Raw genomic sequence first — 144,179 nt, forward strand, 5'->3', positions numbered from 1 at the left:
ACCTGAGATGTTGAGCAGCTGATACACACATAAACGAGATGAAAAACAATTACTAAACATTTAGTTCTTCGCAGCTAACTAATACAACAGTTTAATAGCATTTGTTTCAGTTTCTATTAATTACTTACTGCGTGATGACCAGAGTGAGTCCACACAAGCAAGTATTGATTCGAAGGTAATGAAAATAACAAATACTTTATTCCAAGAACACAGAATGGAAGTAATCCACAAATAAATGTCTGCAAGGACACAATTCCAAAAAAGTCTGAAGGAAACACAAATATATAACCTTCCTTGATAGTTTTCACAAGAGAAATGTCCGCCCCCGGTAGCTGAGTGGTCAGCGCGACAGACTGTCAATCCAAAGAGCCCAGGTTCGATTCCCGGCTGGGTCGGAGATTTTCTCTGCTCAGGGACTGGGTGTTGTGTTGTCCTAATCATCATCAATTCATCCCCATCGACATGCAAGTCGCCGAAGTGGCGTCAAATTGAAAGACTTGCACCAGGCGAACGGTCTGTCTGACGGGAGGCCCTCGTCACACGACATTTCATTTCATTTCACAAGAGAAATGGCAAATCACTAAGTTTAGTTCATTGGTGAGGACTGACAACACTTGGCTGATTCTGAGTCCCGCTAGATGTCTGGTTCTGATGACAGTTACTTGACAGAATCACAAAGTCTAAATTCAATCAGAGTGGACCCTCCAAGGCACACTGTGTCTGCTGAAGCCAAGATTGATGAAGAGCACAGCTCTGGTAGCAACTGCTGGTTGCTCGTTGTGGTGCTTTGTGATCCACTGTGGTTGGTGCTGTAGTTGAAACCAGTGGCTCTTTGACCAGGTGGCCATTTAAATACCGTTTTGACAAAATGATACTTGCTAAGTGTTCCTGTGGACAAATGATCAGTTGAAGCAGGCTGCAATGCAAATGCTTCACTGCCTAAGGTGATGCAAATGTTGTGGGTGATGAGGCTGGTATCACTTGTTCCCACGGACTGCATCAGAAAATAACTCATAAACTGACTGGTGGGTTATGCTCGTCTATGTGTTGGAATATGATGCAGCCAGTTTTGTAGAGCCGGGTTAGTTTATAGCTACTCTTATGATGCAGAATGCATGCAATTGCAAGTTTTTCTGGAAGAGTAATTTCTCATTATCTATCAGTATTCATGAAGTCAGTTGTAGTTTACATTTTTTTTTGCTGTGTATTATTCACGATACGGCAATCCACCGGTCAAGTCTGTAGTGCGAACAGACACAGCTGCATGCTGTAGCACACTCAGCACCTTCCCTGTACAGTGAGTGGTTGTCTCGGCTCCTTTCATTATTTACAAACAAAGACCATCTTACACAACAAATACACACAAATGGTCATTCATGAGGGAGCATTAATAGAAGATATGTGATGCTCTCTGCAATCTACAAAGGCACTGATATTGAACAATAGTTGATACTTTAACAGTAGACAGACGAACCACAAAATGAGTTTACTTTACATTTGTAAACATGTTTGCAGTCTAAAAAATACTGAAGTGCTACATATTGCTCCATTTTATAAAAATTATTAATTATATTAAGAAAATGGAAGTACTATAAACATGTCAAGTAACAGAACAATTCACTGGAAGCTACATTAATGAATTAATGAACCCATAGTGTACTGACTCATCATAACAGAATGAATGTGCAGAGCATCAAGTCATCAATCTGCCAAACATATTTATGTATCATTGATAAGACAGCATAATTGTTCAATGTGAAAATCAAATTTGTATTTATTTGACATTATGTTTGCAACAGAAAAATGGCTCTGTGAATAATACACAGCAAAAAAAAATGTAAACTACAACTGACTTCATGAATACTAATAGAAAATGAGAAATTACTATTCCAGAAAAACTTACAACTGCATGCATTCTGCATCATAAGAGCAGCTATAAACTAACAAAGAAATGAATGACATATCGTACACATAAAAACATGGGAATGAATTCAGCATATAAACACCCAAGACAACTTAATACTACAATTCCACTCACACACAATACATAAAACAGCACAGCATCACAGCAATAACAGATGAGTACTACTGAAAAATACTTACTTAACCCAGCCCTGATTTATTTGTCATGTAGAGAACACACAGGACTACTATTTCTCTTTCTGCAGGCATGTTTCCAGTGTCTCTCACTTCAGGTAGTTTCTTCTATCCTATTCTCCCATATATTTTCTGGGTGCACTTGCTCATCTTTCCCTACTAATGTCGTCTCTGTGAATAACTATAGCTAGAACATGGCACTGGCATGAAACATAAAAACACAATCATAATAGAAACCAGGTGTGTAATTTTCACACCACACAAGATGAATACTGAAGACATTTTCAGGATGGCAGGAGGTAGTGACAGCATACACAACATTATACTTCAGAGTGGAGCACTATCACATGCTACACATTTAACGGAGAGTTGCCTATATAGCACTGGCTCTAAATTTTTATCACTGCTATAAAATTCAAACCTCTTGTCATAAATGACATTTAATATGGTCAGCACGAATTGTCTCCTTCTAGGACAGGGTGTATACATGGACAAGCAAAAAAAACCTGGATTTTTCCCGGATTTCCCGGTTCAAAATGCACTTTCTCCCGAGTGAAAATACACTTGCTCTGTATTAATTGAAAGTATACTTTTCCTCGGCACTGTAAAACTTACCAATCCTTTGATGGTTTATGGTTTTGTACACCAACGAAGAATTTCCCAGCGCTTAAGAAAATGAAACCTGTGGGAAAAGAATACAAATTGGGATGATCTTTGATGTGCAGTGACACTTACTATGCATATTTTCCTGTTATGAAGGTATAAATTTGAGTTCCACCAAACACTGCATGTTACTTTCCGAAGCATTGAAATCGAGATTGCAACATACTTTTGTAAGCCAGTCACAGCTCATGTCACGTGATCTCGCCAGCTGATGACAGCATTGGGCACCTGCCTGATGTAGTCAGCCAATAGCAAGATCACTCTTAAGTAGCACGAAACACAAATAAGAAAGGTTAATAGTTTAAATTAATATACGTATTGTTGCTACAAGAAAAGAAATGTTTCACATTTGTGCCAGTAAAATTTTTAGTAACAACGTAAATGTCTGATCTTCTGGGCTCAAAATTCTTCTAGATGGTCATCCCCAAAGAGTTTATTTTTAAATGAGATTCAAACGCTCTGTGATTTAAGAAATTTGGCGTGCATTCTTGCACATAGTTTGTCATACACAAAAGGAAATTTACTTTGAAAGCAATGCTTTTCAAAGCATCATATGCAATATTTTCCCATCACTTGTGAAAAATGGGTTTGTTTCAGCAGTTGCCATAGAGCGCCAGATAACAGACCTCACTAGGCTTGCGCAGGTACGACGACGCAGGAAGCCCGTATTTTCGTATGTGTAAACCGTTAAATTAAAATGAATCTAATGTAAATAGCTGTCACACACACTCATCAGAAGCAGTTTGTTGTTAAGAAGCATTGAATAGTCTTCCTAAAGCCTTATACACACGTTGCTATTGGCAGACACTTGTATGAACACTGTGTTTTGTTGTTGTATATGGCACATTTCCTTTGTGACTTAAATTTTATTTTCATTTTTTTCCCTCTCATTCATGTTTTGTTGTTGCAGTATTATTCTGCAGAAGCGGGATACAGTAATATTATTTGTTAAAGTATTGCTTCTTACCATTTAAAATCAAAAAAATTTAACTGAACACTAAAACAATGAAAAATTTTCAGAATTCTAAAAAATTCCCTGGTTTTCCCCCAGACGAAAAAATTCCCGCGTTTTCTCCAGATCTCCTGTCTGTCCCAGGTTGTATACACCCTGTAGAAGTCATATCATCTCTTTGTGTTGAGTACCAGATTGTCTGAAGACAGTGTTGATTTTTTTGGTAGATTTTTAACTTTTTGTTTATGTGGCAAAGTGAATTACTGTTATAAGGTAAGTAACAACATAAAGTTTTATGGGTGAATACACATGAAATAATCTTAGTTTTCAGACAGTCACGAATACATACGCATTATGGTTCATTTGTAGGAAAATGGCAAAATAGCAATGTTGCATATCCAACATTGTACCAGTGCCATTTGAGAAACATGGTCATATAATAAGCATTTAGCACATTTATAATAAGCATTTAGAACTATTAATGAAACATAATGTTTAGAAGTGATATGGTGAATTTTCTGATGTCTTCCTTCTAAGTTATTAAGTAAAAAATTATTTTGAAATACAGAATGGCAATGGAAAGGTGCTATGGTAACTGGAGCTCAAATAAATTGCATTTGGCTGTAACAATGTTTCTAAAGAGAGATCATGGATTAAATGAAAGTGCACACATGTGTAATGTGCTTCAGCCAACAGTTAAGAAGCATGCTGTAAATAAAAACAAAAATATAAAATGGGATACAAAAATTCTTTGTGGTAAAAACTGTCATTTTCAGAAAGATGATATTTCTTGTGATAAGTGATGTTTTTGAGATATGAACATCTCATAAAAATTGCTGCTTAATATTTATCCGTGTTGGCAATGGGATACTTAATCACTTTGCTGCTTCTTTTTCTTTTTCTTCTTCTTCTTCTTCCTCTTTGTCTTCTTCAAGGGGTGTACTTGAATCCCACTATGTTTGTCAATGTGTCCCTCCTTCTGTAATCCACACATCACTGGTTTACTCAACTCTAACATTATACTTAAATGTTCTATCACATTTTCTGTCAGCACTATCACTCCTTCCTCCTTCTCATTATCAATATGTTTAATGATGTTAATAGCAAACTGTTGCAGTAACAGTCTTCAAAATAATGTGATGAATTATTCAAATATGGTTGGAACAGTAGAAAAATTTGGTGACTGTGAAGAAATGACAAAGGGAGTCCCACAGAGTTTGATATTGGGTCAATTCCTGTTCAATATATATGTGAATGACCTTCCACTTAACTTTCAACAAGCAGTATTGGTGCTTTTTGGAGACACTACTAGTGGTGTAATAAATCCCCTTTGGAGAAAGCAACCAGATATTGTTAATGATGTTTGTTAAAGAATTATTAGGTGGTTCTCTGAAAATGGGCTCTCTCTCTCAATTTTGAGAAAATTCAATGTAAGCTATTCAGTTCTGTACAACAGAGTCAGGCCAGAAACTGATGTAGCACATGAATAGGACCCAGTAAATAGGGTAGAGCTTCTCATATAATTAAGTTTAGTTACTTTTGCTCTGCATACAACTGCCAGTCTTGGAAATAAATAATCAGCTTTCTGACATATTATGCATATTTCCACTCAATAATTTCATACAGTATAATTTCTTGGAGTAATTTACCACTTATAAATGACTGACTGCATGAAAGTGAGCAGTAAGAATAAATATGTGGTGGTCATACAGGTACCCCTTCAAGGGATTATGTATTTTAACTCCACTCTCACACTATATATATTTGCTAATGAAATTTGGTATACATAACCCATCACAGTTTTGGAAAAACAGTGACATGTATAGCTACAACACTAGAGTGGAAAAATGATATTTATAACCCACTACTAAAGAAAAGATTTGATTATTTGCCGTATAACATAAAATGTCTGAAAAAACTAGTTTTTAAGTATATCTGCATGACTAGGAGTAAAAAGGAGCTTGAGTCGTGCTTGGGTAGCTCAGGTGGTAGAGCACTTGCCCACGAAAGGCAAAGGTCCCGAGTTCGAGTCTTGGTCCAGCACACAATTTTAATCTGCCAGGAAGTTTCAGGATTTTCATTTTTAACATGGTAATATCCTCTTCTCTGTAAACCAAATCCATTATCAATGATTTGAGTTACTTTTGTCTAGATCAGGGTTTATTGAGCTGTGTTCTCTGGAACAATGGTGTTCTGTGGGGACTGAGTAAATGCTGCATGAAAACTTTCAACAACATGACATTTTCTTCTTGTTATGATATTTTGATGGTACTAATTACTTTATTAAATTTTATTATGATATCCATGTTATTAGTCATGATTTACAATTGAAGCAATCACTATATAAAACAAGTTTTTCTAATTTTTCAAAAATTTAAGTAGTGTTCAAAATAAACAAGGTGTTCTAGCAAAGTACCAGGATTCTCAAAGTGTTCTGTGGCAGGAAAAGTTTGAGAACCCCAGATGTACATTCTGTACTTGCTGTAAAATGATTGCTTTGCACAGCTCTCTGTGTTAAATTATATCATGAATTTCTTTATGTATCTGCATAACAATGGCACTTTACATCCTTTTAACCTTACTTACTATATTCATAATATAAAATCTTAGTATTTATAATTTGGATCTCCTCTCCCCAAACACTTCCATCCATTAACTATTCCTTCATGCCTTAGAATGTTTTACCAACCAACCCTTTTTCTTAAATAAATTGTGCCATACATGTAATTTCTCTCCAGTGCAATCCAGTACCTCTGCATTAGTCATTTGATCTACCTAACTAATTTTAAGCACTCTATATCATACATGAATATGCTGGAATATCAGAAGAAAGAATCTCAAGAAACCAAACCAGTGAAGGCAGGTTTCCCAAATACAACCAAATATCAAACTTGTACATTAACCACATGTGAAAATGAACTGCCTCATTGTTGTGTGATGCAACTAAACAGGGAAATGACAATAAAACGATGCAATCATGTGATTGAGGAGAAAATGACTTAAGTGTTTTTAACAATAATGTAAGGTGACAACAGGAGTTTCATTGGTTGAATAGAAGACTAGATAGCAGGCTACTAAAAATTACCGAAAATGTTTGTGATGGCTCAGATTCATTAATACCATGTAAGAAAATGGCAAATGATGCATCTGTCTCAAACTCTTCTAAAAATGACATGATACACCACTCTTTCAGAGATGTACATTTTACGTCAGATAATTCCAGAGATAAGCATTTTCTCAAATTATGATATAAAATAATCATTTCTTGGTTGTTCAACTTTAACTATGTTCTGTGAAGAAAATATATGATTAACTTCAATTTCAAGTGATTAAATTTATAAAAGACACAAGCTCAACCAACAATATTTAAAAAAAAAGGCTCAAGTCAATTCAGTTTGTTAAACAAAAGTACATACGGCAGACATAATGTCATTTTGGCTAGCGAAATGGTGGCAGAGGTCCTAGTGGGTGTATAAATTGTATATTAACATCATGTTCTGTTGTACTTAGGTCAATGATTATCCCAAATATTGGGCAATTTACATGCTGCATTTGATTGGTTCAAATTTTCGTCTCTCACAAAGATGTCAGGTTATTATTTCAATTATATTTCAAGTCGGTTGCATATCCTACTGATCCTCTTTGCTCCCAAGTTCCCTAAACAATCTTCTACTGATCCTCTTTGCTCCTGATCCTCTTTGCTCCCAAGTTCCCTAAACAATCTCATGACTTAAAGTTATGGAAACTTCTCGTTCCAGGAAATGTTAGAAGCTTTGCAAAGTACTCTTCATAATCAGAGTGCTTGTGATTTACAGACACTTCAGAAATAAAAACAAAACTTAACTTTGTTCATGTTCCCACCACAGAACTGAAACAAATATGATGCAGATAGTATTTGATTTTCTAGGGGATTTTTGAAAAATGTTATTTTGTGCTGATCATTCAACTGTCCCTCCTGTGCCATCACACATCACACTTGTGCACTGGCTGTTGTTGAACTTCCCAAACATCAGCTGTAAAAAGTGAACAATTTTCAGAGGACTGTATACACTATACAGAAAAAAATGTTACCGTTATATGTAAATTATGGCTACTGTAGTTAGTTGTGTTGTTTTAAAAATTGAATAGAATTGAGCTTTCTTTAAATACTATATGTTGAGCTTGTTTCTTTTATAAGTTTAGTCAGTTTCATTCCAAATGCGTCAAAAGTGCTTTGTTTGGGGACCTTGAAGTTGCAGTGGTTTGTTTTCTGTTCTCAAGGAAAAATTATGGAATTATTTGTTGCAAATACAAAAAAGAACATAGCAACAAGAGCCTCATTAATTTTATTTTTCCATGAGATAGCCCATGACTTGTGAATTATTTTGGATAAATAAATTTTAAGGATTGCCCCTTTTCCTTGTTGTTATATACAACATAATGGTGAACCAAGGTTTTAGCACATTATAAAATAAAAAAATGTAAATAAGTATAACAACAATATGAAAACGATAGGCTGCTACTAACCACACAGAGGAGGTGGTGCTTCCCCAGGCACAAAAAAACAGAATAGTTGAAATATTTAAGCTCTCCAGCAAAGTGCTTTCTCAAAAGAATTCTCTCATAACAATTCTTACACAATGGCTACTGCCTTTTGGTATCAATGCCTACTCTGTGTAGTGAGGAGTGATCTACCCTTTCCATATTATTATCCATTTCTGTACCTTCCACTGTACAGAACCTCAAAATTTCAAATTGTTAATATCATGAAAAAAAATTGTTGTTCATTTTCAGAATGTCAGCACGTGCTGCTTTGAACATTCTGAACTCAGTGTTAAGAACAACAAAACTTTTTAACTATGAAGTACCATAAAGTTAAAACAGACATAACATTCTAATTTTGGTATGGTCATGTAACTCCAAAGACAGAACAATACATAAGCCAAATTTCATTCAAATCTGAGATGGTAGTTGAGATGGCCTGGATGATATGAATTGGAATTACGTATATTGGTCTCCAATTCTTGAGAATTTTTAGTTGTTCATAAGAAGAAGCTGATAAATAGGACAGGAAAGGAAATGAAAGGACATTTTGTTAAGCCACATTAATGCTAGTAATGCTTTTGATGCCAGTTTCAAATGTGATGTAATGTGTACCTGTTAACTGCTATGTGAGCTGGTTGAAGTGGCATAGAAGATGAACAAGGAATGTCTCCGTATGTTATTAAGTGTGTCCAAATGAAGAGTTTGACAGCTGTACAGACCAAAGTGAATTGGAATAAGTTTCTATGAATCCTGCACTGTCATTTATTACTATTTATTTCTGTACTTATGGGTTTAAATATGATCACAGAAACTGAAGACAACTCCAGCCATGTATTTACAGTAGTCACACAGGAAACTATAGGCAAAGTTCCTGATGAACAAAGAATGTCTCAGTATGTTATTAAATGCATCCAAACGAAGAGTTTAACAGGTGTACGGATCAAATGTGAATTAGAGTACGTTTCTTTGAAACCATGTCGGATGCATTCGACGTCTGTGTCAGACACTCGAGGATGGCCCTGCGATTTGCCTTTACACAACCTGTTTCTCAGTATTGTTCATCCCACCGTCTAATGCTTTGTGCTTATGAAGATCCACACCATACCTACTACGAAAGTAACGCTGAACAGCTATTACTGACCTGCACTGCGCTAAACATAGAACACGAAGCGCTTTCTGTTGTGCCAACACCATTTTTACTAGAAGCAAAGTGGGCGCACACTGCTGCTACCTTACGAGTACCATGCAAAACTCGAGAGTTGGCTCTTTCCAACATTACGTTGTTCATGCACGTATCTCAAATGAGATATTATGGTTTTTTTTAAAAAAATTGGATGATTCCTTTTGATACACACTGTATATTTTTTGAGATGTGAGTTTCTCTTGTAAGACGTCACCTAGCATGTGTGAAACAGCTTCAAAAGTCTGATTAGTTTGCAAATGAGGTAACGTGTTAAATATTTGAATTTAAGCATGTAAGAGAGAAAAAGCTAAGTAAGTGTTTGAAATTATGTTTAAAGTTTATTGCAAGTCTCTAAGTGCTCTTGTTGTGAAACACTAGATGAATATGTTGTTTTTTTGGTTCTGATTTTCAGGTTTGATGCAGCTCTCCATGCTACTATAACCTGTGCAAGCTTCTTCATCTCCATATAACTGCTGCAACCTACATCCTACTGAATCTGCTTACTGTATCCATCTCTTGATCTTCCTCGGCAAGTCCCCCCCTTCCCCACACTTCCCCCAAACTTCCCTCCAATACCAAATTGCTGATTCCTTGATGTCTCAGAATGTGTCCTGTCAACTGATTCCTTCGTTTAGTCAAGTTGTGACACACATTTCTTGTCTCCCCAGTTCTGTTCAGTACAATCTCATGAGTTATATGATGTACCCATCTAATCTTCAGCATTCTCCTCTAGCAACAAATTTCAAATGCTTCTGTTCACTGCTTGTGCAAACGGTTCCTCGTTCATGTTTCACTTCCATACATGGCTACACTCCATACAGCTACTCTTGGCAAATACTTCCTACAACGTAAGTCTATATTCGATGTTAACAAATTTCTCTTGTTCATAAATGTTTTTCTAGGCATTGCCAATCTACATTTTATGTCCTCTCTAATAAGGATATCATTAGTTATTCTGCTGCCTTAATAAAAAAAAAAAACTCATCAACTACTTTAAGTGTCTCGTTTTGTAATTCAATTCCCATAGCATCACCTGGTTCAACTGGACTACATTCACATATCCTTGTTTTGCTTTTGTTGATGTTTCAACACACTGTCCATTTCGTTCAACTGCTCTTCCAAGTCCTTTGCTCTCTGTGATACAATTACGAAATAATTAGCGAACCTCGAGGTTTTGTTTATTCTCTCTGAGCTTTAATTCCTACTCCAAATATTTCTTTGATTTCCTTTACCCCTTGATCCATGTGCAGACTGAATAAAATCGCGTGACGGAAATCCAGCGGGCCATACTGGCCGAGCGGTTCTAGGCGCTTCAGTCTGGAACTGCGCTGCTGCTACGGTCGTAAATTCAAATCCTGCCTCAGGCATGGATGTCTGTGATGTCCTTAGGTTAATAAGGTTTAAATAGTTCTAAGGTTAGGGGACTGATGATCAGTTAAGTCTCATTGTGCTCAGAGCCATTTGAACCATTTTGAATAACGTCGAGGATGGGCTACAATCCTGACTCACTCACTTCTCAACCACTGCTTCCCTTTCACAACCATAACTCTAATAACAGCTGCCTGGTTTCCATATAGGCTGTAAATAGCCTCTGCTCCCTGTAATTTGCCCCTGCTACCTTCATGAAATTTGAAAGACAATGTTTGATTCAACATTATCAACAGCTTCCTCTAAGTCTACAAATTCTATAAATGTAGGTTTGCCTTTCCTTGAACTGTCTTCTAAGATTAGTCATTGTGTCAGTATTGCCTACATTTCTCTGGAATCCAGACTGATCTTTCCTGAGGTCGGCTTCTACCAGTTTTTCCATTCTTCTGTAAACAATTCGTGATGAACATAGTCTGGGTAATTTGATCTCTATTTTAACCAAAAATTAGTTTTTATCACGCCTCAATGTATATCTCCTGAACCATGTGTCGTACAATGATATAACATTGAAGGTATATTCAGTGTAGTGTGTGGATTGCCTGCAGATAGTTAGTAGGAAGTAACTAATAAATTAAAGCCCCATGTCTAACGCTGAAGTTTGGCTGCATGAACTGCGAAAATGTTGTCAGTGATTAACTTGTTTCTTTTCATCATTTTCTGGGAGGAGTCGTCGAGAAAAAGATTACTAAACGTGTGAAGCTACATGTGGAGATTGTTGAAAGTTGCTAAATGCACTCATTCTCAAATGCTGTATGAATATAATATGAGTGTTTGCGCACTGCCATTATGCTGCTATTTGCGTCCTGTCATTACACTGCCTCAAGACAAACACCCAGTTTAGGATTGCAGTACATGTTTTGTTGTGTTAAACACTTATGCAAGTTTATACCTCTCCTTATACTGAGGGCCATTCTTATATATCTCAAACAAGACGGATTGAAACTTAATCCAAGAAAGTCTCTCTTTGCAGCAAAAGAAATCAAAATACTTGTACACTTTGTGTCAAACGAAGGTGTGCGGCCCGACCCAGAAACGGTGAGACCTATAACGGAATTTCCTAATCCTAAAAGTATTAGAGATGTGAGGAGCTTCCTCAGATTATGTTCTTATTACCGTCGTTTTAACAAATATTTCTGCATCAAAGCCAGGCCACTCCAAGAGTTGTTCAAAGCTGATGCTAAATTTATCTAGGTTTGTGCTCAACAGGATTCTTTTGATGCTCTGTGAAAAGCTCTGACAACTGACCCTGTACTTGGTCTGTATGATGAGAGAGCACATACAGAAATACACATAGGTGCCAGTGGTTATGGGATCGGTGCTGATCTGGTCCAAATTTCGGATAGAAAAGAGAAGGTTATAGCCCATGCTTCTAGGACACTTAAAAACTGAGAGAAACTACTCAACTACAGAAAGAGAATGTCTTGCTCTGATCTGGGCCATGTGCATATTTCGACAGTATCTCTGCAGAAGCCTATTCACAGTTGTTACAGACCATTATTAACTTTTATGGCTGACAGATCTTATGGAGCCAACATAATGACTGGCCAGGTGGGCACTATGTCTTCAAGAGCATGACATTACCATAGTGTACACAGGTGGGAGAGAACGCCAAGATGCCACTGTCTCTCAGGGAACCCTGTGCTAGACCATCAAGACTTTGATGAAGATCACAGAATAAGGACGCCAAGATTTCTCAAATTATGCTGCCTTAAATCGATCAAGGGATGTGGACAGGCAATTTAAGATAGTTAATGGATTACTTTGCAAGAAAAACTTTGATCTCTTTGGAAAGGTGTGGCTACCAGTGATTTCCAAACACATGCATTTAGATCTAGACATACGACAGAATCTGCAAGAGATTTTTCTGGCCAGGTTTATTTTGGAGTGTCCATCACTATGTGCCGCACTGTTGAGAGTGCCAGAGGAGAAAGGCAGTTCCTTAGAAACCACCTAGCCATCTCATACCAATTCCACCAGCTGAAATGCCTTTCCAGAGTGTTGGAATTGACCTCCTCAGATGATTTCCGACATCTGCTAGTGGCAACAGATGGATTATTGTTTGCTATACCATTACAAAAGCTGTGAAAACAGTCAAAGCATTTTAGGTAGCCAAATTCATTGTGGAATACATTGCCCCAAGATCATTAATTACAGATAGAGGGAAAGTTTTTCAATCGAATCTTGTGACAGAGATAAACTGTTGGTGCTACATTACTCGTCACATGATGACTGCTTACCATCCACAAACTAACTGGCTTACTGAACGCCTTAATAAGACCTTGGCTAACATGCTATCAATGTTCATCAATGTTGAGCTGAGCAATTGGGATGAGGTGCTGTCTTTCGTGACGTTTACCTACAACACCACCAAACAAGACACTACAGGATTTACGCGATTTTTCCTGGTGCACGGGTGAGAGGCAACTACAACCATGGACACTGTTTTTCCATTACATCCTGATGATGTGGACAATGACTACATCAGCCAGGTGTTAACCAGAGCTGAGGAGGCTCAGCTGTTAGCTCGCCTCTGCATTGAGCACACTCTAGAAAATGATTGCAAAAGGTATGATGCGAGCCACAACCTTGTTGTCTACCAGCCTGGTAACCTTGTCTGGATCATCACTCCTATTCAGAAGATTGGTCTCTCTGAGAAGCTCCTCAGGCGCTACTTTGTACCTTATAAGGTTGTAGGACAGTTGTCTGATGTTACTTATGAAGTTGATGATTTCAACCCCAACTCAAAAAGACAAAATATCAGAGATACGGTCCACGTCCTTTGAATGAAGCCCTACAAGGATCCTGCAACCCATGGTAAACTTGAAGCTCCAGCATCAGGCAACAAGCGGAAAGGTGATGAAGAACATAGCGGCAGAAAAAGTTCTAAGAAGATTACCGCCAGGGCGAGCATCACCCATCAGAAGTTGGAGTAAGCAGGACCAATGACTCATTCCCAGACTAGGAGGACCTAACACTGAGATGCTGTTCTCTTACGGAAAGATCAATGTCAAAGTAGAAGTTGAGTAGCGCCATGGTGTAGTGGTTATGATACTAAAGTGTTGCATGGAGGGTACGCTTTTAATTTCTATACTCGGTTTCAGTAGGTTCTAGAAGTATTCACAAATGTCAAGAATCATTGTACTGGAATGTTCTGTAACTGTATATATACTGTATGTGTTCTTACTGGAGGCAGTTTGCTCCACTCTCTTGTATGTGCAAGTGCTGAATAAACCTTCATTAAGTGAAGTTAGTTTTCATCATTCAACTACTTCCACCTTCTTCTATGTGACAATATATTCGAGAGAAAGTACTCTACAAATTGAGCAAATCAGTAACATGTTGGTCCACTACTGGTCTTATGCAAGCTGTAATTTGGATTGGCATCGATTGAGTGCGTTGCTGGGTGTCCTTCTGAGGGATTCTGTATCGGATTTCATCGACCTGTCAACTTACATCATCAAAATTCCAAACTCATTGGAGGGTACTGCCCACAATACTCCAAACATTATCAGCTCAGGAGACATCTGGGTACCTGGTTGCCCAAGGTAGGATTTGATAAACATGACAACAAGCAGTAGAAACACACACTGTGTGCAGATGGATATTATCCTGGTGATAAGTAAGTTGACGATGGCTTGCCATGAAGGGCAAGACAATGGGGCGTAGAGTACCATCTATGTAATACTGTTCTGTAAGGGTGCCACAAACGACAACCAACTGGTTCTTTCTATGAACCACCACCCTCGGATGTTAGGCCATATGGCAGGCAACAGTGAGGCTGGTATTCCACTGCTATTCAGTGTGTGTCCAGGCACCTCTTTGCTAGTCATCAAGGCTCGATTCAAAGCAGGTCTCATCACTGAAGATAATTCTATTCCAGTCAATATGTCCCAGGTACCAATGACAAGTGAAGTGGTGTCTGCAGATGCATGGTTAGTGTCGGTGTCCCGCTGTATGGTGTGACAACCAGCAGTGATGGTCTGCAGTGCCATTTCATTTCCTAGCATGATCCCTTTGGTTGTGATCTGAGGTACCCTTACAGTATGTCGACAACATTATATGCCCCATTGCATAACCCATCATGCCAAGCCATCCTGGGATTATATTTTGGCAAGATAATGCCCTTCCAAACACTTGTCTTCATGCTTGTCATACCCACCTTAGCCAGCAAGGTCGCTGGATCTCTGCCCAATTGAGGACTTTTGGAGCATCGTTGGCAGGGCCCTCTAACCTGTTCTGCATATTGACAAATAAATCTGCTAACTGCAAATAATATGGCATGATATCCCTCCGGAGGGCATCCAACAGCTTTGTTAAAAAAAGACACACCAAATTACAGCTTGTATATGGAGCAGAGGTAGACCAACGTGTTACTGATATGCTCAATTTGTGGGGCTCTTCCTCTTGACCGAATCATTCAATTTTTCTGAAACTGTAATCCATTCTCCTCCTTCAAATGTACATCATGTCTACCACCTTCCACCCCATTCAGGTAATTCCTTCACGGTGTATAGGTTTTTTTTTTTTTTCATTTTATATATATAATCTTTCTGGATAGGAGTCATAAAATAGTTTAGTTTACTTTACAGTTATGTCAGCATAATCTGGTCCATGACAGCTGACAATACTGTTACCAGTGCTCAGCTGCAAAACAATAGCTTTCTATACAGTTACAGCAACACTGAGGCTTTGCTACAGAGATGTTTACACAACTGCAAAATGTGACTGATTGTGGTAGGCATGCAGAACTGCTGCACCCACCTCACTGCAACTGTCACGGATCTTTTTACAGTAGCTCGACCATAGTTCACTGGTAGAGCTAGACAACACTTGGCTGATTCTAAGTCAGGTCAGATGTCTAGCAGTGACAGCAAATTAAGGCAAACAGTGTATAACCTCCCAGGAGCACAGTGTTTGCTGAGGCTTCGGTTGGTGGAGGTGATAGCTCTGGTTGTGACTGCTGGCTGCTCACTGTGGTGCTTGGTGATCCTACATGGTTGGTGTTGCACTTGGATCTGGCAGCTCTGTGGCCAGGAGGTCACTTGGGCACAGTTTTGGCAAGCTGGAAGACACTTGACTGGCAAAGCAAGTAGTGCCCTGCATGTAGCATCACTTGCGGCAATGCAAGTGGTTTGGAGAAGAGGATGGTGCTGCTCCATCATGGGCAGTCCAGCAGAATCTAACTGTAAACTGACTGGTGGGTTTTGCATGACTAACATGTTGACATACTATCTGGCCTGTATTGTGGAGTTGGCATGGGAACCAATGATACAGCAACCCACTGATCACGTCTGTAGTGCCGATATATGTAGTTGTACGATATAGCATGCTTATATATATACTATGTCTTTATATTGAAATGTGACTCCCCATTTTGGGTTTGTTTTATTTATACATATGTGTATTGTTTTTGTATTTTTGTGTATATGTAATATGTGGGTTCTCTATGGCTTGGACATGATTAATTAAATAAAATAATCCCTCATCTGTACACAAGAGTTGGTATCTGAGCTCGTTTCTTTACTTGCAAACAAAAATCATCCTACAAAGAAATAGACATAGGTGGACATTCATGAGGGAACTTTAATGGAAGGAATGTGACACTTACTGCAACCTACCAAACCATTGAAATTACCTGATAGCTAACACATTAACAGTAGAGAGTCTAACCAGAAATGAGTTTATTCGACATTTGCAAATGTGAGAGATAGACTGAATTGCTAATTATTGCTTCAAATTGCAAAAAAACTATTAATCATAGAAATAAAATGCAACTGCAATAAACATGGCAAGTAATAGAACAAATCATTGTAAGATACATTGGTGAATTAAAAACCCAGGGTGTACTGACACATCATAACAGAATAAAAGTTCAAACACCAACTCACTAATTTGCCACACATATCAGTTTATCAGTAGTCATCCAAAATAAATGTTTACTGTGAACATCAAATTTAGATTTACTTCACAATAAATCTGCAACACAAAAATGGCTTGCTAAATAATGATTAAAAATGAGAGATTACTACACAGGTTCCTTATCATAAGAACAGTTATATATTAATAAAGAAATAGTGAATAATTTACTTGACATTCCTACACAGAAAAACCTAAGAATAAACTCAGCATACAAACTCATCCAAGACATCCCTTGATGCATAAAGCTGCACATTATCATAACAATAACAGAACGCTATCACTGAAACACTTTCTTAATGCAGTCCAGCTATATTCACCATGTAGAGGACACAAAGGATTTCCATCTCTCAGTCTGTAGACATGGTTCCAACCACTCTCGCCTAAGGAGATGTTCCTTCTATTGTATCCTGCCATATATTTTTTGGCCGTGCTTGCCCGTCCATCCCTTCAGCTGTCATCTCCTTGAATAACCATAGCAAGTGTGGGAAAAGGGTAGAGAGGAGGTAAGACAGTGAAATATAAAAACACAGTCATATTAGACAACAACACTCTAATGCTCACAGCAAAAAAGATCAATACCATAAGAAATGCAAACACAAATATACTATCAGTCAGCACAGGAAACTAAAATCAATTTCAGGGTGGCATGCTGAATTTTATAACTGAGAAACAGGGAGGAGAGGTAATAACAACATACATTACAGTGTGTAAAGTGAAGCACTAAGCCATTTAAGGGAGAGTTACCTAAGGCTACTAATTTGTACCAATGCTGTAAAATTTGGACTTCTTGTCATGACTGACATTAAATGAGATCAGTGTGAACTGTGTGCTTCCAGGAGACATATTGTCAACTATGAGTTCTGCATACTGAGAATCAGATTCATCTGAAGACAGTCTTGGTTCTGTTGTAGCATTTCTTGTATCAAGTACTGGTACTACTCAACAGCATATCATAGGTGGCATGGAATTGCAAGTTTCTGTCAAATGCTGATTGCAGTCATACAGGATCTGGTAGACCTGGTGATGTATGCCGGCTGTGCCACACCTCCACTGGCTTGGTATCACGAGTGCACTCTGCCATCATAGTATATGATGGCTGGTGGCAGCTGCTTAGCTCACTCAGGCTCAGAGACACTTCACAACATGATCTTAAGGTTACTGTCACAGCTAGAGTCTGTTTGTTGTTGCTCAGAGGAAAATATGTTGAACAAACCTATGAATAAAATATTCTCGGTTTTCAAGCTGAGTCAACTAAAACAAAAATTCACTGGTGTTCAATTATTATCTCTGTCATTGTTGCCAGGAGTAAAACTACTGATAGCTGGGCATGGCACATTTTTCCAATTATATAGCCATGATTAAAGTAACTGTCACTAATCGGAAGAGCAGAAATGACACATGCACTGAAGGTGAGTTGGATAGCTAATAGCAGCTCCAGCCAGATTTGGGACCAAATGACATCAGGTGGCATGAGGGACCAGTGTCACATTTGAAACTGCTGTTCCCAACTTCCCTATAAGTGTTAGTCATCCACTGTAGCTTACTTTTGACATTGGAAGCCTCTCTCCATGCCCTAGTCAGTGTACCCCTGGTCTCTGTTGAAATTGTTGTTGTTCAATCTGATCTCAGTCAACCATGATATAATGGAATCCAAGTATGTTGACACATGAGCCAAAACTTTCATGTTATCATACTGTATTTTGTGTTAATTTTCCAGAGAGTGCTTATATATGGCTGACAAGTCCAACTCCCTCTATTTAATATGTCTCTTGTGCTCAGTACAACACCCTACAACTGTGCAAATAGTTTGACCTACAAAGATCCTGCCACACCCACAAGGGACACCATGTACACCTGGCACATGAAGAGCTATGTTCTCTTTAACAAGGCACAGCAGATGTTGTATTTAGGGATGGGCCAAAGCACTGGTCTCAGTCCATGACCCTGCAGTAACTTGCTGCTCATTGGCCCCAGTATGTAAGGAAAGCCACTGGCTTGGCTTCTTCTGCCAGTTCACAAGGCGTCCATCTTTGGTGACATCTGAAAGCATTTGCAGTGTCTCTCTTGCTATAACCATCCTCTCTGAACATGTGCCTCAAGTACCACAATTCAGACTGTAGGTGGTTGTCATCGGAAATAAATTTTGCTGTGTGTATTAACGTTTTCAGGACAATTTTCTGGTGTACAAGATGGTGAAAATTATCAGTGTTTAAATGTTGATCAGTGTGCATTGGTTCCCTGTACACTGAATGACCGAGCCAATCTCCTGCCTTCTGCCCAATGAAAACATCCAAAAATTGGTAGCTTGCCAACCTGCTCCATCTCGATGGCAAATTTAATGTTGGGATGGACACTGTTTGCATTATCCATTAACTGCTGCTATGTATTTTCACCACAGTGCCATATCAGGAAGGTATCATAAGCATACCCTAACGAAGCAAGATGGACAGAACCCTGTAGAGTTTGTAGCCTGCTACCCAAAGTGCTCCATGAAGAAATTTGAGACTGCAAGGGGCAATGGTGATTCCATTAATGTGCCTTCCATTATTTCATAATATTCATCATGGCATTAGAAGTGTTGTTGTAAGAACATAACACAACAACTTGAGGATTCCAAATGGAAACAGTTGAGCTGAAAGATCCAGCATGTCTTGTACTGGAACCCTCGTAGAAAGTGACACAATGTCCAGACCAACCATTATGTCATTTAGTTCTGTTTTCATTTTCTTGTGTGTTTCAACAAATGTCTGGTGCTTTAGAACATGGTGTTCACAATGTTCTAGTTGTTTTGCTTATATTCCTGTAAGATGTTTTGTTAGTCTATAGGGGCAAAGCTAATTGCACTAACAATGTGGCTAAGAGGGACCTTTTCCTTATGTATCTTCGGCAATCCATATGCCCAGGGAGGTCTGACAGCACAAGGCATTAATTTCTTCACCACTTAGTCTGGTATTCCAAAGTCCTTTAATAACTTCCCTGTATTCATGATTAAGGTATGTGTCAGATTGTGACTAAGTTCCCGGTACACATCATCTTCTAATAAATATAGCACCTTCAGGTTCAGTGCTCAGAAACACACTGGCATTTCCTCTGTTTGCTACCAAGACAACCAAGTCATCATTCTCATGCAATAAGGACAAGTCTTGACAATCTTCTAAGTTAACACTGGTTTTTGGTGGGCTAGCTTAAACCAGTATAGGGCTGGCAACTAGTGAGACATCCTCCGCTGTGTCATGCAACAGATGCCAGATGCACCGTTCATTTCCACCAACAATATCAAAAACTGACAGATATTGTGTGACTGGTGAAACATTAAGGTCTTTCCCCAGAGCTGCCACAGAGTTGTCAACAAGTTCTGGACTGCAGAGATTAACAGCTATTCTGTGAAACTTATTATTCTTCATGCCATTTCCTCTGTGAGTTACGTGGTCAAACTTGCTTGGATGTTTTCTTGCTGTCTTGCACAAATTGTCGCACTGTTGAGCTGCTGTCGCTATGTCAACTCACTCCCAATTGAATGGCTGCAAAGCTGATGATAGAAATTGATGCCAATCAAACAGCTTTCTGGTACATGGATCAAGCTCATAGCTTGCCTGCCGGTCCACTGTCTCTAAATGGTATGGCTTGTTCTTTTCAAAATCCTGTCCGCTGAGGCAGTTTGGATGTGTTGCATAACTACAACAAAGTTAGGAATTACCTCCTTATCCAATCAGCATTGCAATATGCTAAAGAACTCAGTAGACGTGATTTCTTTTTTCACAGTTATTCCAGTAGTCTCACAGTGTGCATTGTCCGCTCACTGCAGTGGAAACATAAGTGTGCTCAAAAACTTTTGTCTCACCATGTGTCCTTGGTTTTCTAACAGCATCAAATAAAATAAAATTAATGAGCTTTCAATGGCTATTTTTGCCATTGTCATCAGGAGTTAAACTACTGACTGCTGGGGCTGTCACAATCATCTACTTATAAAGCCACAATTGCAGCTTCTGCCTCCAATCAGAGAGGACCAAAATGATGTGTGAGCAGAAGGCGAATTAGGCAGCTCATAACGGCTCTGGCTCATTGTGGGACAGAATGACGTCAGGTGGCATGAGGGTCCCCTCACATTTGAAACTGTTGCTCCCACCCCCCTACGAGCATTGTTTCTTACTATCAACATCAAAAGCCTGCCCCCATGGACAGCACAATAGCCTGCTACTATGTGAAAGACAACGTCTTTGCAAAGTAAGAAGTTTGACTTCTTACTTCACAGAGGTACTGATGTGGAAAATAATAAGGCAAATACAATAGCTGTTAATATCTCCATCCCAGAAATGGAAAATGGCTCTGTGCCAGCATTGAGTAGAAGCCTTAATTTTTCACCAGCCTCAAGATGTTTGCCAATTTTCTTTGTTAGTAGTGGCACAGAGTAGCGCATTCATCATCTCTTACATGACACAGAGAAGGACATCACACTAACTGCCAGCCAAATACTGGCAAAACCTAAACCACTGAAATCTAAGTTAGTCGTTGTTGTTGTCTTCAGTCCTGAGACTGGTTTGAAGCAGCTCTCCATGCTACTCTACCCTGTGCAGCCTTCTTCATCTCCCAGTACTTACTGCAACCTACATCGTTCTGAATCTGCTTAGTGTATTGCTCTCTTGGCCTCCCTCTACGATTTTTAAACTCCATGCAGCCCTCCAATGCTAAATTTGTGATCCCCTGATGCCTCAGAACATGTCCTACCAACCGGACCCTTCTTCTTGTCAAGTTGTGCCACAAACTCCTCTTCTCCCCAATTCTATTCAACACCTCCTCATTAGTTATGTGATCTACCCATCTAATCTTCAGCATTCTTCTGTAGCACCACATTTTGATTGCTTCTATTCTCTTCTTGTCCAAACTATTTATCGTCCATGTTTCACTTCCATACATGGCTACACTCCATACAAATACTTTCAGAAATGACTTCCTGACACTTAAATCTATACTCATTGTTAACAAATTTCTCTTCTCAGAAACGCTTTCCTTGCCATTTCCAGTCTACATTTGATATCCTCTCTACTTCAACCATCATCAGTTATTTTGGTCCCCAAATAACAAAACTCCTTGACTACTTTAAGTGTCTCATTTTCTAATCTAATTCCCTCAGCATCACCTGACTTAATTCGACTACATTCCATTATCCTTGTTTTACTTTTGTTGATGTTCATCTTATATTCTCCTTTGAAGACACTGTCCATTCAGTTCAACTGCTCTTCCAAGTCCTTTGCTGTCTCTGACAGAATTCCAATGTCATCGGCGAACATCTCTGTTTTTATTTCTTCTCCATGGACTTTAATACCTGCTCCAAATTTTTCTTTTGTTTCCTTCCCTGCTTGCTCAATACACAGATTGAATAATATTGGGGACAGTTACAACCCTGTCTCACTCCCTTTCCAACCGCTGCTTTCCTTTCATGCCCCTCGACTCTTACAACTGCAATCTGGTTTCTGTGCAAATTATAAATAGCCTTTTGCTTCCTGAATTTTACTCCTGCCACCTTCAGAATTTGGAAGAGAGTATTCCAGTCAACATTTGCAAAAGCTTTCTCTAAGTCTACAGATGCCAGAAATGTAGTTTTTCCTTTCCTTAATCTATTTTCTAAGATAAGTTGTAGGGTCAGTATTGTCTCATGTGTTACCACATTTCTGCGGAATCCAAATTGATCTTCACTGAGGTCGGCTTCTACCAGTTTTTCCATTCGTCTGCAAAGAATACGCATTAGTATTTTGTAGCCATGGCTTATTAAACTGATAGTGCGGTAATTTTCACATCTGTCAACACCTGCTTTTTTTGGGATTGGAATTATTGTATTCTTCTTGAAGTCTGAGGGTATTTCAGCTGTCTCATACATCTTGCTCACCAGATGGTAGAGTTTTGTCAGGACTGGCTCTCCCAAGGCTGTCAGTAGTTCTAATGAAATGTTGTCTACTCCGGGGGCCTTGTTGCGTCTCAGGTTTTTCAGTGTTCTTTCAAACTCTTCACGCAGTATCGTATCTCACATTTCATCTTCTTCTACATCCTCTTCCATTTCCATAATATTGTCCTCAAGTACATCACCCTTGTATAGACTCTCTACATTCTCCTTCCACCTTTCTGCTTTCCCTACTTTACTTAGAACTGGGTTTCCATCTGAGCTCTTGATATTCATATAAGTGGCTCTCTTTTCTCCAAAGGTCTCTTTAATTTTCCTGTAGGTAGTATCTATCTTACCCCTAGTGAGATAAGTTTCTACATCCTTACATTTGTCCTCTAGCAATCCCTGCTTAGTCATTCTGCACTTCCTGTCGATCTTATTTCTGAGATGTTTGTATTCCATTTTGCCTGCTTCATTTTCTGCATTTTTATATTTTCTCCTTTCATCAATTAAGTTCAATATTTCTTTTGTTACCCAAGGATTTCTACTAGCCCTCATCTTTTTACCTACTTGATCCTTTGCTGCCTTCACTACTTCATCCTTCAGAGCTACCCATTCTTCTTCTACTGTATTTCTTTCTCCCATTCCTGTCAATTGTTCCTCTATGCTCTCCCTGAAACTCTGTACTACCTCTGGTTTAGTCAGTTTATCCAGGTCCCATCTCCTTAAATTCCCACCTTTTTGCAGTTTCTTCAGTATCATTCTACAGTTCATAAACAATAAATTGTGGTCAGAGTCCACAATTCAAAACCTGGTTCCTAAATCTCTCTCTTACCATTATATAATCTATCTGATACCTTTTAGTATCTCCAGGATTCTTCCACGTGTACAACCTCCTTTTATGTTTCTTGAACCAAGTGTTAGCTATAATTAAGTTATGCTCTGTGCAAAATTCAACCAAATGGCTACCTCTCTTTCTTTTCTCTCCCACAATCCATATTCACCCACTATGTTTCCTTCTCTCCCATTTCCTACTCTCGAATTCCAGTCACTCATGACTATTAAATTTTTGTCTCCCTTGACTACCTGAATAATTTCTTTTATCTCATCATACATTTCTTTAATTTCTTCATCATCTGCAGAGGTAGTTAGCATATAAAATTGTTCTACTGTAGTAGGCATGGGCGTTGTGTCTATCTTGGCCACAATAATGTGTTCACTATGCTGTTGGTAGTAGCTTACACGCACTCAATTTTTTTTATTCATCATTAAACCTACTCCTGCATTACCCCTATTTGATTTTGTATTTATAACACTGTATTCACCTGACCAAAAGTCTTGTTCCTCCTGCCAACGAACTTCACTAATTGCCTTTATATCTAACTTCAACCTATCCATTTCCCTTTTTAAATTTTTTAACGTACCTGCCCGATTAATGGATCTTACATTCCAGCTCTGATCTGTAGAATAACAGTTTTCTTTCTCCTGATAACGATGTCCTCCTGAGTAGTCTCCGCCTGGACATCCAAATGGAGGACTATTTTACCCCTGGAATATTTTACCCAAGAGGACGCCATCATAATTTAACCATACAGTAAAGATGCATGCCTTCAGGAAAAATTACGGCTGTAGTTTCCCCTTGCTTTCAGCCGTTCACAGTACCAGCACAGCAAGGCCGTTTTGGTTAGTGTTGCAAGGCCATATCAGTCAATCATCCAGACTGTTGACCCTACAACTACTGAAAAGGCTGCTGCCCCTCTTCAGGAACCACACGTTTGTCTGGTCTCTCAAGAGATACTGCTCCATTGTGGTTGCACCTATGGTATGGCCATCTGTATCGCTGAGGCACGCAAGCATCCCCACCAACAGCAAGGTCCATGGTTCATGGGGGTAAGCTATGTTTGGAGGAACAAAGTGACTCATGCTCATCATGTGAGAATGATGACTTGCTTATCTTGCAAACTGGCTAAGGAAATACCACTGTGCTTCTGAACACTGAAAACTACAACGTGTATGTGCTATGTTTATGGGAAGATGATGCACACTGGAAGATCAGTTGTGATAAAACACAGGCCATATTCATAAAGAGAGGGTGGTTAATAAAGGACTGTCATTTAACAGACAAAGTGTTGAAGAAATGAATGCCACCACCTACCCGACTACATAGGCCCTATGGATTCCTGACCATATGTAAGGAAAAGTTCCATCTCACATGCATTGTTAGTGAATTCTGATTGCCCACCAACAGTCTACCAAAACATCTTGCAGGATTATTAACACCAAAAGTGGGACATGTTGTAAACTTGCATAAATTTGTTGGAACACCCAAGAAAATGAAAACAGACAAAATTGATTAAATGTTTAATCTGGACATAATGCCAATTTTTATGAGTGAGACAGTACAAGATACGCTGGTCCTTTCAGCCCAAACAGCTTCCACCTTATACTGTCAAGTTATTCCATCAAGTTCATTTGGAAACATATATCTTCACTGTGACTCAAATATGACAAGAAGAATCAAGAGAGAAGATTTTGTCTCATGAAGAAATATGTTCCTTCAAACCAAAAGCTAACATGTTCAAAAAACACACTTACACCAACACATTTGGACACAGCCTTAGACACACAACCTCGCCACATAAACTCAAAGACTATCATCTAACACACTGCTCACTGTAAAGTATTAATAGCTCAAACAAGATGATGAAACAACAAAGAAAAAGACTTAACATAAAAAAAATATGTCCCTAATACAGAAGATCAATAGTATTCAATAACCACATACCAAACAGCCCAGGTGGACACTGAAAAAGTGACATAATGAAACATTATCATATAATTCAATTACACAGATTGTGCAGAATACAGAATTTAAACCCAGTACCTCAATTTACATGAAGAACCAAGACAGAAGATTTCCAAACATAAAGAAAGAAGATGAAGCTACACAAATAAAGACTCTAGTAAAACACAAATACGCTTCCAACTACAAATGAGTACAGTGACAAAAGACATGAAATGGAGAATATGGGATGCCTACTGAGAGCTAAAAAGCCATTAGCTACATATTACAATTGACACATATATAATGATGATGATATCTACTGCTGATGAGTGTCAGAGTCTGTGAAGCTGGGAGTTGCAGGATATGATAAATGTAATAAATAACAGAGATGCTGAGTCTCAGATAGGCACAACAAAAAGATTTTCACACTTAAAGCTTTCAGCCAATGGCCTTTGTTAACAATAGACACACATACATTCATGAACACACTCATGTAAATGCAACTCCCATGCACGACTGCAGACTCAGGCAACTGAAACCACACTGCGAGAACCGGTGCTGCTCCTCTCAGTGTGGTTTCAGTTGCCTGAGACTGCAGTCTTGTATGTGAGTTGCATTTGAGAGACTCTGTATCTGAATGTATGTGTGTCTACTGTTGACAAATGCTGAAAGCTTTAAGTATGAAAATCTTTTTGTTGTGCCTATCTATGGCTCATCATCTGCACTATATGGTGAGTAGCACCTTTCCTTCTCAAACTATTGTTACATTCGATCCTGGATTTTCCATTGTTTGGTAATAAATAACAGAAACATATGTAAACTTGCTATAACCACAACTGGTGATTTATATCATTCATTAAATGCTACATTTGTTGGTGATATAAATTATTGAATACTGAGCTATAAAAACAGGATTAACATAAACAATTCATATTTCTCACATATATTACTGTATTACTGAAAAAGGAAACAAAATAACTCATTAACCTTCACATGTGAATTGTAAATGTGTTATTACACAACAGCACCACAAAATTGTCTGCCCCTTATATTACATGAAGCATCAAGAAAGAAGGTTTTATCTCATGAGGAAAAATATGCCAACAAAACACAAGCTATTCCATACAATAAGCACACTCATACCATCACATGTAGACAGAGCAATAGATGCAATCTATTTCCTAGCTACATAAACTCAGTGATATCATCTTAGACAGAACTCCCTGTATAGCACTAACATCTCAAATTAAATGAAGAACAAAGAAAGAAAAAGACCTTGCATGAAGAAACATGTCCCTAATATAACAGATCAATACTGTTCAATAACCACAAATAGCTCAAATGGATGCTCACAAAGTAATATAATGCAACCTTATCACATAACTCAATTACACATTTTTACACAATACAAAATTAAAAATACCAGTCCCTCAAATTACAAGAAGAACTGGCAAAGGAGATTTCCGCAGGTGAGGAAAAAAGACGAAACTTTACGAAGACTCTTGTACAACACAAACATGCTTCCAACAACAAATGAGTACATTGACAGAAGACATCAAATGTGGGGTATGAAATGGCCACTGAGACCTACAAAGCCATTATATTATGACAGTTGCTATTAATGAGTGTTTCTCACATGAACAAAACATGTGTCAGTCAATGGAAAATCCAGGATGGAATGCAACAATATTATGAGAAGGAAATTTGCTACTCACCGTATAGCGGAGATGCTTAGTCGCAGACAGGCAGATATAGCATCTCCGCTATATGGTGAGTAGCAACTTTCCTTCTCATTATATTGTTACATTCCATTCTGGATTTTCCACTGTTTGATTTTTGCTGGACAGCCTTTCTTCAATCCTGACCCTGTTTTCCTTTGTTACTAATTTCTTTTGCAGGACTATACTCAGTGTCAATCCTTCTTTCTCTTCTTTCTAAAGGCTTTAATGGCCACAAGCTTTGTTCATGGATGGAATAAATTATCGGACACTGAGATTACAAAATAAAATTAATTCAGAAGATATATAGTTCTTACATACATTACTGTATTACTGAAAAAGGGAAAAAACTACTCATAAGTTTTATAGTGTGAATTGTAATTATGTTATCACACAAAATTGCACCCAAAAATTGTCATTGTGGGCCTCACATTGAAAAGATGTTGTCTGCAACACGGTTACATGCTGTTAATCACTGAGAAAGTCCTATGGAACAGAAAGCAGCTCTGTTTATATCCATAATCATAAACAACAGTATGTACTGTTTAAAATGGATGAATAACTTGCACAGTATGTTGTCTATATGAGCACAAACAACTGTCTACCAATGATTACAATACAATAGTCTTCCTACAATGACACTGCTTGGCTTAAATTACTTACCACTAATATTACATGAAGAATCAAGAAAGTAGGTTTTGTCTCATGAAGAAACATGTCCCTACAAAACAAATTTACTCTGTACAAACAGATCTGGACGCAGCCATAGATACACTCTATATAACCTAGCCACATAAATTCAATGACTATCACCTCACAGGCAACTCACTGTACAGTACTAACAACTTAAATGACAGAATGAACAAGAGAGAAAAAGACCGTACATGTAGAAAGATGTCCCTAATGTACAAGACCAAGACTATTCAATAACTACATATCAAATGGCACAACTGGACACTGGAAAAGTAACATAATGAAACCTTATCACATAATTCAATTTATATAGAATTAAATTACAGGTACCTCAAATTACATGAATAATCAAGAGGGAAGATTTCCAAACATAAAGAAAGAAGATGAACCTACACAAATAATGACTCCAGCGCAACACAAGCATGCTTACAGCCACACAAGAGTACAATGACAAAAGATGTGAATGAAGGTTATGGGACTGTCATGTGAGCTACAAAGCCATTAGCTACAAATTAATATTAATGTGTATATGGTGATGACACCTACACTGATGTGTGTTTCCCACATCAATAAACATAAGTAGAGCTTCAGTGCCTATGGAACTGGGAGCTGCAAATGTGATAAATATAATAACAAATATGTACATAAACCTGCTATAAAGAAGGTATCTTATATAACTCACTAACTGCTATGTTCATCAGTGGAATAAATTATGTCACACTGAGATATCAAAACAGAATTAATGCAAATCATACATCTTTCTTACATATATAATAGCATTACTGGTTGTTGTTGTTGTTGTGGTCTACAGTCCTCAGACTGGTTTGATGCAGCTCTCCATGCTACTCTATCCTGTGCAAGGTTTTTCATCTCCCAGAACCTACTGCAACCAACATCCTTCTGAATCTGTTTAGTGTATTCATCTCTTGGTCTCCTTCTGCCGATTTTTACCCTCCATGATGCCCTCCAGTACTAAATTTGTGACCCCTTCATCCCTCAGGGAACGTGTCCTACCAATTGGTCCCTTCTTCTAGTCAAGTTGTGCCACAAACTTCTCTTCTCCCCAATTCTATTCAATACCTCCTCATTAGTGATATGATCTACCCATCTAATCTTCAGCATTCTCCTGTAGCACCACATTTTGAAAGCTTCTATCCTCTTCTTGTCCAAACTAGTTATTGTCCATGTTTCACTTCCATGCATGGCTATGCTCCATATAAATACTTTCAGAAATGACTTCCTGACACTTAAATCTATACTCAATAATAACAGATTTATATTTTTCAGAAACGCTTTCCTTGCCATTGCCAGTCTACATTTGATATCCTCTCTACTTCAACCATCATCAGTTATTTTTCTCTTCAAATAGCAAAACTCATTTACAACTTTAAGTGTCTCATTTCCTAATCTAATTCCCTCAGCATCACCCGACTTAATTCGACTACATTCCATTATCCTCGTTTTGCTTTTGTTGATGTTCATCTTATATCCTCCTTTCATGACACTGTCCATTCCGTTCAACTGCTATTCCAAGTCCTTTGCTGTCTCTGACAGAATTACAGTGTCATCGGTGAACCGCAAAGTTTTTATTTCTTCTCCATGTACTTTAATACCTACTCCAAATTTTTCTTTTGTTTCCTTCCCTGCTTGCTTAATATACAGATTGAATAACATCGGGGACAGTTACAATCCTGTCTCACTCTCTTATCAACCACTGCCTCCCTTTCATGTCCCTCGACTCTAATAACTGCCATGTGGTTTCTGTACAAACTGTAAATAGCTTTTCGCTCCTTGTATTTTACACTGCCACCTTCAGAATTTGAAAGAGAGTATTCCAGTCAACATTGTCAAAAGCTTTCTCTAAGTCTACAAATGCTAGAAATGTAGGTTTGCCTTTCTTAATCTAGCTTCTAAGATAAGTCTTAGGGTCAGTATTGCCTCACATGTTACAATATTTCTATGGAATCCAAACTGATCTTCCCCGAGGTCAGTTTTTACCAGTTTTTCCATTCGTCTGTAAAGAATTCACATTAGTACTTTGCATCCGTGACTTATTAATCTGATTGTTCGGTAATTTTCACATCTGTCAACACCTGCTTTCTTTGGGATTGGAATTATTATATTCTTCCTGAAGTCTGAGGGTATTTCACCTGTCTCATATACCTTGCTCACCAGATGGTAGAGTTTTGTCAGGACTGTCTCTCCCAAGGCTGTCAGTAGATCTAATGGAATGTTGTCTACTCCCAGGGCCTTGTTTTGAATCAGGTTTTTCAGTGCTCTTCACACAATATCGTATATACCATTTCATCTTCTTCTACATCCTCTTCCATTTCCATAATATTGTCCTCAAGTGCATCGCCCTTGTATAGACTCTCTATATTCTCCTTCCACCTTTCTGCTTTCCCTACTTTGCTTAGAACTGGGTTTCCATCTGAGCTCTTGATATTCATACAAGTGGCTCTCTTTTCCCCAAAGGTCTCTTTAATTTTCCTGTAGGCAATATCTATCTTACCCCTAGTGAGATAATCCTCTACATGCTTAAATTTCTCGGCTAGTCATCCCTGCTTAGCCATTTTGCACTTCCTGTCGGTCTCATTTTTGAGACGTTTGTATTCCTTTTTGCCTGCTTCATTTACTACATTTTTATATTTTATCCTTTCATCAGTTAAATTCAATATTTCTTCTGCTACCCAAGGATTTCTACTAGCCCTTGTCTTTTTACCTACTTGATCCTCTGCTGCCTTCACTACTTCATCTATCAAAGCTACCCATTCTTGTTCTACTGTATTTCTTTTCCCCATTCCTGTCAATTGTTCCCTTATGATCTCCCTGAAACTCTGTACAACCTCTGGTTTAGTCAGTTTATCCAAGTCCCATCTCCTTAAATTCCCACCCTTTTGCAGTTTCTTCAGTTTTAACCTACAGTTCATAACCAATAGATTGTGGTCAGAGTCCACACCTGCCCCTGGTTACTAAATGTCTCTCTTACCATTATATAATCCACCTGAAACCTGTCAGTATCTCCAGGCTTCTTCCATGTATACAACCGTCATTTATGATTCTTGAACCAAGTGTTAGCTATGATTAAGTTGTGCTCCATGCAAAATTCTACCAGGCGGCTTCCTCTTTCATTTCTTACCCCCAATCCATATTCACCTACTATGTTTTCTTCTCTCCCTTTTCCTACTATTGAATTCCAGTCACTCGTGACTATTAAATTTTCGTCCCCTTTCACTATCTGAATAGTTTTTTTTTTTTATTTCATCATACATTTCTTCAATTTCTTCGTTATCTGCAGAGCTAGTTGGCATATAAACTTGTACTACTGTAGTAGGCGCAAGCTTCATGTCTATCTTGGCCACAATAATGTGTTCACTATGCTGTTTGTAGTAGCTTACCCACACTCCTATTTTTTTTTAAATTCTTTATTAAACCAACTCCTGCATTACTCCTATTTGATTTTGTAGTCATAACCCTGTATTCGCCTGACCAAAAGTCTTGTTCCTCCTGCCAACGAACTTCACTAATTGCCTTTATATCTAACTTCAACCTACCCATTTCCCTTTTTTAATTTTCTAACCTACCTGCTCGATTAAGGGATCTGACATTCCACGCTCTGATCCACAGAATGCCAGTTTTCTTTCTCCTGATAATGACGTCCTCCTGAGTAGTCCTCGCCCGGAGATCTGAATGGGGGACTATTTTACCTCCGGAATATTTTACCCAAGAGGACACCATCATCATTTAACCATACAGTATAATTGCATGCCCTCAGGAAAAATTATGGCTGTAGTTTCCCCTTGCTTTCAGCCGTTCACAGTACCAGCACAGCAAGGCCGTTTTGGTTAGTGTTGCAAGGCCATATCAGTCAATCATCCAGACTGTTGCCCCTGCAACTACTGAAAAGGCTGCTGCCCCTCTTCAGGAAACACATGTTTGTCTGGCCTCTCAACAAATACCCCTCCATTGTGGTTGCACCTATGGTATGGCTACCTGTATCGCTGAGGCACGCAAGCCTCCCCACCAAGTGCAAGGTGCGTGGTGCAAATATATGAATTCTAAGTATGTCAATACACAAAAAATATTATCATTGTGGACATCACATATTGAAACACTGTGGTCGGTGTAGTGGAACAGACCTCTCCCCACTGACGCAAATGATGAAAAAGGAAAATGTTTATTTATTTTTTATTCAAAGTAAATTACACAATGAATTATTTAAATTACCTTTTTTTATAATTAATATTAAAATACATACATAAATTTTCTTGCAAACGCGCTCTTTGGTCAGAAGCAGCGAAGACATTGCTATCTCTGACCAAAGAGATGCAGTAGCGTTGTTAGACGTCCGCCAGTCGAGAGTGGCAGCAGTTGCAATTAAGATCTCTTACTGTGATAACACATAGAGCAGTTCATTGGAACAGTGCCAGTGACTGATGTATTCTTGTAAATGATATTGACCAGTTTGAAGATTTGATAATGTCAGATTTCATTGCAACTCAATTTTGTATGGTCATAAATAAGTATAAGCAATAAATGAATATGAAAAACGGCAAGATCAAGAGTTAGAAAAAATCATCTCCATACCTACCTACTTCAAGAATTGTAGGGAGAAAATCAATGGAGACAATAGCCTGACCAGCAGCTATCAAGAGAAAACGAAGATCTACACAGCCTACTGTAAAATTAGGTAAAAAGGGATTCTAAAAGCAAATTCACTCTGTTAAATCTCAAAAATTATCCAAGGTTGTTATTTCTGTAGTAAATTGACCCATATTGTCCGATACGGTCGTGAAAAGTCACATTCTCAATACTGCATTAAAAACACTTTCTTTTGGCAACTTAGAAAACTTTAATAGAAATTTGTTCACATAGAAATAAATTTTCATTTGGTAATTTTACTTCAGATCGAAAAATCAGGGGTAGTCTCATTCACGAGTTCCTATCCCCCTAAACTTTAAAAAATAAACTACCTACCAAAAAAACAAATTTACTACATCTGCAACAAAGCTAATGGCTTTCAAACTCTGAGAGAGTCATATTGCAGAGAACACACAACTGTATATCTATATCTCTAGAGTTGCAAAGAACTCTGTGTGCTATTTACATTACAATATAACATTTTTTCAATAACAACACCGCACAAGGTAAACTGATTACCTCAATATTACATGAAGAATCAAGAAAGAAAATTTTGCACCATGAAGAAACATGTCCCTACTCTATACAGCATGCACAATCACAGGAACAGATGTGGACACAGAAATAGATACTTTCTGTAATATATATGTATAAACTTGATCCCAGTCATTTAATACACTACTCACAAAGAGATATGAAATCTTACAAGAAGAATGATAACACTAAATATGAGGGCTGGCTGAAAAGTAATGCCTCCACCTCCATAACTCTTCAACATTTGGCAGCATGGGTATGTGGCAGGTACTGGTTTGTTCCATAGCCTCTTCTCTACAGCTCCAGTTGGCTGGAAGCCTTAGCATTGAACAATTGTGTTGTTACAGTGTAAAGTATGGAACCCTGAACACACAGTTAGTCAATGCGATTTATACAATGTGCAGTCACTGAATTCTTGACAGCAGAAGGTGTCACCCCAAAGGAGATTCATTAGAGAATGAAAGCAGTTTAAAGTGACTGTGTTGATGTACTGTATGTCATTTGGTCTGTAAGGAAAAGGGAAATGTTTTCCTACAGCATAATAATGCCAAACCACACTCCACACGTGCCACCACAGTAGAACTTCAGAGACTGAATCTCACCACTGTATGGCATCTCCATACAGTCCAGATTTAGTGCCATCTGACATCTATCTGTTCTTGATAATGAAAGACCATCTGTGGGGACATCATGTTAAGAATTATTTCTGCATCTGATTTATTAAAATATTCCCATCCAAACCCAAATGTGGAGGCATTACTTTCACATTCAAGCCTCATACAAGAGAGCTGCTATTCAAATGGAACACATCAAACAGCTCAATTGGACACTAATAAATCAACATGATGCAACCTTATCACATAGTTCAATCAGAAACTTTTTACACAATACAGAATCAAAAATACCTATCCCCTCAAATCACATGATGAATCAAGAAAGAAGATTTCCATATGTGAACAGGGAAGATGACACTTCGCAAACAAAGAGCCTAGTACAACACAAACATGCTTTCAGCTACACGAGTACACGTACATGAGAGAAATGGAATGTAGGATATGGAATGGTCCTTGAGAGCTACAAAGCCATTAGCTACATGTTAAAATTAATACATATTTGGTGATGAAACCAACTGCCAATGAGACTTTTTCCACATGAATAAACATGAGTACAACTTCAGATTCATGAAAACTGGGAGTTGCAGCATGTAATAAATGACAGAAATGTAAGTAAGCTTGCTATAAGCAACTGGTGATTTATATAACTCACTAAATGCTACATTCATGGATGGTATAAATTATTGGACACTGAGATATCATAACAGAATAAATGCAAAGGATACATATTTCTTGCATTCACACTGAAGAGCCAAAGAAACTGGTACACCCACCTAAGGTCGTGAAGTTTCACATCACTTGGTACAGACTGAACTAATGTCTGAAGTACTGATGAAAGGAACTGAACCGACTCCCTGAATCCTGCAGGGCTGTCCATAAATCCATAAGAGTATGAAGTGGATTCATGAGGCTGTCTCCATACCTGTACACGTCCATCTGCTTGATACAATTTGAAAGGAGACTTGTTTGACCTGGCAACGTATTTCCACTCATCAATAGTCCAATATCAGGGTTGATGGGCCCAAGAAAAGTGTAAAGCTTTGTGTGGTGCAGTCTTCAAGGGTACACAAGTGGGCCTTTGGCTCTGAAAGTCCTATGGTTCACACAGTGACACTTGTTGATGGCCAAGTACTGAAATTTGCAGCAATTTGCAGAAGGGTTGCACTTCTGTCATGTTGAATTATTCTCTTCAGTCATCATTGGCCCCATTCTTGCAGGATCTTTTTCTGGTTGCAGCAGTGTCAGAAATTTGATGTTTTACCAGATTCCTGATATTCACGGTACACTTGTGCAATGGTCATACAGGAAAATCCCATTACATCACTCCCTCAGAGATGCTGTGTCTAATCGATTGTGCACCAACTATAACATCACATTCAAACTCATTTAAATCTTAATAAGCTGCCATTGTAGCAGCAGTAACTGATCTAATAACTGCACTAGACACTTGTTTTCTTATATAGGCATTGCCAACTGCAGAGCCGTATTCTGCCTTTTTACAAATCTCTGCATTTGAATCTACATCTACATATATACTCTGCAAGCCACTAAGCGGTGTGTGGCAGAGGGCACAATTCACGCCAAATTCATATTGCTCCCGCTCTGTTCCACTTGCAAATTGCGCATCGGAAAAGCTACTGTCTGAACGCTTCAGTACGAGCTCTAATTTCCCTTATCTTTGAACGGAGATCATTGTGCGATTTGAAAGTTGGTGGTAATAATATAAGCTCTACATCCTTGTTGAAGACCAGATTTTGGAATTTAGTGAGCAGGCCCTTCCATTTATTGCATCATCTATCTGCAAGTGTGTCCCACTTCAGACTTTCAATCACATTTGAAACCCTCTCACGATGGCTAAATGTACCAGTCACGAATATTGCTGCTCTTATTTGGACCTTCTCAATCTCTTGAGTCAGACCCAACTGGTAAGGGTCCCATACAGATGAACAATACTCTTAGACTGGACAAACTAACATATTGTAAGCAATTTCCTTTGTTGAAGGACTGCATTACTTCAGGGTTCTACCAATAAAAAGCAATCTCGGGTTCACTTTGCTGGTTACTTTTGCAATCTGATCATTCCAGTTGAGATAATTTTGAGTAGTCACACCCAGATACTTGACGTATGTTACCACTTCCAAAGACTGTGCATTTATTTTGTAACAGTGCATCAGTGGGGATTTTTACTTTGTTATAAGCAGTAGGTTACGCTTACTGATATTGAGAGATAACTGACAGTCATTACACAATGCATTTATTTTCTGCAAATTATCATTGATTTGTTCACAACTTTCATGTGATACTACTTCCCTGTAGACTACAGCATCATCGGTAAACAGTCTAATGCCGTTGTCAATACCATCAACCAGATCATTTATGTAAATCGTAAAAAGCAGTGGACCTATTATGCTGCGCTGAGGCACACCTGAAGTTACGCTTGTTTCTGTTGAAATCCCCCCATTCAGGACGACATACTGCTCTCAGTCTGTTAGAAAACTTTCTATCCAACTGCATATGTCATCAGATAGACCACAGTGTGCACTTCTTGGAGCAAGTGACAGTGTAGAACTGAGTCGAAGAAGTATTGCATCCATCTGGGAGCCAGTATCTAGAGCCTGTTGTATATCATGCAAAACGAGGGCCAGCTGTGTCTTACATGACCGCTTTTTCCTAAAACTGTGTTGGTTTCTGCAGATGAGTTTCTCAGAGTCAAGAAATGTAATGCTTCTACAACAACAGTGAAATTGGCCGGTAATTTTCTGCATCTGATTTTTTGCCAATTTCTTTGGTTCTTCAGTATATAGTGCTGTATTCATGGAAAAGGAAACAAAAATACTAATAAATCTTAAAATGTGTGTTCTAATTTTGTTATTACTAAGAGCACCACAAAATTGTCATTGTGGATGTCATATATGATGTTGTCTGCTACAGTGCTACATGCTATTACCCACTCAGCAATTCCTATGCTGCAGAAAATAGAACTATAGATCAAAGGAATCATCAAGAACTCAATGTACAGATTAGAAATGGCAGACTAACCTATATCACATAACCTCCATACAAACTCATACAACTGTCAACCTATATTTATATTAGAACACTTTTATCAATTATGACACTGCACAGCTTAAACTGATTTTGCATAATATTACATGAGGGATGATGAAGGAACATTTTTTCTCATGGAGGAAAAAATGCCACTCTATACAACAAACACACTTTCACAAACAGATGTGGACACAAGCACAAAAGCACTGTACAACCAAGCACCATAAACTTGACAACAATCATTTTACACACTACTCACTCAAACAACTCACAGAACCAAGAAAGAAAACCTTACATGAAGAAAGATGCTGCTGATATACAAGATCAATACTATCCAATGATCACACTTCAAACAACTCACCTGGACACTGACAGAGCAACAGAATGCAACCTTACCATACAACTCACCTACACATTTTTTACACATTACAGAATTAAAATACCAGTCTCTGAAATTACATGAAAATCATGATAGAAAATTTCCATACACAAAGAAGAATGATGAACCTTCACAAATGATGACTCTAGCACAACACAGACATGCTTCCAACTACCCATGAGTATGTTGACAAAGGTCATTAAGTGGAAGATTTGGGATGGTCACTGAGACCTTCAAAGCTATTAGGTACATGTAAGAAACAACACATACACTCCTGGAAATTAAAATAAGAACACCGTGAATTCATTGTCCCAGGAAGGGGAAACTTTATTGACACATTCCTGGGGTAGGATACATCACATGATCACACTGACAGAACCACAGGCACATAGAAACAGGCAACAAGCATGCACAATGTCGGCACTAGTACAGTGTACATCCACCTTTCGCACCAATGCAGGATGCTATTCTCCCATGGAGACGATCGTAGAAATGCTGGATGTAGTCCTGTGGAACGGCTTGCCATGCCATTTCCACCTGGCGCCTCAGTTGGACCAGCGTTTGTGCTGGACGTGCAGACCGCGTGAGACGACGCTTCATCCAGTCCCAAACATGCTCAATGGGGGACAGATCCGGAGATCTTGCTGGCCAGGGAAGTTGACTTACACCTTCTAGAGCACGTTGGGTGGCACGGGATACATGCGGACGTGCATTGTCCTATTGGAACAGCAAGTTCCCTTGCCGGTCTAGGAATGGTAGAACGATGGGTTCGATGACGGTTTGGATGTACCGTGCACTATTCAGTGTCCCCCGACGATCACCAGAGGTGTACAGCCAGTGTAGGAGATCGCTCCCCACACCATGATGCCGGGTGTTGGCCCTGTGTGCCTCGGTCGTATGCAGTCCTGATTGTGGCGCTCACCTGCATGGCGCCAAACACGCATACGACCATCATTGGCACCAAGGAAAAAGCGACTCTCATAGCTGAAGACAACACGTTTCCATTTGTCCCTCCATTCACACCTGTCGCGACACTACTGGAGCCGGGCTGCACGACGTTGGGGCGTGAGCGGAAGATGGCCTAACGGTGTGCGGGACCGTAGCCCAGCTTCATGGAGACGGTTGCGAATGGTCCTCGCCGATACCCCAGGAGCAACAGTGTCCCTAATTTGCAGGGAAGTGGCGGTGCGGTCCCCTAAGGCACTGCGTAGGATCCTACGGTCTTGTCGTGCATCTGTGCGTCGCTGCGGTCTGGTCCCAGGTCGACAGGCACGCGCACCTTCCGCCGACCACTGGCGACAACATTGATGTACTGTGCAGACCTCACGCCCCACGTGTTGAGCAATTCGGCGGTACGTCCACTCGGCCTCCCGCATGCCCACTATACGCCCTCGCTCAAAGTCCGTCAACTGCACATACGGTTCACGTCCACGCTGTCGCGGCATGCTACCAGTGTTAAAGACTGCGATGGAGCTCCGTATGCCATGGCAAACTGGCTGACACTGACGGCGGCGGTGCACAAATGGTGTGCAGCAAGCGCCATTCGACGGCCAACACCGCGGTTCCTGGTGTGTCCGCTGTGTCGTGCATGTGATCATTGCTTGTACAGCCCTCTCGCAGTGTCTGGAGCAAGTATGGTGGGTCTGACACACCGGTGTCAATGTGTTCTTTTTTCCATTTCCAGGAGTGTATATGGTCAAGACACCTACCAATAATGTGTGTATACCACATGAACAAATGTCAGTATAGTAACAGAGTTGCAGAAACTGGGAGTTGGAGAGTGTGATAAATATAATAGATAACAGAAGTCTACAGTTTACAAACTGCTATGGAAAGTGGGAGTTACAGATTGTGACAAATACAATAAGTAACATAAATTTTAATAAACTGCTTTTGGCAATTGATGAATTATAAAATCTCAGTAGATGCTATGTTGTAGGATGGATTAAATTACATTTTTCAATAATGACACAGTTCATGCTAAACTGTTATCCCTGAAATGACATGAAGAATCAAGAAAGAAGATCTTGTGTCTTGAAGAAAGATGAGAACAACTCTATCCATGAAGTGTTCACACTAATTCACTCTCTGCCCTACCTTCCTATTCATAATAAACCCTACTTCCATTATACTGCATTCTCCTGCTCTTGATATTACCCTTTATTCATCTGACCGTAAATCCTCATTCTCTTTCCATTTCACTTCACTGACACAAACTACATCTGGATTGAGACTTAGTATTTCCCTTTTTTGCATTTTATAGCTTCCCTACAATGATGAAACATCTGACATTCTCTGTCTCATCTCATAGAGCATTATCCTTTTGTTGGTTATTTAATCTTTTTCTCACCATCACCTCCCCCTTGGCAGTCCCCACACAGAGATCTGAATGATGGACTAGCTTGGAATCTTTTGCCAATGGAGAGACCATCATGACACTTTTCGATTTACTGGCTGCAGCTGTTAACTGTGAAGATATGGTGGCTAAAGATGTCCTCTGAATTGATGAAACACAGCTGCAACAGCTGCTGCTGCCTTGATTCAGAAGATTACTTGAATGGGTGTGATCTGTCGCAGGACTCGGTGGACTGTGAGCTACCACATTCAAAATTTTGTGCAATTTTTTGAAAATTGATCCATACTGTCTTTTACTTTTTCTGCTACTACCTTGATTAAGAAAACATGGTCTTTGTACACCAATACCTCCAATTCTCAACTGATTCCCAGACAGGGGTGGTAGGGGTGAAATGAAATACCTACCACGAACCAACAGGCAAATCAGTGCCTGATCCAGGAAGAATACAATGTTAAAGACAGGCTACAGAATCGTGGAAGACAACAAAATACCATTGAAATTTATTTTCCCTGCTTAAAAGTGGCTGCCATTTATATTCAAAATATGGGCTCTTGTTATGTTAATCAGTATGTGATGACAGAATAGTCTCCTGCTTGGAACACATTGTGTGTGTGTGTGTGTGTGTGTGTGTGTGTGTGTGTGTGTGCGCGCGCATGCTTGTTGGAGGGGTTGGGGAGCGGCAAGTGGTGGGAGGGGGGTGCAAGAACAACTTGGAAAGAGGAGGCACAATATAAGAACAATGACTTTTGCCTGGAATGTCAAACGCTGCTACAACCAAAACAAAAACACTTTAAAAGATAGATGGGAAACTATAATATGAAGATTATTCTAGTTGTTGAGCTACAACTGGATGGATGTGAAGAGCTGCAGTCAGATAAAAAGAAAGAAACAAAAGTGTTTAGCTACTGAAGGAGATATTCTGTATCGAAAATGGCGTGAATTTATAATGCACATGACCAACCAGACATGGTCAGAAGCGTATTCACATAAAAATGAAAAATTCAGCTGCATTGGAATTTAGTTGCATTTTAAATAATCAAATTTTATTTTTAATTAATAATGTTGATAATTTTGAGTATGAAATTCTTTAGTTATATTAGAATCTTTATGAGGAAATGTAAAACAATGTGTAAAATGTTGGCCACACTTTAGCCACAAATTACTTAAATAAAATGTCAATGAAAATAATCAAATTTTGAAAACGCAATGTCATTGGATACTTAAAAAATCTATCCACCAAATGGTGGCAGAAGACTATGCATGTAAACATACAGAAATGTGCAACCTTTTGGAACCTGTGGCTCTTTCAGCTGCCAGAAGAGCTGAAGGGGAAGGAAGAAGTGTGAATCTAAAGAACTAGTGAGGTTTAGGAAATATGGAGAGTTTGGAAGAGGAACACTGGGTCAAGGGAGACTTACTGGATGGGATAAGAAGGAAATATGGATTGTTGAGGACTGCACCTGATGAAATTTGAAAATCTGAGAGATTAAAGGTGGGAGATAAGGCAATATGCAATACAGAAATTACAGACAATACATCATGCACAACTTAAAAAGAAAAGAAAGCTAAGTATGTGTTAGGGTTGGGGGGAATAGCCAGGTCAGAAAACTGTGGTACTGAAAACTAAAAGGGAGTAAAGTAACTGGTGTCTGGGGGCAGAATAAGATGGCTCATGTGCTGAAACAGGCACCAAGTCAAGGCTAACATGTTTTAGAGCATGCTCTACAACAGGATAATGTGTGTTGTCAGTATACATGCTCTGTCTATGCCAACTCATCCAAACTGGTAACTTGGTGGTAGTCATGCCCATGTAAAAGGCTAAACAGTATTCATGTAATGGATTGTACAGGAGATGTGTCTCTCTTTGGTAGTACATGCTCTGCCAGCTACAGAACTGATGATGTTAGGAGACTGCACAAGGCAGGTCTTACAATGGAGACAGTCACAGGGGTATGTCCCATAGAGTAGGAAAATGGGTGCACAAGGAGTGCAGGGTCTGGCAAGGATATTGTGGAGATTTGGAGGGAGTTGGAAAGCTATTCTAGATGTGGTGGACAAAATGTCACACATAATGGTCCTCATTTTGGGGCATAATGTAAGAAGTCATAGCCTTGTCAAACTATCTGATTAATACTTTCAAGACAAGGAAATACTGAATGACAACGGGCGTTTTCCTAAGATTTTTTGGAAGGGATCAGCAGTACCATGACTCAGGAAATCTGCTTTTCAGATGAGTTGGTGCTGTAATAACATCCAGTGAAGACAAAGTTGCGGCCTGTCTAGTGCCTAGGAGGCCACAAGAAGTCTGCTTGTATCAAACATAGGCCTTAATTTGAGAAAGAAATATCTGATATGTACATTTGGAGCACAGCATTGTCTGGTAGTGAAACATGAACTGTGGGAAAACCAGAACAGAACAGCATTGAAACATTTGAGATGTGGTGCTACAGAAGAGTATTGGAAATAAGATAGACTGATAAGGTATGAAATGATAAGGTTCTCTGCAGAATTAGTGAGGGAAGAGGTATATGGAAAACACTGACTGAAAAGGAGTGACAGGTAGACAGGACATAAGTTAAAATGTCAAGGAATAATTTCCATGGTACTACAGGGAGCTGTAGAGGGTAAAAACTGTAGAGGAAGACAGAGATTGAAATACATCCAACAAATAATTGAGGCCATAGGTTGCAAGTGTTACTCTGAGATGAAAAAACACAAAACCTTGGCTAAAATGTCTCATTATTTAATTTTGACACAAACATTGTATTGTGAGCAGGGATTTATTGCAATCGATGCTTTTGTCAATACAAGTAGTTTACTTCAGCTTACTTGTGCTTTATGCACACAATTATGTTATAAATTAGTTGTGACTGTTTTAGGTGTTTTTCAAGTAATTTTTCATCTTAAAATGTCAAAAATTAATAAGTTTAATTGTAGTCATAAATTTTATGGCAATCTACCTCTTATGTTGTTGAAATCACATTAAAACTGAAGAAATTGTTAGGTTGCAGTCAAGAGGCTTAATACTTTATGGTGAGGGTATGATAGATGTGAAGCAAAAGAACAAAAACATACAAATTCACAACCCATGCCATAAACTGTTATGGTACACAGTGAAGGTGAACAGGCCAGAGTAACAAAGGAACGACAAAAAATTAAAGAAAATTAAAAGGACGCTCAGAATCAGGAGGATATGGAACTGGGGTGTTTTGTCATTTTATTATTGAAAACAAAATTGCATGCAAATCTTGACTTTCAGTTTCTCATGATCAATATTTTTGCATACTTAAGTACCATTGCCTCATCCAATGTTAAACCTACAAAAGCATGTGAGTCCAGTTTATGAGTTACTTGACTATGAAGTGGTGGCTCCATTCACAAAAATTGAAGATGATGGGGAGAGCGGCCTGCTGACCACAAGCCTATCCATATCTGCATCCAGTCACACCTATCAATTGACCTGTTTGTATGGAGTTTAACTGATAGAGAGAACAAGAATATTCAACAATATATGAAATATTTTCAGCTGGAACATGCCACATGTTCATAAATTATTAGGAGAAAAAAGCAAATTCCTAAAAAACATTTTTTCAGATACATAGAACAAGAAATTTGTGAATATTCCTGTTCCATTCTAAAACAAACAAAATATGTTCTGACCTTTAAATTTCAGTAGTGTGGAAGTACAGTATGCTTAGAATAAAAATCACACATAATTCAATATGTTAGGGAAAAATCAATTTTCACACTATTTTGAATGTAGCAGTGTTCAAATTTTTGTCACACACAGGTCACAATATACTACTTATTTGGTTAGAGTTTCATTTCAATTATTATTAAAATTTTTGTCTTATTATCATTAAAAATACTAGTGGAAAAAAGAACCATGATGCTTCGGTCCCCTAATGTGTACAAAAGTGATGTCTAGGTCCTCTTAGTTTGAACAGAAGTGTGTAGCTGACCCTCAGTGAAGATAAGGGCAATATCAAGGAAAGAGGCATGGGATTCAAAATAAACTGTGTGACATATCATTGGGAGAATTTTTAACGGGCCAGCCTCACTATGAGTCCATATTGTAGAGATGTCATCACTGTATCTAAACCAAACCAGTGGCTGAAGGCAAGAGGACACCAGGAAAGCCTCTAAGAAACACATTAAAAGGGTGGCATAGGAAGAGCAATCATGGTTCCCGAGACCGTGCCGCTGATCTGTTCATATATCTACCCCTCAAAGGTAAAGTAGTTGGTGTAAGTGTGGGAGGTTGGAATGTTTGGTGGAGGAGACCAGACAGCGAGGTCATTGGTCTCATTGAATTACGGAAAGACGGGGAAGGAACTCGGCAGTGCCCTTTGAAAGGAACCATCCCAGCATTTGCCTGGAGCTATTTAGGTAAATCATGGAAAAAACTAAATCAGAATGGTCGCATGCGGGATTGAGCTGTCGTCCTCCCAAATGTGAGTCCAGTTTGTCCAAGGTTAAAGGTGCTTAAGGTGAGTAGGAAGGGCGTCATAGGTGTAGTAACACGGTACTTGTGGCAACTACCATCCGTGACGCGCCGTGCCAATGTGCACCTCCCGCGATCTTTCTGGTGGCTACTGCAATAGGTTTGGTATCAGGTGGGTGCTGGTTGAGGAAATATTTAGCAGCTAACAGACCATGCACTTGTTTGTACTAAAGGAGGTGGAATCAATGGCAACAAGCAGGATGTGTGGCACAGTGGAACAGGCACAGATACTAGGTGATCTAGGAAATGATTGCTGTCTTTAATATAGGAGCAAAGTCTTCATACTATTGGTTGCAAGTGTTGATCAACTAAGGTAGATACACCTTTGGTAGGTGCTTTGTAGCTAGCAACATTCGGATGATCAGGGTGACTAGGTTTGTAGATCTTAGGAAGAAGGTAAAAGGTGGAGGTGTGCATTTTCAGTTGGTTAAGAAATGCTATGGATTGAGTTCTTAGTCCTTGTGAGGAGTCTGAAGTTTTAAGGAGTCGACTGTAGGTCAGCTTGTATCAGAGGGATGGCATCTTGATGGCAGATGCTGTATATAGAGGTGTCACACAACTGGCACAGACTCTTGCTTACATACTCCTATCAGTCAAGTATCACGATGGTAGATCCCTTGCCCGCTGGAAGGATATGATCAAGTCGTCAGTTTTCTGGAAATAATGAAGAGCCTGGAGCACTGTGGAGGACCTGTTAGGGTCATGTTGTAGGGTCCTAAGTAAAAGTTTAAAGCAAATGCTGAATGTTAGAAATTTTTCGAAGGCTTGTACATAAAATGGCAGGATTTCAATCTTATGTAAATTAGAGCTCTGCAGAATTATGGATTGAACGGGAGGGGAGGCCTTGAATTGTGCAAGACTCAAAATTATCATTGCCTAATGGCCAGCAGCCATTGTATTTTATTTTAAGAAGCTAAATAAATATGGTTCCAAACAGAGCTTGATCAAAACTGCAGCTTCTTGTTGCTGATCATCTTTCCAATGATCCCTGTAAGACACAAACTGCATATACTTATGAAGAATGGTCATGATAATGGTAATAAAATGTCATCAAAACAACAAACTCACCATGATTTTTATTTCTGAGAAAATTCAGTAAACTCATTCCTTTGCCTAGAGTTACTGTGTATAATATTAATATCATCCACAATCTGGGCAGGTTAGTATGATTACAGCTCCTTTCATGTAGTATTATAAGAAAAAACTATTTTGTCTATCTCACAAGATGATCAACGATCAACAACAAATTCTTTCATTTGTCGCAGTGCCATGGCATCAAAGAAGTTTGTGGGTGAGACTAGAGAACATAAAAAATGCAAATTCCAATGTTTCAGATAGAAAGACAGGGACCTCCAATGTCACAGAGCAAAAGAAAAAAAATTGAAGAGAAAATAAGCTACTCAGACCTGGAAAAATAATTTCCCAAAGTATTCCTAGTGTAAGGAGCAAGATGGTGAAGATGGGTCAAGAAACTCCTGATAAATTCATCATTTAAAGTCAGTCACTTGATTGTGCTGAAATTGGGAGGAGATAATTGTGTGCATCCATTTCCATTTGAAATCATTTACTTCACTGTCAAACATTTCCAACTTGTTCATACAGAATGACAAATCAATTAAAATTACATGTTTGGATGGCTTCATGTTATTCAGTTTATATTGTTGACTGCTAAAGACCTCATCGGCAGCTTGTTAATTAGACACTGTTGATTATCGGCAGCTTGTATACACATGCTACTCAAAAGTTCCAAGGACAAAGATTAGGCACTTAGGACTTTTTTTTCTAATCATTAGCAGCTACTGCTACTGTGGATTAGATTTGTTATGAAGTTCCCATTTTGGGTTAATGCTCAAATGGGAAACCATGGAGCTGGCCGGTGTGGCCGAGCCCATCTAGGAGCTCCAGTCTTGAACCGCACAATAGCCACGGTCACAGGTTCAAATCCTGCCTCAGGCATGGATGTGTGTGATGTCCTTAGGTTAGTTAGGTTTAAGCAGTTCTAAGTTCTAGGGGACTGATGACCTCAGATGTTAAGTCCCATAATGTTCAGAGCCATTTGAACAATTTGAAAACATGGAGTAATCGGGCGAAGTTAGATACATCTTGGTTAACAAAAAGAATTTATGCAATGACAGTGACAGTACTATGTAACAGACAGACTGCTACTCATCATATAGTAGAGATGTTGCGTCATAGACAGGAGCAACAAAAAAACTTCTAGAAAAGTAAGCTTAGGAGTCAAAAGGCCTTTTCCTGAAATCAACATCACAAATGCATGGTTGCGCATGTGCACACACACACACACACACACACGTTTGCACCTGCGCCCACACACACACACACACACACACACACACACACACACACACACATACACACACACACACACATGCATGCATACAAACCTGCACACACAACTGTCACACTCCTGACCACTCTCGCTCCCTGGAAGGACAGACTATGATCAACTGTGCATGAAGGGAGAAACAATCTGGGTGGTGTGGGCTAGGAATAGGATGAGGAGGGGGGAGGGGTGGGACAAAGCAGGATAGGGCTGGGGGATGGTCAAGTGTTGCTTTTGGCAGCATACATGGATGTGATGTAGAGAGTGTAGGGCACCTAGTTGCATTCTCAAGGTTAGATGGAGAGTGGAGTGGGGGAGGGGAGGCTGGAGCAGACAAGGAAACAAGTAAAAACATGAGGAATAAAGGACTGTGTGTTCTCATGTTATAATCCTACCTGCTGATGAAGGCTCCCCCACTGTTGTTCTGAACCACAAGAATACCTTCTTATGTGTTTGCCAGCTGTAAGATTTGTCCATCAACAAACGCTGCCATAGTGGCCCCATTGAACCAAACATGATTCCTAGTCTCTCATCAAATCCTTAGGGACATCCCAGAACCTCTCCTCTGAGGCCCCCCCCCCTCTACTGCCCCTCCCACACACTCTCTCTCTTTCCTTCCCCGCACTTACTGCTCCACATTCCCCTACCTTCTAAATGCTTCATAAATACAATATACCCAACCATCCATTGTGGCCAGATGCTGTGCCCCCACTGAGAGAGTCTCTGTTTTTATAGACCAACACCTTCTGCCTATTACCTGCAACCTTCCCTTCTATATACACTCCTGGAAATGGAAAAAAAACACATTGACACCGGTGTGTCAGACCCACCATACTTGCTCCGGACACTGCGAGAGGGCTGTACAAGCAATGATCACACGCACGGCACAGCGGACACACCAGGAACCACGGTGTTGGCCGTCGAATGGCGCTTGCTGCGCAGCATTTGTGCACCGCCGCCGTCAGTGTCAGCCAGATTGCCGTGGTATACGGAGCTCCATCGCAGTCTTTAACACTGGTAGCATGCCGTGACAGCGTGGACGTAAACCGTATGTGCAGTTGACGGACTTTGAGCGAGGGCGTATAGTGGGCATGCGGGAGGCCGGGTGGACTTACTGCCGAATTGCTCAACACGTGGGGCGTGAGGTCTCCACAGTACATCGATGTTGTCGCCAGTGGTCGGCGGAAGGTGCATGTGCCCGTCGACCTGGGACCGGACCGCACCGACGCACGGATGCACGCCAAGACCGTAGGATCCTACGCAGTGCCGTAGGGGACCGCACTGCCACTTCCCAGCAAATTAGGGACACTGTTGCTCCTGGCGTATCGGCGAGGACCATTCGCAACCGTCTCCATGAAGCTGGGCTACGGTCCCGCACACCGTTAGGCCGTCTTCTGCTCACGCTCCAACATCGTGCAGCCCACCTCCAGTAGTGTCGCGACAGGCGTGAATGGAGGGACAAATGGAGACGTGTCGTCTTCAGTGATGAGAGTCGCTTCTGCCTTGTTGCCAATGATGGTCGTACGCGTGTTTGGCGCCGTACAGGTGAGCGCCACAATCAGGACTGCATACGACCGAGGCACACAGGGCCAACACCCAGCATCATGGTGTGGGGAGCGATCTCCTTCACTGGCCGTACAGCTCTGGTGATCGTCGAGGGGACACTGAATAGTGCACGGTACATCCAAACCGTCATCGAACCCATCGTTCTACCATTCCTAGACCGGCAAGGGAACTTGCTGTTCCAACAGGACAATGCACGTCCGCATGTATCCCGTGCCACCCAACGTGCTCTAGAAGGTGTAAGTCAACTACCCTGGCCAGCAAGATCTCCGGATCTGTCCCCCATTGAGCATGTTTGGGACTGGATGAAGCGTCGTCTCACGCGGTCTGCACGTCCAGCACGAACGCTGGTCCAACTGAGGCGCCAGGTGGAAATGTCATGGCAAGCCGTTCCACAGGACTACATCCAGCATCTCTACGTTCGTCTCCATGGGTGCGAAAGGTGGATATACACTGTACTAGTACCAACATTGTGCATGCTCTGTTGCCTGTGTCTATGTGCCTGTGGTTCTGTCAGTGTGATCATATGATGTATCTGACCCCAGGAATGTGTCAATAAAATTTCCCCTTCCTGGGACAATGAATTCACGGTGTTCTTATTTCAATTTCCAGGAGTGTAGAAGGCACCAACCATTTCCTCCACCAACTCTCCACAGCTCTGCCCATTACTATTGATGTCACTTCCTTTATGCTAAGATCCCTAATACCTTTTTCTTTGTCATTATTGAACACTATCTTTCCTGACATCCAATGGATTCCAGATCTACAACCTCTTTTCTGGTCACCACAACTGAATATATCCTAAACCATCATTACTTTACCTTTGAAAGCATCACCAAAAAACAAATTTAAAGTACGGCAATGGGCACCCACATGGCACCATCTTGTGCCAACCTATTCATAGGCCATCTAGAGTAATCCTTCCTAACCACCCAGAATCCCAAACCCCTGACCCAGTTCAGATTCACTGATGACATTTTCGTAATCTGTTTTGAGGGTGATGACACCCTAACCACATTCCCCAAAAACCACAAAGCCTTCTCCCCCATTTGCTTCACTGGGTTCTCCTCAAACCAACAAGTCACCTTCCTCTATGTTGACATCAGTAACTCCATCCATATGTAACCTACCAACCACCAGTAACATGTCCACTTTGACAGCTCCTACCTATTCCATTCTAACAAACCCTTCTACATAGCCTAGCCCCCTGTCGCTTATTATATCCATAGTGACAAGCAGTCCCTCTCAAAATACACCAAGGGTCTAACTGAAGCCTTCACAGACCAAACCTGTACTGAAACAGATCTTCCGTGCCTTATCTCTCAGGTCACCCACCATCTCCCAAAGTCCCACCATCTCGCCTGAAAGGAGCATTTCCCTCATAACTCAATACCGATCACCCAGGAAAGGAACAACTGAATCAGACGCTACATCAGAGTTTCAAGTACCTCTAGTTGTGGCTTGAAATGAGGAGTGTCCTATCCACTATCCTTTTCCCCTCCCATAGTAGTGTTCCACCATCCACTGAACCTACGCAATATCCTTGTCCATTCCTACTCCACCCTTGCTCCCAACCCCTTGCCTCAAAATTAATTTCCATCTAATAGACCTGCATGAAAGTCCTGTCGTACATATCCTCCCATCTCCATCTACTACAGTCCAGTCACAAACATCACTTATCCTATCAAAAGCTGGACTACTTATGAAAGCAGTCATGTGATCTTCATGGTAAGCTGCAACAGCTGTGCTTTGCTCCACATGGGCATGACAAAAAACAAGCTCTCTGTCCACATGAATGGCCACTGAATAATTTTGTTCAAGATAGAGTTGGACCACCCAATTAATGAACATTCTGAGGAACACAATGTTCTTCACTTCAAAGACTGCTTCACAGCCCGTGTCATCAGGATCCTTCCTACCATCAGCAGTTTTCTAAATTCCCCAGATGGGACTTCTCCCTGCAATATATCCTATATTCCTACACTCTCTTGGACTCAACCATCAATAGTCACTGCCCTTCACCCATCCCCTTCTCTGCTCCCACTCAAGCAATACATAGCCTTCTATTCCACTAGTGCACCTACAGTCTCTTTCCTTCTCACCCTTTTCCAATATCCCCCCCCCCCCCCCCTCTCCCACAATGTGCCTAACTTCTGACTGTTCCCAGCTGCCTACACTCTCCCTGCCATGAACCTGTATGGTCCCAGAACCAGTACTTTATGATCTCCACCTCTACCCCGCATCCCTTCTCCTCCTGTCGCAACTTCCTCCTTACCCTTACCAACCACATTTCTTCTCCCACCAGGCCCAGTTGCTCGCAGTCTGACCTCGGTGGCCAGAGACAGTGGTCTCATGTGTGTGAGTCATGATAGTGAGTATGTGTGTGTGTGTGTATTATCATCTTCAGAAGGAAGGTCTTCCAGTTAACAGTTTATGTGCTTACCAGTCTTTCTATTGTGTTTGTCTGCAACTCAACATCTCCTCTATTTTGTGTGTAGCAATGACTCTCTTTCATAATATTGTCATTATCTGATACTGGAGTATCCACTGCTTGATATTGTAAGATGTACATAACACCCACAAATTTAATATTTTGTAATATTGTAATATTTGGAGATGATATGTCTGTTATCATAATAGTCTTCTTCATATGTTACTTTTAGAAATCCCATTCTATACGTTGTTTTGGACAGTTGGTTTGCATAGCATGCTTTGATGTACAAATACTTATCATCTAGGATACATAAAACTTTTCAGTCCATACTTTTTGCAAAAGTTTCTTGTGTGGAGGTCTGGGTACCACACCAATATTTCAACAAAAACAGAAACAATGAACTGGACCTCTTAGCAACAAATAATTCTGAGCTAATAACAATCATCAAAACAGACACAGCGATTAGCAAACACAGCAAGACTGAATATTGTAACCTACAAATTCTCCACAAATAAACAAAAAATAGACCTATCAAAAAAAGGAGATAAAAATTAACTTGACACCTTTCTGAGAGACAATCTCCAGTCTTTCAAAATTAAAAATTTTAAGTGTAGACCAGATGTGGCTTGAATTCAAAGAAATGATATTGGCAGCAAATGAGAGATTTATGCTAAATAAATTAACAAAAGATGGAGCTGATTCTCCTTGGTAAAAACAGTGCATCGGAACACTTTTGCAGAAACAATGAAGACAAGATGCCAAATTCAAATGGATGCAAGATCTCCAACACTGACGATTTTTTAAAGAAGCTTGAAATTTTGCATGGACTTCAATACAAGATGCTTATAGTAGTTTCCACAATGAATGTTTGTCTTGAAACCTGGCAGAAAATCCAAAGAGTTTCTGGTTGTATGTTAAGAATGCTAGCAGCAACACAAAGTTAATGCCTCCTCTGTGCAATGGCAATGGAAATACAATAGATGTCAGTGCTGCCAAAGCAGAGTTACTAAACACAGCCTTCCAAAATTCCTTCACCACAGAAGATGAAGTAAGTTCCAGAATTTGAATCAAGAACAGCTGCCAACATGAGTAACATAGAAAAAGATATCCTCAGAGTAGTGAAGCACCATAAATCACTTAACAAAAGCAAGTCTTCCAGTCCACACTGTACACCAGTTAGGTTCATTTCAAAGGTTGCTGGTACTTTAGCTCCATACTTAGCAATCATATACAACTATTTGCTTGATGAAAATCTGTACACAAAGACTGCAAAGCTGCACAGGCCACACCAATGTTCAAGAAAGGTTGTAGGAGTAATCAACTAAATTACAGGCCCACATCATTAAAATTGACGTGCAGCAGGATTTTGGAACATATATTGTGTTCAAAATTATCAATTACCTCAAAGAAAATGGTTTATTGACAGTCAACACAGATTTAGAAAACATCGTACTTGTGAAACACAATTAGTTCTTTACTCGCATAAATTGCTGAGTGCTATTGAATTGGATTTCAAATAGATTCTGTGTCTCTAGATTTACAGAAGACTTTTGACATTGTACCACACAAGCAGCTTGTAGAGAAACTGCATGATTATGGAATATCACCACAGTTATGTGACTGGATTTGTGATTTCCTGTCAGAAAGGTCTCATTTGATAACAACTGATGGAAGATCATCGAGTTAAACAGATGTGATTTCTGGCATTCCCCAAGGTGGTGTTGTAAGCCCTTTGCTGTTCCATATCTACATAAACAATATACGAGACAATATGACCAGCTGTTTCAGGTTGTTTGCAGATGATTCTGTCATTTATCGACTAGTAAAGTCATAATAAGATTAAAACAAATTGCAGAATGATTTAGAAAATGGTAAAAAAATTGGCAATTGACATTAAATAACAAAAAGTGTGAGGTCATCCACATGGGTGCTAAAAATAAGCCATTAAACTTCAGTTACATGATAAATCAGTCAAATCTTAAGTCTGTAAATTCAGCTAAATACCGAGGAAATACAATTATGAACAACTTAAATTGGAAGGAACACTGGGAAAATGTTGTGAGAAAGGCTAACCGAAGACTGCGTTTTATTGGAAGGGCACTTACAAAACGTAACAGATCTACTGAGGAGAATGTCTACACTACACTTCTCCATCCTCTTTTAGAATACTGCAGCGTGTTGTGGGATCCTTACTAGATAGGACTGCTGGAGTGCATGAAGGAAGTTCAAAGAAGGGCAGCACGTTTTGTATTATTGTGAAATAACGGAGAGGATGTCACTGAAATGATAAAGGATATAGGGCGGACATCATTAAAATAAACCCATTTTTTATTACAACAGAATCTTCAATCAACATTTTTCTGCTCCAATTGTGAAAATATCTTTTTGATGCTGACCTTCGTAGGGAGAAATGATGGTTGTAATAAAATTAGGGAAATCAGAGCACACACGTGACAATATCAGATTTAGTCTTTACCATGCACTGTATGAGATTGGGTTTCGGAGAGGTGTAATTACACAATCAACTATTATGTAATAGCAAATTTTCCTTATGTTGCCATTACACCATCACTTGCAACTTGAAATTCACTGGCCAATTGGTTAATGCCCATATAACACAGTGAAAGAATGTCCATGGTACATTTCACAAAATACAGACTAGCTTTGCTTCAGTGGCAACAATACAGTCTTTCTGGGCCAATCGTCAAGCTGCATTTATGACCTATCAGCTGTCATTTGAATCAGTTCATGCACTATTACTGTGCACCCTTCTTCATAAACTGTATTTGCATGCTCATTTTAGCATTGAAAAATCAAAAACATTTTCTCTTTATGTTTGTTGTTCCACATATTTAGATAAATCTCTCTCATAACAGTTCCATAAAAAATAATTGAACAGTGCCAACCTGAATCCTCAGCTATTCTGTTCAACGAGCTGATGTGTGGAGCAAGTAGCTTGATCTTAGTCAATGGAAAATATATTAAACAACACACCAAGACCAATATTCAAAAACTCAGTATGTGGCTCTGAAGAAAGATCAAACTTAATACTGCAGACCAACCTCTATCACAAATCCCACCTGTACCAAGCTTGGTGCAGCTTTAAACACAAGCTAGACCACCTTCTACACCAATAATTATCATCATTCAAATGTATTCCATATTAGAGTCATTTGTTGCAGTCATTAATTTGCTTTATGTTTTTAGATTTCCATAAGGCTTTTGACACTATTACTCACACACAACTTCTAATAAAATTTTGTGCCTATCAAGCATTCATATCAGTTATGTAACTGGATTCATGCTTTCCTGTCAGAAAGGTCAAGTTCATGATAATTGATGGAAAATCATCAAGTAAACTAGAAGTAATGTCTGTCTTTCACTGAGGAAATGTTATATGCCCTCTGGTGTTTCTGATCAACATAAAAGATTTCGGAGATGATCTCAAAAGGTCTCTTATATTGTTTGCAGATGATGTTATCATTTAATGTTAATTATTTAGACAAAATACCTGCATGGTGCTGAAAGAGGCATCTGACTATAAACAGTGAAAAGTGTGAAGTCACCAACATTAGTACTAAAAGGAATCTGCTACACTTCTGTTGCATGACAAATCACACAGATCTAAAGGCTGTCAATTTAACTAAATACTTAGGGATTACTGTAACCAACAGCTTAAATTGGAATGATCACACAGCTGGTCGATATGTGCTAAGTGATTATAGGACCAAACTGCTAAGGTCATCAGTCCCTAGGCTTACACACTACTTAGTATAACTTAAACTAACTTATGCTAAGGACAACACACACCCATTCCTGAGGGAGGACTTGAAACTCTGACAGGGGTAGCTGTGCAAACTGTGGTAAGTAACATCAGACCATGTCACTATCCCCCATGGCCCAAAGACTTTCATTTATTTGTGGAACACTTAGAATAATCAACAAGTCTACTACAGAAACTGCTTATACTACATTTGCCCTCCTCCTTAAGGAATACTGGTGTGCAGTGCGGGATATGCATCATATTGATCTGAGGGCGGACATGGAACAAGTTCAAAGAAGGGGAGCACATTTTATATTATCACAAAATAGAGGAGAGAGTGCCATGGGAGATGATATGTGGATTAAAGTGTCAATCATTAAAACAAAGGCCTTTCCAATTGTGGCAGGATCTTCTCATGCAATTTCAATAATTAAGCTTCTCCTCATAGTGTGAAAATATTTTGTTTCTGCCCACCTACATAGGGAGAAATGATCATCACAATAAATTAAGAGAAATCAGAGCTCATACGAAAATACGTAAGTGTTCATGTTACATGTGTGTTGTTGGAGAGTGGAACAGTAGAGAAATAACTTGAATGTGGTTTGATAAACCCTCTGTGAATTCCAGTCTAACCATGGACGAAGACATGGATGTAAGAAAATGTGATCTTAAGACTGGCAGATGAGTATCATTCTTCCTACATATATCACAGGATAATACTTATCTGCTACAGACAAAAATACATAAAAATTCTTATTGACCTGTGTTCCTAAAATTATGCACACTAATTCCAACAAGAATAATATTTTCATAAATCTTGATGAGGACAAAGTCCTTTAATTTGCTGATTACTTTGGTACCCTAATAATTATCCACCAGGATTTGGAATCCTTAGAATCACAAAAGGTCCCGTACGCAAAAGCTGCCACTTTTTGTACATTTTGTTCAAGAGGTGGGTGGTTTCTTTATACTTTCTTGTTCACTTGATACCTTAGTATTTTTATAATTGTCTTGTCATAATTGTGCTTTCTTCTAAATGCTTTGTCTGTCAAGCTGGTTCAAGCTTTCTGAACCTTTTCTTCTCAGTTATCTTCATCATTTGGAACCTGTGGAATCTGGTCCACACATTCATTCATTCTTTGCCCTCCTGCCAAACAGTAGCTCTGCTGTAGTGTAGAGTCTTGACAAAAGAGATAAGTGGTTCACTATGTCATCAAACGGTTTTATGTAGTCAATCCCCAGCTTCTGTAGATGGTGATAATATGTCCTTATGAATTATTAACTTCTCGAAACCTACTTCTAATTTCTTTATCTAGTGCTTTCCACTGAGACCATGGGATAAGATAGAAACTGTTTTACAAGGCTTTGTGTGGAAATTCATCAAGGTGATATGTATTTCCTTTGTATTATTCCAGGTATTTTTTCAAATACTTCCCCAAATTGATTCAAGAGGTTTAACTACTGGTGTCTTTGAATGCCAGTGAGGCTCTCTGGCTCTTCTACTTTCTGTTATATTTGTGGCATGACTTCAAGTCCTTTATTTAATAGGCCCAGAAAATTTTTTGTCTTGCAATGTTCCTTGACAATGAATTTGATCAATACTGACTGTGGGTATGTCCTTCCATGCCAGCACAAATTAAGCTCATTCACTGTTAGAAAGGAAACCTTACCCATAGAGAAGATCTTGTGTCCACACAGATAAACTCATGGCTCATAAGGCAGTCAACAATAAGCCTTCAACTAGTAGAATGGTGGATGGTATTGCAATAGTTTTACTGTCATTCCTATTATTCTAATATTTCTGGATCACATTTCAATGGCTCCAGTTGTCTTGCAGTTCTGTACAGGACTGACATGCAACTTGGTTTTTGTGAATAATTTATTGAAAGAACTGCTTGACATCACACTGCCAAATGCCCCTGTGTCTAGAACAATAGTTACTCAAAACATCCTCAATACAGGCCCAAATTACAGATTGTGGTAACAATGGGTATTCCTTGTTGCTTTGATTCATATCAGAGCAGAGTTGCTACATTACATTGGTAGCTATAATATAATTATTATAATAGAGCTTACTTCATGTCTAACTCACTGCGGCTCAAGGTGGTTGGAGATTGTTTCCAGGTGTTGTACAGTTGTATGACTGCTGTCATCAATAATTTTGGTAATCACTGGTGATTGTGACCCCCAGTCATAATCTGACAGTGTATTCAGTTGTTTGTTACTACAATACATATTATTATTAAACGCATACTCAGAATTGTATCTCCTTTCACAGTTCATTCAATTTGTACTGCAAGGATTCCCATGACCATCTCCTCTGCTGTGTTTCTGATAACTGTTCAGTTCGGTATCCTGTGGAGGACACCAGCTTATGGTACATGCAGTTGTCCTCTACTACATCCATTGACGGTACTAGGACTCCGTGAGTAATAACCTCTGGGTCATGGTTGCGACTTAATGTCTCCTACAGTTACGTCCATAGAACCCAATACAGACATAAATTCATTCCAACTGGATTCTGACACAGTGATATGTTTCTCTTCATTTTCAACAGACAGGGTTTCCTTTAAGATTGTTGAAACATCTCTATGAGGAATGGGTTGACCCCAGTAGCATGCCTTAACAAGTTCTTTTTCAAAACACTGGTGCAAGCTCCCATTTTCGAAAGAGAAAAGCTCTGAGTAAAAACCCTCTTCTGTAGTATTACTGGCACACAATTGGGCCACAATCTGACAAGTTATGCATTTTCAATATCCTCAAGCATTGAGGTGTCAAAAGTCATGGGATACCTTTTAATATTGTGTTGGATGCCCTTTTGCCAGCTGTAGTGCACCAACTCAAAATGGCCTGGACTTAACAAGTCACTGGAGGTTCACTCTAGAAATACTGAGCCATTACTGCCTCTATAGCCATCCGCAAATGAGGAAGTTGGCCAAAGCAGGATTTTGTGCACAAATTGACCTCACTGTCACACACCATAAATTTTGATGTGACTCATGTTTTACAATTTGTGTGGCCAAATCATTCGCTCAAGTTATCTAGAATGTTTTACAAACCAATTGTGAACAATTATGGTCTAATGACTGTATAATGGTTACCTTAAACAATTTATCAAGCTCTTTGAAATATGCTTACCATTACCACATTCTAAACAGGGAACTTGTAGAGATTTAATTATTGATTCAATCTCCCACTTGTCGGTATCACAGAGAAGTGTTTCAGACATCAATATTGGAAAAGTATTTGCCAAGAGAGTTATATCATTCCCTGTAAAAACTATGTTTTTATTAAATGACAAGTAATGCTCAGAAAATGACAGTTAAATTCTGTACATATACAGGGTGGTCCATTGTTTGTGACTGGGGCAAATATCTCACGAAATAAGCATCAAACAAAAAAACTATAAAGAATAAAACTCATCTAGCTTGAAGGTGGAAACCAGATGGCACTATGGTTGGCCACTAGATGGCGCTGCCATAGGTCAAACAGATATCAACTGCGTCTTTTTAAATAGGAACACCCATTTCTTATTACATATTTGTGTAGTACGTACAGAAATATGAATGTTTTAGCTGAACCACTTTTTTCACTCTGTGATAGATGGTACTGTAATAGTCACAACATATGGCTCAAAATTTCTGATGAACAGTTGGTAACAGATAGATTTTTTAAATTAAAATACAGAACATAAGTACATTTGAGCATTTTGGTTTTGTTGTTCCAATGTTATACATGTACCTTTGTGAACTCATCATTTCTGAGAATGCATGCTGTTACAGCATGATTACCTGCAAATACCACATTAATGCAATAAATGCTCAAAATGATGTTCATCAATCTCAATGAATTTGGCGATACGCATAACGACATTCCTCTCAACAGCGAGTAGTTTGCCTTCCGTAATGTTCCCACATGCATTGACAATGTGTTGACTCATGTTGTCAGGCGTTGTTGGTAGATCACAACAGCAAATATCCTTCAGCTGTTGCCATGGAAAAAAATCTGGGAATGTAAGATCCGGTGAACGTGTGGGCCATGGTATGGTGCTTCAACGAACAATCCACATGTCATGAAATATGCTAATCAATACTGCTTCAACCACACGTGAGCTACGTGCCTGACATCCATCATGTAGGAAGTACATCATCATTCTGCCATGCAGTGAAACATCTTGTAGTAACATTGGTAGAACATTATGTAGGAAATCAGCATACTTTGCACCACTGAGATTGCCATTGATAAAATTGGGGCCAATTATCCTTCCTCCCATAATGCTGCACCATACAAGTTTGCTGATGTTCCACTTGTCAGAGCCATCGTGGATTTCCTGTTGCCCAATAATGCATATTATGCCAAATTACATCACAGCTGTTGGTGAATGACACTTTGTTGCTAAATAGAACACATGCAAAAAATCTGTCATCGGCACATAATTTCTCTTGTGCCCTGTGGCAGAACTGTACATGAAATTCAAAGTTGTTGCCATGCAATTTCTGGAGCATAGAAATATGGTACGGGTGCAATCAATGTAGATGTAGCATTCTCAACACTGATTTATTTCAGATTCCTGATTCTCACACAATTTGTCTGCTACTGAAGTGAGGATTGGGCATCATCATTTGTTGCAGGTTGTGGTTGACATTACATATGTGGCTGAACACTTCCTGTTTCTTTAAATAACATAACTATCCAGTGAATGGTCCAGACACTTGGATGATGTCATCCAGGATACTGAGCAGCATACATAGCACACGCCCCTTGGTGCAATTTGATCACAATAGCCATACATAAACACAATATCGAACATTTCTGAAATTGATAAACGGTCCATTTCAACAGATATGATGTATCATGAAGCAAATACCATCTGCACTGGCGTAATGTTACATGATACCACGTACTTACACGTTTGTGACTATTACAGCACCATCTATCACAAAGCGAAAAAAGTAATTCAACTAAAACATTCGTATTTCTTTATGTACTGCACGAATATGTAATAAAAAATGGGGTTTCCTATTTAAAAAATGCAGTTGATATCCGTTTGACCTATGGCAGCACCATCTATCAGGCCAACCATAGCGACATCTGGCTTCCCCCTTCAAGCTAGATGAGTTTCATTCTTTATAGTTTTTACATTTGATGCTTATTTTGTGAGATATTTGGCCCTGTCACTATCAATGGACCACCCTGTATATGACTTATCAGTATCAGATATATTTTTATTACAAACTGACTTTATATATTTACCTTGTGCTTTTGAGCCGACACTTCCTTCCATATCGTCTTAATTTTATCATGTGAACTAGCTATTCTGTTTGTGTACCACATACTCTTTGAATTCCTTAAGACATTTTTAAACACCTTACATTAGTGTTTGTAATGGGCTACTGTAGCTTGATTGTGATTATGTCTAGCATTTTGATATAATTCCCATTTTGTTTTACGTGATATCCTTATTATTGTTAGTATTTGACAGACATTTGCTGCGCATAGCAAGTGATTTAAATAAAAACTCATTTTCTACAGGGAATGACATAACTCTCCTGGAAAATACTTTTCCAATATTCATGTCTGAAATTTTTCAAGGGATCTATTAAGAATTAGTTTATGCATTTTAAAAAATGAAGATTTAATCATTATTATTATCAATTATGGTGTTGATAATCATGATTATAAAATTTATCTGCTTCTTTACTAATGTTACAATCATTATAAGCTTATGTTATGTGCTAGATAACATGTTGGTTGCATTCCAGGTCGAAATAACTTAAATAAAATGTAAAGATTACAATCTTACACAAAACAGACTTCTGCAGAATTATGGATGGGGTGAGGTGGCTACATGTTGTGCAATGCATAGCACTGTCATTGTTTAATGGCCATTACTGCTGTACTGAGTTATTAGCCACAACCGTCACACTGTTTATTAAGAAGTTATATGAAAATTTTCCCCCAACCAAGTCTTAATAAAAAGTTTAGTTTCTTGTTGCTGGTCCACTTTCCAATGATTCCTCTGACCTACAAACTGAATATACTTATGAACACTGGGTTAGATAATGGTAATTAGAAGTCGTTGAAATAATGATCTCACCTGGAGTTTTGTTTTCGAGAAAATACAATAGGCCTACCACCCGCATAGTGCTATTGTGAGTACTATTACCACTGTCAACAATTCAGACAGTTTAGAATGATTACAACTTGTTTCACTTCATTTACAAAGGAATTATTGACTATCTCATATGATGATTAACAATTGAGAGCAAATTATTTTCTTTGTACCCAGAGCAATGGTATAAAGTGATGAGTACACTGTCCACTCTGGGGCAGTAGAGCTTGTGCATACGTGACAAAATATAAAAAGATAAACTACAACATCCAGATATGGTCAGAGGTATGTTCAGGAACACATGTAAATGAAAAATTCAGCAAATTCATGACTATATAATGAAACTAAAATTTGACGTGACATTTCCTAAAATGGCACATTCTGTTAGAGAATCTATCAGAAAAACTGGGTAACAAAGTTTCCAGAATCTTCTGAACACTCAGGTAAATCAGCTCTAGCAAAGACAATAAGAGGGTCCCACCCTTCTTGCAGTATTTTCTCAAATACAAAAGAACCTATAGTAAAAGGCTACAGTATGGAAAAAGAATACAAAATGATAAGGCTATACAGATGTCCAACAATAAAAGCAAAGCAACAAGGAATATAGTAAAACAAGAAACTGGTAGCACCAAGCCAAAACAGAGAAATATGAAAATTAGAAATAAAGGTGATTTAATATATAATTCTAAGGATAACTTTCTTGACCATTACTTTAGTAACATAGCAACCAAACTGCAAGGAAAGCTACTAAAAATACAATATACACCTACAAATAGCTACATACTTTACATAAAGCTGCTGCTACTAACCATGCGAGAGAAAATCACTGGGATAGTGTATAAATTTAAGAGCAAAACATCCATAGCTCCAGATGGGATTCCAGTGTGTCTGCTGATGGACTGTATTAGCAGCATAAAAGCATCGCTAACAGATACGATAAATGGAGTCATTCACATCCATTTGCTTCCCTGATTACCTAACACAAGCAGAAGTTCTTCTAGTCCACAAAAAAGATGGTAAAAAAATATAGAGAATTACATCCAAAATTCAACACTGCCTCCATTTTCACAATGATAGAAACTGTTATGGAAAACAGACTTATGGATTATTTAAATAAATATCAACTTCTGTGGGAAGAACAGTTTGTTTTCAGATATAGAAAGAGAATAGAAGCTACTACAAGAGAATTTACAAAAATAGTCGTAGAAGCTCACTGACACATCCTGTCACATGAGTAGACACTAGCACATTACAAAATCTGTCACTCATGTGATAACTGAAACCACAACATGACCCATCAAACAAATAACCACTTTTTACACTACACACTCCATCATTTGGATGACCACTGAAATCACAACATATCCCAGCACATAAGTGATCAATGAAATAACTACACCACCACAGCACACGTAATGGATGAGTATGTTCTGACTTGTGTCTGTGATGGTATACTCCAGTGAAGCAACAGGAGGGACACATCTGAGACCTCTGCTTGCTAATCCTGCTGGACCCCTTAAATTTGGCACACAGTGTGCTGATATAACATAGATACCAAAATTGCAGTCTATGTTGTTGGTAGTCCTGTATTATATTATTATGAGGCTGGCACATTCACTTACTATCATTGGTGCAGTGTGACCAATGCTGTAAGCTTGCAGTCTGACTAACTGTGCTAGCAGTGCCACATTTGTCCTACGCTATAAGTTCATGACTTTGATAGTACCATGACTAGCTGAACTGTGCAGCTGCCACTTTCCATTGCTACACTACCTAACCCTCCTCCCAAAAGGAGGGAATAGTTGAAGATCAGGCAAATTAGGCTGGGAAGCACACTTAATGCCCAGAGCAGGATTGGAACAAAGACTGTACTGATTGGGGAGGTGGTGGTTTGGTCATCTGAGGGTAGTGCATGGAGGTGGGTTCAGATGGGAAGGTGTATGTCACCTTTATATGGTCCAGTGATACTGTCTGAGTGTTCCCATCTGCCAGCCGAAATGGCCGACCAGTTCTAGGCACTTCAGTCTGGAACCGCGTGACAGCAATGGTTGCAGGTTCGAATACTGCCTCGTGCATGGATGTGTGTGATGTCCTTGGGTTAGTTAGGTTTAAGTAGTTCTAGGGGACTGATGACCTCAGCGGTTAAGTCCCATAGTCCTCAGAGCCATTTGAACAATTTTTTTCATTCCCATCTATGGAAACTTCCAGGGTATAATGACTTCGACTAACAATCTCATGAGATCCAGAGAATGGACATTGGAGACCAGGCCTGACCCCCTCAACAATGGCCATTGCATGGATGGCAGTGCCTGAATCTGATGAACGAAGGAAGCTGGGGTGCCATGCTGAGAGCCAAGTTAAAGATAGATGCATGCAATGTGGTAGCACAGGTCATACAGGAATAGTGGAATGTTACAGACAGAAGAGGTAGCACAGAATTTGACACATTGTCTGGTATCTGAAGCTGCCCACCATACCGTAAAAGAGCCCAGTCACTGGGGTGTTGAGGTCTGTATTAAAATGGAGTGGAGGTTGAGAAGTATGATGAAGAGTGCAGTAGTCCTTGCTCTGTTATGACAAACCACAGCCACCTTCAAAATCTGATGCCATCACTCAACCGTATCATTTCAGGCTGGATGGTGATTATGAGTGCCAAAGAATTTGACAAGCTTTGAACAGCTGGGATTCAAATTTCCTTTCACAACCTGTGGTGATGTCAAGTAGGAAAGCATAATGATCAGTTCACTTACTGGCAATTGCTAGTACCACAGTATCAGCTCCGATGTAAGAAATTGGTGTTGCCTCTCGCCAGTGTGTGAAAGGTTCAATGATAGGTTAAAAAGATACTGCTGACCATCAGAGGTGAGGAAGTGATTGACTATGTTAACATGGGCATGCATAAGCAACCCTGTGGCCTCAGGAAAATCACCAACTGGGGCATGTATGTGCAGGTCAGTCTTACCAAGCTTACAGGCAACACAGCAATGGTTCCAGCTGGGACAATCTGAGCAGATGCCAAGCCTTACATAATAATGAATCCTGGTAGTAGCTTTAATACCAGTACGTCACAGCAGAGTCCAGCTCCATACTAACCTCTTGAGCTGCAGTGACTGTTGTGAAATTGATGCAACCAGTGGTCCCAGCAACTCCAACTGACAATTGGCAGCTATATTGTCTGTGCTGAACTGAGAGATATGTTCCAGTTGGTGGAATTGACATGGTGAGCAGTGACTTTTTATCTGCTGCAAGGTATATAGTATGCGTCTGTAGTGTGGAAATGTCATTAAGTTACTGGCCTTCAGCTTTTGGCAGATGTACCCTATTACATCATAGGGGACAAGCAGCTTCCTGTCATAGGCACATCATTGGTGTTTATAGGCATAAGCTTCATTGAAAAGAAGACCAATGGTTCTCAGGAACCACTGAAGTTCTGTTGCAAAGCTGCTCCTAAGGCACAGTGGCTGGTGTCAACCACCAGTACCAACAGGGTGTCATGCTGCATGAATCAGAAGTGTAGAATGGACAAGGCAGTTCTTGACAGCAGTGCAGGCAGTGTCTATCTGGCCCATCCAAAGAATGGAAGGACCAGAAAGAGCATCTGACAGCAGCCCTTGACTTGAGACTGCACAAGGGAGATAAATCTGGTGGCCCAGGAACATCACCTGTTAGGCAGCAAAAATGCAATTAATGATAACCCCAAATTTTTTTACCCATTGTAACACTACTGACAGGTGTTTAGTTAATGACTTAGTTACAATATTATGAAAAGAATAGACAACTACTGACCATATAGTGGAGATACTGAGTCATGGAGAGGCACTACGAAAAGACTACTAAATACGTAAGCATTTGCACCAAAGTCCTTCTTTTGAAATGGACAACTCTCTCTCTCTCTCTCTCTCTCTCTCTCTCTCTCTCTCTCTCTCTCTTACACACACACACACACACACACACACACACACACACACACACACACACATACATTACCACTCTTTCTGGCTTTGGCAACAGAGGTAATGTTTATGTGTGTGTGAGCTGCATTTGTGTGAGTGTGTGTCTTGTCTATTTCAGAAGAAGTACTTCTCACCAAATGCTTACATCTTTAATAGTCTTTTTGTTATGCTGGTCTGCAGCTCAACATCTTGATTATATGGTGAGTGGCAATCTATCCTTCCATAGTATTGTCATTATTCCACCCTGGGTTTTCATCAGTTATTTAGTTACTTTTATGTAAACAGATTACAAGATGTTCATGGATAAGTAATACATGTTATTCTTCCAGCATGTTTCTTAATAATGAAGACTTTTGTTCTTAAAGATGACATTACTGAATGAATATAAACAAAATATGTCAACTTACTTATTTGTTTCTCAACAAGATTTTGTATGATTCTAAGTACAACAGTGGCTGAACTAAGTTGTTTTAGGAATTTCACAATGTGCTGTGTCCAGTTTAAATTCTTGTCAATATAGACAACTTGAAATTTTGAAGTTGTTACCCTGTTTATTATTTTCTGAGTATGTGTTACACTTGTCGTTAGTATAGTACTCTTGGATGTGCAGAACTGAATAACTGAGCCCTTTCACTAAAACAAGTCAATGGAACTTTTAAGAACAATGTTTAACATTTCTTCTGTTTCTGTATGTGTGCTTGGATTGATTACAAAACAGGGTGTATTCACAGATTTAAAAAAAAAAAAAAAAGACTGGGATTTTCCCAGTTAAAAATACACTTTTTCCGGGGTGAAAATATACTATACCCCCAGCGAATGGTGAAGGTTTCATACACCATATAGAATTTGCTGACACTTTAGAAAATGTTTCCATCAAAAAACAATGATTTCTGAAATACCTTTGAGATGCAGCAACATTTACACTGAATATTATCACATTACAGAAATATAATCAGGAACTCCACCAAATATGGCACGGTAACTTCTGAAGCACTCAAATAGGGATGGCAATGTGCTTTTATCTGCCAAACATAATTCATGGTGCATGATCTTGCTAGCCAAAGACACCAGATATTCATTTATTAGGACATGTTACATAGTCAGCCAATAGCACCATCATTCTTAATTAGTGCAAACACACAAATAGGAAAACTTAATGAGTTAAGTTAAATTATTTTACGTACAACAAAGCTACAAGAAAGAGCTAAGCTTTTACATAGAATATTAGCTAACAAAAATATTTTTCTGTTTCTTTTCCAAACGTGTGATTAGGCAGGATCCAAAGAATACAGCTTAAATTGCAGCACTGAATATTTCTGTCAAACATTATTATAAATTTCGTTGCTGTGCACAGAACATTTCATCAAACATTTTGACTTTACGATAGAAAAGCAAATTCCATATGGACTTTTAGAAGAACTCGCTTTTACTGCTCAATTTGTACTATATGAAAGAACTAAAATAAATATGGAAAGCTAACCTAGAAATCTAGTCTTTAGTAGCGTGTGTTACCCTGTAAGAGACATCAAACAAAATGTGGCAGTAAAATAATAAATAACAGCATAAAAGGCTGATCCTTAGTCTTAAGTTTTGAATGAGAGTTTAATACTTCTTCATTCAAGAAATTCATTGCACATTCTCACACATAACATAATTCATATTGCATAAAAGAAAATTACTTTCAAATTAAAACTTCACACACTACTATTTGCAACGTTCTCTACATCTAAATTTAAATCTGCATCTACATTCATACTCCGCAAGCCACCCTACAGTGTGTGGTGGAGGGCACTTTAAGTGCCACTGTCATTACCTCCCTTTTCTGTTACAGTTGCGTATGGTTCGCGGGAAGAACGACTGTCTGAAAGCCTCTGTGCAAGCTCGAATTTCTCTAATTTTACATTTGTGATCTCCACGGGAGGTATAAGTAGGGGGAAACAGTGTATTCAATACCTCATCCAGAAACGCACCCTCTCAAAACCTGGCGAGCAAGCTACATCGCAATGCAGAGCACCTCTCTTGCAGAGTCTGCCACTTGAGTTCGCTAAACATCTCCGTAACGCTATCACAGTTACCAAATAACCCTGTGACGAAACGCGCCGCTCTTCTTTGGATCTTCTCTAACTCCTCCGTCAACTCGATCTGGTACGGATCCCTCACTGATGACCAATATTCAAGTATAGGTCGAATGAGTGTTTTGTAAGCCACCTCCCTTGTTGATGGACTACATTTTCTAAGGACTCTCCCAATGAATCTCAACATAGTACCCTCCTTACCAACAATTAATTTTATATGATCATTCCATTTCAAATCGTTCCGCACGCATACTCCCAGATATTTAACAGAAGTAACTGCTACCAGTGTTTGTTCTGCTATCATATAATCATACAATAAAGGATCCTTCTTTCTATGTATTCACAATACATTACATTTATCTATGTTAAGGGTCAGTTCCCACTCCCTACACCAAGTGCCTCTCCCTCAACCTATTAAAAATGTCAGCAGTTGTGATGTCACACTCATCAAAACAAGGCCACAATTGGTATTGCATAGTCTTTGACACATTTTACAGTTGGCAGATTCCTGAGTGTGCATAGTCTTTGTCATTGTTAAAGGGCAAATTTACTTTGCAACAACAGTTTTATTTTGGTTTTGTTCTCTGCTGCAATATTATTCTGCAATAGTGGGCTAAAGTAAGATTCTATGTTAGAGTAACATGTTATTACGAGCTGAAATTAAAAATATTTAAATGAAACTTAAGAAAATGAAATATATCTGAAAGTCTAAAAATTTCCTAGGTTTTTCCTAACTATCCCAGGGTGTACAAAACCTGCAATAGTAGTGTCATCTGCAAAAGAAACTAATTCTGCATGCTGTATATTAGACAGAAGATTGTTCACACACATGAGTAACACTAGTGGACCTGAGCCTTGGGAATCCCGATAAGTGATTTTCCCCAGTCAGAATTATGTCCCCGGACTACATTGGATGAGTCGGCATGTAAAGGGCATTCAGAGTAGAGCAACGTTTCTTAACCCCAAACTGCTATTTACTGAGGATATTGTTGCTAAGGTGAGATATCATTCTAAAATGCATAACCTTCTCAGAAAACAGTGATTTGTGTAGCTGTGTGAAGAAGAAAACACTACTATGATGTTGAGATAAAGGAAGCAACAGGTGATGAAGCACTGTTGATGAATCAGTGCAATATTTGGCAGCATTATGGAGATAAAATGGCATCTAAAGTGATTCAAAGATGCCAAACAGTGTGCTGATGGATGTCTTTGGGATGTCTTCCATGGTGACTGGTGTCTTCATGGGTAACACTGAAGTGCTACTAAGGGCATGGTTGACGTAACAAAATCCTGGAAGAGGATATATATCTGGGAAGGTGCATGCATTATGAGCACAATATACAATATTTGACAAAGGTCTGTCAGGATGTATCACTTTTCAGTATGAACTGGAGAGGAGAAGACTATAGTCGAGTTGCTGTAAGTTGATCCCTGACAGCCAATGGCTAGGTGCACCAGCTTCACAGGCCCACTGCAACCAATAAAGTAATGCAATTTTATAAACATCTCTGTGGCAACACCTCAGTATACAGGAATTGTTTTCACCTGCAACTGTTAAAACTTCACAGCTGAAAGCTGGCAACAGTGCTATGAGCTCTCCGGGACCTCCTTAGGCAATCTTCACTAAAGGATCTGTTCAAATGGTGAATGATACCGGTCAAAAGTGGAAAATCAAATTCAGCTTAAGCAGAAACAAATTGCTCCAGTGTGAAGCGTCATGGTCTATTGAAAACTGGAGGACCAAGTGTGGTGCATGTGTGATGTACTGTGCTGTGTCATTCTTTTCTTGATGCTCCACATGAGAGTGTGATGGCTGGAAAATGGTTGAGATGATCCTGGTAATGCAGTACAAAATGTTGTACAACATGGCAGAACCCAACAGTTAAGTGACTGGAGTCGTTGTCAATGAGTTGAGAGCCAGGAATGTTAGAGAGCAGCTGAAAACATGCTACTAAATCAGCACCAATGGCTGGTTCTGTGATAACTGCAATGGTGAGTTTCCAGCTGAAGGTGCAGTGCAATCCTAGATGGAATTGTGAAGGACGGACACCATAGGTAGTGACAGACAAGTAATTGGGAGCCAACAGCTAAAATGGTGCTGGTGGACACCCAATGAGCATTCTGTGTGGACAGACACCCATATCAGACACTATTTCTATAAGAAAACAAGGGAAACACTTTCTACAAGCAATTCGAAGCACTTTGATAACTGTATGTACTTAGTCATGAATGCTTCTGGCATTTGGTTGGTTACTTGGCAAGATGGGGAAGTTTACTTGTAAAGGTGCAGTGATTCCAATGCATAGTGATTTGGTCTTTGGCACGGTGACATTCATGAGTATGCTGGTAAGGATGTGGTGGTGTGGAAACACCAGCAGGTTGTGCATGACCTGCAGACACCTGATCTGCGAGGGCTTTGGTCTGGGCCGAAAGAACATAGGAAGCACAAGACACATTCTGGCACATAAAAAACACAGTGGCTCATTAAGTACAAGTACATTTATTGACTGAATGGTTGGTACAAGGAATCAGTCACAAAACAATCACAATGCCACAAAGCACCCATCACAGGAGCAATCACTTAGTCACTGCACAAGGCCCGTTCCGGTGCAAACCACTGGAAAACATGTAGACAAACCATCACTCAGGTGATCACTGCACTCACTGGCACCAGAGTATCACTTATTTTGCTTCAAAACTCTTTCAAAATATTTTACACCCACACCTTAAACATTTTCTGTTTGGTTATATATACTTTGGCAAAAATTTCATCTCAACGGGGTGACATTAACCCATTCTGACTAGAGCAACAAATTGTAATATTGGTAATCTTAGGTTTTGTAGCTTTTAGTCAGTGTAAAAGTTATTGAGAACTGCATAAAACAGGAACTAAACACTGTAAGTTTTTATTTTTGGGATGCATTTATTATTCTTGAAAGTTTTCTTCTTTTTAATCCATTCCAGCAATAGTCTACAGTGCTCTTGGACACAACAGAATGGAAATTCCTTTCCTTACTCATCTACAATCAGACATCCATGAAAATCTTCCATTAAAGTTACACAACATTTAACAGCATCATTTTAACAGCTTTTCACTCCATAACTAACCTTTTAGCATCTAAATATATTATGTGATCAAAACTATCCAGACACCTGGTTGAAAATGAGTTACAAGTTCATGGCGCCCCCTCATTGGTAATGCTGGAATTCAGTATGGTGTTGACCCACCCTTAGCCTTGATGACAGCTCCCACTCTCACAGGAATACGTTCAATCAGGTGCTGGAAGGTTTCTTGGGGAATGGGAGCCCATTCTTCATGTAGTGCTGCACTGAGGAGAGGTACCAATGTCAATCAATGAGGCCTGGCATGAATTCGATGTTCCATAACATCCCAAAGGTGTTCTATAGGATTCAGGCCAGGCCTATGTGCAGGACAGTCCATTATAGGGATGTTATTGTCATGCAACCACTCCCCCTCAGGCCATGCATTATGGACAGGTGCTCAATCGTGTTGAAAGATGCAATCACAATCCCTGAATCACTCTTCAATAGTGCTTAAAACTTCAATGTAGCCCTGTGCTGTGATAGTGCCATGCAAAACAACAAGGGGCACAAGCCCCCTCCACGAAAAACATGACCACACCATAACAACACCGCCTGTTGGGAGTTACTGTTACTGTTGGCACTCCACACTCTTACAGATGATGTTCACAGGGCACTTGCTATACCCACACCCTGTCATCGGATTGCCACACTGTGTAGTGTGATTTGACATTCCAGACAACATTTTTCCGCTGTTCAATCGTCCAGTATTTATGCGCCTTATTCCAAGAAGTGTCGTTTGGCATTTACCATCATGATGTGTGGCTTATGAGAAGCCGCTCAAGCAAGAAATTCAAGTTTTCTCACCTCCTGCCCAACTGTCATAGTACTTGCAATGGATCCTGATGTAGTTGGGAATTCCTGTGTGATGGTCTGGATAGATGTCTGCCTATTACACATTACGGCCATCTTCAGCTGTCAGTGGTCTCTGTCAGTGAACAGACGAGGTTGGCCTGGATGCTTTTGTGCCTTAAGCATCCCTTCACGTTTCTACATCACTATCACACCAGAAACAGTGGTCCTAGGGATTTTTAGGGGTGTGGAAATCTCACATATTGACGTATGACACAAGTGACACACAATTACCTGACGACGTTCGAAGTCCATGAGTTCCATAGAGTGAACCATGCTGCTCTCACATCATGTCTAATGACTATTGAGGTCGCTGATATGGAGTACCTGGCAGTAGGTGGCAGAAAAACACACCTAATATGAAAAATGTATGTTTTTTGGGGTGTCCACATACTTTTCATCACAAAGTGTATGAAGTGTTTGTGATGCATGTTGAAGGCAATCCTTGAATAAAACTTAAGTTCCATAATCTTCCTGCAAGAGGATAGACCTCTGTTTTTGCTTGACATAGAGTCAGATGATGTTTTCTTTCAAATGAAGTTGAGATTGAATTATGAAATATCAATTAATGAATAATAATAGGTAATAAAATAATATTAAACTGGGAGTATAATGATGCATCCACTTCTCCACAAATAGGAGCAATCCGTTTCAAATTTGTGCACAATCTCTGTTCAGATTTGCTGTCGTTTTGACTGTGGTTAGTACATGTGCTCCACCATCAAAGGACAACATGAGGGAAACTGCTCTGATAAAAACACTCATCAAAGAAGTTTTAGGTCACCTAGGTTCTGTGAGTTCTGGAATGGTGGTACAGTGTAGATTCCTCAGAGTGGTTGGTGGGTCCCTTCAGAGTGGTTAATGGGTCATCTTGTACATAAACAGCCATGAAGACAAATGCCTTGCCAATGTGCTGCCCATATGGTAGCACTATCTGTCGGAGGATGGCATTCACATATCATACAGCTATTATGGTGAATTCCATGACCACCAGCAACATACTTCAGCCCCACATAATGCCACCCCAAAACATCAGGGATCCTCTACATTGCTGCACTTGCTGAACAGTGTGTCTAATGCATTCAGCCTGACCGGGGTGCCTAAAAACACATCTCTGGTGATTGTCTAGTTGAAGGCATATGTGACACTCATTAGTGAAGAGAACATGATGTCAATGCTGAGCGGTCCATTTGGCATGTTGTTGAGCCCATCTGTACTGCATTCCATGATGTCATGGTTGGAAAGATGGACTTCGCCATGGACATTGGGAATGAAGTTGTGCACCGTGCAGCCTATTGCGCACAGTTGGCATCTTAAAATGATGTCATGTGGCTGCACCAAAAGCATTATTCAACATGGTGGCGTAGCTGTCAGTGTTCCTCTGATCTATAATCCATAGGTAGCAGTCATCAACTGCAGTAATAGCATTTGGGCAGCCTGAGTGAGGCATGTCATCGATAGTTCCTGTCTCCCTGTATCTCCTCCATGTCCGAACAACATCACTTTGGTTCACTCTGAGATGCCTGAGCACTTCCCTTATTGAGAGCCCTTCCTGGAACAAAGTAACCATAATATTTACTGCCTAGGCACGGTTGAACTACAGACAACATGAGCCGTGTACCTCCTTTCTGAAGGAATGACTGGAACTGATCGGCTATCTGACCCCCTCCTTCTAATAGCCACTGCTAATGCATGGTTGTTTACATCTTTGGGTGGGTTTAGTGACATCTCCAAGCAGTCAAAGGGACTGTGTCTGTGATACAATACCCTCAGTCGATGTCTATCTTCAAGAGCTATGTGACCCAGGGTGATGCAAAGTCCTTTTTGTGTGTGTGTTACTTATGATGACTAGATTTCCATATAGATGCTTCTGAGATCACAGAACCTAAACTTTTATGTGATTTCACATCTTTTAAGAAGCAGAGATACAAATGAGGAGCTTTGACAGCACTACTGCAGTGAAGCCATGGATTGACATAAACACCTACAATGAAATGAGAGACATCCCTCAGGCCAGTTTTGTTTTCAATGGATAAGTAAAATAATGGTTGTAGAAAAAACGTTTTTAAGCAATGAATTGCTGTAGCTGCCCACCCTGATTGATGCATTGCTCTGGGAGGAGATATTTTCAGGTTTTTCTTTCAAAAATCTCCTCCCAAAAATATTACAAGGGCTCTAATAATATTATCTCTCACTGTTGATTTATCTAACTGCCTTTCATAACAGTCTAATCTAACCATAATTTCTGACTCATTAAAAAACAAATCCATAATCTTCTTAACAGTGTGAAAATTCCTGACACTGATATTTCTCCAGTTTGCTCTCATAAGTTGGAACACTGGTATGCCACAATACTTGTTACATGCTGGTACTTTACATGAAAATAAAATTTTTAAAGTAGTTTCATGTAAGTGATAACATCATAGGAAATGCAGTGTCTCTCTGTTCTATTTATGTTCATATGAGATGCCTGTCCCATTAAGATGGATGCTGTTTGAGGCAGTTATGTCACTGCAGAAAATCTGTACATTTTCATCAAATCCCCCATTATGTTAATGCATTCAAAGCAGCATTTGTTTTCTCTTTACTAGAATAAATGACTATAAATAAAGAAATGGTTTTTTATTTGTCAATAATAACTTTTACATTGGAGATATAGTCTGTTTATAAACATATGAACATTAATGAGAGTTAAGAAATAAAGATAAATTACTCACGGCATCATTAAAACTCCTTGATGAAGTACAAACATATAGCAATTAACTATTGCTTTAATATTGTCTGAAATATGTTTCCATTCAACTGTTTCATATTATTTGGCAGTTTGTTATAAAAATGTCTTCCAACAGGAAATGGACTATGATCTGTTGCTCTTGTATTACTAAATTTTATGTGGCAATACTCTCTTTTTCTTGCATTATAATTATGGGTTTCACTAGTGATTATACTATGTTCCATATGTCCTTTCACAAACAGTGTAGTGAGGAGAACATACAATGAATACACTGTTAGTATGTTATATGTAATGAAGTATTCTCTACAGGACTGAAGTTTACTAATATTAGCTATTATCCTAATTTCTCTTTTCTGGGGTCTCCAAGCCCTTTCCACGTATGCCATTGGTGGCCCAACCCAAATCTTGATACCATAATGAAGGTGGGAGCATATGATTCCAAAATAGATTTTTCTTAAGACAAGTGGTGCTATTATGCTAGAAAGATGTTTTAGCAGGCAAGTGTTGCAGAATATTTAGTTACACATATAGCTGGTGTCCTCCTTCCATGTAAGATGTTCATCTACTATAATACCCAGGAATTGTTTCAACTGTCAAGACAAGTAACCACTTGTCTTCACTCATAATTTAGCAGAAACTCTATCAGAATTGTCTTGTTCTTATGTAGTACCAATTTGTTTTTGGTGAGATATTCTGTGATGAGGCTAATGTTCTCTGTATTATTTTGCACTGCTAACTCTTCTGTAAAGAAGGAGGTATCGTCGGCATAATTACAAGATTTGAATTTTGTTGAATTATTTTAGTATTGATGTACACAACAAACAAAAAATGCCCAATAATGTTTCTCTGAGGGACTACACAGTTAATAATTTTATAAGTTGATTTTACTACTTGTGTATGTTCCCCAGTTGTATGATACAGATTAACACATTGTCTCCTGTCAGCAAGGTAGGATCTTAAAAAGTCGATTGGCACTCTTCTGACTCCATAAGTTTCTAATTTACATAGAAGAATGATTTACAGAGTCAAAGGCCTTGGAAAGGTCCATAAAGTCACCAATGACTTCATTTCCATCATCAAGTTTATCTAGAACCACTTGAAAAAATGTATCTACAGCTGTTATTGTAGACCCGCCCTTCCTGAAACCATGCTGAGAGCTTATTAGTAAGTTGTAATTGCAGAAAAATGATTCAAGTTGATCAATAAGTAAGCTTTCAAATAACTTACAGAGTACTGATGCCAATGAAATAGGACTATAATTTTGCACATTGGTAGTAATTCTGTTTTTGTGCACTCACTACTGCATTCTCAGAAATATGGCTGAGATGTCATCCCAGCCACTGGATGTATTTGCTTTTAAGTTGTAAATGATTTTCAGGATTTCCAATTCCATAACACAACTCAAGAAGAATGAATTACTGGCATTACTGGTATTTAATGCCTGTGGTGTGTCAATCACATCCTCCCTACTTATCTTACTAAATAGGTCGATGAAGCTCTCACATATTCCTTAGGTTCAGTCAGGAATTTTTCATTATCTCTAATTACTATGTTGTTGCACAATGCATTGTCACTTCCCCTGCTTTCCTTGTTTACTATATACACCACACTGTATTGCTAATATTTGTGGACTACCTCATCTGTTCTGCACACATTTGTGCTTTTAATGTGTTGAGTGCTTCGCTGTAGGTTTGTCTACAAGTTTTGGGTTTAGATTGGACGCACTGCAGTTTGGTATCTCTAAAAAGATTATATAAATTCTCCATATCTTCCATTAATTTTATCACATTGGAGAGAAGTTTAAGATTCTTGGAACTGTCAGTTTTCCTTCGTTTTTATTTATTTTTATTTTTTTACCACTGGGCATGCCTGTTTAAGACAGTGGGTTAAAATTGTATAAAATCTGTCCCACTTTTTATTAATGTCTTCTGTTTCATAGGGAGCTACCTGATTCCAGTTTATGTATGCCGGGGTTTACTTTAACGTATGCTACTCTAGCTTTCTTTTATAAGTAAATAGCTCTCCATGAGATTCTATTTCTTTGTTTGTATGAGGCTCTAGAACTAATGCACTATGATCTGAAGTGTGGTTCTTGATGGTTCAAACTATAAGGTCTTACTTGCTGAAGTTTGTAATAATGTGGTCAATACATGTTAGAGCGTCACACATTATTCTTGTTGGTGTGGAATTCACATGGGTGTAATTATAAGACTGTGACGTATCAATATATCTAAGATAATTAACACTATTAGTTAAGGAGTCAATGTTCACAATGTCTACCATTAAAGTGTGATATTTATGAAATGAGAGTTTATCAGCAAGTTCCTCTACATGACAAAAGAATTTTTCCATATTACTGTTAAGGGATCTGTACAGGCTACTTACTATTAACCTGCTTTTTCTGAGCTTCATTCTTATTTCAGTTGTTTTAAACACTATCCACATGCAAATTTATCTACCCAGTGAATTTTTTTGCATTGGACATTATTTTTGGCATAAATACCAACACCACCACCTTTATGTTGCTTATTACAATACACACTTTCAGTTTTATAATTACTTAAATTAATACCACATATTTCCTCAGTTTTGACCACAGTTCATTTAGAAGATGAATATGAGGACTACTTGTCATTTAGAAAATTTGTTCAATTTTGTTGGTAATGTATTGGAAGTTTTTTGAAATTGTTTTGAGTTTACCATCACTTATGATTTTGTCATCAAGTACTTTACCTTCACATATGCATAGTGAAAGTTGTTTTACTCTAAAAAAGCTTCTGTAGGACTGGTTTCCCTTATGAACACATTGTTTTTATATATAAGGCTTTTCAGTTTGATCCTTTCTTTTATTATTTGATCTGATTTTTCACACAAATAACATCTTCCTGCATATTTCAAGTCCGACCCGTGGTTGGTGTGCTGACCTCTATCCAACTTTCCTATATCTAGAACTGAGCTACACAGTTCAAACATAGTGCCTTAATTATAATATTGGTTTTTCTTATTTCCTTGTTTATATCTAAGTTATAGGTCAGGTCGTGCCAATGCGGGACAGTAGTGACAATCTAGTTTTTCTGCTTATTTTATTTAAGGAAATTCTGCAGAGCTTAAATGGAGACATCAGCTTCATTACTTCTCACATTATTCCCACCACTTACACAAACTATAAAATCATTGCTACACAGCAATTTAATTTTCAAATCAGCATCTTGTACAATGTTTTTTGTTTTTGTGCCGGGTGCCACAACACTGCTCACTTGAAGATGTTTGCTTGAGTTATTCAGGATTTCAGCTAGATTTCTTCCATGGCTACATGAGAGTAAAATCACATTGCACTTTCATGTGTGTTTTGGAGTACCAGAATTATGGAGTTCATTGAAGGAGTCGCAGACTGCATTGCCATGATTATGTTCACACTTTTTCTGTATTCCTGATTAATTGTCTGCTTTTCATTAGTTTTTGGAGCTAATTACACTTCATTATGGTAGTTTTCAGAGATTCATTACAGGTTTTCTCTACTAAGGATCTGGTGTTGTATTTTATTTTCATATTTGTCACTGTGTTTGTTTCAAAATTACATTTACTAAGTTCGTTATCAACTTACATAAATTTACTGCCACCATTGCAACCACTTATTGAGAGTACACTGTACCTGTTTTTAGCATAAAGACTTCAGTTCATCTTCCATGATTCATACTTTTTTTGCTTTTAAAGCACTTACTTGTTTCCAGTCTTGCAGTTGAGGCCTACTTGTTTGGAGGTCAGGAACTTGTGTCTGTAGTTTTCACAGCACTGAATTTTCACTTGTTCGGTGGGAGTTTTTGGATGTTAATGCATTCATTATGAACTGTAGACTTATTCAGCGCTTATTTAACTTCTGAAGTTCTCAACTACAATCACTACAAAATTGCTTTTTTCATCACTTCACTGTAACTTCTGTTCACTTTAATACATACAACTTCACATGAAACCATCTTGAAGGCAAGATTCTGTAATTCTGGAATTCCAAAAATTGTATTTGTTCACTAGTCCCAAATGTAACAATGATTCCAAGTTTTTCTTATTTTGGGTGCCTGAAATTCAGTTTTGGCAACAGTTTACCATGCTCTGGATGGTAAGAACTGCAGGAATATCACTTGTGAAGGATGTTACAGACTGTTCTCCTCTCTTATTCTGTCTGATTCTATGTGAAGATGACATATTAATATGGAGCTCTTCAGTACTGTGACCAAGTGCCCCTGCTGTCACCAAACAATTTATATACATAATATGAATATAATAGAGGAAAACATTCCACGTGGGACAAATATATCTAAAAACAAAGATGATGTGACTTACCAAACAAAAGCGCTAGCAGGTTGATAGACACACAAACAAACACAAACATACACACAAAATTCAAGTTTTCACAACCAATGGTTGCTTCATCCAGGAAGAGGGAAGGAGAGGGAAGGACGAAAGGATGTGGGTTTTAAGGGAGAGGGTAAGGAGTCATTCCAATCCCAGGAGCGGAAAGACTTACCTTATGGGGGAAAACGGACAGGTATACACTCGCACACACACACACACACATATCCATCTGAACATACACAGACACAAGCAGACATTTGTAAAGGCAAAGAGCTTGGACAGAAATGACAGTCGTGGTGGCAGTACAGAGGCACAGCTGTTGTTGAAAGACAGGTGAGGTATGAGTGGCGGCAACTTGAAATTAGCGGAGATTGAGGCTGGCGGATAACGAGAAGAGAGGATATACTGAAGGGCAAGTTCCCATCTCCAGAGTTCTGACAGTTTGGTGTTAGTGCGAAGTATCCAGATGACCCAGATGGTGTAACACTGTGCCAAGATGTTCTGGCCGTGCACCAAGGCATGCTTAGCCACAGGGTGATCCTCATTACCAACAAACACTATCAGCCTGTGTCCATTCATGTGAATGGACAGTTTGTTGCTGGTCATTCCCACATAGAAAGCTTCACAGTGTAGGCAGGTCAGTTGGTAAATCACTTGGGTGCTTTCACACGTGGCTCTGCCTTTGATCGTGTACACCTTCGGGTTACAGGACTGGAGTAGGTGGTGGTGGGTGGATGCATGGGATGGGTTTTACAACAGGGGCGGTTACAAGGGTAGGTGCCAGAGGGTAGGGAAGGTGGTTTGGAGATTTCATAGGGATGAACTAAGAGGTTACGAAGGTTATGTGGACGGCGGAAAGACACTCTTGGTGGAGTGGGGATGATTTCATGAAGTATGGATCTCATTTCAGGGCAGGATTTGAGGAAGTCGTATCCCTGCTGGAGAGTCACATTCAGAGTCTGATCCAGTCCCGGAAAGTATCCTGTCACAAGTGGGGCACTTTTGGGGTTCTTCTGTGGGAGGTTCTGGGTTTGAGGGGATGAGCAAGTGGCTCTGGTTATTTGCTTCTGTACCAGTTCAGAAGGATATTTGCGGGATGCGAAAGCTGTTTTCAGGTTGTTGGTGTAATGGTTAAGGAATTGCGCACTGAAGCAGATTCGTTTTCCACGAAGACCTAGGCTGTAGGGAAGGGACCGTTTGATGTAGAATGGGTGGCAGCTGTCATAATGGAGGTACTGTTGCTTGTTGGTGGGTTTGATGTGGATAGACGTGTGAATCTGGGCATTGGACAGATGGAGGTCAATGTCAAGGAAAGTGGCATGGGATTTGGTGTAGGACCAGATGAATCTGATTGAAACAAAGTAGTTGAGGTTGGAGAGGAAATTCTGGAGTTCTTCTTCACTGTGAGTCCAGATCATGCAGATGTCATCGATAAATCTGTACCAAACTTTGGGTTTGCAGGCCTGGATACCGGAGAAGGCTTCCTCTAAGCGACCCATGAATAGATTGGTGTACGAGGGGGCCATCCTGGTACCCATGGCTGTTCCCTTTAATTGTTGGTAGGTCCGGCCTTCGAAACTGAAGAAGTTGTGGGTCAGGATGAAGCTGGTTAGGGTCATGAGGAAAGAGGTTTTAGGTAGGGTGGCAGGTGATCGGCGTGAAGTGCTCCATCACAGCGAGGCCCTGGACGTGCAGGATATTTGTGTATAAGGAAGTGGCATCAATGGTTACAAGGATGGTTTCTGAGGGTAACAGATTGGGTAAGGATTCCAGGTGTTCGAGAAAGTGGTTGATGTCTTTGATGAAGGATGGGAGACTGCATGTAATGGGTTGAAGGTGTTGATCTACCTAGACAGAGATATGCTCTGTCGGGGCTTGGTAACAAGCTACAATGGGGCGGCCGGGATGATTGGGTTTGTGAATTTTAGGAAGAATGTAGAAGGTGGGGGTGTGGGGTGTCAGTGGAGTCAGGAGGTTGATGGAGAATGAAGATGGATGGGTCAGCCTTCAGATCACGGATAGCCTGGGCTTCGGCAGTGGTTATGCTGGCAGTGGGATTAAGGTTTTGTAGGAAGGATTGAGAGGCAAGGCTGGAAGTCAGATATTCCTGGAAGGTTTGGAGAGGGTGATTTTGAGGAAGAGGAGGAGGGTCCTGCTGTTACGGTGTTTGTTGGTAATGAGGATCACCCTGCGGCTAAGCATGCCTTGGTGCATGGCCAGCACATCTTGACACAGTGTTACAGCATCCAGGTTATCTGGATACTTCCCACTAACACCAACCTGTCAGAACTCCAGAGATGGGAACTTGCCCTTCAGTATATCCTCTCTTCTCGTTATCCGCCAGCCTCAACCTCTGCTAATATCAAGTTGCCGCCGCTCATACCTGACCTGTCTTTCAACAACATCTGTGCATCTGTACTTCCAACTCGACTGACATCTCTGTCCAAACTCTTTGCCTTTACAAATGTCTGCTTGTGTCTGTGTATGTGCGGATGGATATGTGTGTGTGTGCGAGTGTATACCTGTCCTTTTTTCCCCTAAGGTAAATCTTTCCGCTCCTGGGATTGGAATGACTCCTTACCCTCTCCCTTAAAACCCACATACTTTCGTCTTTCCCTCTCCTTCCCTCTTTCTGGATGAAGCAACTGTTGGTTGTAAAAGCATGAATTTTGTATGTATGTTTGTCTGTCTATCAACCTGCCAGCCCTTTCGTTTGCAGCCACAAATGTTTCAGTAGTAAAATCTTTGGTACCTCACTAGCAGCATTCTCCAATGAACTACTCCCAGAAGTACTTTCAAATTACTCACAATTACCAATGTCTATTTTGTCTGAACTTGAAATTCCTTATAGAGTTCAGATGATGAAGAAAGAAGTATAATGCAAGATGCAGAAGTAGATGCTGTGCACTTTTGATCCTCTTGACTTTTCTCTTCTTCCAATTTTCTCTGCCTCACTCATTTTTCTTTATGTGCAAGTATTCAGTCTACTTCTACAAGGTAGGCTTTACGCTCTGGCTTTTTCTGTTGAAGTAAAACCATCTTGTCTTCTTCCAACTTGATTGTCTGTAGAGCATGGGATTGTGCAGTATCCAATAAACTGTACAAATTATTTATTATTATTTATAAACTTCTTTTCACAGCACTCAATAATGCCTTGAGATGATTTTGCAATTTGCTCCACCCCAAATGCAAGATTATAGCTTTTTTGAACAATGCTGAATATCTCTTGCCAGAATTCTTGTTCTCTTCCAAAATATATGCACTTTGGTACCACAAGATCAGCACTTCCACTAATAGTGAACTGTACTTCTTGTATGTTATAAAAACTTCTCTATGTAATGGTTATTTGGCATTTTATATTTCACCTTAACAACAATGTCTCTTGGCACTGTGTAATTGTTGTGACATCTTAAACAGAGACTGTAAAATACATGTGATACAATCAGAAACAAATAAAGAACTGACTGCACTGGACATACACATTCTCTGGCATAGGTTACAGTGCTTCTATTGGAACAGAATTTTGAGAAGATGTGTTCTAGAGTCACATGAACAATACAGGATGGTGAACACACAAAAATATTAAAGTCAGAAAATATGGGACACCTTAACTGATACATTCCATAATAGATGAACCCTGTTTACACATTCTCAGAAGATTCCACCTCACAAGTTTCCACTGAAACCATGACTCCATCACAACAGAAGCCTCCATCTTTAGCATCAGGGGTTATATTTTTATGTTGACTGGCACAGCCTCATACTAGCAGTATTGTACTGTAGCCTATGCTGTATGTTTGCTACTTGATTAGCCATGCTGGCTGTGCCACCTTTAGGCCTGTGCTGTAAGTTCACAATTTTCCCAGCAGACTACAATACTGTGGCGGACTCACCTGTGTGACTATCAGTTGTAGTCACATTGTGAACATCTTTCAGGTAAAGAATAATAGAACACTGCAGTCTCTCAAGGGAATGTGTTAGGCCGAATAATGTTTCTCATTTATGATGCTAGTGTGAAAAATTTGGAATCATTACCACATACTAGAGCTAGTGCAGTGATGATCCCACATAATAATAGGTCATCCTTAATGGGTAAATATATGATGTTTAAGTGCCCTTAGACAGAGATTCATGGTTCAGATGTCTTCCTTAGCCCAATCATCAAACAGCAGAAAAAAGTCAAGTAGGCGAAAGAAATTGTATAGTCACAAATTTTTGCACAGTGCTACAGAGGAGTGTCATGAACAGCGTACTAAAAATCCCGACTAGTGGGATGTCATGGAGGAGGGATTGTTGAAAGGTCACTTTTTGTTCTTGTTATTGAATGTTGTTGTTGTTGTTGTTGTTGTTGTCTTCAGTCCTGAGACTGGTTTGATGCAGCTCTCCATGCTACTCTATCCTGTGCAAGCTGCTTCATCTCCCAGTACCTACTGCAGCCTACATCCTTCTGAATCTGCTTAGTGTATTCATCTCTTGGTCTCCCTCTACGATTTTTACCCTCCACGCTGCCCTCCAATGCTAAATTTGTGATCCCTTGATGCCTCAAAACATGTCCTACCAACTGATCCCTTCTTCTAGTCAAGTTGTGCCACAAACTTCTCTTCTCCCCAATCCTATTCAATACCTCCTCATTAGTTACGTGATCTACCCATCTAATCTTCAGCATTCTTCTGTAGCACCACATTTCGAAAGCTTCTATTCTCTTCTTGTCCAAACTAGTTATCGTCCATGTTTCACTTCCATACATGGCTACACCCCAAACAAATACTTTCAGAAACGACTTCCTGATACATAAATCTATATTCAATGTTAACAAATTTCTCTTCTTCAGAAACGCTTTCCTTGCCATTGCCAGTCTACATTTTATATCCTCTCTACTTCAACCATCATTAGTTATTTTACTTCCTAAATAGCAAAACTCCTTTACTACTTTAAGTGTCTCATTTCCTAATCTAATTCCCCCAGCATCACCCGATTTAATGTGACTACATTCCATTATCCTCGTTTTGCTTTTGTTGATGTTCATCTTATATCCTCTTTTCAAGACACTGTCCATTCCGTTCAACTGCTCTTCCAAGTCCTTTGCCGTCTCTGACAGAATTACAATGTCATCGGCGAACCTCAAAGTTTTTATTTCTTCTCCATGAATTTTAATACCTACTCCAAATTTTTCTTTTGTTTCCTTTATTGCTTGCTCAATATACAGATTGAATAACATCGGGGAGAGGCTACAACCCTGTCTCACTCCTTTCCCAACCACTGCATCCATTTCATGCCCCTCGACTCTAATAACTGCCATCTGGTTTCTGTACAGATTGTAAATAGCCTTTCGCTCCCTGTATTTTACCCCTGCCAACTTTAGAATTGGAAAGAGAGTATTCCATTCAACATTGTCAAAAGCTTTCTCTAAGTCTACAAATGCTAGAAACATAGGTTTGTCTTTTCTTAATCTTTTTTCTAAGATAAGTCGTAAGGTCAGTATTGCCTCACGTGTTCCAACATTTCTACGGAATCCAAACTGATCCTCCCCGAGGTCCACATCTACCAGTTTTTCCATTCGTCTGTAAAGAATTTGCGTTAGTATTTTGCAGCTGTGACTTATTAAACTGATAGTTCGGTAATTTTCACATCTGTCAGCACCTGCTTTCTGTGGGATTGGAATTATTATATTCTTCTTGAAGTCTGAGGGCGTTTCACCTGTCTCATACATCTTGCTCACCAGCTGGTAGAGTTTTGTCAGGACTGGCTCTCCCAAGGCTGTCAGTAGTTCTAATGGAATGTTGTCTACTCCGGGGGCCTTGTTTCGACTCAGGTCTTTCAGTGCTCTGTCAAACTCTCCACACAGTATCTTACCTCCCATTTCGTCTTCATCTACATCCTCTTCCATTTCCATAATATTGTCCTCAAGTACATCGCTCCTGTATAGACCCTCTATATACTCCTTCCACCTTTCTGCTACCCCTTCTTTGCTTAGAACTGGGTTGCCATCTGAGCTCTTGATATTCATACACGTGGTTCTCTTCTCTCCAAAGGTCTCTTTAATTTTCCTGTAGGCAGTATCTATCTTACCCCTAGTGAGATAAGCTTCTACATCCTTACATTTGTCCTCTAGCCATCCCTGCTTAGCCATTTTGCACTCCCTGTTGATCTTATTTTTGAGATGTTTTTATTCATTTTTGCCTGCTTCATTTACTGCATTTTTATATTTTCTCCTTTCATCAATTAAATTCAGTATTTCTTCTGTTACCCAAGGATTTCTACTAGCCCTCGTCTTTTTACCTACTTGATCCTCTGCTGCCTTCACTACTTCATCCCTCAAAGCTACCCATTCTTCTTCTACTGTGTTTCTTTCCCATTGAGTAGCTCCAAAAATATTATATATAAAGTTTCCTGCAGAAAAAGTTCTATTTATTTTCCTCCATACCTGTAGTTTCCAGGTCACAGTGGACATAAAAACTGCACATTGTCAAAATTATTGTTTTAGCAGTGTAAAATCAATGTTTATTTTTAAATGAAGTGGTTTGATTACACATATTAAATGTATGTATCACATCTAAGTACAGTAGAGCTGTATTAATGGATGTATTGTGTTCTGTGGGTTTAAGCAGGGAAAGGGGGAATGTATGGAGTAGAAATGCGAGGGATGGTAGGTTGCCAGATTGTGTTTAGAAGCTTCCTTCCTGGAAAAGTCAGCATCAACTCAGCACTGGGCAGGTTATTCTCCATTCCATTTACCTCACAATCAAGTACAGGGTGTTCCACAAAGTTATGATTACTCTCCCCAGTGCCCAGACATATTTGGGGATCTTTATTTTACAACAAATGCATTAACACTACATGGAATGCAGATATGAGTTACTAGTAACACTAACAGAAGAAATGTATATGGAACTAATCTACATAAATATCTGCACACTGTTCTACACTGCTAGAGAGGAAATTGATTCTTAGTCACCCTTTACAGCAGCTGTAGTTTTTTTCTCAGAAAGGCGACATTCTTGACTGTGAGCACTGCTTGAGTTGGAGTTTACAGACAGACAATACCTCCCCAGCATATCCTGTCAGCTTCTCATATGTGAGTAGACAAAATAACTTTCACTAAGTTCGTGATTATATAGTATAGTTACCTTCAGTTTATCAAGTGACTAGTTACTCACAGTTGTTAATTCTGCTATTATGTGAAAAAATTCAACAGCTTGAACTGTCACCTCTCTATCACATTGAAGAGCCTGTCGTAAGTGTAATGTGCTATCCACATGTTGATTTTATTGTATCAACTTTAAGTGTCTGGAATACTTTTCAAAGACTGAGGGGTATGAATACATCACCCTAGCCTCTGCACTCCCAACATCTGAACTGACTCAAAGTAGTAACTATACCCTTCTACAATAGAAGTGGTAGGTTACATGTGTGTTATAGAATTTCAGATACTTCAACACATACTGAGATGACAAAAGTCATGGGATAGCAATATGTATGTATAGAGATGGCAGCAGTATTCTCTACACAAGGGCATAAAAGGGCAGTTCATTGGCAAAGCGGTCATTTGTCCTCAGGAAATTCCTGTGAAACAGTGTATCATGTGATTATGGTCACACAATGGGAATAAAAAGCCTTTGAATGTGGAATGGCAGTTGGAATTAGGCACAGGGGACATTCCATTTTCAAAATGAATATTCCATGATCCACGGTATCAAGAGTGTGCAGAGAATACCAAATTTCAGACATTACCTCTCACTACAAACAACATAGTGGCCAGTAGCTTTCACTTAACTACCAAGAGCAGCATCTTTCACATAGAGTTGGCACTGTTAACAGACTATCAACATTGTATGAAATGACTGCAGAAATCGAAGTGGGGCATACAACAAATGAATCCAATAGGTCAGTGTGCTGAAATCTGCAATTAATGGACTATGGCAGCAGATGACTCATGCAAGTGTCTTTGCTAACAACACAAAATCACCTGCAGTGCCCCTGCTGCACTTGTGACCATATCGGTTTGAGCCCAAATGGCTAGAAAACTGTTGCCCAGTCAGAAGATTCCTGATTTCGGTATGTAAGACCTGAGTGTGGCACAGACCCCATGAAACAATATACCCCAAGTTGTCAAGAACTGTGGAAGCTAGTGGAAGATACATAATGCTGTAGGCTGTATTTATAGAGAACAGACTGGATCTTCTGGTCCAAACTGATCACTGACGAAAAATTGTTATGTTTGGCTACTTGGAGACCTTCTGAAGTCATTCATGGACTTCATCTACCCAAATAATAATGGAATTTTTATGGAGGACAATGTGAAATTTCACCGGGCCACAAGTGTTCATGACTGGTTCGAGGTACATTCTGGACAATTCAAGTGCCAGGCAAACGGAGATCCGACACGATATCAGGAAGTATCCCATGACTTTTGTCACCTCAGTGTAAGTCAAGTGATCGATTATAGTAGGTTATTGTTCTAGACTGTAACATATCAGGGCCATTCAATCACACATATCCACACTTATCTTGAAGAAACACCATGAATTTGTGGTTAGTGGCACCACTCAGTGCAACTGGCTATATGTGTGCCAAAAATTCCTGTGTGGAAAAGATTTGTGCAGAAACCCATTAACACAATTAATCACATGAGAAGCAAAATAACATTAATGTGTTTCATTAATTCACCACCAAACGACTGCAATACAATTACACAGCTTCACAATATGCTGTCCACAACAGACAGCAACAGCTGTCACATTTACCAATACAATTCCTTTCAAACCAACCCTACACAGGACACTAACAAGAGCACAGTTACAAATTAAATACTCTCCAGTCACTGTTTAAAGTAATGTATTTTACATAAAAGTTTTTTAACACAAGAAAGGAACTCTACTATATACAAGCAAGCTCAATGAAGTTATTTTGCCTATTCATATAGGAAAACTGGACAGAAAATGCTTTTAAGGTATAGTCTGTACGTAAATTGAAAATCGAGCGGAACCCATAGTTTAAAAAATTACCTTTCCCATAAGAACACCACAGCAGTTGTACAGGATGGGTAAGAATCAATTTCACTTCTGGCAGTGTAGAACAGTGTTCAGATATTTACATAGATTGTAACAACATACCTTCCCTCACACTCCATTCTGCACCCATGGAACATAATTTATCCCATACTATGGCTCTACCATACATAGCTGTCATATACACATTTTGTAATTGTTTTTAACCCATTTTACTTAATAATTAACATTACTTTTTGCACTGTTAAAACAGTATTTTTGACAGTCTGCAAAAATATTCTGCAGGAAATTTCAGGTAGTTTGATTTTGTGCTTTGAAAATTTTTTAATAGGTTCCACAGTTTCTAAGCTATTTGAGAAAAACATGAGGAGAATGTGACTTTTTAGCACCCCTTCCCCCTCACATATCAACACTCAGGAATTTTAGTATGTTGTTCATGACATCCCCTTGTAGCACCATGCAAAAACCTGCAACTACACAGTTTGTTGAGGATGGAAAATACTGAAATAAAGAAATGTATGAAACCAAAGGAAACTCAAGCTGATTTTCTGGGCACACTGGAGGGCTCTGCTCCTTCATATTCAGTGGTTGTCAAGTGAACAAATAAGTTTAAATTTGGTCAGGAAAACTCTGATGATAATTTGCTTAGTCATCAGCCAAGATATGCCATTAACCCAGAAATAAATGCAGATGCCACTATCCCAGAAGTAACTGCAGAAGTGCAGAAAATGGTCTTGGAGGAATGGCAACTGAAAATGCATGAAACTGCTGAAGCTATAAGTATGTCATCTGAATTGCATATCACATTTTAACAGTGGAATTGAATATGATAAAACTGTGTGCTAGACTGCTGCCATGACTCTTAACACAGGATCAGAAATGCAACTGATTGGAGATGTGTGAACTATGTTTGACCTCTTTTTAGAGCAACCAACATAGAGTTTGTTCCAGTTTGTAACGACAGATGAATATTGGGTCCATTACTATAACACACAGACAAAAGAACAGTCATAGCACTGGAAACATGATAACTCAACACCACTGAAGAAATCAAAGTATTGTGTTTCTGTGGTCTCCTAGAATGCTACCAATCCACATTGTCACACTGCTATGTCATTGCTCCAGCCCCATAGGAACACTAGCAGAAGCCAGCTGAACTTCACCTGCCTGCAGAAAGCAGGCTAGATTTGAGGGCATGCACAAGAGGGTAGAGGCCACCACATAAATGGATCTTTTGGTGTATCTGAAGCACCATTTTTCTCAACCAATACGAGCCTACATTGCCAGACCAATAGGTATCTAGTAGTCATCTAGTCTTCTACCACCTGGGTATGACTGCCCTCACCCAGCAAGCAGCATTCAGTTCTGTCTCTGTCAGCAGAAGCAGAAATTCACCAGCACCATGTCACAGCCCACATTTGATTCCGACCTTGCCATCCAGAAACAATGTACATCATGACCTACTGCTCCAGCTGTGAAGTCTGAGGCACAGACTCCTGGTATTGCTCATGAGATGGGATTTTAATTTTCTGCCTACTGTGGAAACTAAGATGATAGCTACTTTTTTTGCAAGAGACCTTTTCAAAGGATAGTCTCAAACAAATATTTATTTATGTTGTTTTCCTGAGAACTTTAAGTGGTCCAAGAAGTCTTCCCTTTATTGTCAAGAAGGATTTTTCCTATTTGTTTTGAAATGCCAACAGAGTTCACAACTTACATTTGTGAAGAAAAAAAATGATTGTGTCAACAAATTGATTCATGAGTGTAATCACGTACTTACTGGAAAATTGCCCAAAGTCGGGACTCTTCATTTTCAAGAATATCACATAAATGTTAAAGATAGAGCTCCTGTGTTATTGTCACTATGTCATTGGCACATGTGCCTATAGACCTTACCCATCTGATCCTCTTTCTGCTTCAACAGATGTAGAGGGCCAACAGGGCTCTTCTGGTGAAGCTCATGGGTCGGCTGCACTTGTCACTGGAGGTTTTGAAGCACAGCGACATAACCCTCAACCCCAACCAGGAGTTCCAGCAGCCACTGCCTCCCTTTTGTGTGTTTGACCACAAAGTAGAGCCATGGTTGTGATACCTAATGCAAATGGAACAACATTTCCTCATCCACAGACTGACAGGTAACACCCGGCAGAGCACTTCACATTGGACAAAGTCAGCCGCTTTGTATACCAGCTTATACAAAAGCTGCATCCTGAGACTGGTCCAGACTCTGTTTTCTATGATCTTCTGAAGTCCAGTGTCTCTGACTGTTTTGATTCCAACGTTGATGTGGCTGCGGCCAACCACAGTTTTATAAATTGTCACAGTCTGTCTCATGAACCTTATCAGTAGAGGATTATACAACACTGGGGACACTTTTATGATTGGCATTTCCAGTGTAAACATTCATGTTTCCTCCCTTGTGTGTGAGGCTCTCCATCATGATTTCCTCAAACTTAATGCTACCTCTCTTGAGTCTTGCCTCCCTATTATTCTGGTGTATTAGCAGTCTAAGTGCACTGCATTATCCCTGCAGAATCTGGTAGTGGTCTTAGCCTCTAAGCTGCCTCGGAAGCCTTCTGCCTGCCTCAAAGCCTCCCACAACATGGGCCAGAAGCATGGGCACTGTGTGTATGCCCTTCCTTCCTGCACTTGATTTTTTATTAGCTGTCAGTGGCAGCAGTGTCATATCTGAACACCAGGTTTTTGGCATGTGAAAAATCTAACCACCAGGTTTTTGGCATGTGAAAAATGTAACCACCAGTCCAAAGTTTACCTTTCCTTGGCGATGTCTATTGATTGGGTGTCTCATACCGCCATCAAACCTGACAGCTCTGGGGACTGACATGCTACACCATCTATTCTTTTGGTCTGCACGATGGTCCCTTCCTCCCACAAATAAATGTCTCTCCCTGTTCTGCTTGATGGGATCCTGGGGCTTCTCCATACTGATACTGGATCCTCTGCCACCATCACTGACTGGCCGATGTATAAGGCCCTGGGATTCCACACCCAGCTACACAGTTTTAGCAACAAGCTCATTCCAATCAAGGATGCCCTCTCAGCACATTTTCAGTACAGGAACACAGCTATCAAAGGATGCGTTCTGGCTGTTGGATTTTGGTTGTTGGATTTCCTGATACCTCTGACCTTATCAACTTGCACCCTTTCACGACTCTGGGGCTGCAGATTCACAATGCCATATATCATGTCAGTCGGATGAAGGTCACTTCCTGTGCCTCGGATTTGTTTGCTGACTGGCCGATGTATAAGGCCCTGGGATTCCACACCCAGCTACACAGTTTTAGCAACAAGCTCATTCCCATCAAGGATGCCCTCTCAGCACATTTTCAGTACAGGAACACAGCTATCAAAGGATGCGTTCTGGCTGTTGGATTTTGGTTGTTGGATTTCCTGATACCTCTGACCTTATCAACTTGCACCCTTTCACGACTCTGGGGCTGCAGATTCACAATGCCATATATCATGTCAGTCGGATGAAGGTCACTTCCTGTGCCTCGGATTTGTTTGCTAAGTACTCCAAATTGTTTTCTGCACTCTCTTCTTTCTGGTGTCAAGGATTTTCAGAGCCATTTTTCCACCAGCAGTTCCTAAGTTTTAAATATCTTGGACCATTACTTTTGCACTACAAGACCATCTCTGACAGAAACTCTGCCATTTACAGGATGCTAGTGTCGTCACTCCCATCTCCAACAGTTGAGAGGGGTGCCCGAAGGGAAAAAGGGGGAGGGGGGGGGGCAGGTGCCCCTAGTGAGAATTCATTCAGTTTACGATTATAAAAAATACCTGTAACTTTAGGGCTCAGTAATGTATGATTTAAAATACCTGTAAAATTACCACTAAAATAACCAGAAGATATTGATAAAATGACGTAAAAATGATATAAAACATATATAAACAGAATTACAGGATGAGCTAGAGCAATGAAAAACTTTAAAGGAGAACCTAAACTAAAATTAAAAAATGATGATAAATTTAAAAATTGTGTATGTTTCTTTAAGAAATCTCATTTGTTGAAGATGTGCAAAATTGTTATATATCCTCTTACAGCTATTGCCTACTAAGTATCTTTGTTTTTATTTCTACACCCACATGTGGTAGAAATTAACAACAGTGAGGCAACAATGGGAATAATTACATGAACTAGCAGTTTATTGTTAACTTTTACAAATGCATTCGTGAGCCACATTTATTAAGCATTTTTCCTGAAGGCACTCGCATTGTTCGTTCTTTACATATTAAAAGAATCAGTTGTGTCATAAAGGGACATTAAACGTGAATGCAAAATAATGATATCTTCCTTGAAATATAATCTATGATACAGTAACTATATGACAAAAAATACAAAATTAAAAATAGATATCTATAGTTGGAATGTTCAAGATTTTAGTAACTGTAAACAATGCATATCTGATAAGGAGTTCCATCTCGAAAGTGTTGACTTACAAAGTACTAAAATGTCACCCTCTCTGTTCCCATCTCTCTAGGTACAAACCTCTTCATAAACCTCAACTGGCAACACAATACAGTTGCACAACAAAACACCCTCGGCAAAATTTTATTCTTTCAGATTTCAAATAATGGTTAACAATTGTCAGATGCTAATTTAAATTAGCATATTATATTATGTTCCTTTTAATTTGCTGAAGAAGTGTTCAAGGGTACTGTGTGGCCACTAATATCGCTATTTGTCTGTAGAAGTAGGCAATATTCGTCATTGGAACTACTGTCAATGTACATGATCTAGCAGGGTGTAGCATGAGCTACCTACATTTCTGCAATGTTCTAGATGAGTCTTGCTATGTTCTAATAAGAACATTTCGCATAAATATTTCCGCATCCATCACCAGAAACCGATCTAAACTATCGCGCGAAACGATCGCTGGCTTGCAGTTTAATGGACACCACGCTGTTTCATTGTTGAACCAAAACCCCTCCCTCCCTCTCACCACTGTGATATGATTTCAGCTTCTGTTCTTTAGTCATCGTTCAGTTAGGTGAGTTGTAAGTGGACAGTGGTTTGCATAGACATTTGTGCATTGTGAATGTAAAAGAGCAGTGTATACAATGGCAAAATGACAGATATACGTAAGTTTCTTGTACCTCATAAGCGAATGAAAACTACAAATGAAAGTGGAGGTGTCAAAGAAGATACTGTCCATGATGAGGTATCACAGGAAAAGGGTGAATCAAACGCAACCATCAATATTAAAAATTCCAGTAGTTGCGCTGATGGAGAAAATAAAGACGAAGTCAGTACCTCTGCTGGCTTCAAGTTCGTTGATGAAAAGGGTAGTAGTATTCTGGTCAGTATCCCGATGTCTGAAACTACATTGAAAAAAAGGATATTGACAGTTGCATAAAGTATAGGATTTTATTGAATCCATGGCAACCTGAAAAAAGTTATAATTTTAAGAATAACATACACAGCACAAAAAGAACATTTCGACCAGACTGGCTGTCATTATATCCGTTTCTGGTCTATTCCAAAGCAGTGCCCTCTGCAAGTTTTGTGTGCTTTTCCACCCATGAATAATGCATGGTAGTCATCATGGTGCATTCATAAGCCACCCATTTACAAATTTCAAAATGTTCCATGAATGTGCAAGAATGCATATGAATTCCAAGTGGCATAAAGATGCAATAGAAAAGTCAAATAATTTCATTAGTATTGTGACAAACAAAACTAAAAGTGAGGAAGAACACGCCAATGAGAATCTTGTGAAATTAGTACAAACTAATCGTGCAAAGTTAAAATTTATTGTTTCTTGTGTATTGTTTGGTGCATTACATGACTTACCTTTAAGAGGAAAAACAAATTCAAATGCTATATTTGATGATTTGTTACAATTTAGAGTACAGTCAGGTGATGAAACACTGCGGAAACATTTTGAGGGTGTGCCTAAAAATGCTACCTATGTTTCTCATAGAACCCAAAATGATTTACTTGATGTATGCGCCAAAGTACTAAGAAATGATTTGAGTAATACAATCAATAACAGCAAATCATTTTCAGTTTTGGCAGACAAAACAATGGATATTTCAGGCATAGAACAACTTTCTCTTTCTGCATGTTATTTTGATCATGCAATTGAAGTTGTCAGAGAAGACTTCCTTGGATTTTCAGCATTAGCAAGGTTAGGTGTAAAAACATATCTCCAACAGAATAATATCTACTTTATCTGCTTGGGGTTTAAATCTAGATAAAATGGTAGGACAAGTCTCTGACAGGTGCAGTACGATGGCTGGTAAAATTGGCAGAGCACACAAGATAATTGCTGAGAAATATCCCACGGCTCGCTTCTATCATTATGCTAGCCATAGACTTAACGATTCGAACAACTTGCCAGAGGTCAAAAATGCCATTGGTACTATCAAAGAAGGAATTTCTTTTTTCCGGGGAGCACGCAAAGGAAAGTCCTAGTTGGGAACCTTCAAAAACTGTGTGAGGCAAGCTGGTCTGAGAAGCATAAGTCTATAAGGAAATTTAATGATAAGTTTTCAGAAATTGTTGAAGCATTAGCAATTTTACATAAAGAAGGAGATCGTGAAACTAAGCAGAAAGCCTGGCAACTTTACTGCACACTTACTTCTCCAACATTTATTGTTACATTAAAAGTCATAGCAAAATATTCAGCGAAACTAGAACCTGTCACCAATATCCTACAATCATTAAATTGTTATAAGTTTCAGAAAAAATTCAAGGAATTGTAAAAATGTTGTTGGATGACAGAGAAAATGCGGAAGCCGAATTTGAAATGATAATGAAAAGTGCTGAAAGCAACTATGGTGCACTTGGAATAGATGTCACTGGCATTTGACAACTGTGAGTGTTGCACGACAAGCGCATTGTTCAAATCATCCACTAGTTTGTGAATACTACAGAAAATCTCTCTTTATTCCATATTTTGATTCTCTAGTCCAGTCCTTGCAAGAACGGTTTTCAGAAGATAACAAGGCATCTTTTGATATTTTCTGCTTGCACCCAAAGGTAATGAAATCCCAAAGTGACCTAGATATGAAAAGGGTAATTGAAAATATCAAAAGATTTTATGGCAATCTTTTAGATAACTTCACAGAAGAAGCACAGACATGGGTCAGTATGTGGAAATGCGATAAAGTAACTGAAGGAGATATTGCTGAATTAAGCCTGACTGATCTACTGGACAAAGCCAAATTCTTGCCCATCGTAGCTTCAGCCTTGAAGATAGCCCTTAGCTTACTGGCAACCACCTGCTCTGCAGAAAGATCATTCAGGTACTTAATTATCACAGTAACATTTTTCTGATTGTAATTACTTAAATAGAAAGACTTTGAAACAATTTCTTAAGTCAGATGAAACATTTCTTCTAATTATTTTTAAATCTTGTTTGAAATATTATCACAATAGAGTAATTGAAGAAGGTTACACTGTATGAATTAGTTTGCAGCACTCTCACGAATGTGAAAACATGGCTAAGAACTACCATGGCAGATCATCGACTCAGTTGTCTGTGTATGGTGTCAGTTCATCGTGATAAAATAAAATCAGAGGAGGAGTACTTTATCCAAAAAGTGGTAGATAGTTATGGGAAGGACCCGAGACGAATTAATTTTCTGTTTAAGTAATGCAGGTATGTGAGTAGTCAAGTTTTGCACATTATTAGTAACAGAACTGATTTCCACAATCGTATGCCTTCTTTTGTTCTTAATATTAAATTTACAACAGTATTTCAAACTACATTAATATGTTTGTAACAATAAAACAGCCACATTATCCTTACAACCAAAGTTCACAAAATTTGTTAAGACGTGAATCTGTTATGGGTTGTGGTTATTATTGTGAACATTTGGTTTTTACTTTACAATATAGAAAGTAAAGCCTTGTTTTTTTTCACTTCTCAGGGGACTAACAGAGAAAAGTGTAAATAGCAAAAAAATGTATTAAGGCAGGTGAAAATGAAGGACTTATTCTTACTTAAAAAGAGAAAATAATTTATTTTTACCCATTTAACAATCTGAAATTGTTATTATTTATTTTAAGCACCTATTAACAACCCTCATGCAGTGGTGCATTTACTGACATGGCATTGTGCCTCTAAATGTGCATTTATGAGAGCAATTCAGAATATTCCCACAACATTAACTCTTAAAATGAGACAACTTTACAGCAAATGTGTGAGAAACACTGAATTCATCTAAAAACTCATGTGGCTGACACTAGAGCGTCTGCCTCTAAGAATACAGCATAGCACACGAATCTAAACTTTGCAGAGCATCCAAATTTTACTCAGAAATTCACTTCTAGTTTTATTTGTCTCCTCTCTATGACCATGTGGAGTAGCCATATTGGGACGAAGTTTGAAACATTTGCCAGTTGTCATTTACTTCAGTATTGCAAGCGAGGGTATGCCATTAACCATCCAGGCCTTTGATCGATATGGCAAATTGTAGAGAGATGTTAACTAATAAGTGACTGATGATTATTGAGACAATGATGGCTTGTTTGTGATACTTTGATAATGACTTAGAAATGAGTGGTCTCAATCCCTTAGGAGTCACAAGGGCCACCTGTGTTTCTAGGCTTTGTTCCTATAATATATCCTGGACGTGCCAGTTTCCAAACATACAGCTGTCACACTGTGGAAACAGACAGAACCTCATCACATAGCAGCCTTCATGTGTAGCGTGGTATCAAAGACCCGCCTCATGCTGTTGCTGTCAAATTCACCAGCAAATGCAAATAGCCGCTCCGGTCCACTGTGAACCTATCTGTGTAGAACCTAGACGTCAGCTGGTGTGGTGAGCCAGCCAGAGTTGTGCTCTGTGTGACCGACACCTATATACAACAACGATGCGGCCTTTCCATTGCTGTTGCTGTTCAAGGCCACAGGTCTGACTGCCAGGCCACACTCTTTCTCACCAGATCTTTAAGGCCAGTTACACTTACAGCGGAAATTTTCCGCCATATCAACTGACCATTGCCATTGTCAGAATTCCAGTGTTTACACACACGGCAGTAAAATCACTGTCGCCGCCACACGAGTCAGCAGATTAAAGACAATGTACTTTCATCATCAAACCCATTCATTTAATTTTAGTGTGTTACATAAATTATTTATTGTTTTTAAACACACAGTTTTGTTTGAAATGAACAGACAGTAAAATTTAAGTATTGTTATTGTGTCGACTGATGAAAGGAGAAGAAAAAACTGAATAATTTATGATCATGATCCAATTAATTTAAGAAGAGGGGAGTATAGAGCTTTCTAAGAGTTGTTTGAAGGGAAGGATGACAAGATATCCTTCAGTTATTTCCAAATGTCAATTTTTAATAGCAGGAAAACAAGTAGTTAAGAGAGAAAAAAGCTTAGGACAGGATCAAACGAAAATGGCGGCAGAATGTACAGTCTGCTAATGTAAAATCAGGTTTTACTATAGTTATAATGTTAGTTCTTTATGTTCATAAATCTGGAATGGTACTAAAAGTGCATCAGTATTTCTAAATTGCATATAAGGGTAAAACGTCTGGCTTACTATAAAATGACAAATGCTCTTCAGAGAACAATTCAGTGGTGTATTAGAATGTGTAGGCCTATTCAAAAATAGAGCTGTATCACATGAAAGAAATGTTCTTAGTTAGCACACTACATAGCTGAAGAACATAATTTTTAAGCACATAAAAGAAGCTTTCACAGTAGTGTAAGTGAATTTGACGTGGTTTACACAGTTGAGTGTAGTGAACCATTTTTATCCAGACTGTTAATTTAAATCCAACTGTGTTCACTGCATGAGCAGTGTTTTTAAGTGCTTATACAATTATTAGTGGTAAGAAAACCATTTATTGGCAGAATACAGGTCAGAAACACATCAGCAGCATTTTCAGTGTCATAGTCCACTCTTAGTCAGTAGTGGACTCTTACCCTACCCCCTAAACTAAGGAGATTTTGTCTCAACTGGGTGCTCACAAGATTTATGCAAAAACTGATCTTTGTGACACATACATGCATAGTCCTTTGGCGTCAGCCTCCAGGACTTTTTGGTTATCAATATCCTGTTTGGTATTTTACAATACAATCAGCTCCCCTTCAGTATCATGAGTTCATTAGTAATTTTCCAGCAGTATCTTGAACAACTGTTGCTATATGTTACCCAGGCTGCCAACTATTTGGACAATATCCTGGTTACTGGTGCCTTTGTCTAAGACTTCTTAGACAATCTGAATCTTTTGTTTGCAGTGTCTCGTCATGTGGGTCTCCATTGTAACAAGGACAAGTGTGACCTGTTAGTGCAATGAGTAGAATATCTTGGCCACATCCTATGTGCTTCAAGCATCTACCCTGTCATGCAGTCCATTGAGGTGATCCAGAAGCTCCCTATGCTTTGCCACAAAAATCAACTCGAATCTGTCTTAGGTCATTTCTCTCTCAATGCAACTGCCATTGCAGGCCTCTTCCTCACTTCCTCTGAATGAATGTCCAGTGCCTCTGGTCCCCTGAGTGTGGCAGGCTGTTCCACTTACTAAAACAGGTGCTCCTCAAGCCTACCTGCCTTATGACCTATGATAGCTGTGTACACTCTCTGCTGGTACCTCCAATTATGGTATGGGAGCTGTTCTTTTCCAAGTGATCAATGAGGTAGTGCAGCCAACTGCCTTTGTCTCTGAAACTAGTCTCAGAAACTATTTTGTCTAGTGTAATTACGGCCAAATCAAAAAATAAACACTGGCCATTATTTTTAGGTTCATAAAGTCCAATGATTATGTCTACGGGCGCCCATGTACCCTCAGTATGTACTAAAAGCCCCTGTTGCACTTCCTCTGGGTTTCAGCACCACACAGCTCACCACCTCCAACACTGTGCCGTGTTCCTCTCTGTCTATTCCTATGAGACCATTTTGTGCTCCACCCTCCACCATACCAATGCTGACCTCCTTTCCTGGCCTTCACTAGGAGAGGACCCAGTGTTCAATACTGATCCAGAAGTGTGCTGCCACCTTGACCGCTGTTGCTGCTGACATTGCATAGCTACTCCTGCATGTCAACCTTGTGTGACTCCACACTGCAGACAATCCACTGTTCCACATCTCTTCCAGTACATCTGGCAAAGCTGGCCACCCAACCCTAAGGCTGTGGCACACCCAGATCTTCAAGTGTTCTGGGATCAATAACAGGAACTATCTTCCCGGGACAGCATTGTCCTGCACCAGGGTGACCACAACTGCACTTGGACGGTTATTTATTGGCTCTCTGCAATCGCATCCTCCAGTTGCTCCACAAAGGACACTGGTGGACTGTTCTTACCTAGTGACTGGCTCACCATTATGTTTATGAGGCATGGATTATACTATTAGAGATTTGGTCACTGCTTGCTCCACCTGCCAGAAATGGTGAGGGCCCCACCTCAGCATTACTTAACACGTTCGTCCACTGCCGTTTTCTGGACTTTGAATGCCCCATTCTTGACTCTATGTGGTTTACCATCATGCATGCTGCTGTGTCCTGTTTTCTGTTTGCGGTCTGCAAGTCTTCCAATTTCTCTTCCCACGCTATCTGGGCAATTACCCAGATTTTCGCACTACAGGGCCTCCATGCATCTGTTGTCACTGATAATGCACTTCAGCTAACTTCCACTGAATTTTCTGCCTTCTGTGCTGCTCAGAGAATTGCTTTAATTCCCACCATGCATTTACACCTTGCCTCTAATGGCACTGCTGAGCATTTTCTGCAGACTTTTAAATGTCAACTGTCTAAACTACACGAGTACCACTCCTCTCATGAGAATCTTCATCTTTTTCACAGGTCATATGGAGGAACTCTGATGGAGGGATCCTCTCTGGTAGAGTGGCCCCATGGTTGCCCTCTCCACTCTTCTCTGTCCATTCTCCACATGACAGACCATCCTCCTTCTCCTCTTCTTCCCACCAACATTGTTTGTCTCCCAGGGACCTGATGTGGGATATGAATTTTTTCTGTGGCTATCCCCGGTGGCTGACAACCACTGTTTCCCATCTTCTGAGGCATGCTATGTTTCTCATCACACTCCTCGAGTGCTCCCAACTCTTACAGCACATCAACCAATACTGCCCCTGCCATGGTTTTTGGCCTCCAACAGACTCTGCCATTCAGTTCTATGTTTCAGATAAAAAGGACTCTGAATAGCTTGCTGCTCACCCAGCAGATGTGTTGCTTCCACCCTCTAGTGTGCCCAGCCAGACGATGACTCCATTCACCATCCCAATGGATTTCAACACACCATCAACCCCTACCTCACCCTGTGGCAATGCTTCTGGCAGTGATGATGCCTTTGTTTCTCACTACAGTCTCTGCCCCTCTTGGTCTTTCTCGAGAATTGGGGAAGATATGGTGTGTATCTCGGGTCTCCTACAAACTGCCAACTCACAACGTTACACAGTTATGCAGCTCCTTGCTCCAGTTCTGCAGGCACATTGGTCAAAGTCAGCTGAACTAAGCCTGTCCTGCAGGAAGCAAGCTAGTTCTGAAGGCACTCATGAGAGCAGTAGACGCCACCATTTATATGGATCTTTGGGTGCATCTGCAGTCCATATTCCTCACCTAGTTTGAGCACACATTGCCAGACCAATAGCTATCTAGTAGTCATCCACCATATGGGTGTAACGTCCTTCACCCAGCAAGCAACAGACAGTTCAATCTATGTTAGCAGAAGCAGAAGTTTCCCAGCACTATGTCACTGCCCAGACTTGATGATCCCCTGCCACCTGGAACAAATGGGCGTGATGACCTACTGCTCTAGTTATGGACTCTGAGGCTCAAACTCGTTGTATTGCTCATGAGATGGAACTTCAATTTTTTGCATACTGTGCATCCTAAGAAGATAGGCACTTTTTTTGCAATAGGACTTTTCAGAGGATTGTCTCACATAAATATTTATTTACATTTTTTTCCGAGAACTTTAAGTTGTCCAAGAAGTTTTCCCTTTATTGTTAAGAAGGATTTTTCTTATTTGCTTTGAAATGCTAAAAGAGTGCAGGACTTACATTTGTGAACATAAACTGATTGTGTCAACAAATTGATTCATGAGTGTAATCACTTGCTTACTGTAAAATTGTCCTAAGCTGGGAAACTTTACAAAGACAATAACGTCACCTTGGTAGGTCATGGTGTTTGTTTCCAGAGATGCAAAAGGAATTCTGCTGATACGTTACCTTTACTCAAGTGAAACAATTAAAGAATAATGTTATACTAACTTCCTTGACCAACTACAGTAAAAGATATACAAATGAAGGCCAGGTTTGGCAGGAAAGAAAGTCATCATTCAACAAGACAGTATGCACACACAGACAAGTGTCAATGCCATGACAAAAAACATCGATTTAGATATGAATTGTTGACAGCCTCACCTTATTTGGCTCCATCAAACATCCATCTCTTCCTCAAGCTCAATATTTTCTATGATGGATAGAGATTGTCTTCAAACCAAGAATGGACAGCCAAAGTTGACAGTGTTTTGGAGGCACAAAAGAATCTAATTTTTGAATTGAGCTCAAGGTATTGGAACATCACTGCGCCACATGTATTAGTACACAGGGAGCCTACACTGAAACATAAAAAAGTTACACTTGTGTGATTCATATCTTTCTATTCCACTCTAAGAACTTTTTGAACTACTTCATACATTACTGGCTTGCCACTACAGTTCACACAAGATGAAACAGTGTTACTTGCTGACAACAATAATATAATAATTACAAATAGGACACCATAAATGTTAGGAGAAAGCTCACATAGCACTTATGTCTGTCCCCAACTGTTAACTCTTAATATAAGGAGACTAATCACAAGAACTTCTATATAAGTAGAAAACCTAATAGAAAAGCCTTAAAGTACAAAATGACACCATAGAGGGAGTAGCTGTCCATAAATTTCTCAGTATCTATGTTGTTCGACAATCAAAACATCATTTCATTTTATTATCCATGTTATATATATACAGATTTTTTTAATTTGCTACCCAAGAGCAAGCTACGTGTAGCTGACCATGAGAGGAGCAGAAGACTTTGAGGTTGATAGAATGAGATTTTCACACTGCAGCAGAATGTGCGCTGATATGAAACTTCCTAATGCATTAAAACTGTGTGCCGGACTGGGACTCGAACTTGGGACTTTTGCCATTCTTGGGCAAGTGTTCTACCATCACTAGTAGAAAGCAGATTATGCACAGACCAAATCAACACCTCGAGGATCATTACTGATCAATCCTTGGAATACTGGTCTCCATTGTACCTGGCTTTTGCTGACTTTGAAAAAGCCTTTGATATGGTGCAGCATGAAGCCACCTGGAAAACAATGCAGAGTTACAGAATATCTCCAAAGATCATCAGTATCATAAAGATGATGTACAGGTAATATAACTGCCAGGTGAAACATGATGGAAATCACTCAGAACCATTCATTTTAAATCTGGAGTAAGGCACTGCTGTTTTTCTGACATTAGATGATGTCATGAAGAAGGTAACCTGAGAGAAAAGAAGAATTATACAATGGACTGTATATGATTGCCTTGAGGACCTGGACTTTTGAAACAACATCTGTCTCTTGACCTATGTTTTCAAGGATATGAGTGAGAAGCAGAAGCGCAGAGAGCTGTATTAAAAATAAACACAGCTAAGACTAAAGAGCTTAGTATGAACAGTAAGAACAAGAATGCACTACCTGTGAAAGAAGAGGAGATTGAGCAGGTGGAGAGCTTTTGTTATCTATGAAGCATTGTTTCCAAAAAATTTCCAAGATTTCTGCAAGCTTCAACGCAGCGCGGTGAGTAGTGCAAAAGCATTTGTTCTGCTATGCCATTGTCCAGCGTGCGCCTCCCGCCTATGCTAACTTTTATTCCCATTTCCCATGCCTTTCCCTAAACAAGAATCATACCCTTTGTCAATGGAATTTCTATTATTGTAACATTGAAATTCAACAGTGAGATATGCAGAAGTCATTGTTATGAGTCAATCCTGTTTGTTACGTCATGTCACCACTTTCAGATTAGCTACGCGAATACGGTTGCAACCACAATAATAATTCAGACATTTTTGGAAATTCTATCAAGTAATAGTTATTACCGTCTAACTATTTAAATTTTATTTATCTTTTGTACTTTGCAAGCCATCGCCATTCTGGGTGTACTATTTGTATATTTCACGTTTGTTAATTATTGGCAAAAATGGAACAACAGCAACAGCAAACTGATAACGGTGATGCTACTGTATCATCAGCATCCCCTTTCCTAGGCTTTTCCAGCCCAGAATCTATGGAATTTACTGCAGGTGTATCACATCAAATAATACTAAGTAACGAAAGTAATTCATCAAGTGACACACCCAATAATCCTGACCCTATGGAAAACGATAGTAGACATGTCCAACTAGGGATTTCCCTCTCCGATCCTAATTTGCACAACTCTAGTGAAAGGAACAATGATCCAAACATTGATCCGAATCAGTACGGAATTTTAATACAACTTCTTACGCGAAGTATGGATAGCATCCTTAATGAAAGGTTTGATAAACTAGACACTAGATTTGATAAACAGGAGCAGAGTACAAAAGAATTAAACAGCAAAATCGATCAATTGTCTTCTGAGGTAACATCTACTCTGGAAAAACAGGCTAACGAAATCTCAGAACTTAATTCAAAAACGACACAATTGACCGAAAGTTTCAACGAATTGTCATGTCGTGTAAACACTCACGAAAATTCCTTTGTTAAATATCAAACAGTGACAAATTCCGAAATGCAGTCATGTAAAACCAAGTTGGATCAGGTCACGAACGCTCAGGCTCAGGTCAATGATCTAGTTCAGAATTTCGTGCAAAATCAAACCACCTCACAAAATAAAATTTTGATGGATATCGAAGGTATTACTCAACAAGTTAGCGTAGTATGCTTACAACAATTAGAAATGAAAGAAAAAATTTCCCATTTGGAGGAAAAAACAGAATCGCTTTCTTTAGAGTGTAACGCAAACATTGCAGAAAAATTAGTGCACGAATGTGGTATTTGCAACAAGCTCATTGAGCAAAGGGTAGAAACCGCTACAAAAGAGATTTTACACCAGGCCATGTCGCAGGTGCAAACCGAGACCAACACTTTAAAAAACCAAATTTCTCAGTTATTAACTCCCGATTCTAACGTAGTTACTGTTCCGCCTACAACCCCACTCACAACGAGTTCACCGCCTAATTTCACTGTGTAGTTTGTTCCACAGTCTAACAGCGAATCACATCAAACAGAGCCGCTCTCAGTGATCGCACAAAACAGTAATTCTCAACCACCCTTGTGCCATGAAGTTTCACCAGGGAACAATAGTTCAGGCCCTATAGTGCCTGCCGGTATTGTTGACGGTAACATGATTAAACATGCCTATTTTCCAACGTTCAGTTCCGATGATACCCAAGCGGTGCACCCGATTGTTTTTGTTAGGTCTTTTGACGGAATGTTTCCGCACAACTGGTCAGATGCGGAAAAGATTTTTTTTGTAAGTAATCTGTTGAGGGGGCGAGCATCCAGATGGGGAGCTGAAATAAAAGGCGAAATTTAACTTTCAAGCAATTTGAAGAGGCTTTTCTGCAGGAATTCTGGTCAGAACATGAGCAAAAACAACTTCGACGTGAAGTTCACAATCCCGAACCATACAACCCTCGTAAAGAAACTTTGCGTCAATATTTTGAAAGATACCTGGACAAAACACTTTATTGGTCAAAACCGGCCGATCTTGCCGATGTGATTAACACCTTAAAAAGTCATTTACCCCTGCATTACCGGACACAATTAATTGGTGTTCCGGAAACTAACATCAAGAAATTTCTAGATTATTTGAATGAAGTAGACCTTGTGTTTAGAGGAGATTCAGGGAACACTCCACATATTTATAATGCTAATTCCAACTCTCGCCAAAACAATTGCCATAATTTCAATCAAAATAACAACAGCGGTAACATGTGGAATGCAAACCCGCTTCCTCAAAATCAGGGGCAAAAATCACAACAGCCCAACTTCACACAATATTTGCAGCAATCTTGCGATCCCCGATTCCAAAATTCCAACAATTACAACAGTTTTGGTAATGGTCAATTTTACCGAAAAAGTAATAGTAATGGCAACAGACGCAATGGTAGTTTCAACAACAATCAGCACTCCAGAGGCAACAACAACCATAACCGAAACAACAACAATCAAAACAGACGTCAGGATGGAAGATACAACCCTGGTTATTTTGAGAGAAATTCGCCATATCAGCAGAATAATTCAAATTGTCAAAATTCTAGAGTCAGTTATCCACCCCCGCAGTGGGGAAACCCGAACTATACACCACACAACTACAATTATATGTTTCCGAATGCACAACACTTTGTACCAACAAACAATGCTAATAATCAGGACTGCGGTAATCAAACTCCACCGAATACCAAACATGTCCATGAACAAAGGATAAATATTATTGAGGTAAGTGATGACCAAAATGCGTCGCCTAATAACGCGGCGGAAAACATGAGCAGACCGGCGCAAGCGCCCAACCCCCGGTCGAGAACGTGAGCACGGGCGCAAATAATCTTGCAAATTGTTTTTTGAGATTCCAAGACGGACACCCTATGGAACATGACCTTCTTGCCGAGAATAATAAGTCTAGTAATAACGACAAAGTAAAGGTAACGGTTCAGGCAACTGCTGTTTTATCGTTAGAGAAATCCATTGTAGAAGTGTTATTCGACACTGGAGCGTCAGCAAGTGTGATTTCTAGTTCCCTGTACTTGGATCTAGATAAAGGTTCTAAACTTCCGACGTTTCCAGTGCAGAACTGCCGAATCGTCGGTGCCACTGGAAACAAATCAAAAAATGTCAAATTACAAGCTCTTCTAACTTTTGTTGTTTCCAACGTGCATGTTCGTTATAATTTCCTTGTTGTGGATAATTTAACAGTTCCATGTCTTTTCAGCATCGATTTCTTAAATCAGTATCGAGCAGTGATTGACATAGGGAATGGTATCTGTCAATTGACGGTTGAAAAGCAAAGAATTTTGATACCTTTATCTAAAACAATTAATAACAACAATTCTTATCGGGACGTACGTCACTTGAAAGTACAATCTGTGCTCATCAATAATTTTTCTATGACAAACAATTGCAATTCTTCTTACAATGCTGATAGTAAAACTCTGTAGGAAAAGTGTGCCGAAGCCTACCATCTAACTGATTTGCAAAAACAGAATCTGTTTCACCTTCTTCAACAATTTTCAGTAGTCTTTCAAGATAAACCTGATATCATACGTGGGTATGTGTACAAGATGGATGTCAAACCCCACCTAACATTTTGTCGTACAAACTACAATATACCGTGGTCTAAAAAACCAGCGGTTATGCAGGAAATTAACATAATGCTACGTTGGAAAATCATAGAAAATTCGCACTCGCCGTATTGCAACCCTTTGTTGTCAGTTTCGAAACCCGATGGAAGCGTGCGTCTTGTACTCGATGCACGCGAAATCAACAAAATTACTATACCGGTAAATACTCGCCCTGCAAATCTGGACGAACAGCTCCTGAAATTTCACAATTCCAAATTTCTGACTAATATCGACCTACGATCGTCCTACTATCAGGTTATTCTACATCCTGAATCACGTAAATATACCGCATTTTTGTGCGAAGGACGATCATACCAATTCCGTGTTTTGCCATTCGGGTTACGAATAAGTGCAGGAATCTTTATCGAGGCGCTTGACGACGTCCTCGGGCCAGATATACTTTCACAAATCACTCCCTATGTGGATGATTTAGTTGTGGCGACTGCCACCTGGGAAGAACATGTCGATCTTCTAAGACAAATTTTGATTAAATTCGCCGATGCAGGCGTGACAATCAATTTGGAAAAATCAAGGTTCACCCGACAACAGATTAAGTTCCTTGGCCACATCATCACGCCGGAAGGCATCAGGCTGGACTCTAAAAAGACTGAAGCAATTCGCAACTTTCCTGCACCCCGAACCAAAAAACAACTTAAAGCATTTTTGGGTCTTTCGTCATTTTTCAGAAAGTTCGTGACACAGCAAGCTCTTAACAGCCCACATCTTCTAAATCTTCTAAAGAAAAATTCCCTTTGGCGATGGACTACAGAATGTCAAGCCGATTTTGAAAAAATTAAACAATCATTAATCCACGCACCACTCCTCTGTCATCCGGACAGGTCAAAAGACTTCTGCCTATCGACCGATGCGTCATCTTATGGACTTGGGGCCTTTTTGTTTCAACTGTCTGTTGAACATGATTGAACAATAGTAAAACATCAGTTTTGCCATTCGCACCTTAACTGAATGCGAGAGATCGTATTCAGTTACGGAACGCGAGACCCTTGCAATTATTTGGTCTATGCGAAAATTTCAATATTTTCTCTGGGGAAAACATACACGCATCTATACAGACCACCAAGCTTTATCATTTTTACTGTCTTGCAAATTACTTCATTCCCGGCTCACTCGTTGGTGTTTGTCGTTACAAGAATACGATTTCGAAATTATTTACATCTCCGGCGAAACCAATATTGATGCGGACGCTCTTTCTCGTCTTCCGCACGATGCGAAGAATCTTTCAGATTTGCATGAGCAAACTTCCGACTTTCAGGTCATGTTAATGTATGACGAATCCTACAACCGCTACTATCACCGAATCTGCAGGGATTTTGCACAGTTACAAGATGCCGATCCTAGGTGGTCTACAGTAAAAACAAAATTATGTCAGAATTCAAATTCTAATCTTCAAAATTACTACAAGATCAACAATGGTGTACTGTTTCATCGTTCCCATCTCGTGTCAGAGCGTTGGTTGGTATGTTTACCGGAAGCTTATATTGACGACTTCATTTTGTTCACCCACAAAACCTGGGGACATTATGGCATTAATAAATGTGCCGCCAAGATCCTACGCTTCTGCTATTTTCCTAACATGCGACGTAGAGTCCTGCAGGTCATTCGCAAATGTATCATTTGCCAGAAGGCAAAATATTTGAACAAACATGCATCAATTGAATTGCATCCCATTCTTCCAAAGCAACCGCTTGATTTGATTTCCGTAGACATTGGCGGACCCTATCCACAATCCCGCGGTGGTGCTAAATACATTTTGGCTATATTGGACGTTTTTACTAAGTATGCGAAATTGTACGCCTTGCGCACAGCCACTGTTGCGGCTATCATTCGACGCTTTTCGGACAACTACCTAGCCCGCGTCGGAAAACCTGTCGCTGTCCTAACGGACAATGCATCGTACTTTACGAGTGCAAAATGGAAATCATATTAAACATGTTCTTACTTCCCGATTTCACCCACAGGGTAACCCCGTTGAGCGAATTTTTAAAGAATTTAATCAATTTATGCGCATCCATTCTTCTACAAAACATTCCAAATGGATAGAATACCTCGCTCCGTTCGAGTACATTGTGAACAATTTGCCACATAGTTCAACCGGATTCTCACCTGCCGAGTTATTATCAGACGAACCAGAAAAAAACTCATGGTCAAGTCCCCTGCCTAAGTTGTCTTCGAACGATATTTCTTTGCAGGAAAAGGTAAGGCAAGCTGCCATTACCCTGGCACACACTGCGGAGCTCCGGAAGAAAAAATTTGATAAACGGGTCAGACCGACACGTGTGTTCGAAATTGATGATTTGGTATTGCTCACAACCCATCCCAAATCTACGAGGCTAAAACGTTTGCTTAAGAAATGGCAATTAGTTTACTCAGGTCCATACCGGATCGTCGATATTCCTCACCCTTGATGTTATTTATTAGCACACCCTATAACACAGAAAGTTAAAGGACTTTACGCCCACCACCACTTAAAGCAGTATGTAAAGTAAGAGAAAGAGAAAGGATGTGCTAGTTACAGCTAAAATGTTAGTGTTAATTGTTAGTCAGTGCAAAGAATCATAACGCATTAAACTATAGCAAATCTACGTTAAACATTACATGCAATCCAAGAACTATTTAATCTACGTTATATTTACTATGCTATGAATAATTTGACTACTAGCCAAGGACAACGAAGTTAGCGACCAAACTTACTCCTTAAACAGGCATTTTCTAGAACAGGAAACTATGTACAAGAAAAAAGATTTTATTATGTTAATAACTGTGATGAATTTGAGAGCCACCAGAACGCTATACTATACGCCAGCATGCGTGAATGATTGTGCTGAAATGAGTGTGAAAGAATGAATGTGAATTTTAGTTTATAAGGTAGTTTTTATGATGATGAGGAGGATTTCGTTGTGTGTGAGCCAATGATGCCACCACGTAGTATTATTTGATGATTTGCGATTTATATTGAAGCTGTTCTATGAGAAGAAAGGTGAATATTAATTATATGAAGCTGTATGAATGAAAACGATACGTGTATATGAATACTGATAGATGTTAATGAGAAATGATTCGCCGTGTAGGCAATAAAAAAGGAGAAAGAAAAACTTATTTGGTATGTGCCCTATTTAAAAAAACCATTATCTCACGCTTGGCATAAAGAGTTTGTGTGCTCTCCATCGTAACAAACGTAAATTTTGTACATAGGTCATTGTGGAGGAAAAATGTTTATCAGCCACAGCGAAATAAATAATCTGCTTACGTAGCGAATAAAAATTGCTGTCGTTATAGAATCTCATTCTTTACACAGGCTAATTGTGTAGTACCATGCATGCAGGCTGCCTTCGTAAGATTCGTATTCTACATTTACGAAGGTCGTGTTTAATGGTTACGAACTTATGAACTCACTAACATTAACACTATTTTAAAAAAAAATGTTTTTATCCTGTGAAGTAATTTAGGTGAAATCTAGCACTCATTACTTGATACTGTGAGGACATGGACATATGTATTTGTGTAAGTGGGATAGTATATAAGTTATGCAATTTTATGTCCTTCTGTCTGGACCAGAGTTAAGAAAATGCGACTCTCATAAAACAATTGCTAGGATACGAAGTCTCCCGCTCTCTGCTCATGTTCTCGACCAGGAAACAAAAACTACACGACTACCGGTACGACGTACAATTCACGATTACAAGAAAACATACTTTAGTGTATGAGTTTTTTCTTTCTCTTTCAGCAAAGTGGATAAGTTTTTGAAGATTTGTGTGTGAAGCAGTACGACGCACCTCTCTTCGTGGACACAGCGATTTTCTTGTCTTTATGGAAACTAAAGCGCATTCATTTTCCTTTACCTACAGGAAATTCATATATTTATTTTACTACGTGATACTCACTAAAGTACACCTCTTATGGAAGGATCCTATAGTCATTTATTAGTACGTTTACTGACCGAATTTTTTTCAGGAATATAAACTACCGTGTCATTAAGCGCGTATTTACCTAAACATGACTGATTCAACGAGTGAATTAAACCATATACGGTACTCACATTGATTCTTGCAAAAATCTTTGACTGATTTACAGGAAGTGATTGACAATGATCATTGAATTTCTTTTTGCTTAAACAGCAATTCGGATCAACTTTAAAGGATGAAACTGAATACAACATGAATTGGCTTAAAGTCAGTGACACTTGCGCAATGGCAAAGTTTATGATGCATACGTTACGCAAACAGATACACTATTCGTCGCACACATGTGTGAAAACACTACTGTATTGATGAAGATTTTGTAAATATGAATATAACCCAATCCTTCTATCTTGATCCTACTCCCACCTCCTTGCCCACTGCTGGACGATGGATAGTGGGGTAGTGAGGTTTTTGCACTATTCTTTTGTATATTTTGTCCATTCATAATTTGCAGCACTTAGGGGCTCTCGTCGAGTTTTGCAGAATTCTTGATGGCAGATGCCATAGATTTCAATATTCTGTAAAGAAGGTGATAGTACTCCGTTAGTGCACATGCACAGCAAGAAATAGATGGCACAACCTGAATTTCGTGTACATAAATATGTCATGTCATGTCTAATTGTAAAATTTTGTAAATGTAAACAACTAGCAATCTCAATATAAATCTGAATTTTGTAAAGTTTCACAGGACACGACTAGCAAAACATGTCTAATTGTAAGTTTTTGAAGATGTAAACAACTAGTATTCTCTATATAAATATGAATTTCGGGAGAGTTTCACAGGTCACGACTAGCAAAGTATTTCAATGGCTATGTAGCAACTTAGCTACGAAGAAGTTCATTTGTATTATGTATATTGAATTTCATGTCTATAATAGGTAATCATTTTATGTATATGTACATGTCCATTTTTTCTATGTAATTTTGAACTTGCCTATTCAAAACTTTAATGTCCTCTTGTGAAGGCTACACACAAAACAGTCTTACTATGTGCACCTAATATAAAAGGAGAAAAGATGCAAAGTGTAATTTTGCTCAAAAGTGAAGTGTCTGTGAAAATGTGTTCTCAGAAGGAACAGGACGTCGAACCTCCCTTCTGAACAGTGTAACAAAAATCAAATAGTGTTGATAAAGAGAAATCAACCAGTCAAGAGTAAAAATATGATAGAAAAGTGTTTTCCGTACAAAGTGATAAGTTTAATCTCAAATTCTACGATAAAGTGCAATGATGCGTATCACAGTGATCCCTACCTTGGAAAGTGCTTGGAAGTCTGCGTTGTACGGTCTTCGGATGCGGCTACCAGTTCTGTCGCGTCCGTCGTAAGGGGTGGCGCCGCCAGACGGGTCACCGCCTATTATACCTCAACAGCGGACCCGAGCGCGAGGCTGTACGCAGTGCCGCGGTGCGTGGTGGATGGACCACTTTATCAAAATTACTGCACTCGTGCACGCACAGCCACTCTTAAACACCAACAATACTGACATGAACTTTGTTGTCATCGACAACTTAAAACCAAATTGTATGACCTTTTGTGTTCTTTTGTCGTAAGCAGATTCATTACCTATTGTCCTGATGTGCAAACTGTAAAGTAAACAAAGTTGTGGTGCTGTGACATTTACTGTGCTTCGCACGACTCACCACACTGAACTGAGGCAAAGCATAGTGCTCACTGGTCGACACAATAAGAACTGTGAATACAGGGTAGCAGCTATTGTTTTAATAACAGGACAGCCAACGGTGCAGGCATCTCTCTAAAAAAAAAAAAAAAAAATGAATCATCCATTGATCAATTTCAAAGTGGCTATTTTGTAATGTGCAACAATTTATGTATATTTACTTAAACTTTGTACTTTAGGCTATAATTCTTTATATATGTATGTACTTGTCATATGTTTGAAAATGTTGTATAATGCTGGTGCAAACACTGCACAACCTTGTTCGTCAACTCAAATCTGGTACTGCCGCGAAGTTTGAAAAACTTACGCACCAGTAGAGGGGGCCGTGTGGCGATACCTGTAAGACCTCGCTAGCCCACGCCTCTCGCGGCGTGCGTTTAACCCCATTTAAATGACGCGCCAAGCGCGCGCCCAGCGGCTGTACGATTAATTAAATAATCGGCGTGCTAATCACAGTTGAAATCTCTGGTCCAGAGGGACGTGAAGAGGCTGTGGTCCAGAGAGAGAGTAGAGTCAGTCGAGTCTTGTTCAGTCTTAAGAGTCAGTCGAGCTAGAAAGTGTCTTGTGAAACGATCATTCTGTGGATAATATTAGTGTGATGATTTCTTTTATATGTGTTGTGTTGTCTTCTTCGATGAGCAAAAAAAAAAAAAAAATATAGGTAAAATAAATTTTTGTGATGTCCATCAATAAGTTCATTCCAGTAAAAATAGAACCACTTCCCTTCACCTTTATTCACCCTTTTTTCTTTCTTTCCTTTCAACAGAAAACAAAACAAAAAAATTACCACTCACATTTTTTTTTTAATTCTGGACATCACACTAAAGAGCTTAGTATGAACAGTAAGAACAAGAATGCACTACCTGTGAAAGAAGAGGAGATTGAGCAGGTGGAGAGCTTTTGTTATCTAAGAAGCATTGTTTCCAAAAATGGTGGAGCAACTGAAGACGTCAAAAGTAGGATCCAAACTGCATCAGGATCCATTGCAAATACTATGACAGTTAGGCAAGATGTGAGAAAACTTCAATTTCTTGGCTGAGTGTCTGCTCATAAGCCACACGTCACACTGGTAAATGCCAAACGACATCTCTTGGGATAAGGAGCAAAAACACTGGACGATTCAATAGTGGAAAAATGTTCTTTGAGTGACAAATCACACTACACAGTGTGGAAGTCTGATGACCAGGTATGGGTATAGCAAATGTCCGATGAACTTCATCTGCCAGAGTGTCGAATGCCAACAGTAATAGTAACTGCCAACAGGTGATGGTTTTATGGTTTGGTCATGTTTTTCATGGAGGAGCTTGTATCCCTTGTTGTTTTGCATGACATTATCACAGCACAGGCCTACATTGATGTTTTAAGCACCTTCTTGCCTCCCACTGTTGAAGAGCAATTCGGGGATGGTGACTGAATCTTTCACTACGTTTGAACACTTGTTCATAATGCATGGCATGAGGGGGAGTGGTTATATGACAATAACACAACTATAAGGGACTGGCCTGCACAGAGTTTTGACCTGAATCTTACAGAACACCTTTGGGACGTTTTGGAATGCTACTTTGTACCAGGCCTCACTGACTGACATTGATACCTCTCCTCTGTGCAGGACTCCGTGAAGAATGGGCAGCCATTCCTCAAGAAACATTCCAGCACCTGATTGAACATATGACTGTGGAAGCTGTCATCAAAGCTAAGTGTGGGTCAACACCATACTGAATTCCACCATTACCAACTGAAGGTGACACGAACTTGTAAGTCATTTTCAACAAGGTGTCTGGATAGTCTTGATCAGATAGTGTATTTAGACGCTAAAAGGTTAGTTAAAGAGTTAAAAACTGTAAAAATGATATTGTTGAAAGCTGTCTTACTTAAATGCAAGATTTTCATGGACCACTGATTGTAGATGAGGAACAAAAGGATTTTCCATTTTGTTGTGTCCAAGAACACTGTAGACTGTACATGGTCTACAGTAAAAAGAAAAAAAAAATTCAAAAATAATTAATGCATCCTGCAAATCAGGAAGGTACAGTACTTAGTTTCGGTTTTATGCAGTTGTCAGTAACTTTCACACTGACTAAAAGTTCCATTCCCTATATTATAATTTGTTCTCTATTCACCATGGATTAATGGTACATTGTTTAGATCAAATTTTTCCCAAAGTATATAAAACCAAACAGAAAATGTTTAAGGGAATTAGGATGTCAAACAGGCTGACATAGAGCAGGAGAGGCATGACAGGACATTTTAATTTCCAGTATCTATACTTTGACAAATAATTCATAAGACTTTGTCAGCATTACCAGGAAGGATTGGTACTCATTGCAGTGGAAGTTCGAAAACATAACAAAATAAATTTTTTTTATGTGTGAAATTTCGTCATTTTTTCACTTAGTAATGGCTGCATTTGTTGCTATAGGTACACTTTTCTTCATAAGTAAGAGAGATGGTTTGATGAATTTTGCACAGCATACATACCACATTACAGGTGTATGAAACTCTAAAATTTATTTAATTCATGAAAAATCGAATGATCTATTGCATTGTAAACATCATGTTTAGAAAAAACAAATTTTGTAGTTAATTACCTCAATTTTTAATAGATGTGAAAAATTGTAGAGTCTCATACACCTTTAAACATGGTTTGTATGCTGTGCAAAATTCATCGAACCATCTCTCTTACTTATGAAGAAAAGTTTTACTATAGCAACAAATGTTGCCATTAGTAGGTGAAAAAATGATGAAATTTCACATTTAAAAAAATTACTTCATTATGTTTACGAACTTCCATTTCTATGAGTGTGAATTCAGAATCCTTCCTGGTCACGCTGACAAAGTTTTATGAATTTAATTGTAAAAGTATAGACAGTGGAAATTAAAATGTCCTGTGGGGCCTCTCCTGCTCCAAGTCGGCCGGTTCAATGTCTTACCCCATTAAGGGGTGAGTATGAAGTTTTTGAAATATTTTTTAAGCAAAATGCCAATGAGTGCAGTGGTCACCCAAGAGATGGATTCTCTACATGTTTTTTTAGCGGTTGTTTCTACAACAGACCTTGCACGCCTTGTGCAGGGACTAAGTTATCACTCCTATGATGAGTGCTTTGTGGCATTGTGATTGTTTCTTTGACTGGTTTCTTGTACCAACCATTTCATCAATAAATCTACTTGTACTTAATGCACCATTGTGTTTTTTATGTGCCGGAATGTACCTGTTGTGCTCTCTATATGCTTTAGCCACTGATCAAAGCTATCGCAGATCAGGTGTCTGCAGGTCATGCAAAGCCAGCTAGTGTTTCCACATCACCACATTCTCACTAGCCTACTCATGTATGTTACTGAGCCTAAGACCAAACCACTATGTATTGGAATCACTGCATCTTTGTCAAGCAAACTTCCCAGTGTTGTCTACCACGTGACCAACCAAAAGCCAGCAGCACCCATGAGTGAGTATGTACAGTTATCAAACTGTGTCAAATTGCTTGTTCACCTTGGATAGAAAGTTTGTCCCTTGTTTTCGTATAGAAATAGAGTCTGACATGTGTGACTGTCCACACACAATGCTCATAGGGGATCAACCAGCACCATTATAGCTATTGGCTACCAGTTACTTGTCTGTCACCACCTATGGTGTCTGTCCTTCACAACTACATCTAGGATTTCACTATACCTTCAGCTGGAAACTCAACATTGAATTTATCACAGACCCATCCATTGGTGCAGATTTATTAGCACATTTTCTGCTGCTCCCTAACATTCCTGGCTCTCATCTCATTGACAAGGACTCCAGTAACTTAACTGTTGGGTTCTACCATGTTGTACCAAATTTTGTACTGAAGGTCATCCATGCTGCATTATCAGGATCATCTCCACCATTTTCCAGCCATCATGCTGTCACGTGGAGCACCAAGAAAAGAATGACCCCACACAGTAAATCACACATGCAGCAAACCTAGTCCTCCAGTTTTCAATAGACAATGACACTTCACACTGGAGAAATTTGTTTCTGTGAAGCCAAATTTGAGTTTCCACTTTGAAATGACATCATTCACCATATGAACAGATCCTTTAGTGAAGATCACATAACGAGGTCCATGGCAGCTCGTAGCACTGTTGCAGGCTTCCAGCTGTGAAGTACTAACAGCTGCAGGTGAAAACAATAGCCGTCTACTGAATTGTTTGCCACAGATATGTTTATAAAATTGCATTACATCATTGGATGAGGTAGGCCTGTGAAGCTGCTGCACCTAGCCACTACAGCTGTCAGGATCAACTTATAGCAACTCAACTATATCAACTATAGTCCTCTCCTCTCCAGTTCACGCTGAAAAGGGATACATCCTGACAGACCTATGGCAAATATTGTGTATTGTGCTCATAATGCATGCTCCAACCCAGACATATATCCTCTTCCAGGAGTTTGCTACTTCAACTATGCCCTCAGCAGTACTTCAGTGTTCTTGGCAGCATTAAGGCATCCATGCAGATACCAGTCACCATGGAAGACAGCCCAAAGGCATCCTTTAGCACACCACTTGGCATATTTGAATCACTTTAGATGCCATTTTATCTTCATAATGCTGCCAAATATTGCACTGATTCATCAACAGTGCTTCATCACCTGTTGCTTTCTTTACCTCAACATCATAGTAGTGTTTTCTTCTTCACCACAGTTACACTGAACCGCTAATTTCTGAGAAAGTTATGCATTTTAGAATGATATCTCACATTAGGAACAATATCATCAGTAAATAGCAGTTTGCGGTTCAGAAAAGTTGATCTACTGTTAATGCCCTTTACATGCCGACTCAACCAATGTAATCGGGGGACATAATTCGGACTGGGGAAAATCACGTATAAGGTTTCCCACGTCTCAGGTCCACTAGTGTTACTCATATGTGTGAACAATCTTCTGTCTAATATATAGCATGCAGAATTAGTTTCTTTTGCAGATGACAGTAATATTGCAGGGTTCATACACCCTGGGAAAGTCAGGAAAAACCTGGAAAATTTTTAGACATCCAGAAATATTTCATAACATTAATTTTCATTTAAATTTTGGTAGTTTCAGCTGGTAATAAAATGTTACTCTAGCAAAGAATTTTACTTTAGCCCACTGTTGTAGAATAATATTACAGTAAAAAAATATAAACAAGAGAATAAAACCAAATTAAAACTGTTGCTGCAAATTAAATGTGTCCTTTAACAATTACAAAAGGCGGTGAACACTCACAAGACTCTGCCAACTGCAAAATTTGTCAAAGACTGTTCAGTACTTAGTAACAACAAATTTCTTTCAGTGTGTCTGTCTCTTGGGACTTGTTTCAATAAGTATGATGTCACAACTGCTTACATTAGTAATAGATTGAGGGAGAATGTTGCAAATGGTAGAGTGAAAAATTTTACTATGAATGTAATTTCCTTTTATGAAAGATGAATTATGTTATGTGTGAGAATGTGCAATGAATTTCTTATAAAAACACTGAAGATCAGACATTTACTCTGTTATTTAATATTTTACTCTCACATTCTATTTGATGACTCTTAAGGGCTAAAACAATCTACAAAAGACTAAGTTTCAAGGTTAGCTTTCCATTTTTATTTTAGTTCTTTCATTGAGTACAAAGTAAGCAGTAACTGTTGCAAAAAGTATAAGTACCCTTTAAAAAAATGAGCAAACTGAGTTCTTAAAAAAGTCCATATGGAATTTGCTTTTCTATCCTAAAGTCAAAATGTTTGATGAAATGTTCTGTGCACAGTAACAAAATTTATAATAATGCTTGACAGAAATATTCAGTGCCTGCAATTTAAGCTGTATTCTTAGGATCCTGCCTAATCACACAGCAAAATATTTTTGTTAGCCGATATTATATGTAAAAGCTTGGCTCCTTCTTGTAGCTATGTTGTACGTACAATAATTTAACTTAACCCATTAAGTTTTCCTATTTGTGTGTTGGCACTAATTAAGAATGCTGCTGCTATTGGCTGACTATGTCACATGTCCTAATCAATGAATATCTGGTGTCTTTGGCTAGTGAGATCATGCGGCATGAACTATGATTGGCGGATAAAAGCACATTGAAGTCCCGATTTCAGTGCTTCACAAGTTACCATGCCGTATTTGGTGGAGTTCTTGTTTACATTTCCATAAAGTGAAAATATGCAGAGTAAATGTTGCTGCATCTCAAAGGTATTTCAGAAATCATTGTTTTTTGCTGGAATCATTTTCTAAAGTGCCTGCAAATTCTATACAGTGTATGAAACCTTCACCATTAAAAGGACATACGTTTTACAGCTCCAAGGGAACTTATATTGTCACTTAATGTGAAAAAAATGTACTTTCGCTGGGGGGGTTTAGTACATTTTCACGCTGGAAAAAGTGTATTTTTAACTGGGATAAATCCCAGGATTTTTTTTTTTACTATCCGTGAATATACCCTGTTTTGTAATCAATCCAAGCACACATACAGAAACAGAAGAAATGGTAAACAATGTTCATAAAAGTTCCATTGACTTGTTTTTGTGAAGGTGCTCAGTTGTTGCTGCTGGGACCCTGCTGTGGTGCCTGTAAGCTTAGTAAGGTTGACCTGCACATCCATGCCCCAGTTGGCGATTTTCCTGTGGCTACAGGGAGGCTTATGCATGCCCATGTTAACATTGTCAATCACTTCCTCACCTCTGATGTTCAGCAGTATCTTTTACCTATCATTGAATATTTCACACACAGGCTAGGGGCAACACCAATTTCTTACATCTCAGATGATACTGTGTCACTAGCATTTGTCAGTAAGTGGACAGATCATTATGCTTTGCTATTCCACATCATCAAAGGTTGTGAAAGGAAATTTGAATTCCAGCTGTTCAAAAAGCTTGCCAAATACTTAGGCACTCATCATCAGCATCCAGTCCAAAATGATACATTTCAGTGACGGCATTAAATTTTGAAGGTCGCTCTAGTTTGCCACAACAAAGCAAGGACTACTGTACTCCTCCTCATACTTCTCAACCTCCACTTGTTTCAAGACAGACCTCAACACTCCAGTGACTAGGCTGTTTTACGGTATATGGTGAGCAGCTTCAGATACCAGAGAATGTGTCAAATTCTCTGCTACCTCTTCTGACTCAGACATTTCAGCATTCCTGTATGAACTGCACAACCATATTCCATGTATATGGGCTCGACTTGGCTCTCGGCATGTCACCCCAACTTCCTATGTTCATTCAGATTCAACAACTGCCATGCATGTAATGGTCAGTGTTGTGGGGGTCAGGTCTGGTCTCCAATGTCCATTTGCTGGACCTCACAAGATAGTTAGTTGAAGTCATTATACCCTGGAAGTTTCCATAAATGGAAACACATAGACACTGTCACTGGAACATATAAAGGTGACATACACCTTCCCATTTGAACCCATTTCTATTCACTTGCCTCAGGTAACCTCAACACCACCTCTCCAGTCAGCACAATTTTAGGTCCAATCCTACTCTGGGCCTCAAGTGCACTTACCAGCCTAATTTACCTAACCCTCAACTACACCCTCCTTTTGGGAGGGGGGTTACGTTTTGTAGCCAGGATACATAATAATATAATACACGACACCCAACAACACAGAATGCAAGTTTGATGTCTAGGTTATATCACCACAGTGTGTCCAATTTAAGGGGATCCAGCAGGATTAGGGAGCAGAGGATTCAGATGTGTCCCTGCTGCTGCTGCTGCTTCACTGGACTGACCTGCATATAATGTATACCCTCACAGACACGAGGCAGAACATACTCATCCATTAAGTGTGCTGTGATGGGAGTAGTGATTTCATTGGTCACTTGTGTGACGGGATATGTTGTGATTTGAGTGGTCATCCAAGCAATGGGGTGTGCAGTGTAAAAAGTGGTTATTTGTGTGATGGGTCATACTGTGGTTTCAGTTGTCACATGAGTGACAGATTTTGTCATGTGCTAGTGCCCACTCATGCGACAGGATGTGACAGTGAGCACTGTGGTCACCTGAGCCACAGATTGTTCACAGTGTATTTCAGCAGTTGCAACAGCCCCTATACCATGATTAAGTGGTCACCCCTGCAACAGGTGCTTTGTGACATTGTCATCCATCTTGTCTGTGAATAGTTTCTTGAACCAACAATCTTCTCAGTAACTTATAACACAGTGAGCAGATACATCTTTCATGTGTCGCAACATGCCTGTTGCACTTGCTATGTAAATAATCCCAATATTATATAATGTCAGGCATCTGAAATTTGGGAGATCTGTACCCACTGCGCACTGTTTGCTAGATAAGATGTAAACTATTTATTTATGACCCCCTCACTCTTATTTCCAGTACTTCAGATTTACCTAGAAGTATATCATGACAAACTATGTCAGATGATTTGATGAGGTGTGGGTAAATAACTGTTACATTAAATCCTTTATCTAGGGCTTCTAAAACTAATTTTGTAAATTTTCCTGTAGTAGCTTCTGTTCCCTTTCCAGATCTGAAAACAAACTGTTCTTTCCACAGAAGTTGATATTTATTTAAATAATCCATAAGTCTGTTTTCCATAATAGTTTTCTATCACTTTTGAAAATGGAGGCAGTATTGAATTTGAGTTGTAATTCTCTATATTTTCTTTACAATCTTTTTTGTGGATGGGAAGAACTTCTGCTTGCGTTAAGTAATCGGGAAAGCAACTGGAAATGAATGATTGATTTATAGTATCTGTCAGAGATGCTTGTATGCTTCTAATACAGTCCTATAGTAGACACATTGCAAACTCATCTGGAACTACTGATATTTACTCTTAAGTTTATACACAATCCCAGTGATGCATGGTTAGTAGTAGCAGCAGCTTTATGTAAAGTATGTAGTTATTTGCAGCTGTGTATTATATTTTTGGTAGCTTTACTTTAAGTTTGGTTGCTATGTTACTAAAGTAATAGTCAAGAAAGTTATCCTTAGGATTATCTATTCAACCACCTTTATTTTTAATTTTCATATTTGCCAGGTTTGGCTTGGTGATACTAGTTTCTTGTTTTACTATATTCCTTCTTGCTTTGCTTTTATTGTTGAACATCTATATAGTCTCATTCTTTCGAATTCTTTTTGCATCCTTCAGCAGTTTCCTATAGGTTCTTTTGCATTTGATAAACAAACTGTAAGAAGGCTGGGCTACTCTCATTGTCTTTTCTAGATCTGAGATATTTGGGTATTCAGAATATTCTGGTACCTTTGTTACCCAGTTTTTCTGGTAGATTCTCCAACAGAATGTGCGATTTCAGGAAATGTCTTGTCAAATTTTAGTTTAAATATAGTCATGAAATTGCTCAGTTTTACATTTTCATACTTCTGACCATGTCTGGCTGGTGCAGTATTACTTAGCTTCTTTTAACAGTGCTTGTCATTATAGTTTTCTTTGTTTGTCTGATTATATTTCATGTGTAAATGTATTAGGGATTAACTGTGTTGTAATCTGATAGAAGACATTGGCTCGTGTGGAAGTTTGTTTGTGTGTTGTGGTAAAAACCCATTCTCAATATAAGATGGAGTTGGTGGACCTAGTTAATGTTCATTCAGTTGAGGATGTAGTGATGCCAGAGGTATCTAAACCATAAACTCAAGATCTCTCACTAAAATTCTGGAGTAGTTGGGAATTTGAGCTGCAAAACAAACACAGATAACCACTCATGTTACAGCGTTAGGCACAAAGCAAAAATGAATGAATACTAGACAGGAGGATAAGCCCACTAGGCAAGGTCTGGCCACCAGTGAGCACTCAACTTAATGAGTGGAAGCCAGAATAAAGGGACTAGTTAGTGACATAACTGAATTGCGAAAAGCTTAAGAGCTGATCCCTGGATCTATGGAGAAGCTACCAACAGAAGTGAATGAGACCCATGATAGGTATGTATCCTTAGGTTACACTGTAGACAGTCTTTCATACCAAGTGATTAATTTGTCATTAGAGGAAGAAAAAATGGTACAAGAACTGTTTGCTGTTTACAGGCAGAAAGACATAGCACAGATAGATGCTTGGGTAAATTCTGAGGGAGATCAGATCATAAAATCTGTGAACATGTGAATCGAGACTTCTGTTAGTAATCTGTTGACCCTGCCAGCAGTGGGCTAAAGAAGGAATTACTCGATATCAAGGAACAAATAGGATCTGTGGAGAAATAAAAGAGTTGAAACAGTGAAAACAATGAAAAGGGGTTAACAGATGTCCAGTACGCAGTACAGCAATGCTAATATGAATTGCATAAAACATAATGACATATATCTTGAGCCTTAGATCAGTCTACAACAATCTAAATGTGTATCAGTCTCTTCAAAATATTTCACTGTCTGCAGATGGTATGCTGCCGGTGACAATGCTATACACAGTAATAATGATGGAAATGAAAATCCTTAAGCATAGAAACTGTTAAATATATTCATCAAATAAGATGGTATATCCTGTGCTACTCACTTGTGGCTTTACATATGTATTGTAATGGCCATGGACCAAGGTGCAAAACACATAACTGAATATATGCATGATGACAGGGCCCTATGGGCAACTGAATTAAATGATTCATGCAAAACCTAGACCAAATCAAAAGATGTGGGATAGTAATGTGAACATATGGCAGCAGTATCACATACACATGGTTTAAAAGGACAATGCATTGGTAGATTTATCATGTGTACTCATGTGATTTTTCTTATTTTTCATTTTACACGTCTTGTTTGTAAGACCGAACTGAGGAGCATATATCCAAAGTGATGGAATGTGTCAGTACATGAAATTACAACATAAAAGTACTAACAGATAAAATAAAATTTTTATCAACCCAAAAGTGTCAAGTTAAAAGTTTATGTACAAGCAATCAACAATATAACAGAGGAATCAGCTTAATGTTTCCAGGAATTCCTAGACAGGATAGAGGGTGACCCATGAGGAGACTATTTAGTTTCAATTTGAAAGAGTGTGGATTAGTGCTAAGTTTTTTGAATTCTTGCAGTAGGTTATCGAAAATGGATGCAGCAGTGTATTGCACACCTTTCTGCACAAGAGACAAGGAACTGTGATCAAAATACAGATTGAATTTCTGCCTAGTATTAACTGAGTGCAAGCTGCTATTTCTCAGGGGAAAAAAAACAGATATTGCCAACAAGAAATGACAGTAAAGAGTATATATATTGAGAGGCCAATGTCAGAATACCCAGACAAATGAACAGGTGTCAACATGAGGTTTCCAAACTTACACCACTTATTACCCGGACTGCTCGTTTCTGAGCCAAAAGTATTCTTCAAGAATGGGAAGAGTTAACCCAAAATATAATACCATACATCATAAGCAAATGAAAATAAGCAAAGTAGACTACTTTCCATGTCAAACTATTACTTACCCCAGATATGGTTCAAATAGTGAAAATGGCAGCAGTAAGTCTTTGAGCAAGAACCTGAATGTGGGCCTTCCATGACGGTTTACTATCTATCTGAATGTCCACCCTCAATAGCTGAGTGGTCAGCATGACGGACTGCCATCCTATGGGCCCAGGTTTGATTTCCGGCTGCGTTGGGGATGTTCTCAGCTCAGGGACTGAGTGTTGTGCTGTCTTCATCACCATTTCATCCCCATCCGGCCTGCAGATTGCCCAGTGTGGTGTTGAATGTAATAAGACCCAACACCAAGGCAGCCAGACCTGCCCTGCAAGGAACCTCCCAGCCAATGACACCAAACACTCATTTCCATTTCCATCTATATGAATACCTAGAAATTTGAACTGTACAGTTTCTCTAATCATGTGCCCATTTTGTGAAATTGAAACATTGGGTTTTGTTCAATTGTGTGTTAGAAACTGTAAAAACTGTGTCTTACTGTGATTTAGCATTAATCTGGTTTTTACAAGCCTTAAGCTTATGTCATGAACTGTGCTATTCAAAACAGAGTCAATATAGCACACAATATCCTCTACTCCCAAGCTATTGTCATCAGCAAACAGAAATATTTTAGAGTTACCCCTATCAATTACCTTACAGAGGAAATAGAATATAGCATTTTAAATTGCTAAACCACTTCATAAAATGAATTGTACATTTGACACCAAATTATGTGAAATAAAATGATCGGTTATCTTTACATGCACAACCTTCTCAATAACTTTAGCAAACACTGATGGCATAGAAATAGGTCTAAAATTGTTTACATTACTCGTTTCTCTTTTTTTATAAAGTGGCTTTACTCTTAGGACAGTAAACTGTCCATTCTTAAAGGAAAAATTACAAATATGGCTAAGTACAGGCTAACATGTGCAGCACAATACCTTAATATTCTGCTAGACAATCCATTATATCCATGAGAATTCTTAGTCTACAGTGATTTCATTATTGATTCAATCTCCCTCTTGTCAGTATCACAGAGAAGTATTTCAGACATGAATATTGGAAAAGTATTTTTCAAGAGAGTTATATCATTCCCTGTAGAAACTAAGTTTTCATTTAAATCACAAGCAATGCTCACGAAATGACTGACAATTAGTTATAATAATAAGGATATCACATAGATCAAAATGGGAAGTATATCAAAATGTTAGAAGTAGTCATAGTCAAGGTACAGTAGCACATAAAACACTAATGTAAAGTGTCTAAAAATGTTATTAGGAAGGTAAAGAGTACGTGCTACTAAAACAGAATAGCTAGGTCATAAGATAAAATTAAAACCATATGGTCAGCTGTGAAGAAAGTGACTGATCACAAGCACAGGGTCAATGATATAAAGGCAGTTTGTAGTAAAAATATATCTGTTAACTGGTAACTCATACATATTTACAGTATTTAACAGTCTTTTCTGCGCATCGCTTGTCATTTAAATAAAAACTTAGTTTTTCTAGGGAATTATATAACACCCTTGCAAAATACCATTCCAATATTGATGACTGAAATGCTTCACTGTGATACCAACATGGGGGAGATACAATCTACAATTAAATCTCTGCTAGTTCCCTGTTTATAAGTTGGGTGACTGATTTGGCCACACAAATTGTCCAACATGAGTCACATCAGAATTTATGGAATGTGACTGAGAGGTTAGTTTGTGCACAACATCATGCTTTGGCAGCAATTCTTAATTTATGGATGACTATAGAGGCAGTAATGGCTCAGTATTTCTACAGTGCACTTCGAGTGACTTGTTAAGTCCATGACATGTTAAGTTGGTGCACTATGCCAGGCAAAAGGGTGTCTGACACAATATTAGGAGGTATCCATTGACTTTTGACACCTCAGTATAAAAGAATATTGAAAATTCATTTCTGGACAAATTGTGGCCCAGTGGTGTGCAGGTAATACTACAGAAGAAGGTTTTTACTCAGAGCTTTTCTCTTTTCAAAATGGGAGCTTGCTCTGTTGTTTTGAAAAACAACTTAGTAAGGCATGCTACTGTAATGAATCCTTTTCTCATACAGATGTTTCAACAATCTTAAAAGGCAACACTGCCTGTTGAAAATGGAGAGAAACATATCACTGTGTTGGAATCCAGTTGTAATGAATTTATGTCTGTATTGGGGTCTATGAATGTAACCGAAGGAGACATTAAGTCACAATTACAGTAAAAAGTGAAAGCATTGGTAAAGGAGATACAATCCTGGCTATGGGACTAATAATAATATGTATTGGAGTAACAAACAACTGAAAACACCATCACATTATGACTGGGGATCACAATCACCAGTGATTACCATAATCATTGAAGACAGCAGTCATACAATTGAACAACACCTGGAAACAACCACATTGAGCCGCAGGGAGTTAGACATGAAGTAAGACAGGGGGTGTGACAGAGCTGCAAAATTCTTTCAATGTATTAAATGTACCAATATGATGTAGCAAGTAAATCAAAGCAAACAGGAATAACCATTGTTACCACAATTTGAGAATTTGGGCCAGTATTGAGGATGTTTCAGTAACTATTGTTCTAGACACAGAAGAATTTGGCAGTGTGATTTCAAGCAGTTCTTTCACTATAGTATTCACAAAAACCAGGTTGCACAAGTATAACAGAAAGCAGAAGAGCCAGAAAGCCTCAATGGCAAGTAAAGACACCAATAGTTAAAATTCTTGAATCAGTATTGGGAGGTATTTGAAGAAAAACGTAGAATAATAAAAAGGAAATATATGTCACCTTGATAAATTTCCACACAAAACCTTGTACAACTGTTTTTATCTTACCGCATCGTCTCAGTGAAAAGCACTAGATAAAGAAATTAAGAGGATTTTTCAAGAACATAACAGTTCATAAAGACGTATTGTCACTATAAACAGTCACTAGGGTTTGAATATATAAAATTGTTTGATGAGATAGAGAACCACTCGCCTCATTTTTCAACACACTACACTGCAGCAGAGCTAATGTTTGGCAGGAGGGCAAAGAATAAATGGATGTATGGAGCAGAATCCACAGGTTCACAGTGACTGAGATTAGTGAGAGAGAGGTTCAGAAACCTTTGACCAGTTTGAAAGACAAGTCATTCAGAAGAAAGCACAATTATGACAAAACAGTGATAAAAATAGTAAGGTATCAAGTGAACAAGAAAGTATCATTAAGAAACCATCCACCTCTTGAATAAAAGTAACAAAAAGTGGCAGCTTTTGCATACGGGACCTTTCATATATCTAAGGATCCCAAATCCTGGTGGATATTTAGTAGGGTCCGCAAGCAATTATCATATTAAAGGACTTTGTCCTCAACAAGATTTATGGAAATAATATTTTTGGTGGAATCAGTGAGCGTAATATTAGGAATGCAGTGTCAATAGGAATTTTTATCTATTTTTATCCATAATAGATAAGTATTATCCCATGAAATGCTTAGGAGCGCATGGATGATTGTTGAATTTTAATTGGTCATGTTATCAGAATACTCAATGTCATTTTTCTTCATAATAAGGTCTGCATACAAATGAAGCATATTATCATAAAATTGTGTAAGAGAAAGTTTTATATTTACATAGATTGAATGATTTCCATCTGCCAGTCTTAAGATCACTATTTCCTACATCTACGTACTCATACATGGTTAGCCTGCAATTCAGGTTTCATCAAACCACCTTCAAGCTATTTCTCTAGTGTTCCACTCTCAAACAACACAGACGTAACATGAACGCTTAGGTCTTTCTGTATGAGCTCTGATTTCTCTTATTTTATTGTGATGTTATCATTTCTCCCTATGTAGGTGGGCAGCAAGAAAATACGTACAAACTCTGAGAAGAAGGTTAGTGATTGAAATTTCATAAGAAGATGCTGCCACATTTGGAAAGGCCTTTGTTTTAATGATTGCCACTCTAATTCACATATCATTTCATATGGCACATTCTCCCCTATTTTGTGATAATACAAAATGTGCTGCCCTTCTCTGAACTTTTTACATGTTCTCTGTCAGACCTATATGATGCAGAACCCACACCACACACCAGTATTCCAGAGAAGTAGGACAAGTGTAGTAGAAGAAGTTTCTGTAGTAGACCTGTTGCATATTCTAAATGTTCTGCCAATAAATCAAAGTCTTTAGGCACGGCGAGGTAGCGCCGCGGCCTGAGGCGCCTTGCCACAATTTGCGTGGCTACCCCCATCAGAATTTTGAGTCCTCCCTCGGGATGGGTGTGCGTTGTCCTGATCATAAATTAGTTTAAGTTATATTAAGTCTAGGGACCAGTGACCTCTGCAGTGTGGTTTCATCAGCACTTACGACATATTGACTGGGACAAATAAAAGAAGTCTTTTGTTTGCTTTCCCCACAGCATTATCTGTGTGATCACTCCAATATAAGCTACTGGTAATAGTAACCCTAAGTATTTCATTGAATTGACAGCCTTTAGATTTGTGTGATTTATAATGTAACCAAAGTTTATCAGATTCCTTTTAGTTCTCATATGGGTGACTTCACACTTTCCATGTTTATAGCCAGGTGCCTCTTCTAGCAGCATGCCGATATCTTGTCTAAATCATTTTGCAGTAGGTTTTGATCATCTGATGACTTTACAAGGTATTAAATGACAACGTAGTCTGCAAACAATGTAAGAGGCCTTTTCAGATCATCTCCTAAATCTTTTATGTAGATGAGAAATACCAGAATGCTTATAACATTACCTCAGGGAAAGACAGACATTACTTCTAGTTTACTTGATGGCTTTCTATCAATTACAATGAACTTGACCTTTCCGGCGGGAAAGCAGGGATCCAATTACATAACTGATATGATACTCAATTGACACCAAATTTGATTAGAAGTTGTGTGTGAGAAATGGTTTCAAAAGCCTTATGAAAATCTTAAAATACAATGCAGATTAATGAATGCATCAAGTGACTCTAATATGGAGTATATTTAAATGATGATAATTATTGTTTTAGAAGGTGTTTTAGCTTGTGTTTAAAGCTGCACCAAGCTTGGTACAGATGGGATTTCTCATAGGGGTTGGTGTGATGTGATCTGCAGTCTTAAGTTTGATCTTTCTTCAGAGCCACATACTGAGTTTCTAAATGTTGATCTTGCTGTGTTAATATATTTTCCATTGACTAAGATTTAGGTACTTGCTCCACACATCATCTCGTTGAACAGAATTCCTCAGGATTCATGGTGGTAATGTAAAAATTATTTTTTATGGAACTCTTATTAGAAAGGTTTATCTAAATATGTGGAAAAACAAACATCAAGAGAAACTGTTGTTGAGTTTTCAATGCTAAAATGAGCATACGAGTACAGTTTATGAAGAAGGGTATACAGTATTTGTGCATGAACTGATTCAAATGACAGCTGATAACTCACAAATGCATCTTGACAATTGACCCAAAAAGACTATATTGTTGCACTGAAGCAAAGCTAGTGTGTATAAGAACAATGTTTTGTTTGAAGGATTTGTGAAATGTACCATGGACATTCTTTGACTGTGCTATATGGCCATTAAACAGTTGGCCAGTGAGACTCAAGTTTCAAGTGATGGTGTAATGACAACCTAAGGAAAATTTACTGTTACATAATAGTAAATTATGCAATTACACACCTCCCAATGAATTCAGCACATCTGATAGCTTAAAATTAAACAGATATTACTCTGCCCAAAATATCATTTATGAATCAATGGAGTCCCATACAGTTATTCATATCAATATAGTTTCATATATATGTGACGATGTTGTATATTCACATGCCATTGGTATTGGCATGATGTATTTAGGGTCTGACATCAAGAAGGGCAACTACACACAAGCACATTGACAAAAAAACATTAAGCCTAGAATATGGGATGGCCCTAAGAGGTACAGAGACATTAGCTACCTGTTAAAATTGATACATATTAGGTGATGATACCAACCACTAATAAGTGTTTTCCACAAGAACAAATATGGGTACAGCTTCAGAATCATGGAAATTGGGAGTTGCAATATGTGATATATGTAATACATAACAAAAATGCAAGTAAACTTGCAATAAATATCTCATGAATTGTAACACATAATTGCTGTGGTGATGGAAGGTATGAATTATCAGACACTGATTTATCGAAAAAGAATTTATGCAAAAGATATGTATTTCTAGCATTTATTACTGTATTCATGAAAAAGAAACAAAATAAAAAATAAATCATAACATGAAAATTGAAGATTACTGCAGTCAGCTGCAAAAGAACAGTATGTGGATTCAGCGGCAATGAATGAAAATGTGTACTGGACTGGGATTCGAACCTGGGCCTCCTGCTACTAGGTAATTGCATTATACACTGTGCCATCTGGAATACAGGGTTATTGCAACAGCACATACTATCTCAGCATGCTTAACTGCTAAATCACATTCCCAATGGGCATCACCTATCTCCAGTCCCCATCCTTTTACACCTTGTTTGCTACTCTGATAGTCACACAGGAGATTGAACATATTTGTGTATTTGCACTGAAGAGGATGGATTCATTGCACAGCTAGGAATATCAATTATATGAATATGTGGTGTCTGTTCTTTTGGACATGTCTTAAAGAAAAGACACCAAGCATTCATGTAATAAATCATAAAATGTGAATTCCAATCGTGTCATTAAACATGTGCACCTAAGACTGTTGTTGTTGGCATCATATATCAAAATGATATTGTCTGCAACAGATTTACATGCTGTTTTCTCCTAAGAAAGTCATAAGCCACAGAATATACAACTATATATCTAAACAATCATCAAAAGCTATTAATGTTGTCTTGGTCTTCAGTCCTGAGACTGGTTTGATGCAGCTCTCCATGCTACTCTAACCTGTGCAAGCTTCTTCATCTCCCAGTACCTAATGCAGCGCACAGCCTTCTGAATCTGCTTAGTGTATTCATCTCTTGGTCTCCCTCTATGATTTTTACCCTCCACGCTGCCCTCCAATGCCAAACGGTGATCCCCCGATGCCTCAGAACATGTCCTACCAACCGATCCCTTCTTCTAGTCAAGTTGTGCCACAAACTTCTCTTCTCCCCAATCCTATTCAATACCTCCTCATTAGTTATGTGATCGACCCATCTAATCTTCAGAATTCTTCTGTAACACCACATTCCGAAAGCTTCTATTCTCTTCTTGTCCAAACTATTTATCGTCCATGTTTCACTTCCAACCATGGCTACACTCCATACAAATACTTTCAGAAATGACTTCCTGACACTTAAAACAATACTCGATATTAACAAATTTCTATTCTTGAGAAACGCTTTCCTTGCCATTGCCAGTCTACATTTTATATCCTCTCTACTTCAACCATCATCAGTTATTTTGCTCCCCAAAAAGCAAAACTTCTTTACTACTTTAAGTGTCTCATTTCCTAATATAACACCCTCAGCATCTCCCGACTTAATTCAACTACATTCCATTATCCTCGTTGTGCTTTTGTTGATGTTCATCTTAAATCCCCCTTTCAAGACGCTATCCATTTCATTCAACTGCTCTTCCAAGTCCTTTGCTGTCTCTGACAGAATCACAATGTCATCATCGAACATCAGAGTTTTTATTTCTTCTCCATGGATTTTAATACCTACTCCAAATTTTTCTTTTGTTTCCTTCACTGCTTGCTCAATATACGGATTGAATAACATCGAGGAGAGGCTAAAACCCTGTCTCACTCCCTTCCCAACCACTGCTTCCCTTCCATGTGCCTCAACTCTTATAACTGCCATCTGGTTTCTGTACAAATTGTAAAATGCCTTTCGCTCCCTGTATTTTACCCATGCCACCTTCAGAATCTGAAAGAGAGTATTCCAGTCAACATTGTCAAAAGCTTTCTCTAAGTCTACAAATGCTAGAATCGTAGGTTTGCCTTTCCTTAATCTTTTTTCTAAGATAAGTCATAAGGTCAGTATTGCCTCACGTGTTCCAATATTTCTACGGAATCCAGACTGATCTCCCCTGAGGTCAGCTTCTACTAGTTTTTCCATTCGTCTGTAAAGAATTTGCGTTAGTATTTTGAAGCTGTGACTTTCAAACTGATAGTTCGGTAATTTTCACATCTGTCAACACCTGCTTTCTTTGGGATTGGAATTATTATATTCTTCTTGAAGTCTGTGGGTATTTCACCTGTCTCATACAAAACTCTACCAGATGGTAGAGTTTTGTCAGGACTGGCACTCTCAAGGCCGTCAGTAGTTCCAATGGAATGTTGTCTACTCCGGGGCCTTGTTTCGACTCAGGTCTTTCAGTGCTCTGTCAAACTCTTCACGCAGTATCGTATCACCCATTTCATCTTCATCTACATCCTCTTACATTTCCATAATATTGTCCTCAAGTACATCGCCCTTGTATAGACCCTCTATATACTCCTTCCACCTTTCTGCTTTCTCTTCTTTGCTTAGAACTGGGTTTCCATCCGAGCTCTTGATATTCATGCAAGTGGCTCTGTTTTCTCCAAAGGTCTCTTTAATTTTCCTGTAGGCAGTATCTATCTTACCCCTAGTGAGATAAGGCTCTACATCCTTACATTTGTCCTCTGGCCATCCCGGCTTAGCCATTTTGCACCTCCTGTCAATCTCATTTTTGAGTCGTTTGTATTCGTTTTTGCCTGCTTCATGAACTGCATTTTTATATTTTCTCCTTTCGTCAATTAAATTTAATATTTCTTCTGTTACCCAAGGATTTCTACTAGCCCTTGTCTTTTTAACTACTTGATCCTCTGCTGCCTTCACTACTTCATCCCTCAAAGCTACCCATCCTTCTTCTACTGTATTTCTTTCCCCTATTGCTGTCAATTGTTCCCTTATGCTCTCCCTGAAACTCTGTACTACCTCTGCCCCTGGAAATGTCTTACAATTCAAAACCTGGTTCCTAAATCTCTCTCTTACCATTATATAATCTGATACCTTCTAGTATCTCAGGATTCTTCCATGTGTACAACCTCCTTTTATGGTTCTTGAAGCATGTGTTAGCTATGATTAAGTTGTGCTCCATGCAAAATTCTACCCGGCGGCTTCCTCTTTCATTTGTTACCCCCAATCCATATTCACCTACTATGTCTTCTTCTCTCCCTTCTCCTACTACTGAATTCCAGTCACTCATGACTATTAAATTTTCGTCCCCTTTCACTGTCTGATTAATTTCTTTTATTTCATCATACATTTCTTCAATTTCTTGGTCATCTGCAGAGCTAGTTGGCATATAAACTTGTACTACTGTAGTAGGCACAAGCTTCATGTCTATCTTGGCCACAATAATGTGTTGATTATGCTGTTTGTAGTAGCTTACCCACACTCCTATTTCTTTAAATTCTTTATTAAACCGACTCCTGCATTACTCCTATTTGATTTTGTAGTTATAACCCTGTATTCGCCTGACCAAAAGTCTTGTTACTCCTGCCACCGAACTTCAATAATTCCCACTATATCTAACTATAACCTATCTATTTCCCTTTTTAAATTTTCTAACCTACCTGCCCAATTAAGGGATTTGACATTCCACACTCTGATCGGTAGAACGCCAGTTTTCTTTCTCATAATAACGACATCCTCTTGCCTGGAGATTCGAATGGGGGACTATTTTACCTCCAGAATATTTTACCCAAGAGGATGCCATCATCATTAACAATACAGTAGAGCTGCATGCCCTCGGGAAAAATAACGGCTGTAGTTTTCCCTTGCTTTCAACCATTCACAGTACCAGCACAGCAAGGCCATTTTGGTTAGTGTTACAAGGCCAGATCAGTCAATCATCCAGACTGTTGTCCCTGCAACTACTGAAAAGGCTGCTGCCCCTCTTTAGGAACCACAAGTTTGTCTGGCCTCTCAACAGAAACCCCTCCATTGTGGTTGCACCTACGGTATGGCTATCTGTATCTCTGAGGCATGCAAGCCTCCCCACCAATGGCAAGGTCCATGGTTCATGAGGGGTCAAAAGCTCTATGTACAGATTAAAAATGGCAGAATAACCTATAGCACATATCATCCACTCAGACTCATACAGGTTTCTACAGATAATTACAGTACAACATATTTTCAAAAACGACACTGCACACAAATTCATTAACCCTAACATTCCATGAGGAATGAGGAAGGAAGAATTTGTCTCATTAAGAAACATGTCAGCTTCTCTGCAAAAACAAACACTCTCACAGGAACTGATGTGGACTCAACCATAGATGCACTCTACAACTAGCCACATAGACGCGAACACAATCGTTTCATACAGCACTCACTGTAACTTTTAATCCCTCAAATGACCTGAAGAATCAAGAAAGAAAACCTTACATGAAGATAGACATCCCTGTTATTCAGGATTAATAGTATCCAACTAACACACCTCAAAAAATTCAAATGGACACTGGCAAAACAACACAATGCAGCCTTATCACACAACTCACACTTTTACACATTACAGAATTAAAATACCAGTCCCTCAAATCAGAAGAATCAAGAAAGATAATCTCTGAGCATGAAGAAAGAAGATGAACATTCACAAACAATGACTAGTACAACACAAACATGCTTCCAGCTACACATAAGTACAACAACAAAGGACATGAAATGGAAGATATGGGGTGGTGGCTGAGGCATATAAAACTATCAGTTACATGTAAATATTATGTACATATATGATGAAGGCACCTACCACTAATGTGTGTTTTCCATATGAACAAACATGAGTCCTAGTTCAGAGACATGGAAACTGGGAGTTGTGTGGCAGTGATATTTTTCGTGTTTGGTGCAAAGTGATATCAAAAGTGTGCAAGAGTTTTTTTTGGTCAGGTGTTGTTTTTTATCTTTGCTGCAAGACCTTAGAGTCTCCTAGTTTTTGTTACTTCTCTTTTGTTTTTTTAGTTTCTTCTCATTGTGAGCTTTTGAGAATATTTTTTTGTTAACTCATTATACCGGACGGCTATGCAATTATTTGTTGTAGGCAAGTCACCCGAAATTACTTGAAGAATGAAGAAGGAAGATTTTGCCTCATGATGAAACATGAATGTTCACAGTAACTCACTCTCTGTCCTACCTTCCTATTCATAATGAATCCTATTTCTGTTATACAATATTCTGCTCTTGTTATTACACTATGCTTGTCTGACCAGAAATACTTTTTCTCTTTCCATTTCAATTCACTTCATTAACACACGCTATATCTTGAATGAGCATCAGCATTTCCCTTTTTACATTTTCTAGCTTCCCTACCATGTTAAAACATCTGACATTCCATGCCACATCTTTTAAAATATTATCCTTTCATTGGTAATTCAGTGTTTTTCTCCAGTCCCCTTCCTCTTGACAATCCCCACCCAGAGATCTGAATGAGGGAATAGTTGGGAATGTTTTGTCACTGGTGAGATCATCAAGACATTTTTTCAGTTACAAGCCACACATCCAGTTGACACACATTGTGTGTTTTTAATGCAGTGGGTTCCATTCCCTTCTGCATCGTCATGTTGTTGATCATTGCTGATTATTTCAACTCTTTGGGACAGTTTCCCACCCTATGGGTAAGAGAGTGCCCTGAACTTCCGTCCACACCTCTGCCACTTTTGAGAAGGCCATTGGCAGTACAGGGTGACTCTCATGCTGCTGATAATTTTTGTTCAAGATTTAAGCAGTAGCATGGTTTGAAGTTGTGAGTGAAGACTTTTGATTACCAATCAAATCAAAGGTGGTACCCCTAAACCAGCTCTTGCCCATGAAGAATGGGCAGCTAAAGAAGTCATCTGAATTGACCTAACTAAGTTGCAACAGCTGCTGCTGCCTTGGTTCAGTAGATTTTTGAGTGGGTGTGATCTGTCACAAAACTCAGTGGACTGCGAGCTGTTATATTCAAAGTTTTGTGTAATATTTTGAAAACTGTCCCATGACTTATTTTTACTTTTTCTACTACTGCCTTGATTAAGAAAAGATTGTGTCTATACACCAAGGTTTGAATTCTCTAGTGATTCCCAGTTGTTCACAAAGAGATGAGCTGTCACTCTTATTTTTCATTCAGACTTCTTCACACTACTGGAACCACTTGTGCCAGCAAATCACTGTGTTTTATGCATTCTATTGTACACTTCCACTGGCTCAGGATGGACTGTTACAGTGTTGTTCTCCTTCAAATGCAGAAATAAATTACTACATGCTACTTCCCTTTTAAATTTGATGCATTGTTTTGCTTTGGCCGCTCTACTTTTGTGTAGTGGTACTACTGTACAGGCATTTCAATGTGTACCAGAACAACAGAACAAACAGAACATTAGTTACATGAGTTTGAGTTTGTGAGCTAGCAAGTAAAATACTTTTTTACTTTGCAGAACCTGAAACCCCTAGATGGCACATCTCCACATGTCAGATTGGGGAATGCTCCCAGAAAGGGATGGTACAAAGGAATACCTCCAATGGACCAACAGGCAAATCAGTGTCTGGGCTAAAATAAATCACATGTTAAGAATGGCCTTGAGAAGTGTGGAAGACAACAGAACACCTCTGCAATTTTTGTGTGAGTGTGTGTGTGTGTGTGTGTGTGTGTGTGTGTGTGTGTGTGTGTCTGTGTGTGTTGTGTGCGCACGCCTGCTACAACCAAAACTAAAATAAGTTAAAAGAGAGATAGGAATGAATAATTTGAAGATTATAAGAGTTGCTGAGCTACAATGCAATAGATGTGAAGAATTGCAGTCAGGTCAAAAAAATCCTTGGGTGTACAAGGTTGTATTCTACATAAAAAATGATATGAATCTGTTATGTGACCAACTGGATATGATCAGAAGTATATTCAGAAACACATGTAAACGAAAAATTCATCTGCATTAAAAATTAGTTTATACATTTCAGAAGAACCAGATTTAATTATTTTTATTATTTATGATGTTGATAATTTTGACTACGAAATTCATCTGTACCTTTAGTAATATTAGAAGCTTTATGAGCTTACGTAATGCACATTGTAAAACATTGGCTGAACTCCAGGTGCAAATCACTTAAAATGTCAGTGAAGATAATTAATTCTTGAAAATGTAGTCTAATTTAATAGTTAAAAAATCTACTCACCAAGCTGAGACAGGGGCCCAAACATATATATGTACAGAAATCTGCAGGTTTTCAGAGGCAGTTGCCCCTTCTGCTTGCAGAAGGGTTGAACAGGAAGGAAGATGTGTGAATGGATAGGACTGGTCACAATAAGAAAAGGGGAGAGTTGGGAAGAGGAGCCCCCAGTCAAGGTACACTTAAAGGGATAGGATATGAAGGAAAGATAGATTGTTGAGGCTGCATTGCATGAGATCTGAAAATCTGAGAGCTCAAAGGTGGAGGATATGGCAATATACACTCCCGCAAAATGGAAAAAAGAACACATTGACACCGGTGTGTCAGACCCACCATACTTGCTCCGGACACTGCGAGAGGGCTGTACAAGCAATGATGACACACACGGCACAGCGGACACACCAGGAACCGCGGTGTTGGCCGTCAAATGGCGCTAGCTGTGCAGCATTTGTGCACCGCCGCCGTCAGTGTCAGCCAGTTTGCCGTGGCATACGGTGCTCCATTGCAGTCTTTAGCACTGGTAGCATACCGCAACAGCGTGGACGTGAACCATATGTACAGTTGACGGACTTTGAGCAAGGGCGTATAGTGGGCATGCGGGAGGCCGGGTGGACGTACCGCCGAATTGCTCAACACGTGGGGCGTGAGGTCTCCACAGTACATCGAAGTTGTCGCCAGTGGTCGGCGGAAGGTGCACGTGCCCATCGACCTGGGATCGGACCGCAGCGACGCACGGATGCACACCAAGAGCGTAGGATCCTACGCAGTGCCGTAGGGGACTGCACCGCCACTTCCCAGCAAATTAGGGACACTGTTGCTCTTGAGGTATCGGCAAGGACCATTCGCAACCATCTCCATGAAGCTGGGCTACGGTCCCGCACACCGTTAGGCCGTCTTCCGCTCACGCCCCAACATCGTGCAGCCCGCCTCCAGTGGTGTAGCGACAGGCGTGAATGGAGGGACGAATGGAGACGTGTCGTCTTCAGCGATGAGAGTCGATTCTGCCTTGGTGCCAATGATGGTCGTATGCGTGTTTGGTGCCGTGCAGGTGAGCGCCACAATCAGGACTGCAAACGACCCAGGCACACAGGGCCAACACCCGGCATCATGGTGTGGGGAGCGATCTCCTACACTGGCCGTACACCTCTGGTGATCGTCGAGGGGACACTGAATAGTGCACGGTACATCTAAACCGTCATCAAACCCATCGTTCTACCATTCCTAGACCGGCACGGGAACTTGCTGTTCCAACAGGACAATGCACGTCGGCATGTATCCCGTGCCACCCAACGTGCTCTAGAAGGTGTAAGTCAACTACCCTGGCCAGCAAGATCTCCGGATCTGTCCCCCATTGAGCATGTTTGGGACTGGATGAAGCGTCGTCTCACGCGGTCTGCACGTCCAGCATGAACGCTGGTCCAGCTGAGGCGCCAGGTGGAAATGGCATGGCAAGCCATTCCACAGGACTACATCCAGCATCTCTACGATCGTCTCCATGGGAGAATAGCAGCCTGCATTGCTGCGAAAGGTGGATATACACTGTATTAGTGCCGACATTGTGCATGCTCTGTTGGTTGCCTGTGTCTATGTGCCTGTGGTTCTGTCAGTGTGATCACGTGATGTATCTGACCCCAGGAATGTGTCAATAAAGTTTCCCCTTCCTGGGACAATGAATTCACGGTGTTCTTATTCCCATTTCCAGGAGTGTATAATACAAGTATGACTGACACAACATTGTGCACAAGCTAATAAGTTTAGAAAGTAAAGTATGTGGTAGTGATAGAGGCAAGACGAGAGGGGGGGGCGGGGGGGGGGGGGGGGGGAAAGAGGCCATGTTGGCAAGCTTGGAGGGGGAATAGAGAGGACAGAAAACAAAGGTACACAAACCTAAAAGGAAGTGAAGGAATGAATACTGAAACCAAAGAAATTAAAAAAAATGAAGAAGCAAGGACTTGTAATGCCAGTTCCCACCTGTGGAGCTCTGAGAAACATATTTCTATTGCAAGAATCAAGATGGGATGTGAGATGAAACAGGCACTGAGGTTTAGACTGTCATGTTGCAGAGCAAGTTCTGCAGTGGGATATTGTGTGCTTCCAGCAAACATACTGTGCCTATTGTGATGTCCGGAATTAAAAAAAAAAAAAGGGTTGGTGGTAATTTTTTGTTTTTTGTTTTGTATTGAAAGGAAAGAAAGAAAAATGGGTGAATAAAGGTGAATGGAAGTGGTTCTATTTTTACTGGAATGAACTTATTGATGGACATCACAAAAATTTATTATACCTATATTTTTTTTTTTTTTTTTTTTTTTTACTCATCGAAGAAGACAACACGACACATATAAAATAATATAGAACAAGAATAATAAAGAACACATATTATCCACAGAATGATCGTTTCACAAGACACTTTCTAGCTCGACTGACTCTTAAGACTGAACAAGACTCGACTGACTCTTAAGACTGAACAAGACTCGACTGACTCTTAAGACTGAACAAGACTCGACGGACTCTACTCTCTCTCTGGACCACAGCCTCTTCACGTCCCTCTGGACCAGAGATTTCAATTGTGATTCACGCCGATTATTTAATTAATCGTACAGCCGCTGGGCACGCGCTTGGCGCATCATTTAAATGGGGTTAAACGCACACCGCGAGAGGCGTGGGCTAGCGGTGTCTTACAGGTATCGCCACACTATGAAAATTCATCCAAACGATGACTTGGTGGTAGTCGTACCAATGTAAAAAAGCTGAAGAATGTTTATGTAACAGATGGTACAGGAGATGCATCATTTCACAAATAGTTCTCCCTTTGATAGAATATGTTTTGACAGATACGGAGTTCGTATAAGTGATGGTAGGAGGGTGTATAGATTAAGCCTTACAGTGGAGACAGTCACAGGGCTAGGAACCATAGAGTAGGAAAATAAGTGTGGAAGAAGCATGAGGTCTGAGAAGGATGTTGCGGTTATTGGCATGGACATGACAAGCTATTCTACATGTCGTGGAAAAAATGTCAGATACAATGAACCTCATTTCACGGTATGATTTTAGGGAGACATAGGCTTGTTGAAGCAGCTGATAAATACTTTCAAGCCCAGGATAATACTGAGTGACAACAAATGTATTCCTAAGAATTTTTTGGAGATATCAGTAGTACCAGAGCTGGATGTGATGGATGAGGAAATCTGCTTTTGCGCTAAGGTGGTGCTGTAATTATGTCCAGTGAAGACAGAAGTATGAAAGGTGATGTATCCCTATAAAGAGCCTGCATCTGAATAAATGTGTCTGCCTTGCCTGTGCTGTATGAGAGGAAACATTGGACATGGAATGGATGGCAGTTGTCAAAATATAAGTAATATTTTTGTTAATAGTTTTAAAGGGCCTGGGCATCACGAGGGTTCAAAAAATGAAAATTTTCTGTTTTATTTAATAAAATTCTGTGATTTTTCCTGATTCTTCAAGCATGTACTTTATGTACAATATGCAACCTCATGACTTTTGTGTTTAAATGACTTTTTAAAGCAGATGCAGTGAGTGCTTTTGAAGTGCCTAGGAGCCCACAAGAAGTCTGCTAGTATCAAAGATAGACCTTAATTTGATGATGAAATATATCAGAATGTATGTTTGCAGCACAGAAGGTCTTTCAAATTCTAAATTCCTGCAAACATGTTTACATGGCAAAATGCAGAATTCAGAAAAAGCTCACAGTAGTGGCATTTGAGACCACTTGCCAAAACTGCATTTGTTGGCTTGTCAGCCTTTCAGATTGTTGTGATGGATGTCATAATATACTTTAATGATGGAGTTACAAGCAGACTCAAAACCATAAACAGACTAATCATTTGGAGACACTATAAAAATGGGCTTCTACTGGTGGACAATCAGTGTGTCAGTGAAGGTAAAAAAGCTGCTGAATGCATGAAAAAGGACGTCAGAGTAACAAAGAAAAGAAAGAAAGCTAGAGAAAACTTGTCCAAGATTTAGCATTATCATTGGCTAATGCCCAGCAAACATTTTATTGTATTCTAAGAAGCTAAATGAAAATTTTCCCAAACAGAGCTTGATCCAAAGTTCAAGTTCTTGTTGTTGACCCACTGTCCAGTGATCCCTCCAGTCCACAAACTGCATATTCCTAGGAACATGTGTGAAGATAATGGTAATGAGGCCATCAAGATAAAGATCATACCTTGAGTTTTATTTCTGAGGAAATGTAGTAATCTTATTGCCTTGTCTAGTGCTACTGTTAATAATGTTAGTATCATCCACAATCTGGACACTTTAGTATGATTATAACTCCTTCCAGGTAATATTACAATAAACAGTTTACTTTTTTGTCGGCCTTACAACTTGATTAACAATCAACAGCAAATTCTTTTATCCCCAGAACCATGGCAGAAAAGGATGGAAACAGGTCTCAGAATTCTAAGCACTTTGTACGTGTGTAGGAAGATGAAATGAACTACTATCTCTGTCACACAGTATGAGCATAATCAAAAAAATATAAAAAGTTATACCACACTGTCCCTCCCTCTAGGTGTGCAGAATCTTAACACTCTAACCACAAGTGTATTTTCCTGTTTATCTATAAAAATAGTGGGTCTTTATCTCAATAATTAGAATAGTTGTAAGGACAGAACTCTATGAATATAACAAGGAGACCAAATCTTATTTTTGAGATGATTTTAAATAGACCTTTAACATAAATAATCAGAAAAATTTGAATATTTCATTTAGTATTATAATCTTACTGGGAAGTTTTCTGTGTAGTTCATTTCTTAAAGGAAGGTTGTATGCAGAGCTCAGGAATATGAATACAAAACTGCTTCCACCAGAAGGTATATGTGTTTAAGTCTATGTATGAGACAAGACAACATCAAAAATGTGACTCCCAATATTAGAGATAGGAAAACAGTGACCTCAAATGTCTCAGAGGGAGAAAAAAAAGATTTTATGTGATGTTTCAGAGTAAAAGAAAAATATTAGATGGAAAATAGCAGCCTGTTATGTTCCAGAGCAACAGAAAAGTAGCTGATGGAAGGATCATTATTTGTGATGTGCAGACAAGGCAGAAAACAGACCTGACATCATAATAATGGGCCCTGTAAAATTGTCTGGAGAGAGCTAAGTGTACCCATCAACATTGCCAGTGGATGTAGGGTTAAGGTATTAATATTTCTGCTAAATTATTTATTAATGACTGCCAGGATTAAATTGTATGCTATTCTGGAAACATCCCATCAAAACAGATTGAAGTTACAGAACATTAGAAACACTGGCAGACTATCTGTTCTAAATTCTTTTAAATGTTCATATACGTAAAATTCATTTAAATGTTCATCAGGGTGATTACTCTAACTTGGAAAAAAAAATTCCCAGAAAATTTCAGGTGCAATGGGTAACAGGGTGTCAAGAAACTCCTGATAAATTAATGATGAGTGGGAGCATGGGGTAGTGGCAGCATATCTCAATAATGACTTTTCCTACCTCTCACCTAAGTTATAATTAGACACTATTCATTATTGCTAACTTGTCAAAGGTTAGACAATTAGTAATTTTTCTTCTACTCATTAACAGTTAGTGCTACTGGGGATTAGATTTGCCATGAGCTTCCTCATTTGGGCTAATTCTGAGATGGGAAACTAGGGTAAACTGTGAGCAAAGTTAGATCAGTCTTGGTTCATAACAAAGTACTTGCATAATGATAATGACAATACTACAAAAATGAAAGATTGCTACTCTCCATATATTGGAAATGTTGTATCCCAGAAAGAAACTACTGCTAAACATGTAACCTCTTGAGCCATAGGGCCTTCTTCTGAAGTCACCCCCCCCCCCCCCCCCCCTGCCATTATGTCTGGTTCCAGAGGCAAACTTCAAATAACTGTGCATGTTGGGAGGTGGTTAAGGAGAGGGCTGCGGTGATTTTCTTCCCATACAGAGAGAGAGAGAGAGAGAGAGAGAGAGAGAGAGAGAGAGAGAGAGAGAGAGAGAGAGAGACAGTGGAGAGGTTCTGAGATCAGCCTCTCTCTCTGACACTTTTTCCCCTCACACCTACAGCTGCATGCACTCCTACCTTCTACATGCATCATAAAGTCCATATGCCCCACCATTCATTGTTTTCAGTATTGTGTCCACAATGAGAGAATCTCTGCTCTCATAGACCAACACCATCTGCCTATCATCTGCAGCCTTCCATCCTACATAAAAGACACTGACCATTTCCCCCACTGACTCTCCATAGTTACTGTTCCTTAACCACCTGGGGCCTGGTTTATCACTATTGATGCCACTTCACTTTATGCTAACATTCCTAATGCCAATGGTCTTCCTGCAATTGAACACTTCCTTTCCTAAGGCCCAATGGATCCCAAGCCTGCAACTTGCTTCCTGGTCACAACAACCAACTATATCTTAACATATAATTACTTCACCTTTGAAGACATCACCTACACACAAATATGAGGTATGGCAATGGACACCTGCATGGCACCCATCCCATGCCAAGCTATTCTTGGCCATCTAGAGGAATCCTTCCTAACCACCCAGAATCCTAAAAACTTTACCAGGTTCAGAGTCACTGCTGATATTATTGTAATTGGGATCCAGGGTGAGGGCATCCTACCTCACATTCCCCCAGACTCTCAACAAGTTCTCCCCCATTTGCTTCACCTTGTTCTCCTCAACCCAACAGGTCACCTTCCTGTATGTTGACCTCCATCTCAGAGATGGCTACATCAGTAACTCCATCCATGTCAAACCTAAAAACCACCATAAATACCGCCTCTTTGACAGCTCTTACCTATTCACTTGCAAACAGCCTAACCACTTATGGCTTTTTGCTTCTGTAGTGACAAGCAGTCATCTCGCTGAGGCTTTCACAGACTAAAATTACCCTCTCAGTCTTGTACTGAAATAGATGTTCCATGCCTTATCTCTACAGCCACTCATCACCACGCAAAGTACCACCATCCAGCCACAGAGGAGCATTCCCATTATAAACTGGTACCATACAGGTCAGGAGCTGCTGAACCACACTCTCCACTTTCTTTTGTTGTGTCCTGAAATGAAGAGCATCCTATTCACTACCCTTGCCACCCCACCCACAGTGCTGTTCCAATGGCAAAAAAACCTATATAGAATCTTCTTTCATGCCTACTCTACCCTTGCTCCCATTCACTCACCTTATGTTTCATATCTCATTAATAGACCTACTTGCAAGATATGCGCCATACATCCTCCCGAGACCACCTACTCCAGTCTAGTCCAAACATCAAATGTCCCAATTAAAGCAGGAATACCTGTGAAAGCAATCATATGATCAACAAGCTAAGCTGTAACCACTATGTTGCATTTTACATGGGCATGACAACCAACAAACTGTCTTTCCGAATGAATGGTCTCTGACATACACACAGTTGCTGAGCACAGTAACCGACACAAAATTTTTCACTTCCGTAACTGCTTCACAGCCTGTGCCATCAGGATCCTTACTACCAACACCAGTTCTTCTGAACTGAAAATGTAGGAACTCTCCCTGTAGATAAATCCTACACTCCCATACCCTCTGGACTCAACCTTCATCAGGCACAGTCCTGCACCTACCTGTCCCTTTCCCTTTTCCCACTTGAGTACTACACAGCCTTCTCTTCCACCAATGCACCCATGTATTTTCCTTCTTCATTTTTTTAATTTTTTTACTTGTTTCTTTTTTGCACCCCCCCCCCCCCCCAACCCCCAATCATCTGTCCAACTCCTGACTGTGCCTAACTGCCCAAACCTCTTCACACCAGCTCCCTGTCTGCTTCTAGAGTAGAGCTAGTACTTAGTCATCCCTATCCCCACCCTACTACGCTTTGATGTCCAAATACTTATAATCTAGGTTACATAAAGCTATTCCATCTGTACATTTTGCAAATGTTCCCTGGATGAAGGTTTAGGTACAACACCAAAATTTCAATGAAAATGGAAACAATATTAATCAGATGTAATAACAGCACTATGATATCCCTAAGAAAACTGAAGGGAGGTGGTGACGAATTTCGTGTGCACGACAGTGAAGCCCTTCATGATTATATCTATGTGGATGGACAGGAAATAGGGTTGATCCAAGGAATGGTAGAATGACGGTGATCTGACCCATATTATGCCATGTCAGCACTGATGGCATGTGAATATACAAAATAGTTGATCATGAAAGAGCAAAACTTTATTGATACGAGTAACTTTAAGGGAATTTATTAGTTTACCAATGATAATTTGTGCAGAGTAATTTGTTTTTATTTATTTATTTATCCATCCATAGACAATCAGGATTGTATGGATGTTGTCAAATGAGTATATGCAATAGGTAAACAAATTTATAATTATCACAATCGGAATTCATGAATATTGTAACATCAAGATACATTGTTAAATCACTTAATAACACAGTTGATAATTTTTACATATTGCTGTATATTTACATCATTCCGAGTAATCCTTGACAGTATAAAAACACTTTTCCAAGAAATACTTTTTTAGCAATTTCCTGAAGATATCTATTTCGCTTATGTCTTTGATTTCTCATGGAAGATTTTTGTATAATTTCATTCCATTGTGTAATATGCTTTTTTTTAGTTTTTGAGTTGTTTTTCCTATAGAGGTGAAAGTATTGCCTGTGTCTTGTTGCATGTGCATGTATAAAACAGTTTATCAGAAACTGGTCAATATGTTTTTTATGTATATCACTGTCTGCAAAATGATATTCACAAAAAACTGTCAATATACCCAAAGATTTGAATAATTCTGTGCAATGGGACCTATTGCTAATTTTTGTTATGATTTGTAGAGCCCTTTTTAGCAACTTAAATATTGTTTGTCTGTTCTGCTCATTTGCTCCCCAGAAGGATATGCCATAATTATTTACAGAGTGGACATATGCCAAAAGTGCATTTCTAGTACTCGAGCTACTACACATTGAATTTATTATCCTAAGTTGATAGCATGTTGAAGCTATTCATTTTCCAAGTACTGCAGTCATGTGACTACGACCTCCTGTTGGGTAGACTGTTTTCCAGGTGCAAGTCTTTCGATTTGACACCACTTCAGCAACTTGTGCGTCAATGAGGATGAAATGATGATGATTGGGACAACACAACACCCAGTCCCTGAGTGAAGAAAATCTCTGACCCAGACGAGAATCGACCCCGTGCCCTTAGGATTGACATTCTGTCATGCTGACCACTCAGCTACTGGGGGTAGACAGTGTCTAGGATTAGATTAATACTTGTTCCATAGATCATGAATACGACACTTCGTAATGATGTGGAAAGTGTCAGGTTAATAAAAGATGCCTGTAAAAGATATTACATTACACAAAATATTGCATGACACTAATGTTTAAGTTGCCCCCCCCCCCCCCCCCCCTTAATTTATATCTAAAAATTCAGCCAATAAGTTAAAGGAGTTGTCATCTAAATGTTGGTTGGCTATCTGT

The sequence above is a fragment of the Schistocerca gregaria genome, chromosome 1, assembly GCF_023897955.1.
Source record: "Schistocerca gregaria isolate iqSchGreg1 chromosome 1, iqSchGreg1.2, whole genome shotgun sequence".
Taxonomy (NCBI): Eukaryota; Metazoa; Arthropoda; class Insecta; order Orthoptera; family Acrididae; genus Schistocerca; species Schistocerca gregaria.